This window comes from Bos indicus x Bos taurus, chromosome 10 (genome assembly GCF_003369695.1).
Source record: "Bos indicus x Bos taurus breed Angus x Brahman F1 hybrid chromosome 10, Bos_hybrid_MaternalHap_v2.0, whole genome shotgun sequence".
Classification (NCBI taxonomy): domain Eukaryota; kingdom Metazoa; phylum Chordata; class Mammalia; order Artiodactyla; family Bovidae; genus Bos; species Bos indicus x Bos taurus.
This window is the reverse complement of record NC_040085.1, coordinates 78,245,759-78,353,617: the sequence shown is the minus strand read 5'-3', so window position 1 is coordinate 78,353,617 and position 107,859 is coordinate 78,245,759. Positions and strand designations below refer to the sequence as shown.

Here is a 107,859-nt window from a genome sequence, read left to right as displayed (position 1 = left end):
GTTCATTTTGCTTGCAAATATTTTTTCCCAGTTCATAGGTTGTCTTTTCATTTTGTTTATGATCAGAAGTTCTTCCAGAAGCTCAAGGAAGAACTTTCTAAAAGCCCTAGGAACATGAATTGATCACATCCTAAATTGTTTCTTGTTCTTGCCTGAAATAAAATAATTGTTAAGATACTCTTAGAAAATCAAGCCTATCCCTTGAAGTAAGAGGGAGGTCAGCTTTCCTAAATCTAAAGTCTGTGTGGGGGAGAAATGTGGATATTTGAGCAAAATTAGGATTATGTAAGAAAAGAGAAAGAGGGAAACAGAATCTGAGAAGGCAACCATCATCCATTATACAATTTATTGAGTAATTTTCTTGTTTATGAACATTTGTTTCCAAATTGTATGCATTTAAACAATTATGCAATTATCATCTTTATACAAGTTTCCTTCAAAATTTATGTTCGTAATTCTCAAGGACTGATACCTAGGAGCGGAAAGGAATAGTGGAAGAGTACGCTGATTTCTAAATTTGAATAGATACTACCAAATAGTTCTTCAAAGGAGCTATACCCACTACATTCCTAAAAATAGTTTAAACTTGAATACACATATATACATTGTTGTTGTCGTTTAGTTCCTAGGTCCTGTCTGATTCTTTTGCAACAGCATGAACTGTGTAGCCTACCTGGCTCCTCTGTCCGTGTAGATTGCCTTTCCTTCTCCAGGGAATTTTCCCGATGCAGGGAGCAAGCCTAAGTCTCCTGCATTGAAAGTGAAAATCACTCAGTTGTGTCCAACTCTTTTCTACCCCACGGACTGTAGCCCATAGACTCTTCTGTCCATGGAGTTCTCCAGGCAAGAATACTCGAGTGGGTTGCTATTTCCTTCTCCAGGGTAACTTCCTGACCCAGGGATCGAACCCGAGTCTCCTGCATTGGCAGGCAAATTCTTTACCACTGAGCCACCAGGGAAGCGCACACACATACATCAGTTCAGTTCGGTTCAGTCGCTCAGTCATGTCCGACTCTTTGTGACCCCATGAACCACAGCACGACAGGCCCCCCTGTCCATCACCAACTCTGAATTTACCCAAACTCATGTCCATTGAGTCGGTGAAGCCATCCAACCATCTCATCCTCTGTTGTCCCCTTTCCCTCCTGCCCTCAATCTTTCCCAGCATCAGAGTCTTTTCAAATGAGTCTGCTCTTTGCATCAGGTGGCCAAAGTACTGAAGTTTCAGCTTCAACATCAGTCCTTCCAATGAATACCCACGACTGATCTCCTTTAGGATGGACTAGTTGGATTTCCTCACAGTCCAAGGGACTCTCAGAGTCTTCTCCAACACCACACAGTTCAAAACCATCAATTCTTTGATGCTCAGCTTTCTTTATAGTCCAACTCTCACATCCATACATGACTACTGGAAAAACCATAGCCTTGACTAGACGGACCTTTGTTGGCAAAGTAACGTCTCTGCTTTTAACTATGCTGTCTAGGTTGGTCATAACTTTCCTTCCAAGGAGTAAGCGTCTTTTAATTTCATGGCTGCAATCATCATCTGCAGTGATTTTGGAGCCCCCAAAAATAGTCAGCCACTGTTTCCACTGTTCCCCCATCTATTTGCCATGAAGTGATGGGACCAGATGCCATGATCTTAGTTTTCTGAATGTTGAGCTTTAAGCCAACCTTTTCACTCTCCACTTTCACTTTCATCAAGAGGCTCTTTAGTTCTTCTTCAGTTTCTGCCATAAGGGTGGTGTCATCTGCATATCTGAGGTTATTGATATTTCTCCTGGCAATCTTGATTCCAGCTTGTGTTTCTTCCAGCCCAGCGTTTCTCATGATGTACTCTGCATAGCAGTTAAATAGGCAGGGTGACAATATACAGCCTTGATGTACTCCTTTTCCTATTTGGAACCAGGCTGTTGTTCCATGTCCAGTTCTAACTGTTGCTTCCTGACCTGCATACAGGTTTCTCAAGAGGCAGGTCAGGTGGTCTGGTATTCCCATCTCTTTCAGAATTTTCCACAGTTTATTGTGATCCACACAGTCAAAGGCTTTGGCATAGTCAATAAAGCAGAAATAGATGTTTTTGTGGAGCTCTCTTGCTTTTTCCATGATCCAGCAGATGTTGGCAATTTGATCTCTGGTTCCTCTGCCTTTTCTAAAACCAGCTTGAACATCTGGAAGTTCACGGTTCACATATTGCTGAAGCCTGGCTTGGAGAATTTTGAGCATTACTTTACTAGCGTGTGAGATGAGTGCAATTGTGCGGTAGTTTGAGCATTCTTTGGCATTGCCTTTACATACATTTGCTTTAATGGTAGACAATGACATTTAATTTAGTTTAACTTACATTTCCATGACTTTCTCCAGTGAAGGTGATTATCTCATCCTGCAGCTATTATCTGAAGCTGTTCCCCACCAATCCAATAAAACTACATCTACTTTTTTACTCCTTTCGTATTTAATACCTCTGACCACTACCTTTTTTCCTTTTGACTACGCCACACGGCTTGTGGGATCTCACTTCCCTGACTGGGGATTGAACCCAGATCACAGCAGTGAAAGTGTGAAATCCTAACCACTAGACCACCAGGGAACTCCCTGACCACTGCCTTTAACAATTCCTTCTTCCTTGGTTTCCTTGTCCCAGGTTCTTCCTCCTACAACACTGCCTCCTCCTTCTCAGTCTCCTTTGAATGGTCCTCTTCTTGTTCTCACGTCTTAGAATGTTGTTCGTCCTCAGTGTCCTGTTGCAAGCCTTCCTCCCTTCTTGCTGTAAGTGATCCCACAGCTGACTCATCTACTCTTAGGGCTTCAACAATAAGTCTAGATATATAGATCTATTCTCGGATCTGTGTCTGTAGCCTAGATCATCTGAACTCCCTTCTCTTATTGGCCAGCTATCTACCACGTGTCTCTATTAGGATATTTCCTGGGCACCTCAAACCCAACTTAGGCAAAACTACACTTAATATCATCTTGTCTGTTTTTTTGCTTTGGTTTGTGTTAAAAGTAAAATTCACATAAAATTCACAATTTTAAACATTCTTAAGTCTGCAATTCAGTGGCTTTTAGTGCGTTCACTACGTTGTGCAAAATCACCACTAATCCCAGAACTTTTCATCCCTTCAAATAAAATTCTGTACATTAAGCAGTCATTCTCATTCTCTGTTATCCATTCCCCACAGCCCTGAAAACCACTAATTGGATTCTTGTTTCTATGGATTTGCCTATTCTGGGTACTTCCTATGAACAGAATCATAGAATATGGTCTGTGTCTGACTTGTTCACTCCCAGGTGGTGCAATGGTAAAGAATCCACCAGCCAAGCAGGAGACCCAGGTTTGATCCCTGGGTCAGAAAAATCCCCTGGAGGAGGAAATGGCAACCCGCTTCAGCATTCTTGCCTGGGAAATCCCATGGACCAAGGAATCTGGCAGGCTACAGTCCATGGGGTCACAAGAGGGCTGGACATGACTGAGTGACTTAACAACGACAACATCTTTCACTTAACATGTTGTGAAGGTTCATCCATTTGAACCATGTGATAGGACCTCATTCCTTTTTATGGCTGAATAATATGCTGTTGTATGGATATGCCAGGTTTGATTTATCCACTTATTAGTTGATGGACATTTGAATTGTTTTCACTGTGAATAATGGTACAATGCACACTTGTATGCAAATTTCGTTTGAACATATGTTTTCCATTCTCTTGAATGTTGTCTCTGGGAATGGAATTGTGGGATTATATGGTAGCCCTATGTTTAACTTTTGAAGGAAATACCAAACTGTTTTCGATAGCAGCTGCACCATTGTTTGTTCCCACTAACAACGTTTGAGGATTTTAGTTGCTAATATTTGCAATTCTCTGGATTTTCCCCCCTAGTTATACCTGTCCTAGTGGATGTGAAGTGATATCTCACTGGGGTTTTGGTTTGCATTTCTGTAATGAGCATCTAGGGCTCGCTTGGTGGCTCAGATGGTAAAGAATCCATCTGCAGCGTGGGAGACCTGGGTTCAGTACCTGGGTTGGGAAGATCCCTTGGAGAAGGGCATGATAATCCACTTCAGTATTCTTGCCTTGGGAAATCCCAGGGACAGAGGAGCCTGGCAAGCTATAGTCCATAGGTTTCCAAAGAGTTGGACACGACTGAGTGACTAAGCACAATGAGTATCTATCCATGTGCTTTTTGGTCATACATGTATCATTTTTCTGCAGTCTTTTTAGACTAGAGAAATGTCTATTTACATTCTTTGCTCTTTTAAAATTATGCTGGGAGGGATTGGGGCCAAGAGGAGAAGGGGACGACAGAGGATGAGATGGCTGGATGGCATCACTGACTCAATGGACGTGAGTCTCAGTGAACTCCGGGAGTTGGTGATGGACAGGGAGGCCTGGCGTGCTGCGATTCACGGGGTAGCAAAGAATCGGACACGACTGAGCGACTGATCTGATCTGATTATTAGGTTTTAAGAATTCTTTATTATGAATATTAGACTCATCAGTTCAGTTCAGTTGCTCAGTCACGTCCAACTCTTTGCAGCACGCCAGGCCTCCCTGTCCATCACCAACTCCCATAGTTTACTCATACTCCTGTCCATTGAGTTGGTGATGCCATCCAACCATCTCATCCTCTGTCGTCCCCTTCTCCTGCCTTCAATCTTTCCCAGCATCAGGCTCTTTTCAAATGAATCAGTTCTTCCCATCAGGTGGCCAAAGTATTGGCGTTTCAGCTTCAGCATCAGTCCTTCCAATGAATATTCAGGACTGATTTCCTTTAGGACGGACTGGTTGGATCTCCTTGCAGTCCAAGGGACTCTTGAGAGTCTTCTCCAACACCATAGTTCAAAAGCATCACTTTGTCAGTGCTCAGCTTTCTTTATAGTCAGACTCTCACATCCATGCCTGACTACTGGAAAAACCATAGCTTTGACTAGATGGACCTTTGTTGGCAAAGTAATGTCTCTGCTTTTCAATATGCTATCTAGGTTGGTCATAACTTTCCTTCCAAGGAGCAAGCATCTTTTAATTTCATGGCTGCAGTCACCATCTGCAGTGATTTGGAGCCCCAAAAAATAAAGTCTGTCACTGTTTCCATTGTTTCCCCATCTATTTGCCATGAAGTAATGAGGCCAGATGCTATAATCCTAGTTTTCTGAATGTTGAGCTTTAAGCCAACTTTTTCACTCTCCTCTTTCACTTTCATCAAGAGGCTATTGAGTTATTCTTCGCTTTTTGCCATAGGTGTGGTGTCATCTGCATATCTGAGGTTACTGATATTTCTCCTGGCAATTTTGATTCCAGCTTGTGCTTCATCCAGGCCAGCATTTCTGATGATGCACTCTGCATATGTTGCATAAGCAGGGTGACAATATACAGACTTGACGTACTCCTTTCCCAATTTGGAAGCAGTCTGTTGTTCCATGTCCAGTTCTAAGTGTTGTTTTTTGACCTACGTACAGATTTCTTAGGAGGCAGGTCAGGTGGTCTGGTATTCCCACCTCTTTAAGAATTTTCCAAAGATGTATGATTTACAAATATTTTTTTCCTATTCTGCAGATTGTCTTTTCACTTTCCTTACAGCATCCTTTGATGCACAACATTTTTAATTTTGATGAAGTCCAACGCACCCTTTGTTTGTTCGTGCTTTTGGTGTCGTCTTTGAAATCTGTTGCCAACTCTAAAGTGTCAGTGTGTTCAGGCTGCTACAGCAAAATTCCACAGACTGGAGAGCATTATGAAGAGAAGAAATTTAATAGTCACTGTTCTGGAGGCTAGAAGTCAAAATCAGAGTGCCAGCAGGGCCAGGTGACAGCACTCTTCCTAGTTGACTCACATGGCAGAAAGGGACTGGAAAGCTGTGTGGGATCTCTTCTATAAGAACACTAATCCCATTCATGAGGGCTCCCCGCTCATGACCTAATCACCTCCCAAAGGCCCTAATCACCTCCCAAATAATAATATTATTAATATTCTATTAATATCATCACCTTTGGGGATTAAGATATCAGCAGATAAATTTTGGAGGGACATGAACATTCAGATTCTGTCAGATCTCTCCACAATGACCTGCCCATTTTCGGTTGCCCCACGGGCATGGCTTAGTTTCATCGAGTTAGACAAGAGTGTGGTCCTAGTGTGATTAGATTGACTAGTTTTCTATGAGTATGGTTTCAGTGTGTCTGCCCTCTGATGCCCTCTTGCAACACCTACCATCTTACTTGGGTTTCTCTTACCTTGGACATCGGGTATCTCTTCACGGCTGCTCCGGCAAAGCGCAGCCGCTGCTCTTTACCTTGGACAAGGGGTATCTCCTCACCGCAGCCCTTCCTGACCTTCAACGTGGGATAGCTCATCTAGGCCCTCCTGCGCCGGCGCAGCCACCGCTCTTTGGACGTGGGGTTGGTCCTCCCGGCTGCCGCCCCTGGCCTCGGGCGTGGTGTGGCTCCTCCTGGCCACCGCCCCTGACCTCAGACGTCGGGTAGCTCCTCTTGGCCGCAGCCTCTGACCTCGGACGCGGAGTAGCTCCTCCCGGCCGCCGCCCCTGACCTCGGACTTGTGTAGCTCTTCTCAGCCATTCCTGCGCCGTCGCAGCCTGGCACTCTCGGCCGCTGCCCCTGACCTCGGACGTGCGGTAACTCCTTTTGGCCGCCGATCAGGCCCCAATTCCACCTCTGGGTCATGGTGGACAGATCTGACAGAATGTGGTCCACTGGAGAAGGGAATGGCAAACCACTTCAGTATTCTTGCCTTGAGAACCCCATGAACAGTATGAAAAGGCAAAATGATAGGATACTGAAAGAGGAACTCCCCAGGTCGGTAGGGGTGTCCAATATGCTACTGGAGATCAGTGGAGAAATAACTCCAGAAAGAATGAAGGGATGGAGCCAAAGCAAAAACAATACCCAGCTGTGGATGTGACTGGTGATAAAAGCAAGGTCCGATGCTGTAAAGAGCAATATTGCATAGGAACCTGGAATGTCAGGTCCATGAATCAAGGCAAACTGGAAGTGGTCAAACAAGAGATGGCAAGAGTGAACGTCGACATTCTAGGAATCAGCGAACTGAAATGGACTGGAATGGGTGAATTTCACTCAGATGACCATTATATCACTACTGTGAGCAGGAATCCTTCAGAAGAAATGGAGTAGCCATCATGGTCAACAAAAGAGTCTGAAATGCAGTACTTGGATGCAATCTCAAAAACGACAGCATGATCTCTGTTCGTTTCCAAGGCAAACCACCCAATATCACAGTAATCCAAGGCTATGCCCCAACCAGTAATGCTGAAGAAGCTGAAGTTGAATGGTTCTATGAAGACCTACAAGACCTTTTAGAACTAACACCCAAAAAAGATGTCCTTTTCATTATAGGGGACTGGAATGCAAAAGTAGGAAGTCAAGAAACACCTGGAGTAACAGGCAAATTTGGCCTTGGAATATGGAATGAAGCAGGGCAAAGACTAATAGAGTTTTGCCAAGAAAATGCACTGGTCATAGCAAACACCCTCTTCCAACAACACAAGAGAAGACTCTACACATGGACATCACCAGATGGTCAACACCGAAATCAGATTGATTACATTCTTTGCAGCCAAAGATGGAGAAGCTCTATACAGTCAGCAAAAACAAGACCAGGAGCTGACTGTGGCTCAGACCATGAACTCCTTATTGCCAAATTCAGACTTAAATTGAAGAAAGTAGGGAAAACCACTAGACCATTCAGGAATGACCTAAATCAAATTCCTTATGATTATACAGTGGAAGTGAGAAATAGATTTAAGGGCCTAGATCTGATAGATAGAGTGCCTGATGAACTATGGACGGAGGTTCATGACATTGTACAGGAGACAGAGATCAAGACCATCCCCATGGAAAAGAAATGCAAAGAAGCAAAATGGCTGTCTGGGGAGGCCTTACAAATAGCTGTGAAAAGAAGAGAAGCGAAAAGCAAAGGAGAAAAGGAAAGATATAAGCATCTGAATGCAGAGTTTCAAAGAATAGCAAGAAGAGGTAAGAAAGCCTTCCTCAGCGATCAATGCAAAGAAATAGAGGAAAACAATAGAATGGGAAAGACTAGAGATCTCTTCAAGAAAATTAGAGGTACCAAGGGAACATTTCATGCAAAGATGGGCTCGATAAAGGACAGAAATGGTATGGACCTAACAGAAGCAGAAGATATTAAGAACAGGTGGCAAGAATACACAGAAGAACTGTACAAAAAAGATCTTCACGACCCAGATAATCACGATGGTGTGATCACTGACCTAGAGCCAGACATCCTGGAATGTGAGGTCAAGTGGGCCTTAGAAAGCATCACTATGAACAAAGCTAGTGGAGGTGATGGAATTCCAGTGGAGCTACTCCAAATCCTGAAAGATGATGCTGTGAAAGTGCTGCACTCAATATGCCAGCAAATTTGGAAAACTCAGCAGTGGCCACAGGACTGGAAAAGGTCAGTTTTCATTCCAATCCCAAAGAAAGGCAATGCCAAAGAATGCTCAAACTACCGCACAATTGCACTCATCTCACATGCTAGTAAAGTAATGCTCAAAATTCTCCAAGCCAGGTTTCAGCAATACGTGAACCATGAACTTCCTGATGTTCAAGCTGGTTTTAGAAAAGGCAGAGGAACCAGAGATCAAATTGCCAACATCCACTGGATCATGGAAAAAGGAAGAGAGTTCCAGAAAAACATCTATTTCTGCTTTATTGACTATGCCAAAGCCTTTGACTGTGTGGATCACAATAAATTGTGGAAAATTCTGAAAGAGATGGGAATACCTGACCTGCCTCTTGAGAAACCTGTATGCAGGTCAGGAAGCAACAGTTAGAATTGGACATGGAACAACAGACTGGTTCCAAATAGGAAAAGGAGTTTGTCAAGGCTGTATATTGTCACCCTGCTTATTTAACTTCTATGCAGAGTACATCATGAGAAACGCTGGACTGGAAGAAACACAAGCTGGAATCAAGATTGCCGGGAGAAATATCAATAACCTCAGATATGCAGATGACACCACCCTTATGGCAGAAAGTGAAGAGGAACTAAAAAGCCTCTTGATGAAAGTGAAAATGGAGAGTGAAAAAGTTGGCTTAAAGCTCAACATTCAGAAAACGAAGATCATGGCATCTGGTCCCATCACTTCATGGCAAATAGATGGGGAAACAGTGGAAACAGTGTCAGACTTTATTTTTCTGGGCTCTAAAATCACTGCAGATGATGACTGCAGCCATGAAATTAAAAGACGCTTACTCCTTGGAAGGAAAGTTATGACCAACCTAGATAGCATATTGAAAAGCAGAGACATTACTTTGCCAACAAAGGTCCGTCTAGTCAAGGCTATGGTTTTTCCAGTGGTCATGTATGGATGTGAGAGTTGGACTGTGAAGAAAGCTGAGCGCCGAAGAATTGATGCTTTTGAACTGTGGTGTTGGAGAAGACTCTTGAGAGTCCCTTGGACTGCAAGGAGATCCAACCAGTCCATTCTAAAAGAGATCAGCCCTGGGTTTTCTTTGGGAGGAATGATGCTAAAGCTGAAACTCCAGTACTTTCGCCACCTCATGGGAAGAGTTGACTCATTGGAAAAGACTCTGATGCTGGGAGGGATTGGGGGCAGGAGGAGAAGGGGACGACAGAGAATGAGATGGCTGGATGGCATCACTGACTCGATGGACATGGGTCTGAGTGAACTCCGGGAGTTGGTGATAGACAGGGAGGCGTGGCGTGCTGCAATTCATGGGATGGCAAAGAGTCGGACATGACTGAGCGACTGAACTGAACTGAACTGAAACATTCAGATACTAGCACACGGTCATGTGGATATATACCTGTATTTTTACTTTTTTTTTTTTTTTGGTGATGTTGTGGGTCTTGTGAGATCTTAGTTCCCCAACCAACAATTGAACCTGGGCCCATGGCAGTGAAAGCTCTAAATCTTAACCATTGGATCACCAGAGCACTCCTTTCATACATATATATGTGTGTGTATATATATAGAGAGAGATTGCACTGGTCTTTGTTGCTGCATGCCGGCTTTCTCTAGTTGTCAAGAGCAGGGGCTCCTCTACATTGTGATGCGCGGGCTTCTCATTGCAGTGGCTTCTCTTGTTGTGGAGCACCAGCTTTAGGCGCATGGGTTTCAGCGTGTGAGCTCAATAGTTGTTTCTTATGGGCTCTAGAGCACAGGCTCAGCAGTTGTAGCCTATGGGCTTAGTTGCTTCACGGCATGTGGTATCGTCCAGGACCAGGAATTGAATCCATGTGCCCTACATTGGTAGGTGGATTCTTTTAACCACTAGACCACCAGGGAGCCCTCTGTTTTTAATAAAATTTCATTGTTTTATCTTTTACATCTTGGATTTGAGTTAATCCTTATATATGTCGTGGGGCTTCCCTGATAGCTCAGTTGGTAAAGAACGTACCTGCAAGGCAGGAGACCTCGGTTTGATTCCTGGGTTGGAAAGATCCTCTGGAGAAGGCTTAGGCTACCCACTCCAGTATTGAGCTTCCCTTCTAACTCAGCTGGTAAAGAATCCACCTGCAGTGTGTGAGACCTGGGTTTGATCCCTGGGTTGGGAAGATCCCCTGGAGAAGGGAGCAGCTACCCACTCCAGTATTCTGGCCTGGAGAATTCCTTGGACTGTATAGTCCATGGGGTCGCAAAGAGTCGGATATGACTGAGCGACTTTCACTTTGTATATGTTGTAGTATAGGGGTCCAAATTCATTTTTTTGCATGTGTATATCTAATTGCCTCAGCACCAATTTTTGAAAAAACTTCTTTCCTCCATTGAATAGTCCTGGAACCTTTGTAAATCATCAACTGATAGTAAATGGGTGGGTTTAATTATAGACTCTCAATTATATTCCTTTGAGAAATACTTCTATCCATGTGTAATTACCACACTGTTTTGATTATTGTAGCTTTCTGAAAAATTCTGAAGGCAAGGAACGTGAGTACTCCAGGTTCACTGCAGCATTGTTTACAATAGCTAAGATATGGAGACAACCTAACTGTTCATTGATGGGTGAATAGATAAAAAATATGTGAGTAACGTAAGTAATGGAATGTTATTCAGCCATAAAATCAATGACCTTTTGACACTTGTGACCACATGGATGGACCTTGAAGACTCTATGCTAGGTGAAATAAATCAGAGAAAGACAAACGTTGCATGCTCTCACTTTTATATGAAAACAAAAAAACAAAACCAAGCTAAAAAATACAGGGAACAACAAATTGATGACTGCCAGAGGTGGAGGGAGGTTGAGGGGTGGACAAATTGGGTGATGGGGTCCAAAGAACAGACTTACAGCTATAAAATAAACACATCATGGGGGTGTAATGTACAATATTGTGACGGTAGTCAATACTGCCGTATTGCATATTTGAAAGTTTAAAGTAGATCTTAAACTTTCTCATTCAGTTCAGTTCATCACTCAGTCGTGTCCCACTCTTTGCGACCCCATAGACTGCAGCATGCCAGGCTTCCCTGTCCATCACCAACTCCTGGAGCTTACTCAAACTCATGTCTATCATTACAAGAAAAAAACTGGGAGGACTTCCCTGGAAGTCCAGTGGTTAGGACTTGGTGCTCTCACTACTCAGAGCTTGGGTTCGATTTCTAGTTGGTTGGGGAGCTAAGATCCCACAAGCCACACGATGTGGCTAAGAAAGAAAATAAAAATTTGTAACTGTTTATGTTGACAGATATTAACTGTTGTGGTGATTTTCTTACAGTGCATGTACACATCGAATAATGATGTTGCACACCTGAAACTAATACAATGTTACACGCCGATTATAAGTTCTCAAAAATGAGTTGGGAAGGGGGTCCCTCTTCTATTTTCTGGAAGAATTTGTGTAGAATTGGTATTGCTTCTTCCTCAAGTGTTTGGTAATAGTAATAGAATTCAACAGCAAAGCTGTCTGGGCTTGGAATTGTCTTTGTGAGGAAGTTTTAAACTAAAATTCATCTTTAAAAAAAATAAAATAAAGTAAAATTCATCTTAATAGATAAAGGGTTATTCTGATTACATTTAGAGTCATGTTTGGCAGTTTGCTTTAAGGAATTTGGCCGTTTCTTGTAAGTAGTTGAATTTATAATAACAAAAAGTTATTAATACTATTTATTATTCTTCTACTATATTAGGATTTGTAGTGATTCTTATTTCCATTTTCTTAACTGTGTTTGTGTCTTTTTTATCTTTTTTGGGTATGTCTAGATATAAATTTACCAACTTAAAAAAATCTTGTCAAAGAACCATCTTTTGGATTATTTTCTCTATTGTTTTCTTTTTTTTTCTTTAATTTTGTTTTTTTTTCTTTTTTTTTAAATTTTATTTTATTTTTAAACTTTACACTATTGTATTAGTTTTGCCAAATATTGAAATGAATCCGCCACAGGTATACCTGTGTTCTCTATTGTTTTCTATATCATGAGTTTCTGTTCTGATCTTAATAATTTTTTCCTATTTATTTTGGATTTAACATGCTCTTGTTTTCTAGCTCCATAAGACAATAGCCTAAATAACTGCTTTGAGACCTTTATTTTTTTCTGAGATAAGCTTTATATCCTACAATTTCTCTCTAAGCATTGTCTTTATTTTATTTATTGTGTTTTCATTTTCATTCAACTCATAATACTTTCTAATTTCCTTTGTGGTTTCTTTGACCAAAGTATCATTTAGAAGTGTATCGTTTAATTTCCAAATATTTGGGGATTTTCCAGATATATTTCAGATACAGATTTCCAGTTAATTTCATAGTGATCAGAGAAAAGACTTTATATGATTTTAGTATTTCTAAATTTAACGAGATTTGTTTTATTGCCTAACATGATCTATTTTGATGAATGTCCTGTGTGTACTTGAAGAGAAGGTATGTTCTGCTGTTGTTAGGAATATCAAGTTGGTTGATAATGTTGTTCAAGTCTTTCCTATTTTAACTGATTTCCTTCAGCTCTTTGTGCATTTGTCTATTTCTGCTTTCAGTTCAAACTTCAGACCCTCATGATGACAAAACCATGTTTACAAATTCTCAGAAGAGACACTTGTGATCATTATTATAGAATACAGTCCACCTATAACTCTGGGAGATAGCGATGGACAAAGGAGCCTGGCGTGCTACAGTCCATGGGGTCGCAAAGTCACAACTTAACGGCTGAGCAGTGGTCACACAGACAGGTTTCTTTTCTTGCTCCCCCTGCTGGTAGGTAAAGTATTTTAGTCCATCCTTGGACTCCAAGCTTTCTTGGGGGGCTTCCCTTGTGGCTCAGCTGGTAAAGAATCCACCTGCAATGCAAAAGACCTGGGTTTGATCCCTGGGTTGGGGAGATCCCCTGGAGAAGGGAACGGCTACCCACTCCAGTATTCTGGCCTGGAGAATTCCATGGATGGTATAGTCGTTGGGGTTGCAAAGAGTCACACGTGACTTTCACTTTTTCTTTTGCAAGGACTCTCTTTTATTGCCCAGTTTCCTCTTCTGTTTCTCTCCTTAGTAATTGTTATCAAGACTCTGAGACTTCTCTGGTGGCCCGGTGGTAAGATTCCGTGCTCCCAATGCAAGGGTCCTGGGTTCAATCTCTTCATCAGGGAACTAGATCCCACATGCCACAGCTAAGAGTTTGCATGTCTTGACTAAAGATCTGCAACAAAGGTTGAAGATCCCGAGTGCTGCAACTAAGACCTGACACAGCCAAATAAAGTAAATAAATAAATATATATAAAAGACTCTAGGAGAGTCCCCCCAGGCTTCCCCAGGAATTACCACTCTGCTTGTGGTTTTTTTTTTAACTTTCTTTTTTGACTTTCTCTTTTTAATACTTGGGGATTGCTCTTATTTTCCTGTCAGTGTAGTAATGTATTTAAATATATATTTTTTGTAGTTTACCTAACATCTGAGTATTCTGCTGCATAAGTCTTTTTAGAATACCATGTCAAGCATACTCGCGGAAACAGAAGTTTCATTTTGAATTCCAAACTGTTTTTATTTATTTATTTAATGTTGTTACAATGTACTCGTGGTCCATGGTCAGCCCACTGATTGAACAAATGTCTCATCAACTCTTACACAACAGGTATATCTCCAAACACAGAAAAGAGATTATATATTGAGTACACTCTCTGTAGCAAATGTCCACTCTATTCACTGTTTTTGGATGTTAATTCTAAATGCCCTGGGCAGAAAATCTGACTGGCACAGCTAGAGATCAAGGTCTTTTCTAGTACCTTTTTAACAGAGAAAAAGTTTTTAATTTGTTGACATCTCATTGTATTAATTTTATCTTTTATGAATTGTGCTTTACTGTCATGTCAACAAATTCTTCACTTAGCCTAGGTCTTGAAGATTTTCTCACGTTTTATTCTTAAAATTTTATAGTTTTGCATTTTACATTTACATCTATGATCAGTTTTTAATCAATTTTTGTGTAATGTATGAGGTTCAAGTTGAGGTTAATTTTTTTTTCTTTTTGCCTATTTTTTTGTGCGCAATTACTCCAGCATCATTCTTCCTCAAAGATAAAGGAAAGACAATCTTTCCTGTAACTGAATTGCTTTTGCACCTTTGTCAAAAATTAGTTGAGTGCATTTCTCAAAGATGAGAAATGGAGAAGGAAATAAGATCTTAAATATGTTATTTGACCCCAAGATTGAGATTTGGCAGAAATGATAATCACCAGATTGTGCAATTATGTGAGCCAAATCATTTCTTTTATTGATTAAGGCAGTTTGATTCACAACTTCTGCCTTAACTACTGGAAGGAAAATATAGCTCATAGGTTGGTGGACTCAAACATAATCTGATGAAATAGATTATCGTATTTTAAAATGACAGACCTGGAAACCTTTTACTTGTTTTGTATGTCTTGTTGGGGTTAAGACCTTTAAAATGCTGTGCTGAGTGACCTAAGGAAATCAGTAAGTCCATAAGCTTGGTTTGCTTACCTCGAAGATTCTACTTTCCTGTCACCTTTTGCATTATTCAGTTTTTTCTAATTAAAATTTTTAAATTTTATTTTTTATGGTGAGATGCACAAATGGGCTTCCCTGGTGGCTCAGAATCTGCAGGAGACCCAGTTTCGATCCCTGGGTTGGAAAGATCCCCTAGGGAAGGGAATGGCTACCCACTCCAGTATTCTTGCCTAGAGAATTCCATGGACAGAGGAGCCTGGCGGGCTTCAATCCATGCAGTTGCACAGAGTGACTAACCGTATTGTATTGTATTGCATTGTATACAAATGGGAAAGTACAAAAAACATATAAATTGTGTAAAGCAAAATCTAGTGAGTATTGGTACAGCTACTACGAAGGTCAAGAGTTAAACACTACCAACAAACACCCAGATGCTTACCATGTGCCCTGATCATATCAGCTCCTTCCATGAGCTAACCACTGGGTTTGTTGTTGTTCAGTTGCTAAGTCAAATCTGTAGTCCCCACGTGACCCCACGGACTACAGCACACTAGGCTTCTCTGGCTCCTCCACTATATCCCGGTTGTTGTTCAGTCTCTCAGTCATGTCCTACTCTTTGCAACCCCACGGACTGCAGAATGCCAGGATTCCCTGTCCCTCACTGTCTCCCAGAGTTTGCTCAAACCCATGTCCATCGAGTTGGTGATGCCATCCAACCATCTCATCCTCTGTTGTCCCCTTCTCCTCCTGCCTTCAATCTTTCCTGGCATCAGGGTCTTTTCCAATGAGCTGGCTCTTCGCATCAGGTGGCCAAAGTACTGGAGGATTAAATACCATTTAAAGTTTTAAAAAGGATTTAAAAAGCTCCAAAATCACTGCAGATGGTGACTTCAGCCATGAAACTAAAAGATGCTTACCCCTTGGAAGGAAAGTTATGACCAACCTAGAGAGCATATTGAAAAGCAGAGACATTACTTTGCCAACAAAGGTCCGTCTAGTCAAGGCTATGGTTTTTCCAGTGGTCATGTATGGATGTGAGAGTTGGACTGTGAAGAAAGCTGAGTGCTGAAGAATTGATGTTTTTGAACTGTGGTGTTGGAGAAGACTCTTGAGAGTCCCTTGGACTGCAAGGAGATCCAACCAGTCCATTTTAAAGGAGATCAGCCCTGGGTTTTCTTTGGAAGGAATGATGCTAAAGCTGAAACTCCAGTACTTTGGCCACCTCATGCGAAGAGTTGACTCATTGGAAAAGACTCTGATGCTAGGAGGGATTGGGGGCAGGAGGAGAAGGGGACGACAGAGGATGAGATGGCTGGATGGCATCACTGACTCTATGGACGTGAGTCTGAGTGAACTCCGGGAGTTGGTGATGGACAGGGAGGCCTGGTGTGCTGCCATTCATGGGGTCGCAAAGAATCAGACATGACTGAGTGACTGATCTGAACTGAACTGAACTGAAATACCATTTTGGGGAAGGAAATGGCAACCCACTCCTGTATTCTTGCCTGGAAAATCCCATGGGCGGAGGAGCCTGGAAGGCTACAGTCCATGGGGTTGCAAAGAGTCAGACATGACTGAAGCGACTTCACTTACTTACTTAAATACCATTTTGTCCTCAAGATATATTAATATCCTCATTTTATGATTAGGAGTATGAGGCAAACTATTAAGATTATAAAAAATTATTGTGGTAGGTTAGAAATAAAAGCTTCTAGGGAAATTTTGTGACATGCTAGCCAATCCTTAGAGCCTAGCTCGAGATCTTTTATCTTAAGTTCATTTCCAAAATCCCTCTTTTCCTCTTCTCTCTTTAAAACCTGAAAATTACAAAGTGCTACAGATAGCTTAGTTCTTAGTATCTTGGTTTGTGATGTGGCTTTCTCAACGAAGTTTTACTGTTAGTCCAACTGTTGGCTATCTGTCCAGTCTTGAAAACATAATTTTCAGCAATATAATCCTCACAAATAACTTATACTGTATTATGTAGACTTGGCTTTACTATTGGTCTAACTATGTCCCTTGAATCATCAGGTAAAAAATTATCTCACTTTAATTCAGGAGATGGGTTCCTGTCCCAGCTTTGTCAATTATTTGCTTTATGACCTTGGCGAGTCACTTAACCATCGGTTTCTCTCCTGGGTTAACAGTTATCAGGACAGAGTCAGAGAACATGAGAATTGGCAGGGATCTTTGAGATTACATTGATACAATCCTTTTATTTCATAGAGAGTTGCATGATTTGCCCAAGAGCTTTCTAGAACAATCACAGTCTTCATCTCAGACCAGTGCTCTTTACACCAGGCTTCTGGTGTTGTTCTAAGAAACAATAGAAAAGACAAAAAGTGAAAGCACTGAATAAAAGACAATTTCCAAAACAAACAAACAAACAAAAAAACAGGTAACAATATTAACCATTAGCTTGTGTTGTAGCCTGAAAATTTACCTGGATAAATGTACCTCTCTCTTACCAAAAGCTGATTTAAAACTTGGAAGTTCTGAAGGTAAATAAGGAAAGGTCAGAGAAATAAATTAATGGAGGAAAAAAAAATTAATTCTTGGCTTGCAGAACATTCCAAGACTACTTATATTCTCATATAAATTCTTTCTGGTCTTAATTTGTGCAAGACGAAATTGGGTAACTGGAGACTGCCTGTTTTTAACACATTTCTGAAGGAATGGTGTGCAATAAAAGTTACTTGAAATCGAATTATTTGCCTGGCCTATACCACATATTACATCAGTTCTCTAATTTAGAGCCACTCCTTCTCTGGCCACTACCCAGAACAACGTGCTGAAACCTGCGGAAACCACAGTCAGCGCAAAAACTCCAAGTCCCATAATGCTCGAGAGCCTGTCTCTAGCGCCTCTTCGCAGGAGCCGCGTCTTCCGTATCGGGAGTTGTAGTCATTCAGAGGCTTCACTTCCGGGAAGTTGGGGAAGGGTGCCACTCTGAGGAACTACACTTCCCAGGAGGCTGTGCGCACGCCTCTCCGCCCTCGCCGCTGTCAGGCTCCACCTCTCCCGCTCCTCCCTCAGTGGGCTGCAGCGCTCACGCCTTCCTGTTAGTCCGAGCAGGGAGAAGTTCACTCCGATCAGCTGATCCTAACTGACAACAGGAGAGGAGGAAGCCCGGGAGGCAGCGAAGGAGGAGGGGGGGGCGGAGATGGAGATGGGGATGGATCCACCGGTGCCCTGAAGAACAGCCCCCGCCTCCACCGGCGCCCCGTGGTTCCCGGACGCCGCCTCGCCGCGACAGAACTGCTTAGTGGTGGGGTTCCCGGGCCGCCGCGGTAGGGGAGGGAAGGGCACGGCCCTGCGCCGGGCGAGCGATAGCCCTGGAGCTCCCTCTGCCCCCGGGAGGAAGGGGGGGGCGGGTGCGGCTGGGGTGGGGGTGGGGTGGTATAAACAATGGATCCGGCTCTGGCCTCTGCCGGCGTGGGGGAGATTTGGGGGGACCTTCTTTGTTCTTAGATCCTGCTCCAGCCCCTCGGGTTGAGGTGGTGTTGCCTGGGAGGAAGGAAGGGTGAGAAATCCCCGGCTGGGGAGAGGCGCCGAGGTGGGAGGCCGAGTGGGCAGACTGTTTGCTTGGGTCTTGGTGGTCGGAGAGGTAGCCTTTTGAAGGTTGGTTTTACATTTTTAATCAATTGTGACAATTTTGATTTTGTTAACGTTGCGGGAGCTGCTTGGGCACGTCTGTGATTAGGGTGTAAATAAGGTCTCCTAGTCATTCCTTTCGCCTTCCCTGTTTATCTAAAAATTAGAAGGATAGATTGATTTCTGTATGGGAGGAGTTGAATACCTGAAAGGAGGGCTTTACATTTCGTTGGAGCATTAGAATGGGTATCCAGGCGAAGGGGAGTTAGAAATATGATTGTAGAAGGGGCAAAAGCCCCTTTCTTGCTCCACTTATTTTTCTTTCTTTTTTTTTTTTTTAAGTTGTTTTAAAGTTGGGTTTTGAGTGACAAAGAGAAAAATTATTTAACTCACTGCATGCCTGGCTTTGCAGTGGGCCATAGTGAAGGAATTCTGTCTCCTGTCGCTCCTTTTTTGCAATTTGAGAAAAGGATGAAAGGAAGTACAATAGTTGTTTTTAAGCACCGTAGAATGGTGACTCTTTCCAGGTTGAGAGTCCTTAATAGGCATCTGTCTAGAGTTGAAACAGCCCAGTTACAAGGGTCTTTGGACCTGCCCAGGACTTTGATGGAGCTAGAGTTTATTATTATTGCTTCTGTAGCTTTTTACAGGCATCTTTCTTCGCCTCTCCCAATTGTGGAGTGCAGGGACGGTTGTCCCTTCAAGGACTGTTTGCTTAGTGCTTTCGATCTGAATCTAATAACTCAAGGAACAGAGAATTTCAGTCTGGGAAATAAAGCGACAGAGTCTGTTAAGTGCTTTGATCCTATAGGTAGTTGTTTTCAAAAGGAACAGCCTTAATCATGATTTTGAGGAGAAATTTCTAGGATCAGAATGAGTCAGTATTTAAGTTTCAAGAATGAAATTTCTCTTGGGAGTTTTAGCCTCATATTTAATCACAATCTTTTTATAAAGGTGCACTTCTTTTAGATGAGTGAAATACTTTTCCTGCCTCTATTGTAGGTATCCCCAGAAATATTGACTTGAGGTTGGATAATATTGAAAAGCTCCTGACCACTCTTTCATTACCAAAACCTTGCGACTGAGGCCCCACCCATGAGCCCACCTCAGTAAATCCATCAGATCTCTCTCAGATAGCCATAAAAGACCCTTTCAAGTTGATTTTGACCACATATTTGCCTGCACTTTATGGAAGATGAAACTATCAAACCAAATCAACGTTGCTGCTGATTCAAGAGTCTTAGAGGCAGAAAATTAAACATTGGAACATTTGTGAGTGTGTGAAGAATTCTAATAGGACATCGATTGTTTTTTTTTTTTTAAAACAAAACACATTTTTTTAGGGTATTCAGAACCCTGTGGAAGTTGTGTGCAGTCTTCAGACTCAACACCTCTGTCTTCACTTCCCCCGGGGAAAGCCCAGTTACCGTTACATGGTAGGTGGTTTCCTTCCAGTCTGAATATGAGTGCCCAGACTTCCCCAGCAGAGAAGGGCCTGAATCCAGGGCTGCTGTGCCAGGAAAGTTACACCTGCAGCGGGACTGACGAAGCTGTCTTCGAGTGTGATGAGTGTTGCAGCCTGCAGTGTCTCCGTTGTGAGGAGGAACTCCATCGGCAGGAGCGCCTGAGAAACCATGAGCGGATCAGACTCAAAGCTGGCCATGTCCCTTACTGTGACCCCTGCAAGGGCCCCAGTGGGCACTCTCCAGGTGTGAAGCAGAGGGCAGTGGTGAGGTGCCAGACCTGTAAAATCAACTTGTGCCTGGAGTGCCAGAAGAGGACTCATTCTGGGGGTAACAAAAGGAGGCACCCCGTTACTGTGTACCATGTCACTAAGGTCCAGGAGTTGCTGGAAGAGGAAGGGATGGATGAGGAGACCAAGAGGAAGAAGATGACTGAGAAGGTTGTGAGTTTCCTCCTAGTAGATGAAAATGAAGAAATTCAGGTAAGCGCTCAGTGCTCTAGGATTCATGTGGTAGTGGAGGAGATGTGTTGTTGGCAGGTGACTCTCAGGGAACGTCCAGGAGGAGCTCACATTTTAATCGCTAAGAGGCAAGACTTCCGAAAGCTTCAGTTGCATGGAGTTAGATTCACTTACCAGCTGCATGACCTTGGGCTGAATTATCAGTACTTTACCCCTCTGAGTCTTAATGTTCTCATCTGTACACTGGGGACAGTGCCTACTTCATTGGGTGGTCATGAGGAAGAAATGACACAGTGTTTGTAAAGCCTGTTAGATAGTGAATACTCAGTATATGATAGCTGTCATTATTATTATTAGGATTATTATCAGAAAGAACTGATTTAGAACCATTTTCTGAATGAGAGCACTTTGGTAAGTTGTGAATACATGTGAATGAGGAGAGACTGTGTGTACAGAGAAAGAAACACTTTTTTGGTGGGTCCCAGGGGAGTGGAAGGCTGTAAATCATAACCCTGCTAGCTCCACTGGGAGACAGGTCTTTGAAAAGTGGGCATTTCCTAAGGGTAGTACCCTCTCCAAATGGGCTCTTATTCTCATATATTAGCTTCTGATCAGTAGAGGCCAGTAAGGGCATCTGTGATAACAGGACTGGAGAAATATTTAATTCTGGGCTAGGGAGAGGGTGGTGAGTGATAATAGGAGCAAGTTGGAGAGATGAAAGTGTGTGACAGTTGGGCCGTTTGGTAAAGGGGGTAGATGAATGAATGTACTCTCCACTGAAGCTAGCTAGTATCATCATTTCTATACTTCGAATGAAGACTGCTTGAATTCACATCCTGGCTTCACTTACGGACTGTATCACCACAGATAAGTTATTTAAACTCCGTGCCTCAATTTTGCTTCCACATCGTAGTAGCAATTGAGAGGATTCAAAGAAATTAGGAATGGAAATGGAAAGGCCCTTATCACCGGGCCTGGCATTTGGAGTCAGCATCAGTTTGTTGTATTTGTCAGTATCAGGGAGTGTTTGTGGTACATTCAGTACTTTTGGTTGTGATGACTCCTCAAGCCTCCAGATTGGAGGAGTACATTTGTAAGTTACCACTTGGAAACTGTCTAATTACCCTTGAATATTTTTCATCTGTCTTTTTCCTCTTTAGATAAGATTATGGAGATGAATTGCATCATGATTTCTATGTACATGTATTGTCAGCTACTTTGCTAACACAAGCTTTTCTTTCTTGGCTGAAAGGAACTAATAGAGTTATGGAAGAGTGACCCAGATCCCCTTCTGCCTCCCTTGTTAGCAATAATGTCTCCTTTATGGATTATGCTCTAATTGGGTGACAGTGTGGACTAAATATTTATAAATGGAACACTTGGGTTTGGATGTTTCTTGTTGGTTTTACCACCAGTTCTCTTTAATGTGGAATACTTTGCAGTGTTGTCAGTGTCATAAAATGAGAGGAAGATTTGGGATGACCAGTAATCCTCATGGATACTGTGTCAACACCAAAAAGAGTGTTTCTTAAGGGGAGGAGGCTGTATTTTTTTTTTTTTTTTGTAGCGTTGATACATATTTCTTAGTAGAGAATTAAGAAAATAGAAGAATGTATACCAAAGAAGACAAATCCAACTGTTTGTGCATCTGTTTTTCTGGTAATGTGTCATATATATATATATTATAATTGGATTGTTCTGTAAAGATTTCTCCTTCATAAACATTGACTACTTCCCAGCAAATAACAGTTTATTAATTGCAAGCAGCTTTGGTTGGGACTAATGGATTAGATGAGAATTTTAGGTGGAGATTTGTTCTCATAGAGTCATAGTGGTAACGTACGTGGAGAAACTATCTGGTTCCCTTTTCTAATGTGAAGGTCTGAAACAATTAGAGAGGTGATTGTCTGATATAAATCTAGATGATGAACTCAGCTCGATTGTAAACTCCTGGAGAGCAGGACCCTGTGTTGTGCCCTGGGTCATACAATGGTGGACATATCAGCCCTTAAATACTTGATTGGTGATGTCACATGTCAGCCTCAGTTTTTTAGAAATGAATATCACACACATACTTAGTCAAAAGGCTAAAACCATATGAAAGGACATACAATGACAAGAATTCCCCTCCTGCTCCATGCTCTTGGTCTCTTGTTGGAACATTCACCATTAACAGTTAACTATGCGCCCTTCTAGAATTTTTGTCACGTATGCTTATGAATATATGTATGCATCTTTTAAATTTTTCAACAAAAAGGGAATCTAATATACTTGCTGCTCTGTCCTTGGCTGTTTTTCACTAAAGGATACTTGTAGAACTTTCCTTATCTGCACTTTGGGGTGTACCTCATTATTTAAAGGCTGCCTAGTACTCGGTTGAATGGTTTTTCTATAATTTTAGCCTATTATGGGATGTTTGAGTTATTACAACCAGGGATGTATTGAATATCCTATAAATCTATTTAGATATGGAATCTTTGTCAAATGATATGTGCATTTTAGATTTAGATCGATACTACCAAATTTCTGAACCTTATTTTCTTTGTTCCTGCAGTGCTTCTCTGAATCTCCCCTGGGTTCTGGTCTTGGCTCATCATAGTTAAAATTTAAAGAGCTCTCACTGTGGTACTTGGCACCATGCATAGCATTTGCACTCATTGAATCCTGATGACAGATAGCTCTGTATTAGTTTCTTACTGTTGCTGTAACAAATTATCACAGATTTAGTGACTTAAGACAAGTTTTTCTATTATAGGTCAGAGATCAGAAGTCCTAAAATGGATTGATGGGGCTGTGTTCCTTCTGGAGGCTATGGAAGAATTTGTTTCCTTATCTTTCTAGCTTCAAGAAGCCTCTTGTGTACTTTGGCTTGTGGCCCCACCACCCAGCTTCAAAGCTAGTAGTGTTAACATCTTCTAATCCCCCTTTCCATCTTTTTTCTTCTGCTGTCACTTGCTTCTCTGCCTGTGGCCCTTCTGCCTCCCTCTTGCAAGGATCCTTGTGGTTACATTGGATTCACTTGGATAATCCAGCATATTCTCCCCACCTCAAGGTCCTTAATTCAGTCATATCTGCAAAGCCTTTTTGCCCCATGAAGTGACAGATTCGCAGGTTCTAGGCACTAGGATGGCATCTTTGGAGGTGGGGTGGGGGCAATTTCACCCTACCACAGCCTGTGAACTAAGTGTAAGTCTTAGTAAGTTCAGCAGCTATAACAGAATAGCATAGATGGGGAGGTTTATTAACAACAGAAGTTTATTTCTCATGGTTCTAGAGGCTAGGAAGTTCAAAATCATGGCACTGATAGATTCAGTGTCTGATGAGTGTTTGGTTCATGACAGCTGTCTTCTCATCATGTCCTCACGTTGCAGGAAGAACCTCTCTGGAGTGTCTTTTATAAGCACACTAATCCTGTTCATAAGATTTCTACCCTCATGACTGAATAACCTCTCAAAGGCCTTACTTCCTAATGCCATCACATTAGGAGTTGGATTTCAACATATGCATTTTAGGGGAATACAACATATCATCTAGAAGCAGTGTATTTTCTCGATGAGGACACTGAAACACAGAGAGATGAAATGACTTGCCAAGGTCAAGTTACAATAAGTGGCAGAGGATTTGCGCTCCAAGATCCTTGTGCTATAATACTTCTGTTCTCTCTCACCAAGTCATTTAAATGTTCTAATCAAACTTCATTCTGGTCAGTAGCATCAGCTTACCAATTCCTCATGGCTACTGTGAGGATCAAATGAAACACAGCTCTGTGTAAATGCAAGACTGTTAGCACTGAAGAACTCCTTCCTCATATCAGTGAAGATTTCATGATTTAGGCCCCGATTTTGCTTTTCTCTGTATGTTTCTAGGCATTTGTGGGCTTTGATCATTTTCAGTTTAGTTCATAGGGATGATTTTAGCAGCTTGTAGGCTGTTACTGTTATGTGAGGTTCCCTCAAATTCTCTGGCCTAGAATCTCCTAAGATTTTTTGTTTGTGATCTGAATATTATTTAGTTTCTTTTGGAAGACCTGGGAGGACAAAAAGCTTCCTTTTGGAGGTGACAATTTTATCATTGACCCGTTGCCATTTGAGTGTATACTGGAATTGCAAATTTGGGGAGAGATTGACTTGTAGTCTCAGAAGCAGGAACTCATTGGTGGCTCTTAAATGGACACATTTGGCCTACTAGCCAAAGACATTTCATTCATTCATCACCTTTATGGAGTATATCTGCTGGTGCCAGTCATTTTCTAGACTCCAGAGATAAGGTTTGGTCCATGCTGTCATAAGAGCTTACCATTAAGGGAGGAAAGCAAAGTTCACACATGTAAAACACATAAAAAAGGTGGTTTCGCTGTATAATCAAGGAAGAGTGACTGAGAAGCCACTTTTGCCAGATGGTCAGGGAAGGTTTTATTGTAGAGGTGACTCTTAAGCAAAGACATGATGGTTAATACCACCTGGGGAAGTAGACCTCCAGACAGAGGAAAATGAGAACAGAAAGCAGGTAGGCTGGCATGTTTGAGTAGAGAAAGAATGCCTGTGTCGCTGGAGTGAGCCGACAGCGAGTGGTGAAGATGGAGGTGCAGAGCTAGGCAGTTGCCAGATGCTGTGGGGCCTTGTAGGCCATGGAAATAAGTGTGGTTTTAAATGTTGTGGGAAGCACCAGATTGCTTTATGCTAGAAGGTCACTTGTGCTGATGGAAGTTTTTTAGAGATGCTCTTGACTTTGGTGTGAAGACTAGGAGACTTTGTAGTGTCTGGGAGAGGACAAGAGGAAAGCAGGGAACCCACTTAGGAGGCTGTAGCAGATGCAGAGGGGAGAAGGAGCCTGGATTTGGTGCAGTTATTGTCATGGTGAGATGGAAAAACATTGATGAATTTGGGACGAAGTTTGGATGTAAAACAGGAATGCTGGTATGTTGGGTAGGTGAGTGAAGGAGAGGACTCCGTAGTGACTCCTAGGCATTTGGTTTGTGCAAATAACACCTGCTTAAAACCCCAGGTTTAAATTGATAAAACCCCAGACTTAAATTGATAAAACTTTTAAGAACTCAGTTCACATAATAAAGAAAAAGTTAAAGTAATCTCATTTGTTACTATCTAGCACAGTAGTTCTCAACCAAGGGTGATTTTGCTTGCCCCCAGGGGTAGGGGTGGGGGGGCATTTGGTAATGTTTGGAGACTCCTCTAATTGCCACTGCTGGGGGATCAGGGATTATGTGCTTCTGGCTAGTGGGTAGAAGCCAGAGTCCTGCTGAGTATCTTAAAATGCATAGGGTAACCCCCACCTAGAGAATAACCTGGTACAAAATGTCAAGGTTGCTAAGATTGAAACTGATCTGAGAGATGAAGATTTGTTCTGATAGGAGACCTGGATTCCAGTGAAGTGGAAAACATTTAACCAATACACCACTTTTTATTCCCTCTTCTGGTTCTTTCTGTTCCTCAGAAGTAATTTAGCTGAAATCAATATTATCTTTTGGCATATTTTGTAACCTCTCTAGTGAAATGGTTAGACCTTCTGTGTTGTATTCATTGATTTTTCTAGACATTACTGGAACTGTAGTTGGAAAACCAGAGACTCATGGGTCCATTATTTAGAAACTCACAATACGTAAATGATCCACACTGACAAGAGATCTATAGTTTCTTGAAGTTAGAGACAACGCCCTTAGCAAATAACTCAAAGGTTAGAAGAATAAAGTTCTAACAATTAGAGTTCTTAATGGAGGTAGGGGGTAGTATTTTCCTCTTTGTTGAGTCTTGTGAGGGATTCAGACATCTTGTCTTGCTGAAATATTTCTAGTCACAGAAATGGTGAAAAAATTCATATACTTTTATATATATATATATAAAACAAAATTATACATTTATATGTACACAGATCCACATCTAATATATGTATATATAAATACTTAAACCCCAAGTTTTTCTTTCTTTTTACAACCACTCCATTCTCCACTGTCTCTTTTCTACAAACTTGCTATCAGAACAGAGCAGCACACTAACAGTCTCTTGCCCCTGTTTCATCCTCATGCTAACTGATCCCCAGTGGTAGGAAGGCTGTGTGCTCTTCATGCCAAAAAGCTCTGGAAGTTAAATCCCCTCCTGCTGAACATGTGGGGTGATAAGGAAGCCCAGTGACCCAGGAGTGGTCCATGAGACCCTTAAGAAAGTGTCTCCTGGGGTAGGCCTTCCTAGACTAGAAATCCAGAGCCCTGAGCCCTGTCTGAAAGGGAAGGCCAGGGTAAGCCTTCCTGTCCTTCAGTGAAGTCAGTGGTGGACCTCATCTCACTGAGACCGTTCCTTTAAGAAGACCCATCACGTTGTTTGGCTGCTCCACTTGTTTACAGTCCCAGAATAGTGTGGCTCAGAACACTGGGAGTTGGCCTTTTTTTTTTTTTTTTAATTGGCTAAAAGAGACATTATTCTAGTGGGATTCAGGAATGGAAAATAGCTGAGGATGTTTTTGTACTGTATGGGAATCCTTGACCCCAAACAGGCTGTGCTGGTCTGTCCCATTTCTTTTCTGCTTCTGTCTTAGACTCATCTGCGCGTGACCCCCTGGGCCTTGTCCTCTGCTGCCTGGTCTAGGGTACCTTCCAGGGGCTTGCTCTTCCCAGGACCTCTGTTTCAGAGAAGCTGGCAGAAACCCTTCAGGACTTAACTGGTTGGTAGGTCAGGAACCTGGGGATCATAATTATCTAACTTGTGGAACTTCCTTATTTTTCTCTTCGAATGGTCAGACTATTATAGTATAAGGACTCATTTTGGTACTGTGGCTGGTTAGCCCTTTGGCAAATTCTGGTCAAAACACAAATATATTTATTCTTGGTTATTAGGTGCCATGTTAAAAAATGTAACAAAAAACCCCTCCCATAGATCTGCTTAGGAGCTGTCTGTCAAAATAATAAGCAGTAATTGGTACAACAGCAGAGACTCCATCTCCCTCCACCACCTTTTACTCATAGAAAGCCAAGTAAAAGTCCCTTTTGTTTAGTAATAGTAGTTGGGGGAGGGCATTGTATGATATTATTGGGAAACTGGGGTTGAGGATGACTCAGACAAACAGGAAGATGAAAGAACCCCTATTATATGCCTCTAATTTCTGCTCAGCATCTTGTGAGCTCACTCAGCCTTGGGCTTATTCAGTTGTAACAGACTTCTGGCATTTAACCTGGGAGGCTATTTTTTTAGTCCAGGGCTGTTTAAAATTTGACCCATGCAAGCCATCAAAACCACTGTGAGTCAGCTTTTCAGGGAACCTATCTTTAACTATTTCAAGTTACCTCCAGTTTGTATGATTCTAATTTTTTTCTGGTCTGTCAGTTCCTTGAAGTGATTGATTTTTTTTCTGGAATTTGGTAAACATTTGGCTTTTTTGAGTCGGGGTTAGTATCCTAGGCAGATTTCTCATTAAGTTGACGGTGTATGTTTCCCTGTGGCTGCATCTCCGGGCTGTGCTACTCTTGAGTTGGTCCTGCAGATTGTGTCATGTGGAAGCCTTCTGATGGCTGGCTGGACTCTTCTGGGGAGTCCTGTCTGCTTTGGGAACAGCTCCCAAGAGATCAGTTCCAGCTGAGGTTGGAACTGCTAAAATGTATTGAACACATTTGATCAATGGGGGGCAACCAGCGGAAACCTAGTGGGTGAGATCACAGAGGAGGGAAAGAGAAAGTTTTCAGGCAAGACGGATTGGAAAGACCTATGGGAAGGGACACAGAGGAACTTTTGGAGGCAGGAAAGGGTGGGTGTTTCCTTGGAGAATGTTTTGTTCATTTTGCCCCTCTTTCCAACAGCTTTTGGCCAATAATTAAGAGGTTCCCTTTGACCTGTTTGTGAGGTCAACTTGGTGGTAGCTGGAATCCTTGGTGGTGGCAGAGAGGTATACCCACCATACGTAAGCACTTGGCCTCTGGCTTGAATTGATGGAGGATAATTCAGTTTTCTTGTAGCTTCTGGAATTTTTTTTTTCCCCTCCTTCCTAATTTTCTTTTGCTTGTGACTGGGTTATTGCTGTCTTTCCCAGGAACTTGACTCTTAGAGTACTTGAACAGACGGAGCCTGGTTCTGGCATGTAGTCACAGATACCCCAGGTTCAAGTTAAGAAGAGAATAAAATCCCAAGCAATTCAGCAGTCATAGAGTATTCTAGAAATTCCTCTACCTCTCAGCCCATTCTCCTGCCTGGTGAATATGTCATCCAATTAATACATGGCTGAACCGTTTTCCATAATCTCTTATAACCTTTCTTTTCAAAGAGTTTAATTCAGTTTACCTGTGTCATTCAACAGCAGTCATAAACATTTATTGAGTGTCAATTTTCTGCCTTACTAGTTTGAGTAATCGCTCTGAAAAATGCTTTAAAGTGAAAATTCAGAGGTTGAGCATGACTGGGGAGGGGTTGTGGGGTCTTCTTTCCTGGGAAGGCCCTGCTGTCTTCTGTCCTTGTCTCTGAGCAGAGGCTGCTTGAGGATCCTGACTGTTGGTGCGCACCCTTTCTGGTCCCGGTGCCTGGGCGTTCAGTCTGTGGCTGGTAGGTCACTGGGCGCACTCATTCCTCCCCGTGTCCTTAGTCAGCTCTGTTGTTTGGAACTGGATCACCTCATGGGCAGCCATAAAGACAGCCTGCTTTGCCTTTCTTCTTTTTCCTTCCCTCCCTCCTCCTCCTCTCCTTGTTTCCTTCCTCCCCTAATTCTCTCTCTCTCTCTCCTTTTCCCTCCCTCCCTCTAGACTCTTCCTTCCCTCTCTCCCTCCCTCATCTCTTCCCTTCTTCTCCCCCCTACTTCATGAATTATGAAGTTAAATCTACCATTGCCAGGGGAAAAACGTTTCTTTCCAGTGCTACATGTAAAATTTTAGGCTTAGTAGAAGTCGCTCAGTCATGTCTGACCCTTTGCAACCCCAGGATTGTACAATCCATGGAATTCTCCAGGCCAGAATACTGGAGTGGGTAGCCATTCCCTTCTCCAGGGGATCTTCCCAATCCAGAGATTGAACCCAGATCTCCGGCATCGCAGGCGAATTCCTTACCAGCTGAACCACCTGGGAAGCCCAAGAATACTGGAGGGGGTAGCCTATCCTTTCTCCAGCAGATCGTCCCAACCCAGGAATCTAGATGGGGTTTCCTGCATTGCAGGCGGATTCTTTACCAGCTGAGCTACAAGGGAATCCCTTTAGGCTTATGTACCATATTCTTTTTTTTTTTGGCCACACCATCATGCAGCTTGGGGGATGTTCCCCAATGAGGGATCTGATTGAACCCAGGCCCTCAGCAGTGAAAGAGTAGAGTCCTAACCATTGGACCGCCAGGGAACTGCTTATGTACTGTTTTGGACTGTTCATACATTTCTTCTCCTTTCACTACCATGAAGATTGCATTTACTGCATTTTTTTTTTTAAAGGATTGATCTAAAGAGATTTGGCTTTATAGTGCTGCTTTCCTTGACCACCAGATTTAAAACAGCAACTCCTGCCTGTTCCTATAGTCCTACTCCTCTTTCCTGGTTTTTCTTCACTCTGCTTATCATTGTTTGACATAACATGTACTTAAAACCAACCCTTGTGGTATAACTTACACATAATATAATATGTACATCAAAAACCAGTTTTTTGGCTTCATCCCATGGCCTGTAGGATCTTGGTTCCCAGACCAGGATCCAACCTGAGGCCCCTGCATTGGAATCTCGGAGTCTTAACCACTAGATCTCCAGGGACGTCTCTGTAATACACACCTTTTAAGTGTACAGATTTGTGAGTTTCAACAAATGTGTGTACACCTGTGTAACCACCTCCGCAACACTCGAGATGTAAGTACCACACGCTAACCAATTGCACCCCTGGGGCCCCCATAACGCTCAAGGTATAGAGCGCTTCCGCCCCCTCGGAAGGTTTCCTTCTGACTTCCCCTAGGAAGTCAGTCCCCAGCAATCACTCATCTGCCTTCTACAGCTGCAGATTTGACTTTCCTGGAGTTTCGTGTGAATAGAATAATTTGGTGCTGCTTTGTATCTGGCTTCTTGCACTCATCATATGTTTTTGAAGGTCATCCGTGTTGTTGCGTGTCTCGGTTCATTTCTTTGTGTTGCAGAGAAGTTCTATTGTATAGATGTACTGCAATTTCTTCATTTGTCCAAGGACATTTTGTTTGCCATATATATTGTTTGCTTATGGTCTTTCTTCTCCCCATTAGCATGTAAGCTTCCTGAGGGCAGTGATTTTTTTTTATAGGGGTGTAATTCATGTAACATAAAATTAACGATTTTAAGCGAACGATTCATTAGTATTTGGTACATTCAGTGTGGTGCCACCACCTCTGTCTAGTTCTAAAACATTTTCGTCATCCCAGAAGAAAACCCTGTACCAGAGGGCAGTGATTTTTTTGTCTTTTTTATGCAATATTTGTTATTTTCCAGTTATAAAACTTACATAGACTGGTCATGTTAAAATACTGAAGATACAGAACTACAAGAAAGTATCCACTTCTATCTTAATTTTAGAATGAAAACCACTAGTACCTTTAGTTCTTCTGAATGTTACATTTACTCTTTGAGTGTGGCCTAGAGGCAGACCAGGGCACTGCAACATCAGTCGGCACTTAACAGCATTTACGGCAGGCCTCCGCTGTGCTGAGTGCTTGCTGTGCATTCTCTCAACTTAATCCTGGCAACAATCCTGTGAAGTAAATTACATTGTTACCCTCATTTTACAGATGAGATAATGGAGCCCAGAGAAATTAAATAATTTCTTTAAGGTTTTTCTGAAGTCAGTGAGTGGTAGAGGCAGATTGGACCCCCTCTGCTTTTTTTTTTTAATATATATTTTTATTTATTTGGCTGTGTTGGGTCTTAGTTGCAACATGAGAACTCATGTTGAGACAGGTAGGATCTTAGTTCCCCAACCAGGGATCAAATCCAGGTCCTGTGCATTGGGAGTGCAGAGTAAACCCACTGGCCCACCAGGGAAGTCCCCCCTCCACTTTAAAAAAAGATATTTTCTTGGCCACACTGCACAGCATGTGGAATCTTAGTTCTTCAACCAGGGATCGAACCCATGCCCCTTGCAGTCTTAACCACCGGACTGCAAGGGAAGTCCCCAGATTGGACCCTAAGGTGTAGCCTTCCCTAGAGAGAATATAGCATCTAGACATTCTGTTCTGTGTTTATTCACTTACTTAACAAATAAGTACAGATTTCCTATTGTGTGTCAGGCCCTGTCTTAGGGCTAGTGGTAAACAGCGTAGCTTAGACCCTTGCCAACCTGGAGTATGCTCTAGTGGGAAGCTGGAACCAGGAATAATGGGAAAATGTTAACAGAGGTGGTGGGTGGGGACTGGAGGCTCTGATTAAGAGAAGGGTAGAGAAAATTGCCCATGGCGCGATCCAGATGGAGGTGGATCTGAATCGAGCTCCCACTTTTTAAAAAATTAAAACATTTCCTTTGTGGTTTATCACAGGATACTGAGTATAGTTCCCTGTGCTCAGCTCTGCTGTCTTCTGTCTAGCCTGGAGTTGTTACTACTAATCCCAGAGCCTTTACCAGAGCTTCCGTCTGTTTCTATAGCTGGCCAGATATGAGTATGCCATGCCACGCCACTGAAAGGGGGGCATCTTCCATTTGGAAGCTCCTTGGAAGAGTTCCTTGAGGATGATGTGGGTCTTGAGGATGATGTGGTATTTCCAATCCCGAGAATCTAGCATTGCTTTGGAAAGCTTTTCACTCAGATATAAATGGACAGCTGAACTGGGTGAGTTGGGTGAAGTCAAAGAAACTGACCATGGAGCTAAAAATGACCCGTCTAAAAGAATTTGCTTTGTGGATCATCCCTACATAGAAACATTTCTCTTTCCTGCTAGAGGAGCTGCAGGCAGCACTGTGAGGTCATATGTCAAAGGCACCACTGGTAGTTAGAAGACATGGGAGGAGAATTCCTGACCTCTCAAGTAATGGAACTCTTTTGAGGACACTGGAGTGGAAGAAAATGATCTTTGCCCTTACCAAATGCGCTCAGTGTGTTTGTGAAGCCAATCTTGTGACTTTAGTGGTCTTAAGAAAACATTTGATTGAGAAACAATTGTTTTTTACATGAAACTTGATTGGCACATGTGTGGGTAAACACAAACATGTACAGTCCTTGGAGGATAGGATGAAACGTAATTTTCTGAACTAGCTGGGTTGGGGGAGCAGGTTTACTAGAACTTTCTGGCAGTAGGGATTTGCGGTTGGAAGGGAACCTCCTTTGATTTTGGACTTTAACAGTGGACTGGGTCCTGATCTGTTTGACATTGTTTAAGTAAAATTTTATCTGAAAATTAGGCCATGGACTTAAATCTTTGTATGGAGTTTTTTTCAACATGATGAAAATGGCTCTGGATTTTTCAGAGAAGAGAGTCCTCACTTTTCACTTCTCCTTTCCTTCCTACAGAAGATGGAAAATGTTACCTAAATTATACTTATGTTGGTCTTACACTGTTAGATTAGTGCCAGATTCTAGATGAAGCTTGATACATATTTGTTGATTGGTCAACAGAGAAAAAACACAGCCTAAAAGTTGAGAATTAGGTTTTACTTGGTGAGTTTACTGAGGAGTATAGCCTAGGGTAGCCTCTCAGATAGCCCACTCCAGTACTCTTGCCTGGCAAATCCCAGGGACAGAGGAACCTGGTGGACTGCTGTCTCTGGAGTTGCACAGAGTCGGACAGGACTGAAGTGACTTAGCAGCAGCAGCAGCCTCTCAGATGGCTCAGAGGAACTGTTTCAAGGAGTTGAAGGAGGAACCAGCATACAAGGGAGTTTTTGCTGGGGGGAAAAAAAGAAAAATTTTCTAGTCCAACATCAAAAGATCACTGCTAATCACAAAGAATAGAAATCTCAAGTTAATGATTTCAGTGCTTTTCTGTGGGAAGATGCAAGAGTCTGGGCTCATTGAAATTATTCCTTTGATGTACACCTTTACTATCTAGAGTCAGTATTCTGTTTTTCTCCATCCTGAATCCCCTCAGGGTGAACCATGGCAGGAGGGCTGGGGTGGCTGCAGTGACTGATGGCTGGATGGAGGCAACATTAGTTGTTTACCAGAATGGCAGGCAGCGTTCTTTGTTTACTGAAATGGCAAACAGCATATTTTTTGTGTACAGGTTAAATGAAGTAATCAAGTTCTCATTTCCTTCTGAGATAGTGGTTCCAGTTCTGCCAAGATTGAGAATCTGGTTTGGTTTCTTTGGGTTCTGTCTCTTCATTGGAGCTCAGGCAAAAATGGAATGAAAGCAGAATAAACCAGAGTAATTGTTCAGTTCCTAAGTTGTGTCTGGCTCTGTGACCTCATGGACTGCAGTATTCCTAGCTTCCCTGTCCTTCCCTGTCTTCCAGAGTTTGCTCAAATTCCCATCTTGAGTTGTTGATGCTGTCTAACTATCTCACTGGCTCCCGGCCTCTTCTTTTGCTTTCAGTCTTCCCCAGCATCAGGGTCTTTTCCAGTGAGTTGACTCTTCGCATCAGGTGGCCAAAGTTTTGGAGCTTCAACATCAGTCCTTCCAGTGAATACTCAGGGTTGATTTCCTTTAGGATCGACTGGTTTGATATCCTTGCAGTCCAGGGGACTCTCAAGAGTCTTCTCCAGTACAGACCCTCACGTAAATGTAATTAGTGGGAACTTAACTTTGGGGATAATTTATCTATTTTGAGTAATGTTAGAATCTCAGTGGAGAGGTATAAAATCATCTTTGTTGTCCAAGGGTGGGATTTACCATGAGCGCTGTGCGGGGCGGAGCAGTCATGCCTCCCTTAGCCCTTTCATTACTTTGGGAAAGGACCTGATTTTTGTCCTCAGCTATAAAAACTTAGAGGACTGCGTGTTTGTAATTGGTGCAGATCAGATCCTCTGCACCCAGAATGACCAGAACTGAGAGGACCTCAGTCCTGAGTTTCTTTCCTTTGGAGTATGTTCCGGTGACTTTAACTTTACTGCCTCTGCTCTGTTGAACTTTCCTCCTTCCAAGGCTTTTTACTTCGATTTCTGTCCCATCTCTTGCTTTTTCCTCCCTCGGCTGCCTCAGAGCAAAGCCCACACGGTCATTCGTCCCGGAATAATTCTCTGAGGGCCGAGAAGGAATCTCTCAGAGACTGTCATCCTTCCCCTTGCCTGCTTGGGTTGCCTTTTTCACTGTTGTAAACTGCTCTGAACTCTGAGCTGAAACAATGTAGTTCATTGAGTACTATAACATTTCATTCTAGAAACTCTCCTTGGAACTTGGCACAAAATGAAAAGCTTTGATGGGTGAGACAGTGATAGAGAGAGGGGTGTGTTGTTTGGTTTCTTCAAGATGGGTATGGTGATAGTCAAAGTTGCTCAGTCGTGTCCGACTCTTTGCGACCCCATGGACTATACAGTCCATGGCATTCTCCAAGCCAGAATACTGGAGTGGGCAGCCTTTCCCTTCTCCAGGGGATCTTCGCAACCCAGGGATTGAACCCAGGTCTGCTGCATTGCAGGCAGATTCTTTACCAGCTGAGCCACAAGGGAAGCCCAAGCTATAAGGTCAGTATCAATAATACTATGTTGTTTTGCTTAAGAGGAGTGAAAAGGAGTTACCAGGAGCAAGCAGTGAGAGCTTTTCATTTTCAGATAGAATTAGTTTAGATTTCACCCCATCACTGCCTCAGTCCCTGGATGGACAACCTCTGAGCCACAAGCAGGCGCAAGCTCGGGCACTGCTGCTGTGCCCCTCGGTGTTTTCCCAGCAGGCTCGTCTTTACTAAATAATGGCTGGTATTCATCAGGTGCTTGCTCTGTGCCGGGCGTTGTACTGTGCCCTTTGCGTGCCTTATCGCCTTTAGTCCTCTCAGTAGCCCTATGGGTTGTAGAATCTCATACCATCTCATTTCCCTGAGGTTTCAGGAGTTGAGCAGCCTTTCCAGGGCCACACTGGGTGTTGAATTTGGGTGTTTCTGACTTGCCTGAGGTCCATGTGAGCAGGAGGAGGACGGAAGGCAGAGGCTGGGGAGGAGCACCTTTGGGGTGTTGCTCCTGTTTTTGCTGTTGGGTCAGGGCCGAGGACCATTCCCAGCATGTCAAGTTGGGTGGGGTGACCAGTTGGCAGGGCTCAGAGTCAGATAGCTTATTTCAGCCCAGGAATGGAGCAGAGTGGGAACAGGCAGATGGTGAATAGGCAGAACCAGTAGAGCAGCAGCCTTGTTCCCCCTGGCCGCATTCTTCCTTCATCAAGGGGAACCTTCTTACCTTTTCTTGACCTTCTCTTCTGCCAACTGTGGGCTTCCCAGGTGGCTCAGATGGTAAAGAATCTGCCTGCAGTGGGGGAGACCTGAGTTCGATCCCTAGGTCAGGAGGATCCCCTGGAGAAGGGAATGGCAACCCACTTCAATATTCTTGCCTGGAGAATCCCATGGACAGAGAAGCCTGGCGAGCTACAGTCCATGGGGTTGCAAAGAGTTGGACTCAGAGACTAATACTTTCAGTTCACTCTCTTCTGACTGAAAAACCGGTCTTGTTACTTACTCCCTAGGCTGTTGTCTCCTTTCTGGCTCAGGGGAAACTGCCCACAGGTTAAGGATGAATTGAGTAGTATAACAGGGAGCAAAATAATGCGAAAGGCAGAAGAAGGAAAAACGAAGCATGGTTTCAGTTTGCCAGGCATTTTCTCGTTTATCTGTTGATTTGATTAGCAACCAGTACCCAGTCAGGGGAGGCAAAGATGGTTATATCCTCATTTTACATGTGGAAAAATGCAGTCAGTGCATATTGAATGATTATTCAGGGCTTCTTGGTAGAAAAACCAGCCTGAGGTTTGAGCTCCACCTCCTAGAATTCTTTGCGCTAGACTCATCTGCACATGCGCACATGAACTTGTATGTTTAACATACCCCCGGACACCTGGTGCCAAAATCATATCCCCAAATGCTGACTCCAGTGAGTTACTTATATATGTTATGCACATCATTTAGTGGGTAAATCTTGAGACATTTAACTCTTAACAGCTCCTACAGGCCCCTTTTCAGGTGCCCACTCTTGAGTGTCCTGGATACCCGTTGTGGTTTTTTTTTTGGATAGTGGATTCATGATTGAGTTCATTTCCAGGGGAGAAAACCCCTGGGCCTTGTCTTCTTCCTCCAGACTGTTTGATGACTCTTGCAGCCGGCCACTCTGACCTTATCTGACTCCTTGCTGGTAGAGGTTTATGGAGCTTTTGTTTTGTTTCTCTTGCGGCCAGCTTTGCAGCTTGGAACGATACTGGAGGAGTGACATGGGTCCAAAGTGGGCTGTTCTGTGTAACTTCTTGTTCCTCTCAGTTGCCTGGGAGATCAGTGAGCCCAGTTATCAAATGCCGCCGCTGTGTTCAGCCCTGTGGATGATCCAGGGTGGAGAAGAGTGATCAAAGTACCTAGCAAGGTGCACTGCATTCATTCATTCGGTAGCTCAATATTGAACTCCTCTCCTGTGCCAGGCCGTATCCCGAGTACTGGGGGTGTAAGGGCAGACTCGCTTCTGCCCTCATGCATCTAGTGAAGGGCACTGTCAGTGCAGTGGGCATTCAGTAAATAAAATATTGTCATTAAGGCTATTCCTGTAATAATTGTAGTGATGTCATTAATAGAATAGTGAGTGCTTTACCATCTTGATGAGATTATGGGAAATGAAGAGATCGTATTATCACACCCAGTGGTCTGCCTCCCTGTAACTTCTCCTTATCAAACCAGCAGACTCTTGAGAGTCAGGAATGTGTTTTCTGTTGTTGTTGTTTGTGTGTCTCCTGGCTGGAGGATGAGAGTTGTAAAGGTTCATCACTCCTTTAGCTGGAGTAGAACACCGTGTGTTTGAATTAGGAGCTTTGACCCTGGGGATTTGTGTTCTGAGAGTTACAGGCCCTTGAGCATCTTCCTGGAACTCCAGTCTGGGATCTATCTCACTGACGCCAGCGCCCTTCCTTCCTGGCCTGACTTTTTTTTTTAATTTCGTCACGGCACACATGTTTTCTCTGTTTGTGGCGTGAGCTTCTCGTACTGTGGAGCATGGGCGCTAGAGCCCACAGGCTTAGTAGTTGTGGCGCTTGGGCTCACTTGCCCTGTGGCATGTGGGATCTTAGCTCCTTGTTTAGGAACCTGCATCAGCTGCACTGGAAGGCAGATTCTTAACCACTGGACCACCAGGGAAGTCTCGTGGCCTGACTTCTTATAAGGACTGCAGTGTTTTTAAACTGTAAACAGAGGAATTATGGATAGATGGAGTTTGACTAGTAAGTTGTTCTTTGTTTTTTAATAGTCTTACTTAGATGTAAGTCACATACCATGTATTTATCATCCTTTTAAAATATACAACTCAGTGCTTTCAGTATATTCATAACATTGTGTGGCCCTTAGTACTAAGTCCTTAGCATTTTCATCAACCCAAATAGGAACCCTGTACCCACTACCAGTCACTCCCTATTTTCTGCTTCCCTTCACCCCTGGCAGCCACTGATACATATTCTATCTCTATGAGCTGACCTATTGTGGACATTTCATATAAAAGGAATTATATAATATGTAACATTTTGTGTCTGGCTTCTTTCACTTAATATTTTCAACGTTCATCCATGTTGTAGCATATATCAGTACTTTTTATAGTTGGATAATATTCAGTCATTGTATAAATATACCGCATTTTGTATATTCACTCATCAGTTGACGGACACATGGGTTGTTTCCATCTTTCACTGTTATGAATAAGGCTGCTGTGAAGATTCATGTTCAAGTTCTGTATGGATGAATGTTTCTAATTCTCTTGGTTTATACCTCGGAGTAGAGCTCCTGAGACATTTGGTAACTCTGTGTTTCACTTTCTGAGAAACTGCCATGCTGTTTTCTAGAGTGGCTGTGCATTGTGCATTCTCATCAGCAGCGTTTGAACATTGAAGTTTCACTGTATTCTCACCAGAACTTGCCATTATCTTTTTGATCATAGCCATCCTAGTGGGTGTGAAGGGATATCTTGTTGTGGTTGGTTAGCATTTCCCTGATGACTATGGTGTTGAGCATCTTTTCATGTGCTTATTGATAATTGAATGTCTTCTTTGGAGAAATGTCTGTTCAAATTGTTTGCTTAATATTTAATTAGGTTATTTTTTCCTTACTGAGTTGTAAGAATTATTTACATATTCTAGACCATTAGTCCCTTATCAGATATGTGGTTTGCAAATATTTTCCCCCGTTCTTTGGATTGTCTTTTCATCTAATGGTATCCTTTGCAGAATAGAAGTTTTTAATTTTGATGAAGTCCATTTTATCCATTTTTTTCTTTTGTTGTATTGATTTTAGTGTCATATCTAAGAAGACATTGCCTAATCCACGGTTGCAAAATTTCCTCCTATGCTTTCTTTTAAGAGTTTATAGTTTTAACATTTTTATGACCATTAAGTTCTTATATACTGACTGAGGCTTTCAAAGTTCCTGTTAGCTGTTTGCTAGGGGTAAGTGTCAGAGAAGGCAATGGCATCCCACCCCAGTACTCTTGCCTGGAAAATCCCATGGATGGAGGAGTCTGGTAGGCTGCAGTCCATGGGGTCTCTAAGAGTTGGACACGACTGAGCGACTTCACTTTCACGCATTGGAGAAGGAAATGGCAACCCACTCCAGTGTTCTTCCCTGGAGAATCCCAGGGACAGGGGAGCCTGGTGGGCTGCCGTCTATGGGGTCGCACAGAGTCGGACACGACTGAAGCGACTTAGCAGCAGCAGCAGCAGGGGTAAGTGTTGGGTGAGAGGCTATTATCCTGGGACTTCTTTTCCTTGTCACATTGACAAGTCAATCGAGGAGCCCTGGCAAGCACTTAATTCTTGCAGGTGTTTCTAGCTATTTTGCAGTTTTTGTATTTCATTGTCTTTCCCCTCCCCCCTCGCCCCCCCCTCCCCTTTTTTGGGAAGGTAACGAATGAAGAGGACTTCATTAGGAAATTGGACTGCAAACCTGATCAGCATCTGAAAGTGGTTTCCATTTTCGGAAATACTGGGGATGGGAAGTCTCATACCCTCAACCACACTTTCTTCTATGGCCGAGAAGTCTTCAAAACCTCCCCTGCCCAGGAGTCCTGCACTGTGGGAGTGTGGGCAGCATATGACCCAGTCCACAAAGTAGCCGTGATAGACACGGAAGGGCTCTTGGGAGCTACAGTGAATCTAAGCCAGAGAACACGGCTGCTGCTTAAGGTCCTGGCCATCTCAGACCTCGTCATCTATCGAACTCATGCAGACCGACTGCACAATGACCTCTTCAAGTTCCTTGGGGATGCCTCAGAAGCTTATTTGAAACATTTCACTAAGGAGCTCAAGGCTACCACTGCCCGCTGTGGCCTGGATGTCCCCTTGTCCACCTTGGGCCCTGCTGTTATCATTTTCCATGAGACTGTGCACACCCAGCTGCTGGGCTCTGGTAAGTAGATGGGGTTCGGTTGTCATACTTTGACCTTTCTGGGTACACTGGGCTGCAGTAGTGACTTGGTGGCGGTACATTGCCCAGAAAAATTTCTGCCTGGGCAAGACATAAGGAAGTGTTTCAAGAAGGACGACATGATCAACCATGTCAGAATCTGCTCATGGGCAGGATGAGGATTGAGAATTGCTGATTGGCTTTGGCGATATAGAGGGCCCTGGTGATCTGGGTAAGACCGTTTCCCAGGGATGGTGGGCCTGAAAGCCTGATCAGAGTGGGATCGAGAAAAGAGAAGGAAAAAACTTAAGGTAGTATATTGATCTCTTTCTTCTATAAAGGGAAGCAGGTAAGTGACAGCAGGAGGCTAATGTGGGATTTCAAGTTTTCCCTTTATTGAACTTTAAGACGTGAGGTATTGCAGATACTTGGGTATTGCTGGGAATGATTCACTAGAGCAGGAGTGATGCACAGGTGGAGGGCTGACCTTAGGAATGTGGACGGCTCATCTGTAACAACAGGAGAGAAGGGAGATTATATGGACACGATTACAGGTAAGTAGGTAGGTGTGGTGGAAGGTGTCTTCTTGTTTCTGTTTTCTTAGAGAAATAGGAAGCAAGAGCATCGCCCGAGTGGGAGGGTGAGGGAGCAGGTGCGACAGTGATTGGATGCAGTGGGGGCAATAGTGTTGGCTCCAAAAACAGTTTCATTATGAACGTTCGTTTAGTTAACAAAGTTTATTAAGTGCACAAGGTCACATGCTGACTGCCAGGACCCCAAACTGAAAAGAAAACCAATTCCCACCCTCGAATAGCTGGTAGTCTAGTTGGAGAGGCCACATGTGTTCCATTCCGTGGTGGGTGTTGCTCCTGGAGCTGTGAGTGTGCAGAAGAGGGACACTGTACACATCTTTGTAGGAAAGAGGAGGTGACATTTGAACTTTAGAGACTGGCTAAATAGAGGAGGGGAGGAAGGATGGTCTAGGAAGATGAACCTGTAGTGGTTTGAAGGAGCTTATTGTGTTCAGGGAACTGTAGGTATTTGTACACTGAGTTCCTGGATTCTGTTCCTGCCCATTTCAATGCATTCTCCTCAAAGGATGGGGAGTGATGTTTTTTAAAAGCTTAATTTATACTTTAGGTCATGTCATACTCCTGCTTCCAACCTGTCAATGGCTTTCCATTATATCAGGATACAATCTAAACTCCTAATTATAGTGTCCTCACTCCTGCCTCTGTCTCTGAACTCTGCTTACCCCTTTCACTTCCTCCACTAGCTATACCAGACTTTTCTCTGTTCCCATCTTTGTACATGCTACTCTGTCTACCTGGAACACACTTTGCTCCAGCCAGCCATCCTCTTTCAGATTCAGCTCAACTCTCAGCCCTTTGGAGCCTTTGCCAAGTGTCTCCTTTAAAATGGTCCTTCCTGCACCCTGGTGGTCCTGTCTTGTTAGATCACCCTGTTCATGTTCATCAGGGCAGCTGTCGCTCTCCGAAATCATCCTGTTTGTTTGCTTACTGGTTTTTGATCTTTTCCCCTTGGAATGGAAACTCCAGGAAGGCAGGAACCTTGCCTGTCTTATTCACTGCTGCCTTTGAAGAGCCTGGGTGAGTGCTTGGCGCACAGGAGGCTGTCATCAGGTACTTGCTGAATGAAGAGGCTCAGTGTGTCTGAGGCTTAGATTGTGTGGGAGGGAATAGTGGACACAGTCAGGGATCAGATCATGCATGGATGGCCTTGATTTAGGTCTCAAGTATGACAAGATCCCTTGAAGGATTTTAAGTAGGGAGTTAATGTGATCAGATCTGTATTTTCAAAAAGATCCCCCACGGCCTGTTGCAGGATGAACTAGAGAGGCACGTGTAGAGGCAGGGAGGTGGCCAGGAGCTTATCACAGTACTAGGTGAGGAGTGATGGGGCCTGAGCCAGGGCAGGGCAGCAGGTGGGGAGTGGACAGACTGGGACCCTATTAAGGAGTTAGAATCCGAAGGATCTGGGTCTAGGATACCTCCCGTGATTAGCATTTTTATGCCACTTTGGATCTTCACAGCTTTGGTGAGGGGAAGGTCTAATTTCCTGTTCAGGGTTTTGAAATAACCAGCCTTTCAAAGTAACTTTTTTTTCCATAGGCTTTACTTAAAAAAAAAAAAAAACAACCTTCTTTATTTTTGGCTGTGCTGCATCTTTGCCGCTGCGTGGGCTTTTCTCTAGATGCAGCTTGCGGGGGCTGCTCTCTAGTTGCAGTGTGCAGGCTTCTCGTTGCAGTGGCTTCTCCTCTTTCGGAGCACAGGCTCTAGGGCGTGAGGGCCTCCGTAGTTGCGGCTTGCGGGTTCTAGAGCACAGGCTCAGTAGTTGTGGCGCATAGGCTCAGACACTCTGCAGCATGTGGGATCTTCCCGGAACAGGAATCGAACCTGTGTCTCCTGCGTTGGCAGATGAATTCTTCACCACTAAGCCATCAGGGAAACACCCCTGCTTTTTTTCTTTTGCTTTATGCCTTGCACTGTGCTAGGTGCTTGTTTATTTGTTTTTTTTAAATAAAAGCTGAATAACAAAGATAACATTTTTTTCCTTAAATTTTTAAACATTTTTATTTTTTTGCCTGTGTCACACAGTATATGGAATCTTAGTCCCCTGACTAGGGATCAAACCTGTACCCTCTCCAGTGAAAGTACAGAGTCTTAACCACTGGCCCACCAGGAAAGTCCCAACATTTTCTTAAAATAAATGCAGACTTAATGTTTCTTTGTTACTCAGCTCAATCAACAGCAGCTATGTTTTACAAATGAAGAAACTGAACTCAGAGAGCTTAGGTTATGTAACCAAGGAGTTTCCAGCTAGTAGGCTGCAAAATTGGGAGTCTGAATCCAGAGTTGTTTGTGGATCCAGAACTCTGGCTACTTCTCTTTGATGACTGTACCTTTAAATTGAGCTAAAGCCATATTTCCAGTGTTTAATTGGAATGATTTTGTTGTTAAAATATTAAAGGAAATTATGCTATATGACTCAGGGAACTCAACCCGGGGCTTGGTCACAACCTAGAGGGGTGGGATGGGGAGGGACGTGGGAGGGAATGTTCAAGTGGGAGGGGACATAGGTAAACCTATGGCTGATTCATGTTGATGTTTGGTAGGAATTAACACAATCCTTCAATTTAAAAAAATAAATTTTAAAAACAACATAATCCTTTGTCAGCACAGAATCTAGTTTCTAAAGAATAAAATAATTTAGGTTTTAAAAAAAATATTAAAGGAAATTAAAACCAAAAGTCCGTCCAAGTTTTATCTCCAAAATGATTATTGAATCTGTTTATACTGCTGCTCCCTAAATTTCTGGATAAATGTTAGATAAACTACGGGAATGCTGATACCTTCACACAATGGCAGTTGTCTGCAACTTCACCAGCATAAGATCAGCGCTTCCAGAGCAGCTATTTATTTTAAATGCTCACTAGAAGGTGACTGGTGAAATCCATCCATAGGATGAAAGACTTATGTAGCTGTTAAAAAGAAGGAGATGTCTCCTCACAGTGTATCAAGTGTCCAAGGACACACGCTTACCGTATGTTGTTAAGTGATGAAAGCAAGTTGCACGTATGTGTTGGGAATTATGTAGGAAAGAAAGTCTGAAAGGGTAATCACTGGACTGTAGTTCCCTTTGAAGAGTAGGAGGGAGCAGAGGACCTACGTTTCTTTCCTTTTATGCTTTGACATGTTTGGATTTTTTACAATAAGCACACTAAAAAACAAAAAGACACTTCTAGTTAAAAATCCATCTTGTAATGCAGGGGACTCTGGTTTGATCTCTGGTTGGGCAACTGAAACCCCCACATGCTGTGGAGCAGCTAAGCCCTCGTGCCGCAACTAGAGAACCCGTGAGCCACAATGGAGATCCCTCATGATGCAGCTTAGACCTGCTGCAGCCATTAAATAAATAAATATTAAAATTAAATAAATGACTCTCTCTTTTTTTTTTTAAGTTACTTCCTTGAAGTGTAACACACATACCAAAAAGTGCACAGTATATCAGAAGTGTATCCCTGAGCACTTTCACAAGCTGAGGGTACCTGTCACTTCAATACCAGGCCCCACTTTACAGAAACCCCTGCTCGTGCTTCCTTCTAGGCAGTTCCTTCCATCCTGACTTCCAACAGCATAGAGCAGTTCTGCCTGTTTATGTACTTTTATATTTACGGAGTTGCACCACATATTCCTTTTATAATGAAAGACAGGAGACTTAAGAAAGGCCCCTGTTCACACACCTGTTTCCACAGATCACCCCTCTGAGGTGCCGGAGAAGCTCATCCAGGACCGGTTCCGGAAGCTGGGCCGCTTCCCGGAAGCCTTCAGTTCCATTCACTACAAGGGGACGAGGACCTACAACCCTCCCACTGACTTTTCTGGGCTTCGGCGTGCTCTGGAGCAGCAGCTGGAGAACAATACCACCCGTTCTCCCCGGCACCCCGGCGTCATCTTCAAAGCCCTGAAGGTCAGTTGGTTTCTGGCCTGAGTGCTTCTCACTGGGGCACCAGTGGGTGGTGAGGACACTCAGGTCTCCAGCTTCTGTTGGTGCTGGTGATTAGAAACCTGGGCCGCAAAGAGAGGATCTGTGAAAGGAAGGGCATGAGTGCAGTGTGTTACCTGTTGAATGGTGTCCTCTTGCCAGGAACATGAATCTTGGATGATAATTAAAAGGTCCTCATCTTGGAGAAAAACCTTATTTTACCATTCTTTATAATAAAGACATCAACTCAGTTCCTGCCAAGACTGCTTCTGTTTTAAGGTTTACTTTGTTTACGCCCCTGTGTTACCATGCCTGCATGCGGAGGACAGAGGAGCAGGGAGGGAACAGGGTCTTTGGAGCAGTGCTGGGAGTGTGGGATTTGGAGAAAGGACACTGTTGACAGGAAGACTTGAGCTAGGGATTTGAGGGTGCTCTGAGGGTTAGGGCATAGAGCCCGAGACCGGAGGAGATAGGAGAACCGGTTTCCATAAAGCTAGGCTGGCCTGTTTGACCCAGGAACAGACTTTGGGCATATGCTGATTTGCTTCATCCATGGAGTCTAAAAGGTTTGCGGTGGGACACAGTGTAAGCAATTTCTGCATCTGGGTAAACTGTATATGGAAGTTTGTTATACTATTTTTGCAACTTTTCTACAGGTTTGAAATTACATCAAAATGAAAAGTTAAAAAAAACAAGAGAAGGGAATGAAAAGTTACTACTCAGACAAGTTTATGGTTTTTGCATAGTGGTTACTAAAGGCTATGTTTAGTAACCTCACAAAATTCATATCTTGAAATACTTTAATGCCCAATTAGTATACATGTACTAGTATACATACATATCCAGGGGTTTGGGAGGTGACTGGGTCATCAGAATGGAACCCTCTTGAGTGTCTTTAGCACCCTTACAAATGGAGCCCCAAGAAAGCTCCCTTCCACCAAGTGAGGACACTGAGAAGGCACCATCTGTCAACCAGAAGGCAGACCCCCGCTTGGAGGCTGCCATGCTGCACCCTCATCTTGGATTTCCAGCCTACAGGACTGTGGCGAATAAATTTCTGTCATTTATAAGCTTCCCAGTCTGTGGTATCTCATTAGAGTATCCTGATTGGACTAGAAAAACTTGGGACTCTGGAGTCAGACAGAGTTGTGTTGGAATCCCAGTTCTGCCATTTACCTGTTGCTTGGTCTTAGGAAATTTGTTCGTTCATCCATTCAACAAATAAATGAGTGGATCTCTGTGTCAGAGTTTGAGGTGCTGGAAATAACCGTGGAGAATAAGGTAGACACCAGTGTTTGCCCTTATAGTATACTTCTTCAAGGGCTTCCCAGGTGACTCCATGGTAAAGAATCTGCCTACCAGTGCAGAAGATGACGAGTTCGATCCCTGGGTCGGGAAGATCCTCTGGAGGAGGAAACGGCAACCCATTCCGGTATTCTTGCCTGGAAAATCCCAGAGAGAGAGGAGCCTGGTAGGCTAGAGTCCATGGGGTCACAGAGTCGGACACGACTGACCACACATGTCCTAGTAATGGCTTAGAGGTAGTCAGGTGGAAGATTACACCCAAATATTGGGAACATTCTTAAATGCAGGCTGAATCCGTACTACGTTATACAAAGGGCTGTAAAATCTGATCCTTAAGACTATTGACAACTAGGCCAATGGCTGCATTATAGAGTTCCTTAGGTTTTCTCAAAGTTAACCTGCTTAGTGTTTGCAGAAGCCCTTCAGGGACACCAGGTGCCGTGAGCAGTAAGTAACCTGTGCTCAGAGTTCTTGGATGCCCTCCTCCAGGCCGGTTTGTCAGGTCCCTTTCTGCTGTTGTTGTTGTCACATTGTGTTTTTACGAGGTGATATGATTCATGAAGCTTTCTGTGATTAAAAAGAGCCTGGTCAGCTGGAATTTTGAGGACTCTTGGTGACCGTTGGCCTCAAGAATTTACCTGGATCTTGTATTTCCTGTTCTCTGAGGCAGGCTCTGTGCTGTACTGAGGTGTAGGCCCACAGCTCTGTCCATGGGATGGAGTTACCTGTTTAAGCTTGTGCTTCGGGCTCTCCTCAGGGAACTCTGGGGTCTTGCAACTTGTTCAGATCCTTGAAAAAATTGTTTTGTCTTTTTCTGGTTGTTTTTAATCTTCTTTAAATTAGAAGTTGTTCATTCTCTGATAATCATGCTTAGAGAAAGCTACCTTTAAGGTCTGCATTAGGCAAATTGACCTAGGAGAGGTGTATTGCTATTAAAATACTCTTAACAGAAGTCTTCATAGTTCAAAGCAGTGTATAATATAATGGCCATTTATTTTTGTCCACTTATTTTTTGTTTTATGTTGTATTTTTTTTCTTTTAAGGTGGCCTTGCATTCTTTTTTGGAACAAAAGAGTAGGGATGGTCATAAACAGATAAATTATCAGTGCCAAAATAGCTTGTTTGACTTTCTGTTTCTCCCATTTTTTTCTTTCTCTACTGGTATTTATTCTTCACCTTGTCCAGTGCCTTACTGACTCCCTGAAGAAACACTTCAAGAAGCCTTGGGATATATTCTAGTATGATTTATATGATTTTGTTTCCTCTGTGATTTTCTCTTTATTTTACATAAGATACACAGGAATATTGTTAGGAAAAAAATGTATAAACCTTTTGGGAAAATTGGGAGGCACTGTGTGCACTGTGAGGCAAGACTGTGATGGCCAAAAAAAGAAATCGCAACCCTCTAGTAAGACCACCACTGTGCAAGGGTGAACACTGACAGGTTAGGCAATAAAATGTCAAAAAGGATATGAAGCACTGTAAACTTTTACAAACTTCTGGTTGAGGTAAAATTAGTACAGCCACTTTGAAATGCAGTAATATAAAGAAATGCATAATATATATTCCAACCATGTCATTTCTAGAAACTGGCCATAAAGCAACTCTTCCACAGGAACACAGAGACCTATATGAGGATGTTAATGGCAACAGCCTTGTAATAGCAAAGAAAAAAGCAAACTAAGTGTGCAAAAAATAGATAAATGGGGCATTATATGATTCTTTGCTACTTATTTTAAAAAGAGAACTGGGGTTGTGATGTATCTATGTGTCTTATATACTTTGCTTTTTTTTTATGGAGTGTTGAAGCCTAGCATTTTTTCCATGCTATTAAATATCCTATAAAACCATGTTTTTTTAAAAATAGCTGCATGCTTTTTCATTTATATGGATGGATCATTTTTTATATGTAGTAGTTCTGCCCTTATTTTAATAGTACTTTCCATTTTTCCTTATATTTTCTGAGTACCTAAAGGTATTGCCCCGGAGAAGGCAGTGGCACCCCACTCCAGTACTCTTGCCTGAAAAATTCCATGGATGGAAGAGCCTGGTAGGCTGCAGTCTATGGGGTCACTCAGAGTCGGACACGACTGAGCTACTTCACTTTCCCTTTTCACTTTCATGCAGAAAGAGAAGGAGAAGGAAATGGCAACCCACTCCAGTGTTCTTGCCTGGAGAATCCCAGGGACAGGGGAGCCTGGTGGGTTGCTGTCTCAGGGGTCGCACAGAGTCGGACACGACTGACGCGACTTAGCAGCAGCAAAGGTGTTGCCCACATTCTGCCTAATTCCTTCAGGTAAATTGCAGCTCCCATTGCTGCTGGCCAACCTTTCTGTGGAGTGTTTACCGATGTCATGTTCTGTGCTCTGCACTGACGTGTATTTTTCATGTTATCCTCATACCAACTCTGAGGTTGAGAAACAGAGGCACAGAGAGGTATGCTAATTTGCCCGAGATGGCTTGTCTGGTGAGTGGTGGAGAATTTGTTTTTTTAATATTCATTTATTTATTTGGCTGGGCCAGGTCTTAGTTTGCAGCCTAGCACTCGGGATCTTCAGTCTTTGTTGTGGCACGTGGGATTGTTTTTAGTTGCAGCATGTGGGATCTAGTTCCCGAAGAGGGATTGAACCCAGGCCCCCTGCATGGGGAGCACAGAGTCTCAGCCACTGGACCACCAGGGATGTTCCAGTGGTGGGGATTTGAACCTGGTAGTCTGGCTCCCAAGTCTGTGCCTTTAAACCCTGGGCTGTATTCCTTCTCAGTAGTTACTCGACTTTTAAGAAGGTCAGAAGATGGGTCGTCTTTAAAGGTTCCTGATGCATACTGCCAGTTGCCTTTACAAAGGACATTCTTATAAGTTGTATTTGAGTGTTTGGTTACTTTAAAAAGTTATTGTTTAAATTGTAAAAGCAATGTGTGTTTGTAATGAACAATTGAAATAGTACAGATTCAAATAGTACAATCCAATAGTAAGGTATGACTTGAATCCTTTCACTCCTGTCCCCCTCACTGTATGATAACTGTTACAATACTTTCTGACATACACTTCCAGAAATTTTTGGTGCTGCTTCGGTGCATACAGAAATATGTGTATGTAATGTTTGTATACATTTTCTCCCTAAATAAGTCAGATCATAGAGAAGTTAAATCTTTTTTTCCTTCCTCATATTCTTTTCCTGTTCATTATTAAACAGGAAATGTGATTAATGAGCAAGATTGAGGAGTTGTAGAATGTGTGTGTGTGTGAGCATGTGTGTGTGTATGAGACCTTCAGTCACTTTCTGCTCTAGAGACTTGCCCGTGTGTTTCCCATTCATTCTGCTGATCTAGTCACTCTTCCTGCCATTTAGCCTCTTTGTGGTCCAAGCCCCAGTTCCTTTTCTCCAGGGGAATTTTTCTCACTTCTTAACCTCTCCCTCGTTTGCTCAGTTTCCACAGTAGCAACAGCTCAGATACCTACCAGCAGAGCATATTCTCACTGATGAAGTAAGTCTGTTTAAAGAAAAGAGATGCTCAGGTCCCTATTGACCAAGGAAGTTGAATATTGAATTAACTGTTGTTGCCTGTATTTACAGTTATGAATAATGGAGAGAACCATTTTAAGGTTGGATTCTTACAGGTTTTATGTAATACCTCCTTTAGCCTCCGATCTGTAAATGTAGGAACTCTGACTCTCTAATTCTGTCATATCAGGAAGCACCTATTAAGTATTTACGAAGTTATTATATATTTGGGGGGGGGGTGGCATTGTGGATTACATAAGAGTCTCCATTTTGAATCAGGAAATTCACTGCTAGCCTTTGATGACTGGAGTGAAACTTACAGGTTAGATAGTAAGAGCTGTACTGTTGTCAAGGCAACTAAAGTTCAAGATCATCTAGTCTCCAGGCAGCCTTTTCCAGACTGACCTCAAATACTTTCCCAAGCTTTCTCAGGAAAGGTCCTTCCCTGCCTCTTACGGCTTTGGGGCCTCAGGAGGGAGGGAGCCCAAGAAACCCTGGAATGATGTGAGGCTTGAAATTCTTGAAAGAGATGAAGTATATGGATTAGGTGGTAATGTTCACACTGGAAAGAAACAGGTTATAGAGGAAGGAAGACAGTGTCTCTTTACCCTTGTATCTAAAACACATGAGCATCAAGCTTTTTTTAACAGTTATTGTTATGTTTCCATACTTTTTTTTTGGCCGCATCATCCAGCATGCGGAATCTTAGTTCCCTGACCAGGGATCAGACCTGTACCCCCTGTAAGGAGTGTGTGGAGTCTTAGCCATTGGACTGCCAGGGAAGTCCTATTCCCATACTCTTGATTCATGTAAGTCCTCCTGATGCTTGTCAAGGTCTGATTCATTACTGACTGCCGGCTCTTCGGTGAGTTGTGAGAGAAATACGATGCTTGTGTTACCAGCATTTGAGAGGATGGGTGGCCAGCATCTGAAGAGGTGAGGCTGGTTGGTTTTGGAGTTCTCTTTCTGATGTCATAAGAAGTTACTGTTGCCTTGGCAAACGTAAGCCAACAGTTGTCTAGGGCCGGTGACAATGGAGGTTCTATGGGGATTTGTCTCATGGTGATCAGGCTGCAGATTGTTTCATGCTAAGCCTTGAGATATTTAGAAATGTCCTCATTTTTCTGAAGATCTTCCAGAGAAGTGAATCAGGCCACTTGAGTTTGGAACAGAAAAAACCTTATGCTGTCACTATTATTGGGCTGCAATTTTACATTTACTGGGGAGTGGCATGCCTTCTGAGTTCAACCCAGCTGTTGGATTCATGCTAAATTTGATATTTTTCCTAAGAAAAAGTATTACTTAGGTTATCCTTTCAGTTACCTATTTAAAAGAGAAACCGAGGGCTAAAAATGCTCTTCTTTGGGTTTCATTATACATCTTTAGTAGCTTCTGCGTTCCTTTTTTAGCTCTCTTTTTTTTCTTTCTTATTTTAACACTGCATTTGGTACTTAAGCATCTTTTTGCAGCTAAATATTCACCCACAAATGCAACCAGCCATGAAGACCAGGGAGCTGTCATAGAAAGGAGAGAAGCTCTTATATCCCTTCTGTTAGCTGGATCAGTTGGTGAGGGTATCTGAAGGATAAAATTAAAGAATTCTCAGCATAAAAAATAAAAATATTAATCGTGGCAGCTCACGGTTTCTGAGCTCTCAATCTTTGCCAAGTGCTCTATGGAGTAACTTCATTTGATCTCACAGTGTAATCCATGGAGACCCCTGCTCCAATAGCCACCCCCATTTTACAGATAAGGAAATTGAGGCACTTGAAGAGCTACCAACTACAGGCTGAAATAATTTTTTGTGGGGGGTCCTCACATTTATGCAAATTTTCCATTTGGTTTCATGCTATACCCAAGTTTATTTTTTAAGTAAAAATAACTTCCTGGGACTTCCCTGGTGGTCCAGTGGTTAAGATTCTGTGCTTTCACTGCAAGGGGCATGGGTTCAATTCCTGGTCGGGGAACTAAGATCCTGTATACCACGTGGTGTGGCTAAAAAACAAAGCAAAAACTTCCTCCCCAAATCTTTCAGTAAATTGACACATTAGGAAGATGATTCTCTGTTTGCCCACCAGCTAGCCCCAGAAGGTTAGGCACACAGCTGTTTGAGAAACACAGCTGTGTGAGAAATACAGAAAGAGTTATCAGTGATTTGGCCAATCAGTGAGTAGTTAGGCATAAATTAGAGAGGCCTGTGGGCGTGGGATAAGACCTGGTGCAGAGGCAGGGCCAAGGTGAGGAGGAGAGGGTGGGTGGGTTGGCGTGTGCGTGGGGCTTGGTGCTGGGGCACTTCATTGCAGAGGTCCTAGTTGAGTACTTGTTAAGACGTGTGCTGGACTGAGAGGAGGATCCAGAGGTAGTACGTGCCTTTCTTAGTGTTTGTGATCTAGTCTGGGAGATCAGATACATATATCAGGCTTACAGCTTTGCCTCATCACTTACTACCTGGTTCCGATGTTGAGGACAGGAGGTGCTCAGAGAAGGCAGAGTGTGATCTTCCCAGAGTGGTTGGGAAGGCAAGGCAGAGTGTGATCTTCCCAGAGTGGTTGGGAAGGCTGCATGGAAAAGGTGAGACCAAGGATAGGTCCTACTCAAAAGTAGGAGAGAGGAGGATGGTGTAGGCTTGACTCTGCTGGGTTTGCGTCTTGTTTATTCTCTTCAATATTCACATGTATATTCCCTTATAGTCTGTCTCCAAATCTTACTTGTTTTCCCTTAGTTACTTTTTACAAAATTACTACCAAGAGAAAAGGACGTATATGTATTAATCTTAGATTGTTTTTTTTGGTCCGAGTCAGAGATTGCCACTTGGTCAGCCGTCACTGGCAGGTGGTATTTTATGGGCATGTTCATTATCTTTGCAGGAGCTGAATTTGAATGCACATGGGTGAGTCCCACGCCCTTAGTCTGACACATTCTTTGCCACTACTCTTGTCTTGAACACCTGACCTGACTCAACATTGAGAGCTTGTGCTTTTGAAAACAGTTGGTTTACAACTCAGGGTATTAGGCTTCATTGGGAAAAAGGAAAAGGAGTTTTAATAAATAAGTGTCCTTAAGCGAAATTCTGTTTAGAACTTGAGAATCTTAGTTTAGAACCTAACCTGCCCCTTTTCTGAATCTCATCTTAAAATTTCTTTCACCTTTTTACTAAAGAAAGTAGCATCTTGTCCTTCTGTTTTAAAGCTACTTTTATATCTCTTCCCCTGAGTAGTGCCTGGCTGCCACAGAAAGAGTCGAGACTTAGGAACTGTGAATATTTAATAATTTTTAAAGCCTAGAAAGCCTATTTATATTTAATTCATATGACTTTTTTCACTGCGTATGACTGAAGGGTTGGAGGGGGGGGAAAAAAAATCAGCCTGAAGAATACTTTCAATATAAAGTAGTGAACACAAAGAGGATTAAAAATGGAAGCTTCCTTTAAACATAAAAATTTCAGTCTGTTACTTCACATACCTTTATCTTTCTTCTTGGCATTTATTTTGACCGTTTGCTGTCTTTTAGGTTAGTTACTATAGTTGATAAAAAGGCTGCCAATACCTAGAATAATTCCTCCTTGCGTTTTGGCTGATAACCCTTTTTTGTACATAGAGATAGTTCTGTGGCCAGTAAACTCCAGTGAGGGTCTGTGGTTAGAACTGGTGGAGACGCCCAGAAAACTCCCAGCGCACTTCTGAGCTCTGTCTCCCTCCGACTTCAAGACAAGCCACCTTCTCAAGTATCGCTTTCTTTCCCAGCTTCACAAAGATGAAATGGGCATTCGTCAGTATCTGGTGGTTTTGAATGAACAGTGGAGTGTGTGACATGTTTATAACTTTCAAGGACATTAGGAGAGAACAGTAATTTTGCTTCCTTCTGAGCTCTTGGGAAATGGGCCGGTTCTTTCTGAGGTTTCCTGTGGTGAGGATTGGTGTAAGTCAGGCCAAGAAGGTGGAGGTTAAGGAGCAGAAGTCGCTGGCTTCCCGCTTCTAGCCGCAGAACCGGTAAGAAATAAGCCAGCGGTGAGGGCGTGTTAGAAAGGCAGCCAGTGGAAGGCCCAGAGCTCCGAGCTCTCTGCTGAGGCCCTTCGTGTGTCACCTTCCCTCCGCGCAGGCTCTGAGTGACCGCTTCAGTGGTGAGATCCCCGATGACCAGATGGCACACAGCTCCTTTTTTCCAGACGAGTACTTCACCTGCTCCTCCCTGTGTCTCAGCTGCGGGTAAGTCCCCACTGTGGGAAAAGAGCCTCAGAACAGTGCTTCACAGACTTCCCTGTGCCTGCAGATCACGTGGGGTCTGCTTAAGTTAGACTGTGACTAAAGGATGGAGTGGGGCCTGAGATAGGGTATTCCAACAAGTTCCCTGGTGAGCCTAACGGTCCAAGGACCACACTTTGAGGTTGCAGGGGATTACAGGACACATGGTTACGAAAAATTCCCTGAAGATTCCAACCAGTTTAGATGTGAAATTGACTGGTTTGAGTAACTTTCACTGCAGAAAGCTTTCAGTTCAGTCTAGTCACTCAGTCGTGTCCGACTCTTTGCGACTCGATGGACTGCAGCACTCCAGGCTTCCCTGTCCATCAACAACTCCTGGAGCTTGCTGAAATTCATGTTCATCGAGTCGGTGATGCCATCCAACCATCTGTCATCCCCTTCTCCTCCTGCCTTTAGTCTTTCCAAGCGTCAGGGTCTTTTTCAATGAGTCAGTTCTTCATATCAGGGAGCCAAAGTATTGGAGCTCAGCATCAGTCCTTCCAATGAGTATTCAAGACTGATTTCCTTTAGGATTGACTGGTTTGATCTCCTTGCAGTCCAAGGGACTCTCAAGAGTCTTCTCCAGCACCACAGTTCAAAAGCATTTAGCACAGAAAAGAAAAAGCACGGAAAGCTTTAGGTTGCCCGTGTTTCTGTGTTTCTCTTACCAGAGCTTTCAATTCTAGTCATTCCATCCATTCACTGTGCACAGCACTGGGGTAGGATCGGTCCTAGTGGATTCCTTTCATGATGAGGACAGACGCCTAGAGCACCGTAGAATTATCCAGGGAGCTTTCCAAATGATTGAAAGGCTTTGCCTCCAGGGTTTCTCACTTACCAGATCTGGGGTGGTGCCTCAGCACGGGTGTGTTTAAAACGCTCCTCAGGTGATTCTGATGTGTAGCTGAGTTGAGAACATTGAGTTAGGGCAGTATTCTCAAACTTTATGTATGCATCGCCTCGGGCTTTTGTTAAATGCAGATTCAGAATCAGCAGGTCTCGGTGAGATTCTGTGTTTCCAGCCGGCTCCTGGGTGATGCTGCTGGTCCTTGGTTACAGGGGAAACAGCAGTGATTCTCAATTTTAGCATGCCTCAGGAAAACCTGAAGGACATGTTACAACAGGTAGTTGGGCCTTGCTCCCAGTTTCTGATTCAGTAGGTCTGACGTAGGGCCTGAGAATTTGCCCTTCTGCTAAGTTCCCGGGTGATACTGATGTTGCTGAATGGGGACCGCACATTGAGGCTCACTGGATTAATTTGAACTGTTGATAGCTACTCAGTCACAGGCCAGTGACTTGTTGGATGGAGCCTGGGGGTTTAAATGCAGTGTGTCAGGGTCAGATTGCAGACTCTGTCTTGTAGACACTGGCCCACCTCTCCACTGCTTTCATCACTTCATCATCTAATCCTGTCCTCCACATTTGCCCATACAGGGGAGACCTGAGCCTTTTCTGTAATGAATTGCCTTTTTGCATTGATCCCTATAGGCCACCTCCTGGGCCACCATATTTGCTCTGAGTTTGTAACAAGGACGTGGTTCTTGGATTATACAGACTGCGCCAGGGAGGACTGAGGCTTGTCTTAGAGAGGAAAGAGGGATGTTAGTTGCCAGTGTGACTTCCTTTAGCGGGCCCCATGAGCCCAGCAAGAGAGGCTTAGGCTCTGTTGGATCATCATCACTTTTCCATTCTAACTGTGCCTCACCAGGGTTTCCAGAGCTTTCCCTTCTCTCACAGTGAAATTCTAAAGTCCTGGTCCCTGGTTTTGCGTTGTCAGGAGAGCAGAGCCCACTGTTCATTTGGAAGGTTTTCTTGTTCAGCTTAAGCCTCCTCTTAATGCATTGTCAAAATTTGAGGGTCAATTTTTGTTTTGCATCTTGGCAGCCTGTTCTGATTAAACTTCTTATTTCATGCTGTTTGGATGTTTGAGTTCCCTGAAGGCTGTTCAGGTTTTCTCTCTCATCAAGGTGCTGTCTGCTGGCTCCTCCATTCCTATTGAGGGACCTGGTGGTTTTCCAAGAAGAGATACCCTTTTGGCCCTTTTTCCTCATGCAAGAGTAATAGGTGCACTACCTGTGTAGCACTGTTGATTGCAAGTATGAGAGAGGCCCTTAGTTTCCAAAACAAACTGCTGTCTCTCTCCTCCGTATTTGGGGCCCAATTAGTAACAGGGGGTCTAGTTTTGCCCTTGGATCTGGCTTAACGCTTGTGCGTAAGTGGCCCTGGCTCCTTTTAGCAGCTTCATGTCAGCTTTGGTGCCTCCCTTAGGGCTGGATGTAAGAACAGCATGAATCACGGGAAAGAAGGGGTACCTCATGAAGCCAAGAGCCGCTGCAGATATTCCCACCAGTATGACAACCGGGTTTTCACCTGCAAGGTGAGTCCTCCCAACCTCTCCTCCAGCAGCTGGCTTGCTGGCCACACTCCCCTCTTGGAAGACTGGCTTAGGACCACTCTTGACTGTTACCAAAGTATTTGATATTCAAATTGAGTCTATCTGAAACTTCTCTCCAGCTCCAGCCATTAAAAACTCACATGTCTGTTGCCAGGGGCCCCTTGGTTTATTTTTTTTAAGCTTAAACCTCCCCCCTTATCCTGTTGAGCCTGTATGCCGGGTTCATCTACATTGACTGTTTATTCCTAAGAGTGAAATTGCCCTTCAGAAACTTAGTTTGGATGAATTTCTCCTATGACAGTGATAGAATTTGTAGCTCAGTTTTGGGCCCCTGGGATGGGTACACATTCAGATCATAATCATTCAGGGCACTGACTTCTTTGGAGAAAGACTTTCCTCTGCTCTGCTAAAACCCAGGGTCCGTAAGCCCTCAGCAGGTCTGGTTTGCAGGCAGTGGGCCAGACAGGGGTGTGGAGAGGCCAGGGGGTCTGGTGGACAGAACAGAAGCTGGCAGAGTGCTCCGTGTTTCAGGCCTGCTACGAGAGAGGCAATGAAGTCAGCGTGGTGCCCAAGACGGCTGCTTCCACTGACTCCCCCTGGATGGGTCTTGCAAAATATGCCTGGTCTGGGTGAGTTTCAGTGGCTGGCATTTGGGTCTGTTTGTCTCTCCAGGCCCCTGGTGTGGAGTTCCAGTATCTGTCTGCCTTCCTTGTAGGTACGTGATCGAATGTCCCAACTGTGGCGTGGTCTATCGTAGCCGGCAGTACTGGTTTGGGAACCAAGATCCTGTGGATACGGTGGTGCGGACAGAGATTGTGCACGTGTGGCCTGGAGTAAGAGCTGTTTTATTTTTCTGTTTTCTCTTCGGGTTGTCCAGTTATTCCTGTGTATGGGAAAGTGGAGCTTGTTTACAATGGTGGTTAACCATGAATTTCAATATGTTGGTGGTTTAGGAAGCTATGATCTGGAGTGCCTTTTTTGTTCTAGACTGTTCATTTTTATCCCATTTCTTGCATAAATATTAGAAACACGACTTAAACTAAAAATTGATATATAAATTGCCTTAGCAAATAAAACTTGATCTTTTCATATTCTCCTCACTCATTTTCCATATGTATGTTTGTATAGATACAATTATAATTAACGTGCCACTTAACTGCTTTTTCTCATACCACAGTTTTGCTTTGTTTCCATATTGCTTTCACTTTTCATGATTTTCATTTGTAATCACTGTGTAATATTCTGTCTAATGTTAAAGTTTGATTTCCCCATTCTCTTCATTTTGAACATTCATGCTGTTTATGATTTTTTTATTATCAAAGAAAATGCTATCGTGACCATCTTCATGTAAGAAAGCCTTTTCTTTGTTTTGGAGTATATTCTTCTTGAAGTATATTCTAAGAAGTATAATCACTATGGACCTTTACTGTTTTTAAATTGGATTTTTTAATTCAAGATGTTGGAAAAACAAATCTATTTATGAGGCAGTGATACAGTGCTTTCATTCTGCATTAAAGCACGATTCACACTTGGAATTACCCATCAATCACAGCACATCCAATGCCTTTTCCCTTCATGGAAGAAAGATAAGCGATTTTCTATGTGTTGTTTGCTTCAGTTGTGTCAGACTCTTTTCAACCCCATGGATTGTAGCCCACGAAGCTCCTCTGTCCATTGAATTCTCCAAAGCAAGAGTATTGGAGTGGGTAGTCATTGCCTTCTCTAGGGGATCTTCCCAACCTAGGGATTAAACCCTGGTCTCCTGCATCATAGGCAAATTCTTTATCATCTGAGCCACCAGGGAAGCTCTTTTCTATAAGGGACTTATTTTACTTGGTGGTGTTCCCCTTTCTGGGTGATTCCTAAGGCAACAGATCCTAACCCAGCCTGGGGTGGGGAACCTCTTGGAGGAGGTGTCCTCTTTATAGGATTATTTATTTCCTGGGTTGTATATCTCACAAGCAGAGTAAGTTCTGAATTGAACAGTTGTGGACCAAGTCCTGTGGTCATCTTGAAGAGTAGTATCAGCAATGACTCATAGGGTGTGATGTTGCTTAGAAGCCAAAGGGATTCTGATCTGACCCTGCTCTTCTCTGCCAGGGAATCTGTGGTTCTGAGTTGGCTGTGATGGGTATGTAACTCACCTAAGACCCCTCTCCCTCCTTCCCTTTACTCCCGTCACTCAGAACGTGATGGGAGCCTGTGTTTTCATTTCAGACTGATGGATTTCTGAAGGACAACAACAACGCGGCCCAGCGCCTCTTGGACGGGATGAACTTCATGGCTCAGTCGGTGTCTGAGCTCAGCCTCGGGCCCACCAAGGCTGTGACGTCCTGGCTGACAGACCAGATCGCCCCTGCCTACTGGAGGCCCAACTCCCAGATCCTGGTACGGTGGCAGGATCCCCGCACAGCCCATTCTCCTCGTGTTGCTTCACCCTGCCCTTAGCTTGTTCTGCGAGGAAGGCTTGGAGTCTCTGTCCCAGCCGGATGAGCTTCCAGAGTGTGGGAAAGGGCGGGACACACCTAAGACAGCCAGTGTCCTCTTTGTCCGCTGATTTCCCGTGTTATTTTCTGAGTATTTCCCTTGTGGTGGATTTTAGTTCACTTTCCCACTAGAGCCAGTTGTTATTGGTCAAATGTCTGAGGTCATACCTATAGACTGTAGAGGAAAGGGAGCCTTTAGAGGTCATTTAGGGTCACCCCCAGCTTGATACACAAACCTCACGGCTCCCACATCAAGGGAGCCCCCAGATTTGGCCCAAACACTTGTGACAGGAAACCTGTTCCTCCTCAGCTTCCCAGAGGCTCATGAGAAATCGTGAAAGAAACGAATCCTTGTTGCTTTTATGGCTGAAATTACATAGTCCTTTCTGAGATCCCTGTGACTCGGCCAGGTGGATGTGAGGTACCTTTCCAGCACTTCTTGGAAGAAAATGTTAATCACAGCTGTGCTTCAGTGAGGGTGTTCCATGTGGCTGGAGGTCTTAGGTCCCCTCTGTTGGGACCATCAGCATCCTGCCATCCTCAGATGATCCAAGACTCCCTGGGTTGACTTTCTCGGCTGAGCAGACATGAATGACACCTGCCTCTCTGTTTGTTTTGGGCTTGGAACAGAGCTGCAACAAATGTGCTACATCCTTTAAAGATAACGATACCAAGCATCACTGCCGGGCCTGTGGGGAGGGCTTCTGTGACAGCTGTTCATCCAAGACCCGGCCGGTGCCCGAGCGGGGCTGGGGCCCTGCGCCCGTGCGGGTGTGTGACAACTGCTATGAAGCCAGGAATTCCCAGTTAGGTAACGTGGGGCCCAGGAGCCGCAAGGTGGAGGGGACCTCTCCTTGGCACTGGGTGCTGGGAATGGGACCCTCACCTGCCCAACCCTGTTCCTCCCCGCCTCACTCTTTGAGAGCAGTCGCTCCCCTGGTCTTGCCCAGGCATCCTCTAAGCTCTTTGTTAACTGGGTCCTGGGGGCGCTGTTCCTTGGCTGGGGGAGGGTTAAAGCTGTCCTGTGTTTACCATAGGCTTAGACTGAATCTTCTCCTGGAGGAGGTTCTAGGTCATGCTCCTGGCCCACTGTAAAGGAAGGTTATGAAATAGCCCCAGAGACCTGAGGTAGAGAGGAGTGGCAGACCTCACTGGCTGTGGTGTGCGTGCCCACAGCCCAGACCCTTGCCACCCTTGCAGAATGGCACAGGGTGCCCTGGGAGAAGCGTCTAGAATTTGTCATTTGGGAAATGACTCAGAGGTGATGGCATTTCCTTCATCATTGTCTGCAGATGTCACTGAGGCACAGGGGGACGACGAAGGTGGGACGCTGATCGCTCGGAAGGTGGGCGAGGCCGTGCAGAACACTTTAGGAGCCGTGGTGACAGCCATTGACATACCACTAGGTGGGCCTGGCAGTGCCTCTCGGGTGCGGTGTGTGTGGGTGAGGGCTCGCGGAGTGCCGTGCCTTGGGCTGTTGTTTTGTCAGCCTGCTGACCTGGATTGAGTTGGGCCCCAAGGACGCGACTGAGAATTTACTTTCCCTGCTTCATGCTGAATACCTTGGTGGTTTCATGTCTATTCCTGGAGGCCATCCTCTTAGGCCATCTATTGCTGCATAATAAACCACCTGAAAATGGAAAGGCTTAAAACAATCACGTCTCAACAGTACAGGCAAGCATTCTTCTCTAAGTGGCATTGCCGGGAATTACTGCTGGACTTTCCAGTATGGCAGCTGGACGGGTCTTGAGGGGCCAAGCCAACCTCACTTACACGCTGGCTAGCCTGGCAGAGCTGCCTCGAAGGCTGGGCTCAGGAGAACTTCCCCCTCACCCCATTCCCTGTATTCCCCACGCCTCTGCACATGGTTTCTCCAGTGCTAGCGACTCCTTATGTAGTGCCTCAGGGCTCTCAGACAGGCCTGGGCCTGGAAACCAGCTCTTCTGCTAGAGACTGCTGTAGTCACAGAGCCTGCCTAGATTCAAGAGAAGGGGCAGGGCCTCAATCTGCCACACCAGCCAAGCTGTTATTCCTTTAACATTGAAGAGAGCCACTCACCTGATGTGAAGGGGCGGGCTTATAACCAGGATGGGAAGAGGGAGATGAAGGGAAACCTGCCAGTGTGCGGAGGGCTTAGGCAGGGCTGACTGGGCCTGGGGCATTCCAGCCCTTCATAGGGGAGAGACCAAGGGCTCCTGGGTGGCTGTGATGACAATTGCATGGATCAGATTTGATCACATGGCTCACAGAATGAGCTGATGACAGGCTTTTGACTTGAGAGTGTAGAAATAGATGGATTTATCCAGCCTGGAGGCTCAAGTTGCATCTGCTCTCAGGTGACCAGGAGGGGCAGGGGCCGCCCTTGGCAGAACCTTCCAACTGTGCTTAACAGGCACTCACTTGCTGAGCACTCACTGGCTGTTGGGTCCCAGCTCATCAGACACTTTATTTCTTGTAATCTTGTAACTGCTTTTGAAGGTGGGTTGTTATAGATGAGTAAACCCAAGGCCCTGAGACTCTAAGGAACCTGTCAATCCCACACCTGACTGACTCAGGCTCAGTGGAACTGGGATGAAGCTGTGTCCTGACTCCAAAGCCCAAACTTCACCATTCCGCCAGTGGTTCTTAATTCAGCCGTAGTTTAGGCTCACCTGGAGAGCGTACTAGATAGGCACATATCAGTGCCAGACATCCTGACCTGTGTGGTAGTGGGTGAGGGAGCCCTGGGTAGAAGGGGTGATGTGTGTGTGCTTAGACTGTGAGCCAGTGAAGTGTCTGTCGCTGGCGTCTTGCCTGGTGGGACTCGGGGTGCTGGGTCCCGAGTGTGCCGCCCATCATGGCCCCTTCCGCGACGCAGGTCTGGTGAAGGATGCAGCCAGGCCGGCCTACTGGGTCCCGGACCATGAGATCCTGCACTGCCACAGCTGCCGGAAGGAGTTCAGCGTCAAGCTCTCGAAACACCACTGCCGGGCCTGCGGACAGGGCTTCTGTGACGAGTGTTCCCACGACCGCCGGGCTGTCCCCTCGCGAGGCTGGGACCATCCTGTCCGAGTCTGCTTTAACTGCAATAAAAAGCCCGGTGACCTTTAACCCCAGCTCCCTCTCCGAGTCCTTCACAATTCCTTAGGTTCTCAGGGTTAGAAACGAGGTCGTGCTGAGGTAGGCCCTCCTCCTGGTCACCTGTGGCGGTGTGTGTCCTCTCTCCTCATCCCGGGGGCCCTGTTCCCACTGTGGGGTGGTGGGCGGGGGGGTGCAGAGAGTGAGTCGGGGCGAGCCGGGCGGCGGGCTCGAAGGCGTGAACCCCGCCAGGGCGGGCAGCCTGAGCAGCTTAGAGCAAAGGGGAATGAACTCGAATCCACTGCATTTTATTTCAGTTAAAAATAATAAGTACGTAAATACACACACACACACACACACACGCACGCGTATATACATACAAAAGGAATGTGGAGGCGTTCACGCTGCCGCTGGCCGTGAACACCCGCGCAGTCCGTCCCCAGCAGGGATCCGGGGGCAGCGGGCAGCAGGTCTTCCCCCCACAAAACCGAGCCAAGTCCAAGGCCACTGCACCACTAGCCTCCCTCTGCTGCTTCTCTCCGAGCCTTCGAAGCCTTCATGCCCCTCGGCTGCCAGGGTAGGAGCTTCCCAGGGACCTTCTGCTGGGGGTGGCCTGCCGGGGAGCTCCCTGGGCCCTCCAGAGTCAGATCCCAATCCCTGGCCTTGGCCTGTTTCAGAGACCACCCAGCTTCGCGTGCAGGTCACGGATGGGTGGAGGGTGTGGTAGGGTCCCCGGACCCAAGGAGTCCCCAAGCGCAGGTGACGTGATGTCCCTCGAGCGGGGGCGGGCACGGAAGGAGACGGGCCTTCCCCAGCAGTGTTCCCTGCTTGTCGATGCTTCCATTCGCTCCACCACTTGGCTTTCCCTGCCCCGCAGTGAGCACCTGCCCCCACCCTCCCCTCCCAGCCCCCGCAAGCCCCCCATCTACTGAGTGTTGCACTAGGGTTCTTGCTTATTTTGAAGTGTCTTAATTCTTTATTCCCAGACACACGACCCCTTGAGCTGTTGGAGGGGTGTTCATGAGAAATCTTCCAGGGAAAGAGCACAGAATGGACTGTTAGTGGTTTTTTCAAAGTATATACAAACATTTCAGCGGATCATTACGAAAAAATTCTCCAGTCCTGGCGAGAGAAGTCAGATGAACGTTTGTTTCTCAAGAGCTGGGACATCCATATCTGTCGTGACTGGAAAGAGACCGTTGTGCTGAAATCCTGTCATCATGGTGGATTTTATCGTCAATGGCCAAAAAGGAAGAATTCGAAGTGACACAGTTCTTGACTGAACTGGGGGGTGGGCCAAGCTTCAGGGAGGTACGTGGTGGTCACTTGGTGTCACTGACGTGAGCCCTGGAGATGTGTTGGTCCCTCTCAGACCTGCTTCCTTCCCGCCTCCCGTGGCCCAGTGACTGAGGCCTGCTCTAGTACTGTGTATTATTAAATTCGCCGTTATAAAGGAGTCTTCCTGCGGAATATGGACTGTGGCCTCTTTCCTTTAAGTTCATCAGTATTATCTTGCTACCTCTTTCTAGTTGATGAAAAGTGAAAGTGAAGTCACTCAGTCGTATCTGACTCTTTGCGACCCCATGGACTGAAGCCTACCAGGTTCCACCATCCATGGGATTTTCCAGGCAAGAATACTGGAGTGGTGGCCATTTCCTTCTCCAGATCTTCCCAACCCAGGGATTGAATCTGGGTCTCCCGCAGTGTAGGCAGACGCTTTACTGTCTGAGCCACCGGGGACGTCCCCTAGTTGATGAAAGCTGGTGGCTTTTCAGAGCAAAAGCCAAGTGAGAGGTATATTTTACCTGTGAATATCTCAGTTTATTCCCTGGGAATGCTCTCTCCCAGAAGAGATTAGGTGTTACTAGTGACCTATGGAAGCCCTGGGAAGAGACTCTTCTCCTTTTGTATCTGCCCTTTGGTGTCGATCCTCTGCCCTGCCTTGCTCTGTCTGTTCAGCTCCCGTTGAACAACTGTTCACCGTCTCCTGTCCTGTCGTGTGGGGCCGCCCCTGAGCATGGTGTCTGCTGGACCACACAGGAAAGATGCAGACAAGTCTTCCGAACTCGCTTTCTTACACTAGTCAGACCAGGAGAGGAGAAGAAGGTAACCCGGTATCAGAATAACCAAAAGTTCTCTCTTTTGTCCTACACACCCGGTGTTCATCTTGGTTTTGCGGTGGCTGCTTTAATTCAGATGAGGCCAAGAGTGCAGGTGGGTGGGTGGTAGGAGCAAGCAGGGAGATGGGTCCGGAAGTCACCTGTAGGAAAACTAGGTTTAAGGAGATCTTACACTTGCAGGGCAAAAGTAAAAATTCCATTCTCTCTAACACCAGGGGGTTGAATAGATTTCTTGAGCAGGAGACCTTGTTAGCTGTCTCACTCATTAGCAGACCTTAGGCAAACTGCTTTCTTTTCAGTACCCGCCCCCCGCCCGCCCCCCCCCCCCGCCCCCCCGCAGTATATTGGCATGATCTTCACCTGCTTCGTAGGGTCCTAAGAATTAAACGGGAATAATGGTGAAAAAACATACTCAGTGTCTACATGTGGTAAGTAAGTGCTGGGGAAGCTAAGCGCCCTAGAGGTTTCTGTGAAGCTCAGACTCAACCGATTTGAGTTGAGTTCAGTTCAGTCGCTCAGTCGTGTCCGACTCTTTGCCACCCCATGAATCGCAGCACGCCAGGCCTCCCTGTCCTTCACCAACTCCCGGAGTTCACCCAGACTCACGTCCATCGAGTCAGTGATGCCATCCAGCCATCTCATCCTCTGTCGTCCCCTTCTCCTGCCCCCAATCCCTCCCAGCATCAGTCTTTTCCAATGAGTCAACTCTTCGCATGAGGTGGCCAAAGTATTTGAGTTTCAGCTTTAGCATCATTCCTTCCAAAGAAATCCCAGGGCTGATCTCCTTCAGAATGGACTGGTTGGATCTCCTTGCAGTCCAAGGGACTCTCAAGAGTCTTCTCCAACACCATAGTTCAAAAGCATCAATTCTTCGGTGCTTAGCCTTCTTCACAGTCCAACTCTCACATCCACACATGACCACAGGAAAAACCATAGCCTTGACTAGACAGACCTTTGTTGACAAAGTAATGTCTCTGCTTTTGAATATGCTATCTAGGTTGGTCATAACTTTCCTTCCAAGGAGTAAGCATCTTTTAATTTCATGGCTGCACTCACCATCTGCAGTGATTGTGGAGCCCCAAAAAATAAAGTCTGACACTGTTTCCACTGTTTCCCCATCTATTTGCCATGAAGTGATGGGACCAGATGCCATGATCTTCGTTTTCTGAATGTTGAGCTTTAAGCCAACTTCTTCACTCTCCACTTTCACTTTCATCAAGAGGCTTTTTAGTTCCTCTTCACTTTCTGCCATAAGGGTGGTGTCATGTGCATATCTGAGGTTATTGATATTTCTCCCGGCAATCTTGATTCCAGCTTGTGTTTCTTCCAGTCCAGCGTTTCTCATGATGTACTGTGCATAGAAGTTAAATAAGCAGGGTGACAATATACAGCCTTGATGTACTCCTTTTCCTATCTGGAACCAGTCTGTTGTTCCATGTCCAGTTCTAACTGTTGCTTCCTGACCTGCATACAAATTTCTCAAGAGGCAGGTCAGGTAGTCTGGTATTCCCATCTCTTTCAGAATTTTCCACAGTTTATTGTGATCCACACAGTCAAAGGCTTTGGCATAGTCAATAAAGCAGAAATAGATGTTTTTCTGGAACTCTCTTCCTTTTTCCATGATCCAGCAGGTGTTGGCAATTTGATCTCTGGTTCCTCTGCCTTTTCTAAAACCAGCTTGAACATCTGGAAGTTCACGGTTCACGTATTGCTGAAGCCTGGCTTGGAGAATTTTGAGCATTACTTTACTAGTGTGTGAGATGAGTGCAATTGTGTGGTAGTTTGAGCATTCTTTGGCATTGCCTTTCTTTGAGATTGGAATGAAAACTGACCTTTTCCAGTCCTGTGGCCACTGCTGAGTTTTCCGAATTTGCTGGCATATTGAGTGCAGCACTTTCACAGCATCATCTTTCAGGATTTGAAATAGCTCAAGTGGAATTCCATTACCTCCACTAGCTTTGTTCATAGTGATGCTTTCTAAGGCCCACTTGACTTCACATTCCAGGATGTCTGGCTCTAGGTGGGTGATCACACCATCATGATTATCTGGATCGTGAAGATCTTTTTTGTACAGTTCTTCTGTGTATTCTTGCCATCTCTTCTTAATATCTTCTGCTTCTGTTAGGTCCATACCATTTCTGTCCTTTATCGAGCCCATCTTTGCATGAAATGTTCCCTTGGTATCTCTAATTTTCTTGAAGAGATCTCTGTTTTTCCCATTCTGTTGTTTTCCTCTAATTCTTTGCATTGATCGCAACAGTTAGACAATTACAGATGAAACAGATCGGAGCACAGCTTGCACAGATGCCCAGGTGAGGGTGAAACATGTCCCAAGAGAAGGGGCAACAGGGTAAGGTGTGTGTGTTCACATCTCAAGGCCACGTTTTATCCCGAGGCATAAGAAGCCATTGAGTGCAGGCATCTTTGGGGAAAGGTCATTCTCATGGCGGTGGCCTGAAGAGGCAGACGTCAAGGAGTGGGCCTGGAGGCATCTACCGTTGTAACATGAATGGAGAAATTTAGCCTGCAGTTGTTTTCAGAGACGGTTACAGGGAACATTTAGACCAGGACAGAGTGAGGGCTCACAGGTAAGAGGTAAGCAGGTGGTGCCCTTGTTGTGGGCACCGAGTGTTGACCGGTGGGCATTTCTGGTGACCAGTCTGGGCTACTGTTCCCATCCGTTAAGAAGGCCATGAGCAAGGAAACAGCAAAGGGTTTATCGGAGCCTGGTGCTGATGCCACCCTCTGTTCATTCTAGACCTTTCATTGGCACCCGGAGGATCAGGGCAAAAGGCCCTAACAGACCTGCAAGTGAAAAATGCCTCCAGAGTGTATGACAGACTTAGTCTTCGGGACACTCTTAACAAGCAGTGTGCCAAAATGCTTTATCAACTTTGCAGTGAAGTTTAACCACTTTTCATATCATCTAGAGCAAATGTTAGGAGCAGTGACCACTAACCAAACATAAGAACAGATTGCTAAATTAAGAAGTTTTGATCATGTCCTCACCTCCTTTTTTTTTTTTTTTAAGCCTAAGGCAAACATTACAACTAATTCTTTGACAACTGTATTTGCCTAGTAAGAAACTTGGGCTATGGCACAGTTGACAAGGCATTAGGAAGGTGTTTGGGAATGTGATGTGCTCAGTCATGTCCAACTCTTTGCGACCCCATGGACTGCAGCCCACCATGCTCCTCTCTGTCCATGGGATTTTCTAGGCAAGAATATTGGAGTTGGTTGCCATTTCCTCCTCCAGGGGATCTTCCTGACCCAGGGATTGAACCTCTGTCTCCTGGGTCTCTTGCATTGCAGGTATAACCACCAGCTACATCTCAGAGCTCATCAGGTACTTTTTTGAGTAGTCAGTTGTCTCCTGTCTCTGAGAGACAGTGTACTCTTCAAAAGTGGACTGAGTAGCCACAGCTTCTTTGCAGTACAGAATTGTGGCAAAAGCTCTGCACTAGAGGTGCAATACCAAAGATACTCTCTGTAGAAGGCAGATCTTCTTATGAACAAACTTGTGAGAACTTAGAACTTCTGGGGGTGAAAGTATGAGTGATATTAGGGTCACAGCTTAGCACTTATGCTTGTTTGTGCTCTTTGGGTGGGGGCATGTCACCAAAATCAATCCAAAAGATTCTGCTGTGATTGGTCAGCTGGACCTTTCAATCATAAGGCTATTTCCTGAGTCCTCCATGCAGGTCAGCATGCCAGGGCTGCAGAGATACAGGGGCGATGTCTAAATGATTGAACACCTAAGAATTCTGGTAATTGGCAAGCTTCTTGCCTTTGAGTGCCAGAGCCAGAAAAATTTATTTACTTGGTGATTAAATATGAAATGCTAGCATTGCCCCAAGCTGCCTTGTGATTTCTCCTTAGCACTAGCAGTGTGATACCCAAGTACTGTCAGCAACTGGAGGAGTGTGGAAAGTAGAGGACGTGGTCTCTTCCGGTACCAATGCCAGGTCTGTGATCTGTGGTCAATTTCTCTGCCCAGAAAACGATGTTGATAATTTTTATATTATTACTACTGCCCTACCTCCTTTATGGGTTGTTTTAAGGGTCTAGTCAGGTTAAGATAGGGGAAAGTCATTTATAAAACCTAAAGCTCTGAAAACATTCATTGTAACATACGGCTCATCTATGGGATGACCATTCTGATACTCTAATGAGTTTTGGATTTGTTTATCTGTACATTAAGTTGTAGGAGGGTTCTGGCAGGACACAGATGTGTAACACTTAAGGGGATAACTGTAGAGTGTGTTAATTGGCGAAGCACATTGGACTAACAACAGAGAGATGCAATTACCAGCTGCAGGTCTGCAGGGACAAATGGAGAGAAGTTCCTGGAATCCAGAGAGCTGTGTTCCAGCAGAAGCTGTAGCCTGGGGTGGAGGGAAACAGCCACAGACAGCTCTGCAAACCCCAAAAGGAGGGGAGCCAGAAACTAACACTCTCCCCTCAAGCTCCTGTCTGCTTTCCTGCTGTTATGTTCGATTGGCTGAACCCAACCCAGGCCAGGGAGCCTGCTGAAAGCTTTGCAGAAAAGCCACGAAAGCTGGCCTCAGTCTCCATCTTTTGTTCCCTCACCCAAGATCTGAGCAGGTGTTGCCGTAGCTGGTTTGATGCTACAGCAGCCAAGCATCACGAGGTTCTAAATCATGAACAGAAATGACACACCATGTTGTGGTTCTTTATCTGGTAGAAAGACCCGCTCTTCATATTAACACTCTGTATAAACATCTCACAAACCACTTCTCTTGGATTACAAAAAGGCCAAGCCCGTTTTCTTTGAATTGGGGCCCTTGAATGGATGTTCAAGTCACCACGATAAATACAGGAGCTGCTGTATCTAACAGTCTGGAAGGTGCTTCAAGAAATGCACGCTAAGGCCTGCCTAGCATCTGAAAGGATCCACCTTTCCTATGAAAGCCAATGAATGGTAATAAATGAGAATCTGAGAGATCTGACACTGGTGTTGAGTGAGTTTGAGAAGGCAAATTTAATGATGACCAACTCAGCCTTAAAAATCTTCTTCTAGAGACTCAGAGAAATGACTTTCCCTTCTTCTCACCTGGCTTTCTCAAGGATGTCTTTCTGGGACCCAGGCACTGACTACTAACAGTCTCATCAGGCTTCTTGAAAGGGCTTTTGGTGAAAAAAGCAGCTTTAGTTACTGTCTATCTTCAGCCTTTAGAAAATTATTTTTTGTTAAAAAAAGAGGGGAAGAGAGATCCTAAGGAATTCAACAAGAAATAGGCACCTTTTATGAAAAGGACTTTCAAGGCTCACAACTTAACCGAGATCACTTTACTGAAGTATCTCCACATAAAACATATCACCTCTTCCTCCGCAGCTGGATGGATGGTACATGTGCACACAGATGACCCACTTAAAATGCCCTCACTGGAAACAGCAATTGTGGCAAAAATACGGCTACCTTAGCTCCCTTGAGTAACATTCACACCCCTCCAGGCCGCACCCTGCAGAGTTAGCTGTAGGAGAAGCAGTAAAGGTCCTGCCGGACAGCCATGAGCAGCCCTGGCGCTCCCCGGGCGCCCCCAAGACGAGAAGAGAAGGCCACGCTGGGGATGTCGGCCTTGGAGGTGGGGTATGGGGAGGGTATGGTTCTGAGTAGTTGGCCGTCGTGGAGGCTCCAGATTCTCGTGTAGCAGTCCTGGCCCACTAAGAGAGAGGGAAGACATGCTGCAGGTTAGTGAGAATGCACAGGACCAGGGCGGAGGGCAGGGGGTGGAAACTGTGGCCCTGGCTTCCACAATTCCTAAGGGCTAAAGGTGATTCCACATGAGCCAAGCAAACTCACAACGGAAATTGTCTCTACAGATAAGATGTCCCTTTTGAAAATTAAAGTCACAGGTTGCCCTGGTGCTCCAGAATTGCGAGTTGCCGGTGTTCAAAGGGACAAGACGCAAAGGCTGGCTGTGACACCCTGGGTGGTTCATGGGGCATCTTGGCTATTGGGTGGCCCATTCTGTTTCTCTTGGTGACAAGGGCTGTTCAAGAGGGAGCCCAGCCCACCTGTTCTAGATGACATGCAGCTCATTTCCTTTTTATGAGATAGTAACCAGGACGATCTCTTTAATTTCATTACATCCCGGGGCAAACTGGGTGATAACTCTCTCCAAAACATTTTCTGGTTTAATGATTCAGTTCATAAGACTTTATAGTCTTCAGTATTCACAGGTCAGAGGAAAGAGACACCAGACACCACTGATTACAGCAGCCCGGACAGCCAGTATACGCTACTGGGGGAAAGGGCAGACCTCAGGCGTCACGGACTTCAGTGTGTGCTTCCGACCATCCGAGTTGACTCTATGACCTTGGGGGTGGGTCAGTTCGGGTCATGCAGTTCAAGGATTACTGCTGTCAGCCCACTCCCTACATCTGCTTCTCAACAAGGCTCGTATCTTTCCTATCATCCAGAACACAGAAACTCTTCTGCAGTGAAAACTTGTGGAAAATAGACTTAAGGAAGCTAACTGCTGGTGGTGTGGTAAGAGTAGTAAAAAATTCTAAGAAAGTTCTAGCGAAGTGATGCTTCTCAGCCACAAAAAATTTCACAGCAGATAGGTACTTTCTGTAGGAATATTAGAAAATTTGAGATCTGTGAAGACTAAGAACATACACCTTAATGCCAAGGGCCTACTATTTCATTTGTGAAAGTGCTGAATAATTATATAATATAATCTGTGATCAACTCCTAACTCCTTTCAAGGGGGTTTGGTGCTCGAAAGCTCTGCTTCTATTCTACACATCATGGGATCACAGCGGTGGTGGTAAAGGGACCGGGCATTGGTTCCTCTACAATGACCTTCATCTCTGTTCTCAGCATCCTCTGGTAGAAGCATGAGTACAAAGAACAGGGGCTCAGGCTTTGCGACAGGACGGCCGCCCTGAATGCGGACCTGGTGAACAGACTTAACCCCCACACCCAGGTCTCCTAAGTTGCTGTGTTTTATTGCTCCTCACTGGCCTGTAACTGAAGTGACGTCTGCCCAGTGACATGGAGACAAAGGGCTATCCACATGCTGGGGGTTAAACTGTTGCTTACTGATGGCCAACTTTGCACCCCATCTTGACTCCCAGACCCCAAGTGTCCAAACCCCCCTTTATTCAGCTTGCCATAGAGTCATGTCTTCTCTGCTTTAGCTGCTGGGGGTCCTCAGGGTCAGGGTCAGTGGGATGGAACGCCTCGTCCCCAGCTACCTGCCACCATGATTCCTTCCTCCTCGTGCACATGCAGGGGCAGGTGGGCATACTCGTTCACGTGCCCTTCGTACTGCCTGATGCACTTGGTGGTCCTCAGGTCCCACAGCTTGATCTGTGGGAAGAAGCACAGAGGCTGTCAGGAAGGGTCCATCCAGCACGTACTGGTGAGCCCCAGGCGTGAAAGCCAGCGGGGGCGAGGTGTCTCCACAGACCTCTTCAAGTGAGAAAATGTAAGGCGCCCGCTCTGAGTCTGAGAACCTATCAGAGGCACCAGGACAAGTGCCCCATCCCTTTAGACCAGATGGGGCTCCGAGTGGGCGGCAAAGCAGCTGCCCTGCACACCTGGCACCTCACCTGGTCTCCACATGCCTCTCCCCTGCCGCGGTCCGACACAGGAGCCTCTCCTGCCGAGCCCCTCCCCTGGCCCAGAGCAGCTCCGTGGCTGCAGTCAGCAGTACCCGTACCGTTCCGGCCATGTCGGACGCCATCAGGCACTGTTCTTCTTGGAGGATCTGCACAGAGGTCACTGCAGAGTCGTGGAACAGGCAGGTGGCCTTCCAGCCCTTGCCCTGATTTTGACAACGCAGATCAATGGCAAAGATTTCGCCAGAACGACAGCCGTTAAACAGCAAAGGAGCCTGTGGAGAGAAGGACTGTTTGGTACCTCCCTCCACGTCTGTGAAGAGTGAGTCCCCCAGAACACACCCCCTGTCTCCCTTCTCTGGATCAGAGGGATGGGTAGAGGCAGGCTGGTTAGGGTTCGAGCTTCAGCGGAGACGGAAGGGTTTCTTATCAAAGGTCAAGAACTGGACATCACGTGTCCCTCCAGTGTCCTCCCCGCTGGCTGCGACGGGCCCTTAAGGCCTCACCCTGAACCCCTCCCCTCCCGTGAAGTGAGGGTGTCCCATCCTCGCCCAGGTTATGAGTGAGAAAGTAGGTGATGAGAGTGGAGTAAAACAGACTAGAAATCCAGGGAAGACACGGGTCCCAAATAGAGTGGGAAGATGGCTGAAGAAACCAGAATGATGAGTTCTGTGCTTATTGCCAAAAGCAGGTCAGCACATCTCTTCCACCCTTTGAAAGAAAGGTGGCATTTTCTATAGGTCGAGTCTTTGAAATGTAGTAAGGACCAGAATTTTAATTTTTAAATTTATCAAATGGGTAGCTTGCCAACTGCATATAAAACTGTTACAAACTGGGACATAATTTATACATTAAAATTTTTTTACTGTCCTGCTGGCTAATCTAAGTACTCAAGAACTAACACTTCATTGAAACTTTAGGAAGTTGCTGAAAGCCAGCTGAGCCAGGCCTTTCTAGATCGGCCAAATTTCATTCAGCACTGACTTATTCACCCATGAATCACTTCGGATGCCCTCTTTTTCCCTGTATATGAGAGAGGAGGACTAGATTTCACACAAGGGAATCCCATTCCAGCCTAGCACAAGGTCGCCTCTTGGGAAACTCTGAGTTAGGCCCTCCCCAGTGCAACCAACCGTGACAGCAAACTGCTGGGTCAAGACGTCACTGCTGGTCCCAAACGACTGCCGGTGTCCCGTCACCACGCTGGTCACCAGGACTCGCCGAGACAAGCCTGAGAGAGACGGAGACAGGGCGGACAATGTCCCTCTCGGTCCGGGGAGAGGAACTGTGGACTGGCGTTTCAGGTCTGTGCCCTCTCTCACTCTGGGCAGCTGGGTGGCTCACCTGTACTAAAGCAGTTGTTTGCCTGGATGTTCAGGGACCACGCGCAGGACCAGGCCCCGGGGATCCGGAAACTGCAGAGCATGCCAGGCCGGTCTCCTGCTGAGGGAACAGTGTTTCAAGTCCAGCTGTGTGATCTTAAGCAAACTTTCTGTTCATTTTTTAAAATTGATAAAACATACATTAAGGGCACAAATCATACTATACTCCTTAATGAGTTCTCTCAAAGTAAGTAGAGCTTTGTAACCACCACCCAGGTTACTAGAACATTCTAGTACCCTGATACTCTTCATGTTTCTTCCCAATTACTACCCTCCTCACTCCTCCCTAAAGGAAACCACTATCCTGACTTCTAAAAGCATCTCTTGGTTTTGTAAGGCAAATTCTGAACCTCTTTTTGCCTCAGTTTCCTCATCTGTAAAATGATGATACTATATCCTCCTGCTTCACAAACTGGCTGTATGATGAAACGCTAGGCACAAGGCTAAGTGTGCATTAAATCACTTAATCTTCCATGTAACCCGAGGGGGCAGATATTTACTTTCTAGAGGTTAAGCAATCTCTTCAAGATGGTTAGGGGCAGAGCTGGGATTCATGTCAGGTCTACCTAAGAGGCCTGATCCTTGTCTCTGAACCTAATTCTCTGAAACTGAAAACTTCATATCCAGAATGCTGCCAGGCCGCCAGACTGCCTTCAGCCATACAGAATCTAAGTATCCCTGACAGCACCTTCCATACAGTAGGAGCTTAACAGATGCTCTCTTGGTGATCTGTATATAGGCAGCCTAAATAAATATTTTCATCTCCTATACTGGTTACACATGCTTTTAACTGTTCTGCCTGCTGAAAAGACCCAAAAGGAGGGGATAAGTGAAGATGTACACGCTTCCAGTACAAATCCTGGGTGGGGTTTAGGGAATCCTCCCAGGTGCTCTGCAGACTGTCCCCATCCTGCGAGCTCCCACTTGGACTCACCAGCCTGTGGTCCCCACCCGTCTTGTCCAAGCCATCACCACAGAGCTTATGCTGCTGCTGGCTGCAGCTCCTGGGAGGCAGAGGACAAAGATGTCCCCCAGCACCTCCTTATCCATCAGTACCTGCATGATTACTGACAAACAGCGACGTGGGGAGCAGGGTGGCACAGCCCGGAGTCTCTGCAATTCCCATGAGGCACAGCCTGGAAGAGCTGTTAAGGACAGTCAAGAACGAGTCTCCTCCAGGAGGAGAATGGGCATCAGCACTCTTCAAAAAAATCATCCACATTTAACAGGCTCCATGTTCCATATTTAGTTTTGGATATTTTAAAAGGAAAAAAATGTCACAGATACACTTAAAGGCCCCTTTTTAACTCCCCCACATAGAATTGCGACTCTAAAACAAGTCTGAGTTCTAGGCCTTAATATTTCTACTACACAGTATTTGTCCTTAAGCAATGTAAAGAAGCATTTGATTTTAAAATACATGTAAATGGCGTCACACACAATCTTCTACAACTGTTCAACGTACATTGTCTCCGAGACGTAATTGTGGTAGTGTTTGTAGCTCTGGTTCAACCACTTGCACCACAGAGCACCCCTTTGTATGAACAGACCACAGTTTATTTATCTGGGATCCTGCTGCTGAAGTGGGTTTTGCCCCCGCCCGCATCCTTTTTTCCTCTCTTCTTGTCCTTCTGTCTTCCACTCCCATGTATGGGAAGCTTCTCTTAAGAGTTTCTTACACCTGTGATAAGGATTTCACTTTACACTACAGTGTGCCACACACACACAAACATTTGAAACAGGAGTTCCGTAAAACAGTCACCCTTACTAAATAGGAAACCGGCATCTTCTAGCAGTTTTCCCCATTCTCCTCCTACACCAAAACTTGGCTCTATCAGACCTTAAAAACTGTGTTTATCTGAATGGGTATAAATTACTTTTCAGTTCGCATTTCTCTGGCTACATCTGACAGTCCTCAGGCTTCCCTTCCTTTGAGCTGTCACTTTATGTCCTTTGCCTGCTTTTCTACTGGACCGTCTTCTGATGTGGTTCCTTTCCCTTCAGAGTTTCAATAGAAACCTGTGTTTATTCCCTACTTCCTCGCCTTTTACTCTTCAACCCACTGAAATCCAGGTCAGACCTTCATCTTTTCAGTGAGATGTTCTCCACCAAGGTCTCCAGTGAGCTCTTAATACCTAAACCCGATGAATGCCTTCCGGTCCTGCCCTGAGCCATGCAGCACAGTTTCTAATGGCACACTCCTTGGCTCCGTAAGCACTCCCCTGGCGTTCCATCCTTGGACCTTCTATGGCTAAGACACCCCAGCCTAGGCTCTAAAGCCTCGTAAACTCGTGTCTCTCCTCCACTCCTGCTCATCAGTTCACTCTCTCGCCACTACTCTGGGTCCTGCAGCAGCCTTCCACCCAAGGTCTCATCCTCACCAGTCAACCACCCTCACTGCCATTTGAGAAGTGAATCCATGACGACTGTTCTCCAGGGGCATCCCACAGCCCTGAGGATGTGGTTTTGCAAGGTCCTACCTAGCCAAAAACATCATGGCTACCAAGCCACTTACTGCTGTCCAATGTGCCAAGCTCGCTTCTCACTCTTCCTTCTAATGGGCGCTCTGTCCCCTCCTTCCCATGTGGGGATCACCTCCAGAAAGGCCACCCAATTCCTGTACTCTACAACTGCCCCATGGCCATCACTGCAGACTTGATCACCTGTTGAGGTGCCTAGTTCCTACCTTCCACAGGGGTTGCAGATGCTCAATAAATGATGGAATGAATATACACACTTCATCGAAAAATGTACATCTGTGCCAAGCAGGCAATAGTCTTGACTACCTGCATGTGTGACGTGTGGGTATCATGTTGCCTTGGGTGGTAAGCCTCATGTTAAGTATCTCTAGTACACAGGCTGTTGAAATTATACATGAGAACCCTGATCTGGGCAGCTCAGTACTTTCTTAAATAAATTTCTTTTCCTTTTAGGTTTGTAGGGCAAGGATGGGAGAAAGTCCTTACCCATGTTATTATGGCTGAAACCCAGGTTACACTCAAACTCTGCACAGTACTTGCAAGGGCCAGTATCAAAGATTTAATCCTTTAATAGGCCACAGGTCAATGAAGAAACTAGTTACGTGTAGAAAAAATTCAGTTGACCCTTCCGCCATTCCAGAGAAAAGAGCAGATGGCTGGTCTGAACCAGGTGTCATTTTTCTAAAGGGAGAAAGTTCAAGACCTTCAGTAAAAGCAGCAGGTGTGTAAAAGCCTGATTACCTGAAATGACCACCAGAGGGCAAGCTGCTGATCAAAGAGCAATAGACCCCAGTCATTAAACCCCACTACAGGCATGCTTTGTTTTATAATGCTTTGCTTTACTGCTCTTTGCAGATAGTGGACTTTTTTATATATTTTTAAAACAAATTGAGAATCCGTAACAACCTGACGTTGAGCAAGTCCACTACTGTTGCTATTTCCCCGACGGCATTTGTTCATTTTGTGTTTTTCTGTCACATTTTGGTAATTCTCACAACATTTCAGAATTTTTCGTTACTATTTTACGTTATAGTAATCTGTGATCAATGATCTTTGATGTCTATTGCAAAAAGATTGACTTGTCGTCAACAAGTCAAACTCAGATGATGATTAGCACTTTTAACAACAGTATTTCTAAGATAAGGTGTGTACGTTGTTGCTCAAATATAACACTGCTGCACACTTACCAGGATAGTGTAAACAACTTTTATATGTACTGGGAAACCAAAAAATTCATGTGACTTGCTTTATTACGATATTCTTTTCGTTGCAGTGGTCTGGAACTGAACCTACACTCTCTCTGAGGTAGGCCTATAAATGAATTTTATCCTCACAAAGAGAAGCATGGAAAAATGCCATATTGTCTGAAGATCAGAAATGGGAGTGAGGTTCTTGTTTTGCCTTTTTAAAGGCTTGATCTCTTCTGCCCTCTGGTTAAGATCAAGACAGTAACAAGTGGTCCTATCACTACACAAATCCCACCAAACGAAAGCCACCTAAAACTTTCTACTTACAGAACACACACAGTTTGTCTTACATAAAATTTATAATCAGATCCTAATAAAACCCTTTGAAACAGAGTGTTGTGGAACAAATAAAAAAAAACAAACCCCGCAAACCAAACTAACAGATTCCAATTGAGGCATCATTTGTTGAGGACCCATGACATGGCCAAGCACTGTGCTGAGTGTACTCACAGATGTTAACCAGTTAACCTGAGGACAGCTCTAAGTTAGGTAAAACAAGTGGTCACACAGTTTCAAGAGCTCATTTGTTATGGAAGTAAACCACAAGACTCATTAGCACGTGGCTTCGACTATGGGTCCTTCTCTCCATGAAGGACACAATGGACAGCTGACCTCTGCACCATCAAGAGCCCCAGGGAGCCCAGCTGCCCTGACTGGGCACTGTGTGCCCCTACAATCTGGGAAGGGAAGATGGAGACGAGAATGAAGAGTGCTCTGAAGAAGGCCTAGAGCCCACAGCCCCAGTGCACGTCCAGGGACACCCTTTCTGCTGTGCCCTCAGCCTCCCCGCCCTGCCTGCAAGGTTCCCCTTCCCTCTGTCTCAGGAGGACCTGGGGTCCCTTTTCACGGCTTTACTGTTCCTTTGCACTTGGTTCCTCTGCTAAAGCACTGACTCTCGAGCCCAGGACTCTGTCTGATACGTGGTGCCATCAGCACAGTTTCAGCACTTCAACTACTTCTCTGTGCTCATGGGGATCCCTGTTTTCTAGCGGATGTGCCGCTCTTTCCTTCAGGGGAGACATGCCTGCAGAATGGCCCAGACCTCTGGACACTAAGACACCGAGACACAGTCTCACAAACCCCACAGGTGCCCAGGTCTACACCAGTGTGCAGCCCGCCCACCAAACCTCTTCAATGCCCAAAGATACAGAACGTGGGAATCCAGGTGATTCAGTGAGGCCCAGCACATGGCGTTCACCTGGTGAGGAAAGACAAGATGGGAAGACTGGTCTGACTGCCAACTTAGAATCAGACGCTTTCTTACAGAACACAGACACGTGACTGCTTTCTTCAGGTCTCACTCCTTGAATAGGGGCTGGAACGAGCTTCTGAGGACAAGGAAGCTCCCTGCCCACTGCGTAGAACCTTGAGGGCAAGGGGAGGAAGCAACTCCTGGGCTGGGGTCCTTCATCATCAGCACGGGGGCCTCATAATGAGGCATCTGGTATCCCGTCCAGGGAGGGGATGGATTCTCTGCAACGGATCTCACTTAACCCAGAAACCATTTTCAAGCTGTGTCTGTCTTGTGGCCCAGGTCTCAACCGAAGAGGAAATCACAGCTTCTTACAGATGCCATCACCCCAAATCAATGTAAAGGCTGCCCGCTAGTCAGCAAGCAAGGCTCTTTACATTTATGTAAATTTCAGTGCTGGCTAGACTGGCTGGGAGACGGAACACAGGATGATGCAGTGGGAGGACCCTCTGCCCACCGTGGCGCACCTCCCAGGAGCTAAAACACAACGTTTTCCCTTGTGAAAATGAGGTAATGGAGCCCTGCCTCCTTCACCAAGCTCTCCTCTCCTCTGAGTGTGACCAACTACCACAGTGCCCTGGATCCAAAGGCAAAGCGGCTGCCAAGGCTATAGCGCAGGGCAGCATACCTTCCGGTTGGTGAAATAGAGGTTTTCGTGCATGTGCACCCTGAACGTGGGGGTCTTCAGGCCGTGCAGGCTGATGATGCCGTACTTTGAGCCCCCGACTTTGACATCGTTCACAGTGAAGAGCCGGTCACTGTTGGTATCCGCCTGGAGAGGGGAGGTGGACTGTGGGTGACTGCCCAGGCTGAGCCAGGTGGGCTGCCTAAGACCAACTGCCCAGTCCCCACGTTCTCTGTGCATTCCCACCAGGTGAGGGCCCCTGTCCATGAGGGAATGTGGAGTGACCTGACTTGCCCCTATGTGGTGTAGCCATCACCGGGCAAAACTAACAGATATCTAGTCTCACAACTCAGAGGCAAAAACGGCAGTGAGGGGCACGGCCAGCAAGTCTGACTTCACTCAACTGGGTGTGGGAGAGTCCTAACGTCCACCCAGAGGACTGCTCAGATGAGCCTCATGGTGACACAGCACGTGGCCATCATGCAGGCCACACAGCAATGTGGGGAATGCTAGTTATAACTGGCAAGGGCTAAAAGATTCCTATTACACAGCTACTGTGATTACCACCGCAGGAGACCCCAGTTCGATTCCTGGGTCAGGAAGATCTGCTAGAGAAGGGAAAGGCTACCCCCTCCAGTATTCTCAGGCTTCCCCTGTGGCTCAGCTGGTAAAGAATCCGCCTGAAATGTGGGAGATCTGGGTTTGATCCTTAAGTTGGGAAGATCCCCTGGAGAAGGGAAAGGCTACCCACTCCAGTATTGTGGCCTGGAGAATGCCATGGACTGTACAGTCCATGGGGTAGCAAAGAGTCGGACATGACTGAGCGGCTTTCACTTCACTATGATTACCACCAAGTAAAAAAAGGCACTGCGTGGGGAAAAAAATTGTAATAAAAAGATGGCACTGGGATGTGGGCTATTTTTAAGCTTTTCTTTTCTCATTTAAAAGATGTGGTTAATTATTTCAAAGCAAAACCTTTATATGTGTGTTTTTAATATATATGTATAAATATACACATATACACACTGGTTTGGATGCTGGTGAAAACACACTCCCTTTGCGAGTTCACTCGGCAAGAACAAGTATGTTCCTGAAGAATCATTTCCATGGCTAGCGTCAGATTGAGCACCTGATCCCTGGGTGACAAACTGCCCTTCCCACTCCTCTGGTCACACCCGCTATCCAGGCGGGGAGGGACCTGCAGGCACCAGCACCGCAGTGTGAGGACCGAGGGCCCAGGCCGTGCTAAAGCGGCAGGCGCACAGCGACCTCTACTGTCCCTGCCCGGTCTACTGGAGGGAAGGGGCTCCGGAGGGGAACCCACCACCAGAAAGGATTCTGCTCGACTGAGGTCAAACTGTAGCCCAAACACAGGAGAGAATGTGAGTCCTGGCCCCCAACACACCTTACGCAGAAGGGTTCTGCTGCCGAGGTCTCCTGGGGCCGGACCTCAATGGCCAATTCCATCGCCTCAGCCTCCCATCCTACCAGTAGACCACTGAGGTTCTCTCACTCTCCTTGACTGGCCCTCTGCCTCCCGGAAGGCCTCCAGGGGTTGCCAGTCTAGCTCAGTGGTCTGACTCCTTCCGTCTGTGGTGGACACTCTGATCCTCTGCCAGCATTTCTCTGGCCCCTGGCTTCTGGTTTGGGTCTAACCAGAAGTGGGAACTTTCTGTTCCCCAGAAATGATGCAATGGATGAGGAAACGGAGGTGTGCTGGATGAGCAGGCCCTGCTAATGAAGTCAGGGACAAAGCAAGAGACGAATACGCCATTGCTTCTGAAGGACGCTGGAACTTCAGGTTTGGCCACCAAACCCTGTCCAGCACGGAAAGGACTAGAGGCCCCTGGTCCACTGTGTGCTTTCTCGCCTGTGTACACAACATACCCAGTGGAAAGTTACTTAGTGATGGTTCTCTGTTGGCATGTGCGGACTGTGGCTTTAATGAATGTCAAGTGACACAGCTGTAGTGGGGCTGACAACGGTCACAGCACAGCCTGTCTCGCCAGCTTGGCATCTGCCGCTGGTAGCTGCTTGTTAGAACCGTAATACCTGATTTCAAGGCTAGAGGCTTCTATGCGGTCAGGCTTGATGGAAAGCAAAGCGAAGCCACAAATGGCCCAGGGGACGGCCACTACACCCCGGCACCCGTGGACGGCTCCCTTGCACTCACCATTATCAGGTTAAACTGGTCACTTGCCAAAGCGGAGGGATCCGAGCTCTGAATTTGGACCTTTTTCCTCTGCATGCAGCTCACTCGCAGCTCGTGGGCTAAACTGCAGAGGAGAAGGAGAGCAGCATGGGAGGGTGGACGCCGCAGGTAGGTATCCATGAAGAAGACGCAGGGCTTCTGCTCTGTCCCCCACCCAGAAGACCATCTTTGTGGGTCAGTTCTCTCTCTGTGTTAAATCTCAGCAGTGGAGCTGAACAAGGCTCCAAGGAAGCTCGATTTAAGAATCTTAGGAAAACGACAGCAAAGAAATGGCTGGCTTACTCATGGTGTCAAAGAAGGGCACACTAGAAAGATTGGTTTTGGATCATCTAGCGCAACTCTTTCTCTCGGGATGAAGAGCGTGTGACCGAACGGAACAACCTGCGGCAGGGCACACAGTTCCCGTGCAGCCGCCCATCCGACTGGCTCCTTTCCTCTTCACCAAGGACTGAGCATGTCTTCAGGTGAAGAACTAGACCTTTAACTCTTTTCCCACCTGCCCTGGCTGACACTGTCTGTAGGGCCGGCCTTCCGGGGAGGGGCCTCCCCAAGGGAGCCACCCCACTCATGTTGTTCTTCCCGGCCCAGCTGTAGCAGGAAGCAGAACGCAGGGCCTAGGAGCTCAGACTTGGGGTCAGATGGATGGTCGGTCCCCTTTCTACTTTTACCCTGAACAAATCATTCCACTCTGAGTCTCAGTCTCTTCGTTTGGAAGCTGGGGGAAAGGTCAACCTACCTCACAGGTCTTTAGTTAGAACTGTAGACATCACAAGTGTTTGAAATTTAGTACATACCCATTTAACGTGCCATTTTTGCTGACAACTCGTTAGAAGGAGAAAAGGAGGCAGAAGTCTGATGGAATGAAGTTAAAGGACCTTCTACTTAACTAGAAACAAACTACAGGTAACGAAGAGGAAACACCTTGAGAAATTCCTGCCCAGTTTCTCTGCCTGGATGCGTTCCCCGCTCTCCCTGGCTCTAGAGGGGAGGTGATGCTCCCAGCGCTGACTTCAGCAGCGGAAGGCAGGCTGTGGGCTGAAACGCCTCCTCTGTGAAGGTTCCTCAAAGAGCAGCTACGCACGCTATGCCCACTTAATTCTTGGACCATGGAAATAAAAAAATACGAAAAGAACACTGATGAAGAAAACATAACCATGAGGCATTATCTTACCGGCAGTAACTGGTGGCGTTGAGAAAACCCAGCTTGCTTTTCTGGAGTAAGGAAGATGCATTAAATCCCAACCTGGCTATTTTCTAAATTAAAGAGAGAAAGATGCGATGAAGTTTTCTGTTATTGTATAATGGATTCTGTTTTTAGGATGTGATGAAGAAACAGGTACTAAGTTGCCAGAAATTACATGCACAAAAATCTGATCCTCTCCTGTGCTAGTCTCCTCTCCTTGGAAAGAGAAAAAGCCTATCACAAGAAAGTATGTGAGAGCTACAAAGTCTGCTCGGCACCCCTCTCTCCAAGGGCCCTGTCAACTTAAACCTGCGATGAGGCCGCTGAGCTAGCGAGTGCAGGAATGGCCTGGCCACTCGGGTCTGCATCGTGCTTTCCGTTTGAGCTACCATGACGGTGGGGCCTGGATTTTCCACTCCACTACTCCTGTGATCACTGAGATATCCTGGCGTCTCATTCCCAGAAGGGGTCCTGGAGACCCTCCTATACAAACCACATGTTCTGGTTTTCCATTGAAAAGATACAGTCACAGAGGCTGTATCAGGTTGCTAACCAAGAACCTCCAGGGGAGGAACAGAGTGTCAGGATTACTGATGAAACCCAGCGAATGAGAAAAGGTGGTGGTGGTGGGAGGAGTATCTTGCCGGTTCCTATTCTCTTCATCAGGTCCCCTTCAGGGAAGTGTGCTACGCCGAGTCTTACGGGGGGTGTTTCACTGCCGCCTCCTTGTGGCAGTGGGTGGACGCTGGCAGGAGTGGCGGGGACGGGCAGCCCCTGGGGTGCGGCACCTACCTTTCCCTGCTGCTCCTCTTCCTTTAGCAGCCTCAGCCTCTTGCGCTCCATTTCCTTCTGCCGGATACTCTCCTTTGTGAGCGGGTTGCAGTTGTTATGGCCAGGCAGCAAGCGGAAGTAGCGCTTCTTTTCAGGATCAAAGTAATAGCCTGGTAGATCTTACATCAAAAGAGATCTTACATCAAAAGAAATAAAATTCAACTTAAAACTCCATGAACTTAGCCACCCAACGGAGAGCCCAGGGGCCTGTCCACCACCCCTCCCGTTGCCGGTCCTTCCCGAGGGACAGCAGGTGGACGAGCATTGCCAGTCTCCACCCTGGGCCCCAGTTCAGCCCTGCGGGGAGCCGTTTGCCTCAGGATCTCGGTTCTTAACACACTCGGCTCCTCCCATGAGTGTTTCAACTTGCTCCCAGGATTTCCTCTGAGTCAGGAAAGGGCTAATGACACACCTAGAGTGTACCACACACAAGTGAAGACACACGGGGCTGAGGAGAAGGACAGCCAGAACAGACAGAACCAGATGACAAGGGATGACTAGGTTTCATCTAGTCATCTTTCCCCGCAGGCAGGCCCCAGAGGAGCCCTGTCCGGCAGGCGGCCTTACCTGGCACAGAAGAGCTGCCAGCTGTGCTGGAGGTCGAGGGGGCCTCACCATGGCCATCGCTGGAACCCTGCGGGCTCTGCTGCGCCCCTGCGTCCTTCCTGCAAGAGTAACTTGCAGCCAGTGAGTCCCAGTCATTCTCTGACCGTGGGGTCCTGCAGTTCCACAGCCTTCACATTCCCAACCCTCGATTACTTGGGAGGCACTGACCCTTCTCTTCCTTGGAAGCAGTTTACCTACTGCCAATATTCCAAAGTCAGGGCAAGGTTTTGGCTTTTCACCCTTTACAGGATGCAGGTCACAGTACTTCCCCTTTTGTATCTCCTCCTTTGAGCATTTTCTGAGGTCTTTTGGAATTTTCCAGATGAAAATGAGAACAGAACTCTTGGCCAATAAGAATTTTACCAGCTGGGCTCATCTGTCAGCTCAAGAGTAGCTACAAGGCCAGGTGAATTCAAGTCTTTACTGGATTCAGCAGTACAAAGAATTTACATTTTACTTGGCTACCCAAGCCTACGGTTGGAGAAACTGGGGTTCGGGCACAGAGGTGATTTCCTCAACAACACTGGGACAGACCCATGGTTTAAAGACTCATTCTGCAAAGGTACAAGCAGCTCCTGTGGCAATTACAGGCTGAAGGATATAATGATAGAAGAAAAGACCTAATTTTAGAATTCCGATAAAGTCCAAAATTATGAACTTTCCCTACCCTAGCCTATAACACTGAAAGGAATACAAACTGCAAAAAAAGCGTAAAAAAAAAAATCAAATAACTTTCTTTTTGCCCAGAAATACAATACAGTTTCAGAGAATATTATTTATTCTCCCTTTTTATGGCCCAGAGCTTCCCGAGGCAGTTCATCTGTTATCAGCAGCAAGAGAGAGAGGGATTAAGTGTCATGACAGATGTCTACATTTCTAGTCCAAGGACTGCTGTTCCCTTCTTTCCATGTGGAGTGCAGAGGATTGCTGTCCTGCGTGTTTCCACGCGACTCTGCCAGGCTGAGTCAAGGTACTCTTCTTACACAGACCACATTCTGGTGCATGTTGTGCTCTTGGGGGAAGGCCTGGGGCCCATGGTTCTCCTTATACAACGTATCAGCACTGGGTACTATCCTGATCTTTCTACAACACGGGTCAAGTTTGGGATTTCAGCTCAGAGTCCCTATTAGCTTGAACCAGGTGAGGCCTGCCCATACAGGAGGCCTGCTCAGAGCCAGGGATCCTCATGGGGCTTTGCATACACTACTGTGACCCTCGCAAGAGAAGCACTGTATACGAAGAGTGACTCAGGGTGGCCAAGTAGCTTGCCCGATTTCACACGGGAAAAACGCAGAGCGTCAAACCCAGATATCCTAACACCCTTGTTCCTTCCACACAAATGTGATGCCTTTTTAAAACTTAAATTTTATGGTTTTTTTTTTACTCTTTGAGTTAATCTATTCTAGAGAAGCATACTGGCATTTGACAGCTTCTGATTCTATAATTAGAAATTTGTCCATTTTAAAAGGAGATCTGGAGAGTGGAAGAGTTCTGAAATTGGCATATAGGTCTCCTTTGGTGAGGAATGGGCTGTAGAGACCTCCTAGGGCCAGAAGTCAGGTCAGCAGCCCTGAACTGTGAGGAGGTATCCTCTCCTGGGGTGGGGTGGGGTGAATCATGTCCTGAGACTAGACTGTTTGTACTTCATTCATGCAGAAAAACAAGTGTGGAAAATGTTTATTATAGGGATTCCACCTAAGTTTACGCTGTTTTATTTTCTAAGCTGGGTGGTAGGTACATGATATTCACTGTATTACTCTTTATACCTTTCTGTATTCATTAAATATTAGCTATTATATATTACATAGCCTTCCTTGGGATTTAGGCTGAATTAATAAAATTAGGTTTCTAGAAACCTATTTTCAAGGCTGAAAAAAAAAGAGAGAGAGAGAGAAAAAAGGTTCAAAAAATGGAGAAACAGCTCCTCAGTTATACCAGACAGTGTTTAAGCCTGTGGCTAGGGCTCTGGCCACAGGTCATGGTCACACGGAAGAGGAAGATGAGTGTGGCCATCTCCTCACTACTCAAAGTGTGGCGGATGGGCTGGTCCTCGGCAGAGACACCCCCGTGGGAGCGTGGGAGACGTGTAGACTAGTCAGCCCCCCTCAGATGCTGCACTTGGTCGAGACCCTTAGGGAGTTATGTGCGTGTGAGCGTGCTGGCCATGCTGGGAAGACACTGGGCGACCGACAGCACTTGCCTCTCGTTAGAGCCATGTGGTCTGAACCAAGCGTTGTGTCGGTGGCCCCTTCTCCTGTGCCTTCTACTCTTCCAGCTGCTTTGATGCATTTCAGCTCCTAAAAGACAGAAAGAAGAAACAAAAAGAAATTACATGCAAACGCACGTGCGCACATCTTTCTCTTCTGTTTGCTTTTGACAGTTCAGTTCCTTCACGTACAGAACTGGGAAAGCCGTCACTAAGCCTTACCTAGAGAAGGCCTGCCACGAGGTGGACGCACGGATAAAACCCAGCGCCCGTAGCCACTGTCTGCCTGCAGCCTCTTACCTCACGACAGACACCTGGCCTGCCAATCCGCCAGCCTCCACTCCCCGGGTCACTGTGTGACGTGTGGACAGACTCTCACAATTACTTTTCGACTGAGGTCTGAGCCTGCCTTGAGAACCTTCTTCAGCTAGTCTTTTCCCTACCAGATTAACACCAGAGCTATATAATAATTATTCTTTCAATCCACACACACCCCTGATTCATACAGAACAGTTAATAGTGAATACTTTCTCTTCCTCAGTATCGAGCAGGAAAAACTGTGAACAAATTAAACAGGGCCAGTGCCTGTGACGTCTCGATGTGCTTTAGAGACTGTTTCAGCTTCCTGAAGTACATTAACTAAAGGCAAGGGCGTGCCTTTGTTGAAAGGACGACACTGATGTTGCCATAACTATTTCAAGTGGCTTTTTCAAATCTTACCTTGTATAGCCTGAATTTATCACTTAGTTGTCAAAATGTCACAAGTTTTAACATTGGGAATCACACTAGGAATTCTTAAGAGACTGAACTGTAGTATGGAGGCCAGTTGCTGCGAGATTCATGCTTTCCCAACACCTGGTTGGGATTCCTTTCCCACTCACTGGAGACACCGTGACATCCGACTGAATGTACTTTATAAACGTAATTAAATGCCACGACAAAAATTGGAAAAATATTTCTAGGGCTGAAATACAACCAAAGAACAGATTAGAAAACCTACCTGCCTTTGTACAGGAGACAGGAATCAAGACCATCCCCATGGAACAGAAATGCAAAGAAGCAAAATGGCTGTCTGAGGAGGCCTTACAAATAGCTGTGAAAAGAAGAGAAGTGAAAAGCAAAGGAGAAAAGGAAAGATATACCCATTTGAATGCATAGTTCCAAAGAATAGCAAGGAGAGATAAGAAAGCCTTCCTCAGTGATCAATGCAAAGAAATAGAGGAAAACAATAGAATGGGAAAGACTAGAGATCTCTTCAAGAAAATTAGAGATACCAAGGGAACATGTCATGCAAAGATGGGCTCGATAAAGGACAGAAATGGTATGGACCTAACAGAAGCAGAAGATATTAAGAAGAGGGGGCAAGAATACACAGAAGAACTGTACAAAAAAGATCTTCATGACCCAGATAATCGTGTGATCACTCACACTCACCTAGAGCCAGACATCCTGGAATGTGAAGTCAAATGGGCCTTAGAAAGCATCACTACGAACAAAGCTAGTGGAGGTAATGGAATTCCAGTTGAGCTATTTCAAATCCTAAAAGATGATGCTGTGAAAGTGCTGCACTCAATATGTCAGTATTGGAAAACTCAGCAGTGGCCACAGGACTGGAAAAGGTCAGTTTTCACTCCAATCCCAAAGAAAGGCAATGCCAAAAAATGTTCAAACTACTGCACAATTGCACTCATCTCACATGCTAGTAAAGTAATGCTCAAAATTCTCCAAGCCAGGCTTCAGCAATATGTGAACCGTGAACTTCCTGATGTTCAAGCTGGTTTTAGAAAAGGCAGAGGAACCAGAGATCAAATTGCCAACATCTGCTGGATCATGGAAAAAGCAAGAGAGTTCCAGAAAAACATCTATTTCTGCTTTATTGACTATGCCAAAGCCTTTGACTGTGTGGATCACAATAAACTGTAGAAAATTCTGAAAGAGATGGGAATACCAGACCACCTGACCTGCCTCTTGAGAAACTTGTATGCAGGTCAGGAAGCAACAGTTAGAACTGGACATGGAACAACAGACTGGTTCCAAATAGGAAAAGGAGTACCTCAAGGCTATATATTGTCACCCTGCTTATTTAACTTATATGCAGAGTACATCATGAGAAACGCTGGGCTGGAAGAAGCACAAGCTGGAATCAAGACTGCTGGGAGAAACATCAATAACCTCAGATATGCAGATGATACCACCCTTATGGCAGAAAATGAAGAACTAAAGAGCCTCTTGATGAAAGTGAAAGAGGAGAGTGAAAAAGCTGGCTTAAAGCTAAGATCATGGCATCTGGTCCCATCACTTCATGGCAAATAGATGGGAAACAGTGGAAACAGTGGCTGACTTTATTTCTGGGGGCTCCAAAATCACTGCAGATGATGATTGCAGCCATGAAATTAAAAGACGCTTACTCCTTGGAAGCAAAGTTATGACCAACCTAGACAGCATATTTAAAAGCAGAGACGTTACTTTGTCAACAAAGGTCCATCTAGTCAAGGCCATGGTTTTTCTAGTAGTCATGTATGGATGTGAGATTTGGACTATAAAGCTGAGAGCCGAAGAATTGATGGTGTTGAACTGTGTGGTGTTGGAGAAGACTCTTGAGAGTCCCTTGGACTGCAAGGAGATTCAACCAGTCCATCCTAAAGGAGATCAGTCCTGGGTGTTCATTGGAAAGACTGATGTTGAAGCTGAAACTCCAGTACTTTGGCCACCTGATGCGAAGAACTAACTCATTTGAAAAGACCTTGATGCTGGGAAAGATTGACGGCAGGAGGACAAGGGGACGACAGAGGATGAGATGGTTGGATGGCATCACCAACTCAACGGACATGGGTTTGGGTGAACTCTGGCAGTTGGTGATAGACAGGGAGCCCTGGCGTGGTTCGGTTCATGGGGTCGCAAAGAGTCGGACACAACTGAGCGACTGAACTGAACTGAACTTGCCTTTATTCCCCAACTTCTACTTTTGAGTAGGGAGTGCCTTGCCTGTTAGCATCAAACAAAGCACTGCAAGTCCAGACCTATGTTCCAGAATTCACTATTTATCCAAAGACTCTGTGTCAACCTATGATTGTGAGTTGGGGTTAATTCGATACAAATGAACAAAAATTAAGTGAGTATAGTACTTAAACATTTCATGAATTCTGTAACAAAGTCCTTGATTTGCTTCCTTTCAGTCTGCTTCCCATAGAGTCACTGCACAATTTGGATTAGTTTAACCAGCCACTCTGTAGTCCTGTGCCAGAAAGCATATGCACCACTAAAGCACATCATACAACCATGCCGACTTGGAGCCATCACAAATGTTTCACTTTCATCCTCTGCTGGGACATCATAAACTGACCTAGTTTTATTTACTCCTAGTTTGGTTCACTGCTGACAATACGGAGCATTATCACTCTCCTAAAATCCTTTCCACTTCCTTCTAGTCACCGTTAGTACATAGCACAGCTCCCTACTTCACCCAGAAGACAGACGTTACCAGCATGAATACCCCAACTTCTTTCTCATCCCCTGCACAAATGTCTGCCTTTACTAATTCCTATCATCTCCCCTCCTGTCTAGGAGAAACACGTGGCCCTGTGCCTTTTCCAGGCCAACCCATCCCTCCTGACAGTTTCCTTCTCAAACATTACCAACATCTGTTCTCATATGTTTAATCAATTTCCCACTTTCCTCATCTCAGCGTATAAACATGCTCCGGCTTTTCATTTGTATGTGCTCCACCTCCAATCCAAAAGGAACAAAAGTGTTCTGGAAGCACAATCTGTATGTACACACCCTACTTCTTTATTTTCCAATCATTCCCCAATGCAGTCAGGCCCCCTCTATCCTCACCCTTCTGCTAAAATGCTCTTACTGAGGTGTGAACTAATGATCACCTACCTGCCAATGTTAGTGGTCTCTCTTTAGTCCTGATTCTCATGACATGTGACACCACAAAGTTTCAAGCTTCTTGAGGTTCCTGGAAGAGCTTTCTCTTGGTTCTCCCCTGACTTGTCAAGTTCATCGTTCTCTCATTTCTCCTGGGCCACCTATTCTGTGTTTCCCAACATTCTATCCCAGATGCTCTTGATTCCATATTTAATAGCATCTCACCTACAAACACAGTTTCACCTCTATCCTAGCATCCCTCCAGAGCAGGGGTCCCTAACCTCCAGGCCTCCAGACAGGTACCTCCTGCCAGATCAGCAGTGTCTCTAGATTAGAAGCAAAGCACACAATAAACGAAGCTTGCTTGAATCATCCTGAAACCACCCACCCTGGAAAACTGTCTTCCATGAAACTGGTCTCTGGTGCCAAAAGGTTGCGGACCTCTGCCCTAGAGCATCTAGTTCTCATGAAAAGGCCATCTCCTGTCTACTTCTACATGAAGCAGATTCAACATGTTCCAAAGAGTTCATAATCTCTCTCTAGTTTCCTAGCCTGCTCTCTTACCTATCTGTATTTCCCGTCTCTGAAATTCCATCAGTGCTTCACCCCATCCAAAAATATAATTTTATTAATTTTTCTCAGTAACCACTTTAATGGCTCCTGAATTTAGATCAATTACCTTAAGCCTTAGAAAAAAAAAAAAGTTGTATTTATTAAAAAAAATAATAAGTTAAAAGATTATCATTATTACCAACTCAATAAAAAGATAATGGTGAGTCAAAGGCTTCAGATCACCCAGCAGGAGGCAGGCCACTGGCCCACCAGCACCACTGTCCTCAACAGAGCAGCGCACAATCACAAAGACACAGCTAATAAGAAAGAAATGGCAGCTGCTGGTTTTGGCTGAAGACAATACCTCTAAACTACCAACTCACACAAACACAGGTTCAGGCAATGCAACAGAACAAGGGAGGCTGACAAGATCAAGCGGAAGTCATTTTTAAAAGTCGTAACAAATAGATGTTGACCAAACATGGAAAAGAATTAAGAGTGGGATGAAACGGTATCTTTCTGTACTTTTAAGAAGTCTATTTCAGGGGTAGAGTGTGTCTTCCCTAAATGCAAACGTGGTTCAATCTCAATAACCACTTTAGGGACCAGGTTTGCACCTATCCCTCTGCGTGGAACTCTGTACTCTCACCTCCCACCATTAAATGTGATGTGAATTCTTTAAGACAAAAATCCTGCTTTGTTCTTTTTTCTATTCCTGGCACTCAGTAGCTGGCTCTTGGTAAATGTTCACTGAGCTAAAACCAACTGACCAACATCCAGCCAACCAACCAACCAGCCAACTCTGCAGCTATTTTAAATCCCAAGTAGCTTCCTTCTGCTCTGGGTATTTTCATTTGATATTCAACATACATTACAAAGTGCCCACTCACGTCAGGCACCGGGCATGGAGGGGCAGGCAGAGATAAATTGTGGTTCCCGTTCTCAAGGGACTCGGTGCTTAGAGGGAAGATGAATATGTGCACCAATTCCTGCCGTGCATCTTCAGGGTGATACAGGTCTCTCCAGGTGCAGTGGGGGAGAAGGCAGTGATGGCTCGGAGTGGAAGAGCCAGAGTGGAGACTGAATTTGAATCCAGCCCGTCAGGCAAGATGGCAGTGTGAGGAGTCTGTGAGCACTTTTTGGTGTGGCCAGAGCCTAAGGTACAAGGGGTTGGGAGATTGGGCTAGAGGCAAGCAGGGTCAGATACTGAGGTCCCTGGGTGAGTAACATTAGACCTGTATTTTAGAAAGGGCATTTCAGAGGCAGCGGTGGAGGGAATGAGCTGGAAGTTAAGGGTTGCTGCAGCAACTCAGGTTAGATGAACCCACCAACATGGAAGTGACAGTGATACCTGGGATAGAGAACCCTGAAGTTAGAAAGAGGTAGGAGGGAAATTTCATGGGAGAGGTGGGCAGAGGGCAGCTGAAAACTGACAAGTGAATAACTGGCAGTGTTCTGACCTGAGAGTCCAAGAATAAAGAAGGAAGGGCGGTTTGGGGAACAAAGTCTGACCATGAAGAAGCCAATCTCAAGATGTGTTAAAACGGGCCTGAGAATCCAGAGGGGAAATGAGGCAAAAGATACAGATTTGAAAGTCATCAGCACACGGTAACAGATTGAGACAAATGTGGCTCAAGCCAAATATACAGCGAGGATTAAAATTCAAAATTAGAGACAATTTTATTGGACAGTAACATGAAGTCAGCACAATCAGTTTTTAGATTGGTGTTTCTCTACCAAGGACGATTTCACCCACCAGGGGACATCTGGCAATTTCCAGGGACATTTTTGTTTGTCACAACTTGGGGGTGGGGAGGGGTGGGCTGCTCTGGCATCTAGTGGGTAGAAGCCTGGGATGCTGCTAACCATCCTGTAATACAGGACAGCCCCTTACAACAAATTATCCAGCTCCAAATAGTGCTGAGGTTAAGAAATCCTGCTCCAAAAGGAAATGCTCAATAACAATTTTGCTGGGGATAAAATGCTGGCTCTCAGCTCCTTGGGAACCACTCTGCCAAGCACAGATATTAAATAAGATGTGTTGTGGCAGGCTGAGCTTGGCTTTGCCTTTTAGAGTATCTTTCAAGCACTTAAAGGAATAAAGAATAATAATTTCTAAGAGACCATTATTCTAGAAAGATAATGTTAATCTCAAACAAATAAAGAAACATGACTTAACTTTTTGGAAAATGTCTGAGCAATACTTATCAAGTAATTTAAATGTATTCCTTGCCTTCTTCTGGGCCTTGATCCTAAGAAAATAATCCAAAAGATTGTAAGAATTATATGCAAGACGTTTACTACAACTTTCCAACTCACTGTATGAAGCTAGGAGTCCTTTGTTGCCAAAACCAGACACAGGTATCACAAGACAAGAAAACTACAGATCAACCTACTTTATGAACACAGACACTATTCCTCAACCATATGCTAGCAAACCAAATCTAGGTTCAACACTAAAAAAAAAATCAGTGCAATACACCATATTAACAGAATAAATGAGAAAAAAATAAACAAACACCCACGTGATTATCTCAATAGATGCAAAAAAAAAAAAAATACTGGACAAAATCCAATGTCCTGCTGGACTTCCCTGGTGGTCCAGTGGTTAAGAACCCGCCTGACAAAGCAGGAGACATGGGTTTGATCCCTGGTCCAGGAAGATCCCACATGCTGTGGGGCGACTAAACCTGCATACTGCAACTACTGAAGCTTGTGTCCCCTGGGGTCTGCGCCACTGAAACGAGAAGTCCGCACAACGCAACTACAGAAAGCCTGGCCCACAGTAATGAAGATTCAGCACAACCGAAAATAAATAACATTCAAAAACAAAACAGCTCTTATCTTAAAAAAAAAATCCAATATACTGTCATGACAAAAACTAGGCACAGAAGGTAACTTCCTCAACTTGATAAAGGGCATTGACAACCCCCCCACAGCTACCACCATAATGGTAAAAGACCGCAAGCTTTTCTCCTAAGATCAGGAACAAGACAAGGATGTCTGTTCTTATCATTTCCATTTAACACTGTCCTGAAAGTTCTAGCCAGGAACAATTAGGCAAGAAAAAGAAATAAAAAGAATCCAAACAGGAAAGGAAGAAGTAGAACTATTCATATCTGTAGACGACATGATGTGATACATAAAGAAAATCCTAAAGAATTCACATATACACATATGCACAGAAACTACTGGAGCTAAGAAATGAGTTAAGCAAGGCTGAAGGATGCAAAATAACTGTACTTCTGTACATGAGCAGTGAATAATCTGAAAGTGAAGTGAATACAAATCCATTTAAAATAGCACAAAAAAGAATAAAGTACTTAGTGATAAATTTAACGAGTGCACAACTCTATACATTGAAACTACAAGACATTGTTGAAAGAAATTCAAGAGGACCTAAATAAATGAGAAGACAACCATGTCACGGATTGGAAGACTTAAGATGGTCTACAAACTGATGTACAGATTTAACATACCGCTATCAAAATTCCAACCGCCATCTTTGGAGAAGTTACTAAGTTGATCCTGAAATTCATTTGGAAATATAAGGGACACAGAAGAGTGAAAATAATCTTGAAAGAGAGCAAAGTGGAGGACTCACACTTCCCAATTTCAGTGCTACAGTAATCAAGACATCGGTATTGGCACAAGGACAGCAACATAAATCAATGGAGTAGAACTGAGAATAAAGAAAGAAAGAAATCCAGAAATAAATACATAAATACATATATTTATGGATGTATAAATATATACATCCATATATTTATGGATGAAATAATATCCAGAAATAAATCCATATATTTATTGGATATTTTATAGAAAATTTTAAAGAAAATTATTTATCTATTTCTTTTAGCTGCGCTGGGTCTTTGATGCTGAGCATGGGCTTTTCTCTAGTTGCCTCAAGTGGGGGCTACTCTCTACTTGCAGAGTGTGGGTTTCTCATTGTGGTGGCTTCTCTCGTTGCAGAGCACAGGCTGTAGGGCACATGGACTTTAGGAGTTGTGGCTTGTGGACTCAGTAGCTGTGGCACCCATGCTTAGCTCCCCACAGCATGTGGAATCCTCCTGGACCAGGGATCGAACCCATGTACCCCACACTGGCAGGTGGATTCCCAACTATTGGACCACCATGGAAATCCTGAAAATTGATTTTTGACAAAGGTGCCAAGACAATATGGGGGTGGGAGGCAGCAGCAGATAAAGAAAAATCTTTCAACTGCCCAAAGCTCTGGATATTCACCCGCAGAAGAATGAATCTGATTCCTATTTCACACCATATATAAAATTAACTTGAATGGGTCTAAGCTCTCAAACTATAAAACTTATGGAAGAAAACAAAGGTATTAATCATCAAGAACTTTGAACAAGCAACACTTTAAGTATGACACCCAAAGCACAAGGAAAAACAGCTTAATTAGACTTCATCAAAAGTAAAAACTTTTGTGCTAAGAACACTATCAAGAAAGTAAGGATGAAACTGGAGCCGATTATACAGAGTGAAGTAAGCCAGAAAGAAAAACACCAATACAGTATACTAACGCATATATATGGAATTTAGAAAGATGGTAATGATAACCCTGTATGGGAGATAGCAAAAGAGACACAGATGTATATAACAGTCTTTTGGACTCTGTGGGCGGGGGGGGGGGGGTGGGGGGGTGGGGGGGTGGGGGTGGCGGGAGATGATTTGGAAGAATGGCATTGAAACATGTATAATGTCATATAAGAAACAAATCGCCAGTCCAGGTTAGATGCAGGATACAGGAAGCTTGGGGCTGGTGCACTGGGATGACCAAGAGGGATGGTATGGGGAGGGAGGTGGGAAGGGGGGTTCAGGATTGGGAACACGTGTACACCCATGGCAAATTCATGTTGATGTACAGCAAATCCAATACAATATTGTAATCAGCCTCTAATTAAAATAAATAAATTTAAAAAAAATGAAAGTGAAAAGACAACCCACAGAACGGGAGAAAGTATTTTTAAATCATGTATTTGATAAGGATCTAGTATCCAAAATATATATACAACTCAACAAGAAAAAAATAACTCAATGAAAAATAAGGAAAAAAATCTTTTTTTGAAGACAATTCTTCAAACATATACCACTTAGAAATGTGGTAAACAGCCACTTAGAACATGAAAAGATGCTCAGCATCATTAGTCATTGTGCTGTGTGCTTAGTCACTCAGTCGAGCAAGACTCTGTGACCCTGTAGGACTGTAGCCCGCCAGGAGCCTCTGTTCATGGGGATTCTCCAGGCAAGAATACTGGAGTGGGATGCCATGCCCTCCTCCAGAGGATCTTCCCAACCCAGGAATCGAACCCAGGTCTCCCGCATTCCAGGCAGATTCTTTACCATCTGAGCCAGTGTCCAACTCTTTGCGACCCCATGGACTGTAGCCCACCAGGGTCCTTGGTCCATGGGATTTTCCAGGCATGAATACTGGAGTGGGTTGCCATTCCCTTCTCCAGGGCATCTTCCTGACCCAGGGATCGAACCCAGGTCTCCCGCATTGTAAGCAGACGCTTTACCGTCTGAGCTACCAGGGAAGTCCCCTCATTAGTCATTACTGCTGCTGCTGCTAAGTCGCTTCAGTCGTGTCTGACTCTGTGCGACCCCATAGACGGCAGCCCACCAGGCCCCGCCGTTGCTGGGATTCTCCAGGCAAGAACACTGGAGTGGGTTGCCATTTCCTCCTCCAATGCATGAAAGTGAAAAGTGAAAGTGAAGTCGCTCAGTCATTACTAGGTAGATGCCTAGTAACAATAAGATACCACTTTATCTCTCTCAGGATGGCTACAAAAAAAGAAAAAAGTACTGGTGAAGATGTGAAGAAACTTCTGGTGGGAATGTAAAACACTACAGTCACTATGGAAAACAGTTTGGCAATTCCTCAAAGGATTACACACAGAGTTACCATATGACTTAACAAAATCCAGCAGAAATGAAAATATATGGCCATATAAAGATCTGGACAGTAATGTTCATAGCAGTATTATTCATAACTGCCCCAAAGAGTAAATAATAAAAGTTTCTATCAAGTGATGAATCAGTAAAAATATAGCACATTCATACAACAGACTGTTATTCGGGCATAAAAAAAAATGTACTATTGACGGAAGCTACATCATGGATGAACCCTGAAAATACTATGCTAAGTGAAAGAAGTGGGACAGAAAGAGCTACATACTGTGTGACTTATTAGATGTATATGAAATCTTCAAAATAGGCACATTCAGAGAGGCAGAACGAGAGAAGCGGTTTTTCAGGCGCTGAAGGAGGAGGGGTACAGAGTATGGGGAGCATAACGGGCCAGGTCCTCTTTTTTTTTTAAAGCTTCCTGAAAGCCTGTTTTTCTGTTATGAATAACTGCTTTTTCCAGTTATCCCCAGATGAGTTGATAAAGACTCTGATTAAACTGTTTTATGCTTCTAAGAATAAGAGTAACTATTACATCTTTTTATTATCTAGGTGGTAGCTTTGAAAAATTTTTATAGAATTTTAAATGATTTATGATGTTCCATGTGTTCTTGTTTGTTTTCTTAGGTAACATTCCATCAAATTACTAGTACCATATATAATACTAGTGTATGACAGCAGTTAAAAAATGTTTTAAATTATAATTGATTTACAATGTGTTAATTTCTGCTGAACAGAAAAGTGATTTAGTTACACACACACATTCTTTTTTAAAGTGTTCATTTCCAATATGGTTTATCACAGGATACTGAACACAGCTCTGTTCTGTGCAGTAGGACCTTGTTTATCCATCCATTCTACATGTAATAGCTCACATCTGAGAACCTTAACCTCCCACTCCACCCCTCCAACCTGCCTCCCCCTTAGCAACCACAAGCCTCTTCTCTATGAGCATGACAGCAGTTTCACTTGTTTTAAAGTCAGAATCAAACTGAATATGACTTTAAACTAAAATTTATGCTTTGTGCATTTGTAAAACATGGATATACTGGTATCATATTTCCTTTATTCTACTTGATTATACACTTGTTGAAAGGTAAATTTACAGATCAAGTGATGGAACTTAAGGATTCAGTGAAAGTTTTTTTTTCTCTCTCTCTTTTTTAAAAAGAAAACTTGTCTTTTTAGTTAAAGCTTCATGGAACAGAATTTATATTTAATCAGAATGACTAGACAGGATCCTTTTGGGAAGTCAATCTAAAAGAAGCTAACAGGAATTGGTAGAACTTTTGATTTTTGATATTTACTTACTACAGGCACAGTGTAGTAATATGAAATACTTTGAAGACCATAATTTAAAAAAAAAAGTGTCAGAGTTATACAAAAAGACCATATATCACTGGGTAGGAAGTTGACTAGGTAGGCAGTGAAATGACTGGGTGTGTAATATTTTTTAAAACCTTGATTTTGGGTCAGCATAAATAATCCTTTAATTTTCCCCCTACTTTCAGCCGCATTTTGATGTTTAGCAGAGCAAACCAGAATAAAGTTCTATTAATTCAGCAATCCTGAAATCTGAGTCATATTAAGATAAAAATGAAACTGAGGAAAGCTAGTTTCCTTCTTCTGTAATATCTAATTCATCTTCTTATTGATCCTTTCTTAGTCCACAGGTGGACACTTGTCCTGTTCCAGACAATGAGCTGAGCAATCTCTGAAAAGGACTCTGTGAATGTACTCTTACAATATATGTGAGATGGATAATCGGGTGAATACCTAGAGCTTCTGAAAACCTCAGAGCTTCTCATCAATCTTTTGTATATTTTGGTAGGGAGCAGTGTATACCTCTGAAGCTTTGCTGAGAAAAAGCATTTCAATAATGATAAATTCTGAAAATACAGTCTTCTTTTCCTTTACTTTCTGCTTTTCAGAACCGCCAACCATTTCCTCCAGATGAGGGCTGTCTGTACAGCATCCACTGTAGCTCTTTATAACTGGGTTCATCAGGAAATAACACATCCAGCGGAAGGGTGTGCTGATATATTCTTTCTACTTCAGGTAGCTGTTTGGCGACTCCATTTCTTGATGATGATGTCACTGTGAGGTCATCACGTTTCCTTTATGGTTCCTTCCACTCACTGCTTCGGCGTGCAGACAATCCTGAAGGTCGGCACATGCTTCAGCGGTTTTTTGGCCCCCACTTCAAAGCTGGGGTCTTTTGTGAGGCTCTCATGTGGGCAAGTCGGCTCTGACTTGCAGCCTGGAAGTTTACTGTGCGTGCATGCCAAAGATTTGCACAGCTCACCAAATTGCTCCTGGACTGGAATGCAAAAGTAGGAAGTCAAGAAACACCTGGAGTAACAGGCAAATTTGGCCTTGGAATACGGAATGAAGCAGGGCAAAGACTAATAGAGTTTTGCCAAGAAAATGCACTGGTCATAACAAACACCCTCTTCCAACAACACAAGAGAAGACTCTATACGTGGACATCACCAGATGGTCAACACCGAAATCAGAATGATTATATTCTTTGCAGCCAAAGATGGAGCTCTATACAGTCAGCAAAAACAAGACCAGGAGCTGACTGTGGCTCAGACCATGAACTCCTTATTGCCAAATTCAGACTTAAATTGAAGAAAGTAGGGAAAACCACTAGACCATTCAGGTATGACCTAAATCAAATCCCTTATGATTATACAGTGGAAGTGAGAAATAGATTTAAGGGCCTAGATCTGATAGATAGAGTACCTGATGAACTATGGAATGAGGTTTGTGACATTGTACAGGAGACAGGGATCAAGACCATCCCCATGGAAAAGAAATGCAAAAAAGCAAAATGGCTGTCTGGGGAGGCCTTACAAATAGCTATGAAAAGAAGATAAACAAAAAGCAAAGGAAAAAAGGAAAGATATAAACATCTGAATGCAGAGTTCCAAAGAGTAGCAAGAAGAGATAAGAAAGCCTTCTTCAGCAATCAATGCAAAGAAATAGAGGAAAACAACAGAATGGGAAAGACTAGAGATCTTTTCAAGAAAATCAGAGATACCAAAGGAACATTTCATGCAAAGATGGGCTTGATAAAGGACAGAAATGGTATGGACCTAACAGAAGCAGAAGATATTAAGAAGAGATGGCAAGAATACACGAACAACCGTACAAAAAAGATCTTCACGACCCAGATAATCACGATGGTGTGATCACCCACCTAGAGCCAGATATCCTGGAATGTGAAGTCAAGTGGGCCTTAGAAAGCATCACTACGAACAAAGCTAGTGGAGGTGATAGAAATCCAGTTGAGCTATTCCAAATCCTGAAAGATGATGCTGTGAAAGTGCTGCACTCAATATGCCAGCAAATTCGGAAAACTCAGCAGTGGCCACAGGACTGGAAAAGGTCAGTTTTCACTCCAATCCCAAAGAAAGGCAATGTCAAAGAATGCTCAAACTACCGCACAATTGCACTCATCTCACACACTAGTAAAAGTAATGCTCAAAATTCTCCAAGCCAGGCTTCAGCAATATGTGAACTGTGAACTTCCTGATATTCAAGCTGGTTTTAGAAAAGGCAGAGGAACCAGGGATCAAATTGCCAACATCCGCTGGATCATGGAAAAAGCAAGAGAGCTCCACAAAAACATCTATTTCTGCTTTATTGACTATGCCAAAGCCTTTGACCGTGTGAATCACAATAAACTGTGGAAAATTCTGAAAGAGATGGGAATACCAGACCACCTGGCCTCTTGAGAAACCTGTATGCAGGTCAGGAAGCAACAGTTAGAACTGGACATGGAACAACAGACTGGTTCCAAATAGGAAAAGGAGTACGTCAAGGCTGTATATTGTCACCCTGTTTATTTAACTTATATGCAGAGTACATCATGAGAAATGCTGGACTGGAAGAAACACAAGCTGGAATCAAGATTGCCAGGGAGGAATATCAATAACCTCAGATATGCAGATGATACCACCCTTATGGCAGAAAGTGAAGAGGAACTAAAAAGCCTCTTGATGAAAGTGAAGTGGAGAGTGAAAAAATTGGCTTAAAGCTCAACATTCAGAAAACAAAGATCATGACATGCGGTCCCATCACTTCATGGGAAATAGGTGGGGAAACAGTGGAAACAGTGTCAGACTTTATTTTTCTGGGCTCCAAAATCACTGCAGATGGTGACTGCAGCCATGAAATTAAAAGACACTTATTCCTTGGAAGGAAAATTATGACCAACCTAGATAGCATATTTGGAGAAGGCAATGGCACCCCACTCCAGTACTCTTGCCTGGAAAATCCCATGGATGGAGGAGCCTGGTAGGCTGCAGTCCATGGGGTCGTGAAGAGTCGGACACGACTGAGCAACTTCACTTTCACTTTTCACTTTCATGCATTGGAGAAGGAAATGGCAACCCACTCCAGTGTTCTTGCCTGGAGAATCCCAGGGACGGGGGAGCCTGGTGGGCTGCCATCTATGGGGTTGCACAGCAGCAGATAGCATATTCAAAAGCAGAGACATTACTTTGCCAACAAAGGTCCGTCTAGTCAAGGCTATGGTTTTTCCTGTGGTCATGTATGGATGTGAGAGTTGGACTGTGAAGAAGGCTGAGCACCGAAGAATTGATGCTTTTGAGCTGTGGTGTTGGAGAAGACTCTTGAGAGTCCCTTGGACTGCAAGGAGATCCAACCAGTCCATTCTGAAGGAGATCAGCCCTGGGATTTCTTTGGAAGGAATGATGCTAAAGCTGAAACTCCAGTACTTTGGCCACCTTATGGGAAGAGTTGACTCATTGGAAAAGACTCTGATGCTGGGAGGGATTGGGGGCAGGAGGAGAAGGGGACGACAGAGGATGAGATGGCTGGATGGCATCACTGACTTGATGGACGTGAGTCTTGGTGAACTCCGGGATTTGGTGATGGACAGGGAGGCCTGGTGTGCTGCGATTCATGGGGTGGCAAAGAGTCGGACACGACTGAGTGACTGATCTGATCTGAGCTTCGCAGGTTTTTCAGGGTACCGCTTCCTTCCTCTTCCCCAGACACCATTCCAGGCCAGGTGGCCAAATCCTGAAGGTGCAGCCTGGAAAAGGCCAGGCCTGGGAATCTCAGACCTAACCAGGAAGCCTCTCTCCTGGCCTCTGTGCAAGGTGGCCCAGTCCTGCCGAAATTCAGCACGGGGCCAAGGCTCACTGCCCTGTCCTACCCAGCACGTGGCCCGCAGTGGCTTCCTTGGGGAGTGATGAAAATGTCCTGGAATAAGATGGTCGCAGGGCTTCCCAGGCGGCGCTAATGGTAAATAACCTATCTGCGAATGCAGGAGTCATAAGAGATCCAAGAGACATGGGGTTTGATCCTTGGTTCTGGAAGATCCCCTGGAGAAGGGCATGGCAATCCACTCCAGTATTCTTACCTGGAGAATTCCATGGGCAGCAGAGCCTGGTGGGCTAGAGTCTACAGGGTCATAAAGAGTCAGACACCATTTAGTGACTAACGCAGCACGCACACACGCAAGATGGTCAGACGACATTGGAAATATTGTACAAAACCTGCCAAACGGTGCATTATAAAAAGGCGAATTATATATATCCAAGTGAAAGTCGCTCAGTCATGTCCGACTCTTTGCGACCCTATGGACTATACAGACTGCGGAATTCTCCAGGTCAAAATACTGGAGTAGGTGAAAGTGAAAGTGAAGTTGCTCAGTTGTGTCCCACTCTTTGTGACCCCATGGACTATAGCTTACCAGGCTCCTCCGTCCATGGGATTTTCCAGGCAAAACTACTGGAGTGGGTTGCCATTGCCTTCCCCTTTTCCAGGGGATCTTCCCAACCCAGGGATCGAATCCAGGTCTCCCGCATTGCAGGTGGCTTCTTTACCAGCTGAGCCACCAGGGAAGCCCAAACAAACAAAAATTTTCCTGCTACAAAAGTACTATGACGTTTATAAATGAGACATATCCTAAATATCCAGCGACAGATGAGTTAAGATTATAGAGGTTACTGGACTGCAGCGTGGGAAAGGCTACCGCCACTGGCTTGAAAAGCCCCACATAAAATGACCTCTGCAGGGGGCTTGCCCTGCCCACCCTGAGTAGTATTTAAAAGCACCTCACAAATGAAGGAAATCAAGGCTTTGAAGGCTAAATATGGTACCCAGAAAGACACAATGGGGTGGGGGTTAGGGGTTGGGGAAGGGATTCTACTCCTGCTGGTCCGCCTCAGGACACCACCTCAACTGCGATCTCCACGATTATTTAAAACTAGAGTTTGGGGTTTTGTAATTTTGTTTCGTCCTGGAAGCTGTGGCCTCAGTTTTCTTTCTTTAGAGCTGTTGGATTCAGAGGACAAGGTCTGTGGACCGCCCCATGTCCGTCCAGGGGAAAGGGGAGGGGGTAGTCATGGTTTCTAAGGTCAACTGGGGTGACGAGGAGGCTTCTTGGACATAGCTAGTGCTAGCTTCGTCGCTAAGGCACCTCGGTGCGGAAGTTAACTTCGGGAAGTGTGGTTTCACCCCGTGGCGCCACCGCTTGCTAGTGACCTCGGGTAAATGACAATTTCACTAGGGCTCGTTCTGCGTCCGACAGAGGTACTGCCGCCGACCTCATGGGGTTAGTGTGCGGAAAGCTTTGATAATGCTTATAAAGCAGTTGGTAGTGCATAGCACTGTAGGTGCTTGCCTTAACTGCTATGCTGACCTGTCTGAAAGCCAACCACAATCTGAACTTCCAGGTAAAACCGCCACCAAGAGCCCGCAGTCCAGCCACTGGCAGCTATCGGGTGGCACTTTCACATCACAATTTAAAAGAACGCTCCATCGGGGCAGACACGGAGCGGCGAAACTCAGGGCCTTCCTCTCCCGTCTCTACGGCTGTAAATCGAACAGGACGAGCGAGCTCCACGCGCCCACAGACTCCACTCAACCAGAGTTAGCCCGCCCAGCCCCCTACCCACGCCGGGGTCCGCGCGGCTCCTCCTCTCCGCCCCTTTTCTTGGGCCTTGCCCCCCACCTCCTCTATCAGAGGAGCAGCAGCAGCCCCCTAACCGACGCCAACAGTACTCCAGTCAGCGCAGACTTACTCGATCAGAGGATTTTTTTCCGGCTCTCCCTCGGGCCCAGGGTCCACAGGTGCCGGGTGCGAAGCGTGGAAGACCCGGAAAGACCGAAGGGTAGCGTCTGCCACTTAGTTGCGTCCACTCTCGCGTTGTCGCAGCGGATAGGGAGATGGCAGCCGCCCCTCCTTTCTCATTGGACGCGTCTTCTGACGGGCTATGCCAATTAGGGTGGATCTTAGGGAGGGGCGGGGTTGAGGTCTCGGCTCCGCCCAGGCCTGGCGAAAAGGCAGCGAATCGGCGGCTGTATTCTTTGGGCTCCGCCCTTTGGGGCGGGGTCAATCATGTTTAGGGTGGAGACAGACGCGTTTTGGGGCTGGGCCTGGCCGGGCCGGGCTGGGCCAGAGGCGAGTTGAAACTTCCCAAGCTGTGGCTACCCCACCCAGCACCGGGTATTTTCTGTGTCCAACCCGGTTAATCCAGCCCAGGAAAGTCCTCTCGCTGCTTGGGACCCCCTCCTTTAAACTTACGGAGGAGGAAAGAGTCTGTTGTGGAAAGGGCGAAGGAGGGTCTGAGATGAGAGGAAAAAGGAACCGGTGATGAACTGGTGGTGACCTCTGGTAGCTTGAGACTACTGACCGTAGGTCTGCGTGGCTCCAAGCTGCAGAAGAGCGTGCCCTCAGATTCAGTTCGGGAGCTTCCGCTGTAGATCAAATTCTATTTCCTTCTTGCTGTGTGACCTTGGGGAAGTCTCTTCGGTTTCTGTGACTTGATTTCTTCTGCTGAAACAAGGAAGTAGATCTAACGTTCTGATGTTCTCTCTAGTGGAAAGTTTGTTTATACAATGAATAGTTCCAGTATGGTTTCTCTGTGCTGTGCCTGCTCCAGGTGTCAGCTGACATAAAAGATGGAAAATGGAATGCTGTGTAGGGCCCTTGACCAGAAGTGGCAGTTTGCTTTTTTTTTTCAGATTTGGTTTATCTTTATTGTAATTGAAATATAGTTGATTTACAATATTGTGTTAGTTTCTGGTGTACAGCAAAGTGATTCAATTTTGTATATATATATATTTCTTTTCCATTATGGTTTGTTATGTGATATTGTCTACAGTTCCTGTGCTATACAGTAAGACCTTGTTGTTTATTCATTCTATATATATTCTGGAAACTGCAACCTCCCACTCCATGCCTCCCTCACTCCCCTTCCCCTTGGCAACTAACTACAGGTGTGTTCTCTATGTACAAGTGACAGTTTTGTGAGGATAGCTGGGTTCAAATGGGCCAGGCTTGGTTGTTGCCACGAGCAGACCTGGCACACTATGTGCCCTGTTAACCCAGGGCCCTGTGAGTTGCTAGATCCCTTAGAAAATAGATTGTGGGGTTAATCAATTGTAGCCATGTGTGAAAGCATTTCAACAAATAACAAGGAAGGTAGGATTCTGCCTGTCAAGAATTTTATATAAGAAAGGGTATGAATGGGAAGAGATGATCAGAGTAAGGACAGAAGTCAGAATAAAGGACAGCTTCATGAAGCTTGAGCTGCCTGGAAGAGAAAACAGAAATTCTAAGCTGAACCAACAATCTGACTGGAAGCCTGTTCAGGGAGTAGTGAAGCATTCATTTTGACTGAAAGGGAGGGGAGTCTTGGAAGCTAAACTGGCAGAATAGGTTGGATCAAATGTCAAGGGTAAGGAGCTGGCAGAGGGAGCCTCTGTAGGTTTGAGAGGTAGGGAGTGACAAGATTAGAGCCGTGATTTGGGGAGATCATAGCAGCCGTGGTTTGGGCAGCACTGTAGAGGAAACTGGAAAGGAAAGATGTGGAAGTCACCTGCGAGTCTCCGTAGAAGATGAGTCCCTGCAGAAGGTAGACAGACCTGAACCAGAGTGGTGGCAACTGGGATGGAAGGGAGGGGTAGAGTCAAGACAGATTTCAGAGGAGGGGGAATCAGTAAGATGTGAGGAACTCTGGGAAGAGTCAAATGGGATTCCAGGCGAAGAGCCAGGGTCACCAGAGGAAGTCAGAAGGAGTTGGCAATAACAAACATCCAGCCCCCAGGCTCTCTTGAATATTCACTGAGGGAACTGGAACAGGATGTGCCTTGGGGATCTAAGGTAGGCACACCAGAAAAAGGATAAAAAATATTTACAAATCAGTGCCCAAAGGAAGCTTGGCCTTGAGCAAGTCTTGGCATTTGTGAACTCTAATTTCCTCATAGGTAAAATGAGGATAATGATACCTGCTGAAGTTATTATTTTTTTTCATATATATATTATATATGTCTGTATATACACACACAGGATATTGAATATATTTTTCCTGTGCTGTTACACCTGTGTGACCCCATGGACTATATAGTATAGTCCATGAAATTCTCCAGGCCACAATACTGGAGTGGGTAGCCTTTCCCTTCTCCAGGGGATCTTCCCAGTCCTGGGATCGAACCCAGGTCTCCTGTATTGCAGGCGGATTCCTTACCAGCTGAGCCACAAGGGAAACCCATATATATATATATATCTGTGTATACACACACAGGATATTGAATATACTTTTTCTGTGCTATACAGTAGACCTTGTTTATCAAAAAGAGTGGCTGTGAGGAGAAAACCAGAAAGCACCTTACTGCTTGATCTGTAACTTCTATGGACTGAGCATCCTTTATTATGTGGATGACTTGATATGTGAATAGTGCATATTACTTATCAAAAGTAAGAATAATTCCTTTTTCTCATTTCCTCTCCAGAATTTGAAGCCAATGCAAATAAGTTTTTCTTTGAAGTGGCACCTAAAATGAGTCAGCATTAACTTTGACTACATTAAAAAAAAAACAATACTTTTTGAGTCCTTCTCATATGTCACATATATAAGCCCTTTCCATATATTTGTTCTTTTAATTACCACAACCCTATGAGGCATGTACTATTAATATCACCACTTCATTGATGAATTGAGTCACAGAGAAGTTAGGTAACTTGCTCAAGCTGGTGAAAGGTTGAAGGCAGGAGGAGAAGGGGATGACAGAGGATGAGATGGTTGGATGGCATCCCTGACTCAGTGGACATGAGTTTGAGTGAGCTCCAGGAGATGGTGAAGGATAGGGAAGCCTGGCGTGCTGCAGTGCGTGGACTCACAAAGAGTTGTACACGACTGAATAGCAACAACAACAAGCTGGTGAGTGGCACAATTTGTGCTCATAAGGCAAAGAGTATCATAATGAAAGTCTAAAAACATACTTCAATTTGGTATAAAATATTTACAACTCTTACCACAGAAAAGGCTAATTTTCCTAAAATATAAAGTGCTCCTACAAATAAACTCAATAGAAAAAGGTGCAGTGGCTATACCAACTATACAGAAAAGGAGGTCAACATGAAAGGATGCTCAGCCTCACTCAAGGTAAGGAAAATAAAGTTGAAAACTCCTCTGACATACTCTTTTTCATAACCAGATAGGCAGAATCCAAATGTTAATACTCATTGAGGCTCCTGGGCTTCCCTCGTGGCTCAGCAGTAAAGAATTCGCCTGCAGTGTAGGAGATGGGGGTTTGATTCCTGGGTCGGGAAGATCCCCTGGAGGAGTACACGTCAATCTACTCCAGTATTCTTGCCTGAAAAATCACATGGACGGAGGAGCCTGGTGGGCTATGGTCTGTTGCTGCTGCTGCTGCTACTGCTAAGTCGCTTCAGCCGTGTCCGACTCTGTGTGACCCCATAGACAGCAGCTCACCAGGCTCCTCTGTCCCCGGGATTCTCCAGGCAAGAACACTGGAGTGGGTTGCCATTTCCTTCTCCAATGCATGAAAGTGAAAAGTGAAAGTGAAGTTGCTCAGTCGTGTCCGACTCTTCAAAACTCCATGGACTGTAGCCTACCAGGCTCCTCCGCCATGGGATTTTCCAGGCAAGAGTACTGGAGTAGGTTGCCATTTCCTTCTCCTGGGCTATGGTCTATGGGGTCACAAAGAGTCAGACACGACTAAAGCGACTGAGCACAGCATAGCGTGGTGAGGCCCCCATGCAAGCTCTAAAGGAGACAACTTGGCAATGTATCAATATTTATCAAAATTAAAAATGCACATACTTTTGACCTAGCAGTTACACTACTAGGAATTCACCCTAAAAATACATTTGCTTATATGAAAAATAACTTAAGTACATGAAATATTTTGTAATAGTGAAATTTTGGATGCCATCTTAGGGTCCGTTAGTAGTTTAAAAAGCAATGATTAAAAAAAAAAAAAGCAATGATACATTCATTCAGTGGAATACTGTGCACTTAAAAAAATAAAAGGAGTCTCTTTGTATGCTGAGGTAAAAGTATCTCCAAAATAGATTCTTGGTTAAAAAAGCAAGATGAAGAGCAGTATGTAAAGTATTATATAGAGTAAACAGTAGGTGTGTGTATGAATGTATATCTCCCTGGAATGATAATACTCATTACCTGTTGGGACCTGGGTGGTTGGTTAGGTGACAGGGATGGGAGAGAGTTTTCACCCTCTTGCACCTTTTGAATTTCGACTATTGGCTTATATTACTTATTAAAATATAAAATTTAAATATTAACTAAATCCACATGTTACACACGGCAACCAATTGCAGGAGTTGTTCATTTTAAGAAAGAAAGTGAAGTCGCTCAGTCATATCTGACTCTTAGTCACTCAGTCATATCTGACTGTAGCCCACCAGGCTCCTCCGTCCACGGGATTCTCCAGGTGACATATAAATGTGTTCTGTAGGAACACTTGTCAAATCCCATCAGAGAGACACTAATCTAAAATGTAATCAATACAGGAGAAACATAATCAGTGTGTCCACAGTATGATAACAATCCTCTCAGAGCCCAGAAGAAAGGATTCTTTTCATCAGAATTTGTCAGTGTTTATTCGGTATCAGGAGAAGGCAATGGCACCCACTCCAGTAGTCTTGCCTGGAAAATCCCATGGACAGAGAGGCCTGGAGGGCTGCAGTCCATTGGATCCCTAGGAGTCGGACACGACTGAGCGACTTTACTTTCCCTTTTCACTTTCATGCATTGGAGAAGGAAATGGCAACCCACTCCAGTGTTCTTGCCTGGAGAATCCCAGGGACGGGGGAGCCTGGTGGGCTGCCGTCTATGGGGTCGCACAGAGTCGAACACGACTGAAGCGACTTAGCAGCAGCAGCAGCAGCAGCATTCAGTATCCAAGGGATGTGAATGTCTTGGTCACTGGAAATCTCGATCCAGAGTAATTCTCCCATCCTTTTACTAATGTGAAGTAAATATCCCACAAAACTCTTCCAACCCCTTAGTATGACTACATGTTCACTGAACTGCCAATGACTGGTTCTACCACTTAGGACATGATTCTGGGAAGGAGAGAGCCCTGAGCAACAGGCAAGAATATTATGGGCACCTGGAA

At 44.9% G+C, this 107,859-nt stretch overlaps 2 protein-coding genes across 8 annotated transcripts; one reads left to right on the top strand and one right to left on the bottom strand.

Annotated features, from left to right (window-relative positions):
* Positions 1-17,909: 17,909 nt before the first annotated feature.
* ZFYVE1 (zinc finger FYVE-type containing 1) lies at positions 17,910-62,810 on the top strand. Of its 3 annotated transcripts, none has more exons than XM_027552335.1 (12): positions 17,910-18,180; positions 19,509-20,451; positions 39,346-39,850; positions 44,124-44,338; positions 53,260-53,366; positions 55,671-55,779; positions 56,329-56,426; positions 56,513-56,630; positions 58,015-58,185; positions 58,914-59,094; positions 59,576-59,689; positions 61,141-62,810. In XM_027552335.1, exons 2-12 carry the CDS (start codon positions 19,969-19,971, stop codon positions 61,371-61,373), a joined length of 2,334 nt encoding a protein of 777 aa, XP_027408136.1. In that variant the 5' UTR covers positions 17,910-18,180; positions 19,509-19,968; the 3' UTR covers positions 61,374-62,810. The 3 variants fall into 3 exon arrangements, with proteins under 3 accessions (XP_027408136.1, XP_027408137.1, XP_027408138.1); XM_027552336.1 differs by lacking the exon at positions 17,910-18,180 and adding an exon at positions 18,371-18,435; XM_027552337.1 differs by lacking the exons at positions 17,910-18,180; positions 19,509-20,451; positions 39,346-39,850; positions 44,124-44,338 and adding an exon at positions 52,720-53,150.
* Positions 62,294-102,649, bottom strand: DCAF4 (DDB1 and CUL4 associated factor 4). 5 transcript variants are annotated; one of them, XR_003512827.1, is made up of 15 exons: positions 102,495-102,637; positions 85,072-85,168; positions 82,833-82,942; positions 82,227-82,384; positions 81,423-81,505; positions 80,213-80,315; positions 78,043-78,186; positions 77,311-77,360; positions 73,492-73,571; positions 72,398-72,496; positions 72,187-72,284; positions 71,155-71,328; positions 70,688-70,802; positions 68,901-69,145; positions 62,294-63,600 (listed from the first exon to the last, which is right to left on the bottom strand). XR_003512827.1 is itself a non-coding variant. In XM_027552339.1 (14 exons), the coding sequence occupies exons 2-14, from the start codon at positions 85,158-85,160 to the stop codon at positions 68,952-68,954; spliced, it is 1,497 nt and encodes a 498-aa protein (XP_027408140.1). In that variant the 5' UTR covers positions 85,161-85,168; positions 102,495-102,636; the 3' UTR covers positions 68,225-68,951. The 5 variants fall into 5 exon arrangements, 4 of the variants coding, with proteins under 4 accessions (XP_027408140.1, XP_027408142.1, XP_027408141.1 ...); XM_027552339.1 differs by lacking the exon at positions 62,294-63,600 and having other exon boundaries at positions 68,225-69,145; positions 102,495-102,636; XM_027552341.1 differs by lacking the exon at positions 62,294-63,600 and having other exon boundaries at positions 68,439-69,145; positions 82,833-82,930; positions 102,495-102,649.
* Between the last annotated feature and the right edge of the window lie 5,210 nt (positions 102,650-107,859).

Coding starts and splice junctions, on each gene's coding strand:
- ZFYVE1 (XM_027552335.1), top strand. CDS start 19,969: ATGAGTGCCCAGACTTCCCCAGCAGAGAAGGGCCTGAATCCAGGGCTG. Junction 56,427..56,512: donor GCAAAATATGCCTGGTCTGG/GTGAGTTTCAGT, acceptor CCTTCCTTGTAG/GTACGTGATCGAATGTCCCA. Junction 59,690..61,140: donor AGCCATTGACATACCACTAG/GTGGGCCTGGCA, acceptor TCCGCGACGCAG/GTCTGGTGAAGGATGCAGCC.
- DCAF4 (XM_027552339.1), bottom strand. CDS start 85,160: ATGCATCAAAGCAGCTGGAAGAGTAGAAGGCACAGGAGAAGGGGCCAC. Junction 80,316..81,422: donor AACGCCACCAGTTACTGCCG/GTAAGATAATGC, acceptor TCTCCTCTGCAG/TTTAGCCCACGAGCTGCGAG. Junction 72,285..72,397: donor AAACAACTGCTTTAGTACAG/GTGAGCCACCCA, acceptor CGTCTCTCTCAG/GCTTGTCTCGGCGAGTCCTG.